Here is a 144,179-nt window from a genome sequence, read left to right on the forward strand (position 1 = left end):
ATCACACGGACCTCCTGCCTCTCCTCATTTTTCCAATCTAACAAATATGGCGTCAAAAGTTAATGCAGCTTAAAATTTAGTTTCTGCCCTGTCGTTGGAAAGATATTCAGATGACCTAAATCAGACTAAGTTGGTATCGATCATATTTAGATTGGTTGAGGTTTTTTGTTTTTGTTATCTTTTTCCTCAGAGATGTGTAGACCTTCTCCAGGACTGAGACATAATCTGATTGAGTGGATTTTGATGCAGGATTTTAGTAGCCTGTTCAACACTGATTGGTCCATTTTCCATGCACAGCCAATCGTTTGCCACCCAGAGGCGAGGAACCTTTGAATGACTTATAAACTTTAATATCTTTAAAATTATGATGCCAAAAAAACGAAAAACTTTTAGCAGCACAAACGTTTGACACCATTTGTGTTAGATCTGATGTAGGGGGGAGGGACTACCTCACTCAGGTGTCGCAGATCATTTCCACCTGCCGAAGTCTAAAAACAGATCGTCCCAGTTCTGCCGTCCGTTTTCTTTCCTGCTCGGCTCATCTCCTTCTCAGGCTGATGTCTGCAGCAGGGTTCAGACATAGAGGTTCCACGTCGTCCACGCTTCGCTGGAATCTGTCGCTTGTTGAGTTTCAACCACATGCTGATGGAGACGAGCAGCTCCATCATGGCTGTGGGCGGGGCCACATGTAGAACATTCTGGTCTCCACTGGGTCGGACCTGTAAGAAAACAGAGTAAAGGCCATTAAAAATGACACGTCGCCATTTTTCTCCTTGTTGTAGTACAAAGACGTACGTTACCAAGATGAACTGTCCTTAAAGAAAACATGAACAACCAGAAATTTCTGGATAAAAATAAATGAAGTTTTAATATTTTACTTCAATTACACATTAACGTATTTTATTCATTTACATATTTTTATTTCTTTTTATTTTCATTGTATAAATTTTATATTTATATTGTTAGCGTCTTTTAAATCTGCTGATATAGTGAAGAAATATAGAAATTTTATAACTTAAATTTATAAATTAAATTATAAAATCTTATTCAAGAAATTTCTCACTAATGATTTTCTATTTATACACTCGAAATGAATGTTTTGTAATCAGTTATCTTTTTAAAAACATTAAAAAATTCCTTATTTCTTATATAGTTTTTTAATATATTTTATTTATTGGACTTAGTATTGTAGAAAATGGATGGATCTCTTTATATATATATATATATATATTATTATTATTTTTATTGGCGTTTTTACACTTTACTCATGCATAACAACTTACAAATCACAATCGATCTACAAAAGTTATCCCCCTGCCTTGGAACATTTTTATATTTAAAAGATTAAATCTCGAGTGAACGAATTAGGAATTAGTTACTTTTATTAAAACATTACAGTTAACATCATCTGTTTTTTTACATTTACCAAATTCATCCTGGGGCCCAGATTGGACCCTCTGGGCCGGTTTGGCCCTCGGGCCGTATGTTTGACACCCCTGGTGTAGATCTTCAGACCTTCCTCTGAAAACACATCGACTCCACTTCCTGCAAAGCTGCTGCATCATCACACTAGTTGGCTGGTTTCAGGAACACCTCATTTCTGTTGAATCTGACGTGTGATTGGTGGAGTAAGTGTGACTGGAAATATGACTATTCCTTCCTCCTCTTCCTCCTCCTCGGCCCCAACCTCCCCCTCCTCCTCCTCCTCCTCCTCAGCTCATGGTCGGCCATGACATCATCGCAGTCAGCAGGTCTGTTATCCCTCCCACATAGACACACACCTTAACCTTGTCCCCCCTCCCTCCCCGTCCCCTCCCTCTCAGGACGGAGACGGTGGCTGTAATGGCGTCTCCTCCACCATGCGGGTCACTCAGGACTACTCGGCGCTCAAAGAGAACGAGATCTCCGTCAGCCAGGGGGAGACGGTCCAGATCCTGGCCACCAATCAGCAGAACATGTACCTGGTTTACCGGCCGGCTGACAGCCAATCACCCGCCGCTGAGGGCTGGGTCCCGGGACACGTCTTAGGCCCGCCCATAAAAGACTCTTCCTCAACCACGTCCTTCCCAGCAGCTGTGGCAGACGCCAACAACATCAAGTAAGTCCCCCCCCGCCCCTCCTCCACCCGCAGACACTACTGGACCGGATCAAGCTCCGCCCCGTTTTGGTTTGTTTTTGTCGATTTTTGAATGGGTTCCTAACTCCTCCCTGCTGCGCCCTCGCCTCCTAACTCCTCCCTGCTGCGCCCTCGCCTCCTAACTCCTCCCCCTCCCTGTAACGGTACATCTGCTGCAGCGACTTTAAATCTCTGAGCCGAGCTGCTGACGTAAAGCGGATAGAAAAACGTTTAAAAAACGTCCACGTGGAGCCAAAACCGGACTCTTTATTTCAGTTCTAACCTGCTTTCCTTTTTGTTCGTTTTCTTTGTACTTTTTTGTTTCTTTTTACTGTTGTTTGACAGAAAAACTCACCTGCGTCCTTCAGGTGGACTCGACTCTCCACAGAGGAGAAGATTTATTTGTTGTCTGTGGCAATCTGTAAACACATTTGTTTGTTTATTCCTCTTGTTAATTATTTTATTTCACAGACACAGTTGGATTGATTTCCTTCTTTTTGTGTTGATTTTGTTGGCAATTCACTGTACAAAGTTAATTTTCTGATAGCTGACTGAGGCTCTAGAACATTCCTGTTTAAAAAAAAAAAGAAAAATTCCATTTGCACTATTTATGATGATAAAATATGAAGTCAGGCTGTGCAATATGTTATTTGACAGCAGCGGTCAGCATTGTACTGTCGGTAGTCTGAGAATGATTTTAAATGTATTTTAAAGCTGTAAAATAAACCTTTTTGGACTTGAGCATGAGTTAGCGAAGCAGCGTGAAGGTGACCATGTTTCTGTTCTGCGTTAGGCTGAAGATGGTTTGTAGTTTTTAATATTTGTAAATAAATCAAAGCAAAGTTGAACGGCTCCCTGCATCTGTGTGAGCTACAAACAGGAAGCCAACACATCCACCAGGCTTTATGCTTTCTGCACCTTTTTTCTGTTTCATTTTGGATTTGTTGTTGTGATGTTTTAGTTTTTCTTTCAGTTTGTACTAACATGGACGGTTTGACTCCACAGAAGAAACCAGCGTCCAACTGGGCGAACGTGAAAAATGTAAAACAGCTTATTTTATAGGTTAAAATGAAACAGAAAAAAACAACTTGTTTTTCTCTCCGAAACCAAAATTAAAACTGATAGTCGTTATCTGTTTCTACAACGCAGTATTAAGACCACATAAAGAAAGTCCTAATACAAGAAAAACGTCGTAATTTCACGAGAATAAAGCTGCTGAAGTACAACTTCACAACCCTCGTTTTAACTCGTTAAAATATTACAACTTTATTCTCGTAGTATGTGGAACAAAGTTTATTTGTTTTCAGAGCAAAAATTAAAAATCAAAAAAGGACTACAAATGGTCTTTTTTTTCGAGAACGTAGTGCTCGAGAACCTGCATTAAACTGTCATATTAAAACATCAGTAACACTAGCAGCAGCATCTGATTGGCTACCTTAATCATGTGACAAGGAAGAAAACAAGAAGAAATTTTATTGCTTAAAACTCTCAGAAGTGGAAACTATGGAAGCATGGAGCTGTCACCAAAATACAAAAAAACTGGGATCACGTTATAACCTGACAGTTTATTGTAAAAACGTGAAACGTGTCATGTTATATCATCACCTGCCTGCACGTGAGACTGTGCATGCGTGTGTGTCTGAATTGCCACAGAGCATTACCAGCTTGGGACCTCTTGAGCCAGAATCCTGCAGGTTGTCAATATGTCCATACTGCAGTACACCTGACTCAAATAATGGGTTGTTCAGAGGCTGGCGCAGGCCTGGACAACAAGCTTTTGGAGAACTATTTCATTTGAACCTGGTGTGTTTCAGCAGGGATGCAATGAAAACCTGCAGGACACTGGCTCAAGAGGTCTGGAGTTGGTGATCCCTCCCATAGCGTGTGTGCTGCTCTTACCACGTACCACAGATTACGCCTATGGCTGTCTTCTAAAAATAAAAATGAAAATTATAAAGGCTATTTGCACTGCTGGGACCGGGAGAAATAAGTTGCCGATACAGAGACGTAGTCCTGTCTGCTTTAAGGATGCAACATCAACACAGTGTCCTTCACCAGATCTCTCCAATGAACTACAACTTAATCCCATTTAGTAAATTAGACATTTCTCTGGACATACAGCACATACAGTTTCCCCATACAACGACAAATATGGTTTATAGTCCACGTTTTCAACATAAAGCGCATCACGTTATAACGTTATAACGTAATACGGTTCACATTTTTACAATAAACTATCATGTTATAAACTATCATGTTATAAATAAAATATGTTATAAACTATCATGTTATAAATAAAATATGTTATAAACTATCATGTTATAAATAAACATGTTATAAACTATCATGTTATAAATAAACATGTTATAAACTATCATGTTATAAATAAAATATGTTATAAACTATCATGTTATAAATAAAATATGTTATAAACTATCATGTTATAAATAAACATGTTATAAACTATCATGTTATAAATAAACTATCATGTTATAAACTATCATGTTATAAACTATCATGTTATAAATAAACATGTTATAAACTATCATGTTATAAACTATCATGTTATAAATAAACTATCATGTTATAAATAAACTATCATGTTATAAACTATCATGTTATAAACTATCATGTTATAAATAAACTATCATGTTATAAACTATCATGTTATAAACTATCATGTTATAAATAAACTATCATGTTATAAACTATCATGTTATAAACTATCATGTTATAAATAAAATATGTTATAAACTATCATGTTATAAATAAACTATCATGTTATAAATAAACTATCATAAAGCGCATCACGTTATAACGTAATACGTTTCACATTTTTACAATAAACTATCATGTTATAAACTATCATGTTATAAATAAACTATCATGTTATAAATAAACTATCATGTTATAAACTATCATGTTATAAATAAACTATCATGTTATAAATAAACATGTTATAAACTATCATGTTATAAATAAACTATCATGTTATAAATAAACTATCATGTTATAAATAAACTATCATGTTATAAATAAACTATCATGTTATAAACTATCATGTTATAAATAAACTATCATGTTATAAACTATCATGTTATAAATAAACTATCATGTTATAAATAAACATGTTATAAACTATCATGTTATAAATAAACTATCATGTTATAAATAAACTATCATGTTATAAACTATCATGTTATAAATAAACTATCATGTTATAAATAAACTATCATGTTATAAACTATCATGTTATAAATAAAATATGTTATAAACTATCATGTTATAAATAAAATATGTTATAAACTATCATGTTATAAATAAACATGTTATAAACTATCATGTTATAAATAAAATATGTTATAAACTATCATGTTATAAATAAACTATCATGTTATAAACTATCATGTTATAAATAAACTATCATGTTATAAATAAACTATCATGTCATAAATAAACATGTTATAAACTATCATGTTATAAATAAACATGTTATAAACTATCATGTTATAAACTATCATGTTATAAATAAACTATCATGTTATAAACTATCATGTTATAAACTATCATGTTATAAATAAACTATCATGTTATAAACTATCATGTTATAAACTATCATGTTATAAATAAACTATCATGTTATAAACTATCATGTTATAAACTATCATGTTATAAATAAAATATGTTATAAACTATCATGTTATAAATAAACTATCATGTTATAAATAAACTATCATAAAGCGCATCACGTTATAACGTAATACGTTTCACATTTTTACAATAAACTATCATGTTATAAACTATCATGTTATAAATAAACTATCATGTTATAAATAAACTATCATGTTATAAACTATCATGTTATAAATAAACTATCATGTTATAAATAAACATGTTATAAACTATCATGTTATAAATAAACTATCATGTTATAAATAAACTATCATGTTATAAACTATCATGTTATAAATAAACTATCATGTTATAAATAAACTATCATGTTATAAACTATCATGTTATAAATAAACTATCATGTTATAAACTATCATGTTATAAATAAACTATCATGTTATAAATAAACATGTTATAAACTATCATGTTATAAATAAACTATCATGTTATAAATAAACTATCATGTTATAAACTATCATGTTATAAATAAACTATCATGTTATAAATAAACTATCATGTTATAAACTATCATGTTATAAATAAACTATCATGTTATAAATAAACTATCATGTTATAAACTATCATGTTATAAATAAACTATCATGTTATAAATAAACTATCATGTTATAAACTATCATGTTATAAATAAACTATCATGTTATAAATAAACATGTTATAAACTATCATGTTATAAATAAACTATCATGTTATAAATAAACTATCATGTTATAAATAAACTATCATGTCATAAATAAACATGTTATAAACTATCATGTTATAAATAAACTATCATAAAGCGCATCACGTTATAACGTAATACGTTTCACATTTTTACAATAAACTATCATGTTATAAATAAACTATCATGTTATAAACTATCATGTTATAAATAAACTATCATGTCATAAATAAACATGTTATAAACTATCATGTTATAAATAAACTATCATGTTATAAATAAACTATCATAAAGCGCATCACGTTATAACGTAATACGTTTCACATTTTTACAATAAACTATCATGTTATAAATAAAATATGTTATAAACTATCATGTTATAAATAAACTATCATGTTATAAATAAACTATCATAAAGCGCATCACGTTATAACGTAATACGTTTCACATTTTTACAATAAACTATCATGTTATAAACTATCATGTTATAAACTATCATGTTATAAATAAACATGTTATAAACTATGATGTTATAAATAAACTATCATGTTATAAACTATCATGTTATAAATAAACTATCATGTTATAAATAAACTATCATGTTATAAATAAACTATCATGTTATAAACTATCATGTTATAAATAAACTATCATGTTATAAATAAACATGTTATAATGCGATAAGGTCCTAATCTTTTTTATTTGGGTGACAGCTCCACCCTTCCATAGGAAACAAGTGGTGTGTATTTAACACATATTCAAAGTACTAAATCAGATATTTTGACTGGTAGATAAAGTATTAATATGCCCATTCCTACATCATGTTGACCACACACACTAAACCGTGTTGAACTCATCTGATCATTATAAATCCGTCCACAATGAAATATTTCCTGACTTCGTTTTATATGATCATTAATAAAATAAAACTGTTAGATGTTTTAGTTTCTAGCTGGATCTGTGGATACGGATTCTCGCTTTACCATAACAGTTGAGTCGTAGGTTTAATTACCTTTTGTTTTCATTCTCAGCACTAATTTGTAAAAAAAAGATAACGGTTCATTATCCCATTTTACATTTTGGTGGAAAAACGAGTGTTTTTTTCTGTTATCCGAATTTTTGTTTGAAATGAAGAAACAAGCTGAAAACACACAGACCTTCTTCAGGGTTTGTCATCTTAATAGCAAATCAAAGACATTTTTAACAGTCTAAAGTGAGATTAAGTTATTAAAAGGCTCATTTTTGATAGGAAGAAGCATTTTATACATGTTGTTCCCACAGAAACGAGAACAGTTCAGGGGGTTTATTGTAAACTGAGTCAAACAACTACAATTTCCTCTCATTTAGTATGGAGGATCAGAAGTGCCAAAATAAAAAATATATACAGAAATAAAAGAAATTGCTCAAACTAATTGTAACAAATTATAAAAAATATAAAGCAATATATAAAATGTGACAAAGTGAAACAAAAAATCACAAAGTAAATAAAACTTCAAATTAAGTGATGAGGTAAATGACCATGTGAAATTCAATTAGTCACATTTTATATATTCATAGAAAAAAATTAAAATCTTGTAAAATTTTTTATTTTGGACGTTCTGGTTTCTATAATTTAAAAACCAATATGGAGGAAAACGCAGTGGAAGTTTAAACTCGACCCCGAATCTTTCACCATTTGTTCTGCAGCATTTACAGAAAACAGAATTATCACAATTAAGAGTAAATTATGAGAAAATATTAAAAAATAATGTTTTATTGTCTTTCTGTCACTGAAAATGAGCATTTTACAGGCTTTTTATTGTGGATCTACAAAGGCTGGAATGAAGCGGAGTAATCCAGCTAAAGGAGAAACTGAGGGGTGGTGGTTCCTCAGTGCAGTCATGTCGGTGCAGATCAGTCTTCTGCAGCTTCAGGCAACGACGATGATGTCAGGAAACACAATGTTTAAAAAAGGAAAAAAAGTTTGTGTATCTGTATATTAAATATTCTAGTGACCCTGTATTTTTATGACATTTAAGTGATGGAAGTATTTCCATCCCAGAGATGGGGCTAAAAAGGAGGCGGCTGGCAGTCATTGCAGTTAAAGAAACATGAAAACTTGTTTTCTATGGGTGAAACTTATTCTGGAAGTCAGAAAAACCTTCATTTTTTTTCAGACTGAATAAAATCTTCACATTTATCCCAGAATAATTTGGGTTTAAAGAAAAGTCAATTTTCTGCAGAATATTTTTTCATTAGAGCAGTGAGTCTGTTTTAAGTCTTGGCTCAGTACAGAAATCCTGATTCAGTTCCTGGTGAGGTTTGAGTCCAGGCTGAAGGTCCAGATGCATCTCTCAGGTCCTAGTTCAAGTCTTAGCTGGATTTGATCAGGATCAGATCCTGATTCTTCTTCTTTTGTCCTCCACGTGTCCAGTTTCTGCCACCATGCTGAGATAAGCCAAGTTTCCAGCTAAGAGTTTCACCTTGTTGCTGCTAAAATCCTGTTTTTTTCTGCCTGTCACTGTCAGATCTTAGCTGGTTTTTACACATGAAACTAAAAAGCTATGTCTTTGTGTCAAAGAACCTAAAGATCCACTTTAAACTGCTTCTTTGCTAAGCTGTCTGATATGTGTCGACACAACTCTGGTTCATCTCTTGAGTTTGGAGCTTTTTTTTTTTTTAAATGATTCATATGTCAGTGTTAAGTGACTTAAATAAATTCAACTTAAATTAGCCTTTAACATAATAATGTTAGCCCCAACAAGATATTAGCTGCTATATTAGCATTAACCCGATAGCTAATTTAGCTAAAATGCCAGACTTATAAAGATAACATTAGCTGCAGTGTTAGACTAAAGATTAATCTGTTGTTCCTATATTAGCATAAAAAAACTGCAGTTACTACTTCAGTCTAAATATGCCAGTACTAGTCTAAACATGAAATTAGCCCAAACTATATTACTTTAGCTGTTATTTTAGTCTAAGCACAATGACTGCATCAGCTATGTTATCCAAATTATGATCATGTTAGCATAAATAGGATGTGAGCTGCACTGTTTGCTTATACAAGCCAGTTTTAACAATTATTTTATTTTATTTAACCTTTATTTAACCAGGTAAAAAAAATGTTTGAGAACCAGTTATTGGAGTTTAATAGAAGAATCTTGCTTTAAACAATAAAATTTGTTGCTGTTAGCATAAAAATGGATATGATAGCTACTGCATTAGCCAACACAGCATTAGCTTCTGGATTTGTTTTACAAATGTTATTTTGGCTGGAACATTATCAAAAACAAGATAACATGTACTTAGCCGCTAATGTTAGCATTAGTGGCCCAAGCGGAAACTCTGGATCTGGACTGTATGAGCTAATTGCATTTCTAATTAAGTCAGTCTGGTTTCCATAGCAACAGACCTAAAATTAGCTTACTAACCACCACACAGCGTTTGTTTACCTCCACCAACGTGACCACACAGTCGTCGTTGCCTCTGCAGCCAGACTGAGCCGGGTGCCGCTGAGCTGCTCTCTGATTGGATGCTTGATGTTTGTCCTCCGTGCACCAAACAGGAAGTCTCTGTCATGGAACACACTGCGTGCCAGGAAACGCGCCGAAGCTAGGGACTTCTCGCTGGGGGTCAGAGGTCAGGAGAACGGCCTCCTCCGTAAGCCCAAAGATGCCAACCCTGCCCCTCCCCCACTCGCCTCACCCGCTCCCGGGCCGAAGGCTAAAGTAAGTATGGCGGGCCGATGGCGCACGCTGGTGATGTCATCTGTGTGTGCCGTAACCCCAACCCACCCCCACTTGGTTTATTTATGTTCTTCCTAACATGTGTGTGCGCATGTTTGTGCACAGAGCACACACAGCTCTGTGGTTCTCAACCTGCATCACAGGAATTTGCATCACGAACTGATCAGAACAGGAAGTGCTTTATCTTCTGTTCTGAGTAGTGATGTAAAGGTCAAAGGTCAGCATGTAACAAAACTGTCACAGCCGCTGTTACCATGGTGACCAGCTGCTCACCGGCTCAGTGGATTCAGACATGCAGATGTGAGCTACAGTTCAGAAATCAAACGGTTGAGAACCACGGAAGACGAGCGGTGGGATGTTATTTAACCCCTGAAATTCACCTGCTGGAAAATAAAGTCTGATTCCCTTTTGTGTGTTTTTGTTGTTTTTGTTCCTCCCTTGTGCTGCATGAAAACAAACCTGAGACTCACTGGTTTAAGTTTTTAAATCTGATGTGTTGAATGAAGCGACGCTGCAGTCGCCATCAGGTCTCTCCAGTTCAGATGAACAGGTTCTTTTAATGTTTTATTTAATGTTTTAATGTTTTATTTCCCCCCCAAAAAAGCTGTGACATTGTGTAAAAACTGAATTAAATTACTTCAGAATCTCATCTGTCCTTTATCCCCAGTAGATCAATGACATATAATGATGCTGAGACATTTCACCATGTGATGGAAAATATGAGCTGATGGTGAATCTGATGCAGCAACACATCTGGAAAAAGTAGTTCCAGGGTGATGTTCAGCACAGTGCAAAAAGTAGTTCCAGGGTGGTGTTCAGCACAGTGCAAAAAGTAGTTCCAGGGTGGTGTTCAGCACAGTGCAAAAAGTAGTTCCAGGGTGGTGTTCAGCACAGTGCAAAAAGTAGTTCCAGGGTGGTGTTCAGCACAGTGCAAAAAGTAGTTCCAGGGTGGTGTTCAGCATGGTGTAGCATCTCTTCTTCTAACATGTCTGGAAACGTCTGGGAAGTGAGGAGACCAGTTGCTGAAGTTTTAAGAGAGAAATGTTGTCCCATTCTGGTCAGCTCAGACTGGTGAAGCTCTGTCCATCTTTCAATCTGAGAGACTCTGCCTCTCTGAAATGCTCCTTTTATACCCAGTCATGTTACTGACCTGTTGCCAGGTAACCTGATTAGTTGTTGAATGCTCCTCCAGGTGTTTCTGGTTTGTACCAGGTACTTTTCCAGCCTTTTGTTGCTCCTGTTCCAACTTTTTCCAGACGTGTTGCTGCATCAGATTCACTATCAGCTCATATTTTCATCACATTGTAAAATGTGTAATTTTCACCACCTGAGATATTTTTTGTGTTCGACTGAGAATAAAATATGGCCTGATGAGACTTAGAAATTATTTGATTCTGTTTTTATGTATATGTGAATAAGCCTCCCAACTTTTTAGACATGTGGTTGTTGAGGTGCCACCTCAGGTCACTGACTGATCACGTTAGGAGGACGACAAAATATCTTCCCAGACCTGCATGCCTCACCAGTATCGTTATACCAGTTTGAAGTTTATTTTAAAGTGGTTTCCTAATTATTCATCCTTTAAAAATACTGACATGTGGCTGAAGAGGTTTAGTACCTGTGCAAGTACAACTATTAATAGGTAAGGATATTCACCTGATGTTAGCATGAAGCTACGTCATCAGTGCTAATCTAGTTCTATGCTAGCACTAGATTAGTTTATGCTAGTGTTGGGAAACCAGGTCATAGATGACTTTATTCATCCCCCAAGGGAAATTAAGTTGTCATAGCAGTCCGGTATAGTACACAAAATACACAAAAATACACACCATTGCAATAGAATGGAAAAACTGAAGTAGAAAAATCGAATAAGTACACTTAAAGGGCACTTAAAGGTGATAACAGTAAAGCAACAGTGTAATAACCGTATGGTAGCAGCAACAGTATATAATAGTAATACTAATGTACACATAAATGTTTCCAATATACATATGTCTATATGTACATATATTTAGTAAGTGCAACATATGCAAAGACGCATAACTACAATGAGAATTTAGTTTTCAGTGAGCGTATTTAGGGACTACACATCCGACCAGAAAACAAAGCAGACAATCATTTTCACATTTGAGCTAAAAAAAAAATAAAGAAAAAACAAAAAGATGCTCAAAGAGAACCTCGCTATCCGCCTTACCTGGCACTGACTAAGCTAGCGCTACGTGATCCAGTTTCATTTAAACAGGAGGCTAGCAAGGCTGCTAGCTGGTTTTGAAGTAGCTATAGCATTAAAATGTTAAGAAATAGATCCTGTAAGCAGTCTGAATTAGTAGAGAATGAAGAGAAAGGAAGATATTTCTGACGTTTTAGTACATATCAAGTTAAAGACAGACCCCAGACCCAGTATCAGCAGCCCCATGGTAGAGCTAGCCACACGGTGCATGCCCACCCTTTGGCCACTCCATGTGTAAAAGTATAGACCCACCACTGCACAAAAAAGGTTTCACAGTTGAATCTTTATTTTCATCAAATGTGAAGCCACAGAAACTTTCAGATACGAGAGATCAGAGCAGAGTTTCCCTGCAGCTTTCAGCTCTGTTAAACTTCCTGGTTAACGCTGTTTTGGCTGCTACTGATTTTAGCCGAAGAAGCTCAAATGATGCTCTAAATTTACCCAGTGGCCTCAAACCAGTTAATCACATCTGTGAGTAATTATAGCTATGAAAGAAATCACAGTAAAACAAAGAAAATATCACAATACAAGTTAAAGGAAGAAAATTACTTTAGTTCTTTTTTAAAGATAAAAAAAAAAAAACAAAGGAAAAAAAAAAATTCAGATTGGGATAAAATGTGGGACAACAAAAAATTACCTAAAATGAAGACTTTCTAATTTATTTTAATATAGTTTTTATAATAGAAAAATTACAAGATTAAATCAGGTAAGTTGTTTTTTTCATATCTGCTGCTTTCATAGACCAGAATGAGCTTTTTCGGTGGAAATGTAGATTTAAGTCTTTGTATGAGGCAAACTCATTTTTTATATTTCCCCATTGGTGGTATTTTCTAAGAGGATGTCTTTTAGTTAGGCTTGTTATGTTAAACAGTAAATCAAACATGTTTACATTGGACATTAAGTTTAATTATAAGAATAATAAGAACGCAGCCAGGGTGGTAGAACTGTGAATTATGGGGGGGTTTGTACAATATTAGCTGTGAAAGCGCACGGTTTTCTTACCGTGTCTTGGTTTTTAATTTGTTATCCAGAAAATCTTGAACTAGCATATTTTTGTGAAACTTAAGGAAAAAACCATTTTGTTTCTTCAAACCAAGACAGAGTGGGACTGAATAATGAAACCGCATGAGGGACACGTGTAAACCACGACTAACAGCTAATATGCTTGTGAGGCAGTAACAGTCTTTATTCTTTTATTTACTTTATTGTTAGAATTTGTTCCAGAAGCAATAAAACAAAATTTGAATGATTAAGAATTTTTTTTTATTAATTAAATTCTTCAGCGCGGTAAAGTGTCAGGATTTGTTATGAGCCAGACTTTTCTGCTCAGTCTCTAATCACTAAAGGCTAAAAACTTCCATTTTATTAAGAGATGAAGACGTCTGCAGTCAGCTGAGTTTGTTCTCATAAAAACCCTTCAGGTGAGTATCGACCCGGAAACTGGATAAAGACCTTTATTGTCTTTTTTCACCTTGTTTGCTTTTGTTTGACTCATTTAATTTTCTGTTATTCGTCTTTTCCTTTTGCTCTGTTTGACTCTACATTCTTCTTTTTCTCTTACCTTCATACAACCTTTCTTTTTTTCTCATGTGAGTCTCATCTTCCTCTGTTCTCCAGGAGCTCCACACCTCGGATGAGTCGGATTGTGACGATGAGCTGGACCCGAAGACGGGGATGGAGGTACGAAGATTCGTACCTGAGCCCCAGATGTTTCTGCATCTGGATTTACTTAGATTAGTACATTTCAGATGATAAAAGACGAACGTCTCAGAGAGGACGGAAAACAAGCTGCTGATGTTAATGATGGTTTCACTTATAAGAAACAACTAAACTTCATGTGTTTATGAGAACCTCCAAACTAAAAAAGCTGTAATCTGTTTTCCAGCTTCTCAACCCGAACTTCATCCAGGAAGGTGAGACATGAACAAATCTCAGTCTGTACATATCTATCTGTAAACAGTTTGCAGAGAAGCTGCAGGAGATTAGGACTGATGGGAAATGCAAACTCAAACAAGGAGGTTTTTCTTGTTAGATGTTGAATGCTTTTCTGGAACCAGAGGCTCTGTGGTGAGAGGAACTGGTTTGGATCGTAGACGGTATGGCTACGTTTCCTCCACCGGGTCGGGTCGATTCACATTGTTTTTTACGACACATCCTTCTTGTTTGGGACTTTTTCGTTGGCGTTGCAAACATACTGATCTGACCCAAAAGGGTAGAGCCTGACACATTTGATCGGTTGAGAGAATCATGACTTCCTGTGTGACTCAGCAGTAAGAACTGGAACAGCTCCACCATTCGCCTCCTTTGTTTCTGGGTGGTGTTCTTCGTTATAATTCCAGGAAGAAGTCACACTGCGATGACGTCGTGTTATTACATAGCTGCGCGTCTATCGCCATTTGGCTGATCCCCGCCTACCAGCTAAGGGTCCCGAGCTGGACCATTTTGTGGAAACAGGGCTTTTGGTTTGGGTAGGTCAGAGTGCCGAATCTTAAACATCTTACAAGAACTTTGCATAATAAAATGTTTTTGGAACCCGACTCAAACAACAGAAATTTCTGCATGGATATCGTTATAAAGTGGAAGGACAAAAGTCAAATTGTGTTGTAAAATACAATAAAATGAGCTGTTTGTATTTTTGTCATTTTATTTTATGTATTTTTTTATGTAAGCTATTGTAAGGTCCGGTGGGATGTGTTGAAGAACAGGTTAGTTATTCTGTAAACAGGTGTTTTATTAAACGACGGTTACTGAACAGTAACCATAATATTACAAATTAATATAAGATTATTCACATTTATTCAATGAAAACTAAAAATATATATGTAAAAGAAATGATAAATATAATAAAACATGATGCGCAATAACCTGCATTAAACTAGTAAAATATCAAAACAAAACCTCACCACTAATGGTAGCAGCAGCATGGTGACACCTGAAAGGCACAGAAGGAAAACACTGGCTGGGTTTTGTGTTTTATATCAGCAGAGTGGATAAAAGTATCACTTCAAAGTATTGATAAGCCCGTCGCTAAGTAGAACAGGCAAACAACAGGAGCATCTTTGTAGGATTTTACACTATAAAACCAGAATCACTAACAAATTTACGTTCTGTTCATTTCATTTTAACAGTTAAAAAGAAAAATATGTTTATTTTCGTTTTTTCTTTTTAACATGAAAATCAAATAAACTTTTATTTTTTGTTTTTTAACATCTGAACAGAAAATCCAGTGAAACCGTCCAGAAAACAAAGCAGACAATCATCAGGAGCACCTACAGGATGACAAATTCAGAAAAACAACATAGTGCTAGATATAAGGTCACATGGTCATGTAAAGGTCATTTCAAAATTTAGCAATATTCTCTGTTTGGGATATTTACCATAACATCCCAGCTATTCCAGATTGGGGGTTTTAGAGTGAGGCAGAGCCAGCAGAACGTTTGTAGGTAGAAAACGACCTAATGACTGACACCAGTCATGAGTCCAGACTAAACATGAAGGAGCATTTAGCTGTTAACCTGCACAGAAAGAAAGAAAATGGTGGATTGAATGACCTGATTAAGACTGATGGAGCTCCTCCTGAAGTTCTTTGCAGCCTGTTAATGAGCCACTCGTTGCTACCAGGTGTGTTACAGTGAGGAAACATGTAAAACATTCAGGCTTGTGGTACTGGAGGACCAGACTTGAGAACACTGCGCTTTATAAATAACTTGCTTTAGTTACCAACATCTTCAGTAATCCAGCAGAACCTGAAGCCGATCAAAGCGACTCAGATGAACATTAAACCTGCAGCTCAGGGTCACATGATGAGCTGTGAACACAGCAGTATCTCCTGCATGCAGTCGCTCCAGAGTTCCTGGTCCCGCTATCGGATGTGGTGTGTGCGTTCGGAGAGACCGTCGTCCTCTGCTGTAAAGTCTGTGGACGACCAAAACCCTCAGTGACCCTAAAGGGCCCCGACCAGACCCCAGTGACCAGCAGCAGCCGCTTTACCATCGACATCAGGTAACCCTGTCAGCAGGTCCTCCTTCATGCTCCCACTCCCATCCCTCCTTCCTCCTCTTTCATCTCTTCTTCTTCCCGCCTCCTCTGCAGGGACACCGGCGACATCCTGTTAAAGATCTGTAACCTGATGCCTCAGGATACAGGCATCTACACCTGCGTTGCCGTTAACGACCATGGCTCTGCTTCCTCCTCGGCTTCCATCAAAGTTCAAGGTGATGGGCTTTTCTTGAATGTGAACCCGTCCTGCTCAGCTGGTGTAGTGCTGCAGCTGTTTTGTTTTTCTGCAGGCATCCCAGCAGCCCCGGGCAGGCCGGTGGCTCAGGAAGCGAGCAGCATGGCGGTGATGGTCCACTGGCCACCCTCAGCTTCATCTGCTCACTGCGCCGTCAGCAGCTACACAGTGGAGTACCGACAGGAAGGTGTGAGAGCGGCCTGATCTCAACAAGCTGCTTTTCTTTACCAACACACTGAGCCCTTAACTCTCCACCCCTTCATTCCCCATCTTTAGACTCGTTGCTGTGGCAACAGGTGGCCACCAGCAGGGAGGAGTGTGTTCAGATCGACACTCTGATTCCTGGAGGCCACTATCAGTTCCGGGTCCGAGCTTCCAACCGCTGGGGGGTCGGCCCGCCATCTGAGCCCTCCAATATGGTCACACTGTCCAGCAGTAGTAAGTAAAACGCACACGCCTCATCTCGGTCTCAGCTCACTTCCTGTCACAGCCCAAGTTGTGTTGGTTGAAACATGGGAATGAAGACGTGGAGACAAAGGTCGGACTTTCACCGTCCCATCTTCACCTATCATTGGCTACATAATGACCATATTTGGACAAGAAGGCGGAGCTAGAGAGGGAAACGCACTTCTGAAGCCTCAAAAAACAGATCAGAGAGCTGATCAGATGTTTGGTGAGCTGTTATTCACCAAATCCAGTTCCTCCTCTTGGTCCTACACCTGCATGTTTCTAGGATAAGGCGGGGTCAGTAAGTGGTGGTCGTCTACTCGTCCACAAGGGGAATTTGGATAGAAAAATGGCCTCGTTGATCTTTAGAACAGTGGTACCTTATTCCTCCAAAACGAAGGGTGTTAGTTTGAGTGCCTGAGAGTTCATTAAGGCTCCAATCGACTGGTTGTCCTTCTTTCTTCTCAGACTCTGGGTACGACGGAGCCAGCGTCCAGTGGAAAGACAGCTTTGACTCCACCTTCACGGAGATCTGTGAGATCGGAAGGTAACCACATCTCCTGGTTCAGCTGGAAACATCCAGAACCGGTCTGTGGATTTTAATTCGCCCTCTGTTCTGGTTACAGGGGACGCTTTTCAGTGGTGAGAAAATGTCTCAACAAGTCCACAAAGAAAGAGGTAGGACATCCCAGCTGAAGCTTGCTGTTGTGCTGTGGTCTCCCCACCGTGGAAGACTTGACTGATCCCTATAAAACTCTCAACTTCAGAAATGTTTGTCGGAGCAAAAAACTAAAATCTGCACCGACTCGTCTTTACCTCCTATTAGTCATCAGCTCATCATTCACCAAAATCTTTGGAAAAATATATTAAATAATAAAATGAACATATTCAAATAATAACAAAAATAATAACGAAAATTCTTTGGAAAATTCTTTAGAAATCTTTATGCAAAATTGCTTCTAAACTTCCTCTTAGACTGGTAAATAAAAATTTCTCTGGAAGTTAGAAGGACGGAAAGGAAAAACAGACATAATGCCAAAAGACATAATGAAAATAAATAATACGAAAGAATATGTGAACAGAAACCTGTTTATCCTCATTTATAAAGTGATAACTTGGTTAGAAAAAATCAACCGGGGATCCAGACGGGCCATTAAGGCTCCTGCAGTCTGGTCCATGAAGTAAGAACGTGGCTAAAGTGATACGTCGCAGAACAAATGTTCATCTCTCCTTACATACTAAACCTTCTAGTTTCTAAAGCAAAAGATCTTCTGCTGCGTCCAAACACGTCCAAACCATCACTTTAAGACGCAGTGATGATGGACGGGTGGATCTGATGGGGAAGGTCAGTGGTGTTAAAAAACCAGGTCAGTGTTTAACCTCCATCTCCTAATAAAACTATCTGTTATATCAGTTTTTTTATAACAAAATGCTTCGCAATGTACCAAAGCTTATTTAAAAATCTGACAGTCATGAGTGTAATTTTATTATTGCTGGTTTTAATGAACAGAAACAGAAACGCTGACGTGGCTCAAACATGTCAGAACTCAAATGTTCGTAAGAATTAGTTTTTACTAAAGAAGAAACCCTGGATGAGAAAACAATCTACAATCTTCTGAAAAGCTTATAAATAGGACTTCAGGACTGTTGGTGAACGAGGACTGATGTCCTAAGGCAGACCCCTGGGGAACCCCACATTTAATCCAGTTAATGTCATCTGTAGGAAATAGCTGTTAAGGTTTTTTTTTTTTTTTTTTTTTGCTAACTTAATTTAAATCCTTTTTTTCCAGAGATAATAATTACCAGAATTAAATGTTTTTTTGTTGTTTAGCTTTTTTAAATCTAGAAATACCGTTGTGGCCGTGCTGAAATTCTCTCTTATCTCTTAAAGATGGATGTTTTAAAATCGGTGGACCCTGGTTTTATGGTGGAGTCTGTTTCCTTCTGTCCAGGTTGCCGTGAAGTTTGTGAGTAAGAAGATGCAGAAGAAGGAGCAGGTGGCTCACGAGGCCGACATCCTCCGACATGCGCAGAATCACCAGCTGGTGGCGCTGCTGGACACGTACGAGTCCCCCGCCTCCCTGATGCTGGTCCTGGAGCTGTGAGTCCGATGCAGCCGATGCTCTCCGTCCTGCTCAGACATGTCGGCTCAGCTAAAATCTTCATCTTGTTTCTGTGTCAGGCTGGAAGACGGACGTCTGCTCGACTATCTGGTCGCCCACGATGAGCTGATGGAGGAGAAGGTGGCGTTCTTCATCAGAGAAACGCTGGAGGCTCTGCAGCACCTTCATACCTGCAGGGTGGCACATCTGGACCTCAAGGTTGTAGATGGGTTTTTGTGTGACATGAATGAAAAGATGATCTGGTCCTGAATGTTGTCCCTGTCCTCGCTGCAGCCAGAGAACATCATGCTGGACCTCCGAGCTCCAACTCCCGCTGTGAAGCTCATCGACCTCGGCGACGCCGTCCAGCTCTCCGCCCAACGCCGCTACGTCCATCTCTTGCTGGGCAGCCCTGAGTTTGCTGCGCCCGAGCTCATCAAGGGGTCTCCAGTGTCGGTGGCGACGGACGTGTGGAGCGTGGGCGTGCTGGCCTACGTCATGCTCAGCGGCGTTTCCCCGTTTCTGGATGAATCTCCGGAGGAAACCTGCGTCAACATCTGTCGCCTGGACTTCTGCTTCCCAGACGAATTCTTCCGGGATGTGAGCCAGGCTGCCCGGGATTTTGTGTCTTCGGTGCTGCAGCAGGATCCCAGGAAAAGGCCGAGCGCCACTTCCTGTCTGCAGCACCCGTGGGTGGGCCGGGGGGGCGTGCACGGCGGGGAGTACTCCAAGACGCCTCTGGACACGTCGAGGTTGGCCACGTTCATCGACCGAAGGAGGCAGCTCCACGATGCCCGACCTATCACCAACATCAAGGGGCTGGTGGGCAGCAGTATGGGCAACACACTGTGATGGAGCCGGGGGGGTCGGCCTGGGGGGGCGGGGGCTCCAACAAAACACTGAAACGTCTCACTGTTTATTAATGGGGAAAAGAGGAGTCCTTCCTGTGGTGCAACACTTAATCTTCTGGGTTCTGCAGCAGACCTCGGTCCTGTGTTCACGGCTGCACAATGTTTGTTTATTTTACAGCTTTTTGTTTATTTGTAATGACGTCAGAACCCAAACAGCTGGAAACATGAATCAGCATCATTGAGTAACGTAACGTAACCTCAGTATTAAGCTGGTTTATAAATAACTTAGCCCCAAATTCATCAGTCAATCATCAGTATTCAAGAAAATGTACAAAACTCCCAACCAATCAGATCGCAGCAGCGTGACACTGCGGTCAGGTGTCATGAGGTCAGGAGGCCGGAAACGTTGGGACCAGTAGAGGAAGAATCTGCAGGAAAATAGCTTCACCTGAGCGGGACACACAGCAGTTGTTTAGCTGTTTTCTGATCAAAATGTTCATGTTTATGACTGAAGAACAGATTTGTGGGAGATTTCTCATTTCTCTCATCGTCAAAAAGAGTTTTTTTTATTATTATTTTGTTGTATAATAAGTTTAAATTGAATGAAAACAGGAGAGGAAAACAGGTAAAAAAAGTATGTTTTTGCAGTATTTCCCTTCTCAAATTCAGGTCAAATTAATTTCTCACCTGGTAAAAGAGAAATAGATAAAAATATAAAACAAAATGTAATTATTTTGCAGCTGAAAGATAATTAAAAACTTGATGTTTTCATGCGTTTGTGTCCATCGTGCACGAGAAAACGCAGCGTTTGGACGTTGAAACAGACATTTTGGATGATTCTCACCGACTCAGCCTGTAACGTTTGTCTCTGGGATGGAAAACTGTCTTTTTGGCTTGTGACTTAAGATTGTGCACCGATATCTCCTTGATTTAGCGTAGTGAGGGAAAGAAAACAGTTTAGAAATATCTGTGTACTTGTACTAGATTGATTTAATGTATTTATTCTGTTCAGGCTGCAGGACACTGAGATGGAGAGTAGAATGATGTCCTGTTGAAGATCAGGATATCTCCTGACCTGAACTGATATAAACTCGGTGAACTGTGTAAAAATAAGAGCTTTCGGGTTTGGAAAGGTAAAACATCCTGACTAAGCCTCTGTGGTAGGAAACATGGAAGCCTTCTGGACTTTGTGCAGGATTCCTGAGGATGGAAACGGCATCACGGAAACTCTGTTTATAACTGTTTACAAAAAACTTTGTTCCAACACGTGGGTAGTTAGTTTACATCTCCGTAGAATAATCAGGGAACACCTGCATGTAAAATCAGGTTAGAAAGAGGCTGTTTGCAGACAGAACCTCTGACACCTTCATGTTTGTTTGTTTACCTGCCACTGCTGTAAACAACTTGCTTGTAAATGTGCTGCCGGACTGAAGACAGAAGTTTACCGTCCTGTTTTTATTTCTGAGTGAATGTACCTCATGTAGAATGTGTTGCTGCCATCATCAGTGCTGTGCTGCTGTTCCCAACATCCAGTGAACCTCCTGCATCCGTCTCCCTGCAAACACCCAGCGATCCGCAGCAGAAAGCATTTATCGCCTTGCAGCATGATCTAAACATTAGCATCTCCCTGTTCTGTAAGCTAAAACAAAGTTCCTGAAATGCTGCAAGAATGTTAATTATTGCAGCTGTGATGAGATGCGTTCAGGTACCTCTGAGTGCTGTGTACTTCTCAGTTTCATCCCCTCGTCTGAGCTGCAGTTTAGGCAACAATCACATAATTTCCTTCTATGAGATCCAGTTATTGAACCTTAATCTGATAAAAAAAAAAACTATGCTGTGATTAATTTACTTTTAATATAACACTTGAACTAATATAAAATAACAAGAAAAATCCAGAAAAAGGTAAAGTTACAAAGAGAAAAATCGGGACAAAAACAAGAAGCAAACTGGAATGAAAAGTGTGATGTTACTGACATCTAGTGGTCAACGTGGAGATTGCATCCAGCCACAAACTGGGCTGAGTCAGATGTTCGAAACATCATTTTCAAGCCCAAAGTTTCTCATCACTGATTTTCCTTCAGAGAAAAACCAGACCAGTGTTTCTGTTGGTTTTCCTACAGTCCAAAGACATGAAGTTAGGCTGATTAGAGTCTCTAAAGTCTCTCTAGGAGTGAGCATGAGTCCGGACTGAATGCTTGTCTCTGTGTTGGTTCTGTGATGGATCAGGAACAGCTCCAGACCCCTCATGACCCTCCATTAGGAATAATCTGTGATCTGTTTTCTCAAGATAAATGATCCCGTTATCACGACAAACCACGAGGATGACCGCTGTCTGCTTCTGTAATCGTGCCTGTGTGCTGCAGCCACACATCCCCATGCATATCGAAGGCGTGGCCACAAGTTAATCATCTTGTCCCCACATATTAGTAATCAGTGGTCATAGATTAATATTTTTTCTACAGATATCACCAGGCGGGCTCCGTAGATTCCTCTTCTTATGATTTTCTTCTTTGTTGAGGTTGATTCATTCCCTGTTACTACGTCTGATCCTCCATGATCACTGATTCCTTCGCTTTCTTCTTCTTTATCTCCCTCTGAGCAGAACTCTTCTTCTTTTAAAAGCAGTAATGTGAAAATCCTCCACTTGCAGAACCAGCAGGGAGAAGATTAAAAAGCTTCAGTCTAAGTCATGAATCTAGAATTAATTCTGAGGATCCATTAGATACTAATAGTTTTTAGTAATATTACATTTTCTCTTTTATCCTTATTGTGATGTAGTTTTAATCTACAATCTTTATTTTTCTTACTTTTTCACACATTAGCTGTGATGAACGTGATCCCCCTGCAGATCTCCATTACAAAAGAAATGAAGATAAACATCAGCTCCCAATGTTACATACAAAGTGTTTACAGTAGAAACTCACTCTGCATTCCAACAGTCATCAGTTGTCATGGCAACCTCCTGCAGGGCGGCGGCGCCACCATGACGCCTGCACAGCCTTCAGCTGATGTTGGCCAGGAGCTTTTCTGTCCGATATAACAAAGTGGAACGTTATCAGAGCTAACGCATGCCTGCAGAGACAAATGTTCATGAAAGGTGAAATTCCCTGAAGTCCCTGAACTACTCACAGAGCTGTTGGTACATTGTCGGCCCTCTCGCACGCACCTTTAAATGATTTGAGCCCATCGTTTCCTCTTCTAAGCACTCAGGGTGTTCATGAAAAATGAGGTGTAACCCAGCCTTAAAATTCTCTTCACTGAAATCTTTATAAGCTCCGTCTGTAATGTTTTGTTTAACGTTGGAATCATTTTGACCTGCAGCTCCTGGATGCTCAGTGGTTCCTTCTGCCTGACTGGTTCCCAGTGTGCAGCCTGTAAATTGATAATGGAAATAAAACCATTAATGATGCAGTTCATGCTGTGCTTAAGCCTGGGTTTTATCGCCACAGCAGCTGAGTTTTCATTTTGATCTCTTAGTGTTTGGATTCAAATGTTTCTGCTGAACTACAGCAGGATTATTCCCAGAGAAGATAAAAACATGTCAGATGATGAAACTGAGACATTTCACCATGTGGTGGAACATATGAGCTGATGGTGAATCTGATGCAGCAACACGTCTGGAAAAAGTAGTTCCAGGGTGATGTTCAGCATGGTGTAAAAAGCAGTTCCAGGGTGATGTTCAGCACGGTGTAAAAAGTAGTTCCAGGGTGATGTTCAGCACGGTGTAAAAAGTAGTTCCATGGTGATGTTCAACATGGTGTAAAAAGTAGTTCCAGGGTGATGTTCAGCACGGTGTAAAAAGTAGTTCCAGGGTGATGTTCAGCATGGTGTAAAAAGTAGTTCCAGGGTGATGTTCAGCATGGTGTAAAAAGTAGTTCCAGGGTGATGTTCAGCATGGTGTAAAAAGTAGTTCCAGGGTGATGTTCAGCATGGTGTAAAAAGTAGTTCCAGGGTAATGTTCAGCATGGTGTAAAAAGTAGTTCCAGGGTGATGTTCAGCATGGTGTAAAAAGTAGTTCCAGGGTAATGTTCAGCATGGTGTAAAAAGTAGTTCCAGGGTGGTGTTCAGCATGGTGTAAAAAGTAGTTCCAGGGTGATGTTCAGCATGGTGTAAAAAGTAGTTCCAGGGTGGTGTTCAGCATGGTGTAAAACGTAGTTCCAGGGTGATGTTCAGCATGGTGTAAAAAGTAGTTCCAGGGTGATGTTCAGCATGGTGTAAAAAGTAGTTCCAGGGTGATGTTCAGCATGGTGTAAAAAGTAGTTCCTGGGTGATGTTCAGCATGGTGTAAAAAGTAGTTCCTGGGTGATGTTCAGCATGGTGTAAAAAGTAGTTCCAGGGTGATGTTCAGCACGGTGTAAAAAGTAGTTCCAGGGTGGTGTTCAGCATGGAGCACGGTGTAAAAAGTAGTTCCAGGGTGATGTTCGGCATGGTGTAAAAAGTAGTTCCAGGGTGATGTTCAGCATGGTGTAAAAAGTAGTTCCAGGGTGATGTTCAGCATGGTGTAAAAAGTAGTTCCAGGGTGATGTTCAGCACGGTGTAAAAAGTAGTTCCAGGGTGGTGTTCAGCATGGAGCACGGTGTAAAAAGTAGTTCCAGGGTGATGTTCGGCATGGTGTAAAAAGTAGTTCCAGGGTGATGTTCAGCATGGTGTAAAAAGTAGTTCCAGGGTGATGTTCAGCATGGTGTAAAAAGTAGTTCCTGGGTGATGTTCAGCATGGTGTAAAAAGTAGTTCCAGGGTGATGTTCAGCACGGTGTAAAAAGTAGTTCCAGGGTGGTGTTCAGCATGGAGCACGGTGTAAAAAGTAGTTCCAGGGTGGTGTTCAGCATGGAGCACGGTGTAAAAAGTAGTTCCAGGGTGGTGTTCAGCATGGTGTAAAAAGTAGTTCCAGGGTGATGTTCAGCATGGTGTAAAAAGTAGTTCCAGGGTGGTGTTCAGCATGGTGTAGCATCTCTTCTTCTAACATGTCTGGAAACAACTGGGAAGTGAGGAGACCAGTTGCTGGAGTTTTAGGAGAGGAATGTTGTCCCATTCTGGTCTGATGCAGGATTCTAGCTGCTCTACAGTCCTGGATCTTGGTTGCTGGATTTCTGCTTTCATGATGCTCCAGATGTTGTGTACTGGTGAAAGGTCTGGACTGCAGGCAGGCCAGTTCAGCAGCCGGACTCTTCTCCTGTGAAGCCATGCTGCTGTGATGGATGCAGGATGTGGTTCAGCATCATCTTGCTGAAACCTGCAAGGTCTTCCCTGAAAGAGACGTTGTCTGGATGGGAGCAGATGTTGCTCTAAAACCTCCATGTACTTTTCAGCATTGATGGAGCTTCACAGATGTGGAAGCTGCCCACGCCATAGGCACTAATGCAGCCCCATCCCATCAGAGATGCAGCTTTTCACCTGTCCACTGATAACAAGCTGGATGCTCCCTCTCCTCTTTAGTCTGCAGGACACGCCGTCCATGCTTTCCACAAACTAGTTCACATCTTCATCCAGGTTTCCACTTTGCCTCAGACCATTTTAAATGAGCTTTGGTCCAGAGAAGACGGAAGAAGCTGGTTCTGGATCCTGTTCACATCTGGCTTCTTCTCTGCATGATGGAGCTTTAACCTGCATTTGTGGGTTTCAGGGTGAACTGTGTTCACAGACAGTGGTTTCTGGAAGTCTTCCTGAGTCCATGCAGTGGTTTCCAGTAGAGAATCATGTCTGTTTTTAATACAGAAGATCACCAGCATCCAGCCTTGTCCCATGCATCCAGCCTTGTCCCATGCATACAGGGATTCCTCCTGATTCTCTGAATCTTCTGATGATATTCTACACTGTAGATGGAGGATCTTCAAAGTCTGAGGAACATTTTTCTGAACTTGTTCCACAGTTTTAGATCCAGTTTGTCTCCGGTTGGTGAAGCTCTGTCCATCTTTCCATCTGAGAGACTCTGCCTCTCTGAAATGCTCCTTTTATACCCAGTCATGTTACTGACCTGTTGCCAGGTAACCTGATTAGTTGTCCAATGCTCCTCCAGGTCTTTCTGGTTTGTACCAGGTACTTTTCCAGCCTTTTGTTGCTCCTGTTCCAAATTTTTCTATCAGATTCACTATCAGCTCATATTTTCATCTCATGGTGAAACGTCTCCGTTTCATCCTCTGACATGTTTTTATCTTCTGCTGGGGATAAAATGTGAGTTCATGAGATTGTTTTATATTTACATTTTACAGAATGCTAACCTTTTAGGAGTTGTGGTTGTGAAGAAGCAGTTATCTCTCCTAGTTATGTCTAACTGCTTCAGACGGCAGCCCCTCTTTTAAAAAGTGTTTGTTTACTAATAATAATGTTCATCAGTCGCCTCCATCCACCTCCACCTCTCCTCTGAACACACACATCCTTAATCTCACCAGGCTGAAATAAACCACAGTTGCCCTTAAAGGACATGAATGCACCAAAGACTAGAAGCACTCGACGAGCCCAGACCCCTGATAAGCCATTGTAGTTACTTTTGCTAATGACTGTGGGCATTATTTTTGAGTTAGGGATCATTTTGCCATTAGAGCTTCTATCTCCCCCACAATAACAAATCCTTTAAGAAATTCCTGGATCCAGGCGGTGATCCTCATCATCCCCAGAATCTAATCACTTGTTCCTTGTTCCATTTGTAAGATTTTCTGAAAAGTTGATTAAAATCTGTTTATAATTTTTTAAGTGATGTTGCCAACAGACCAACTTATCTCGCCTTGGTGGAGGTAATACCTGAAGAGCTGCGCTGCAGACCTGTCTCCTGTGTTGTGGGTATTTTAGCTGATGGCAGGTTTCCATGTTGCTTCATATCCTGAATAAAAAGCATCTTTTACCACAGAAATCCTACAACTGCAGCACATTGGACTTCCATGTTGCTTTCTAAGCTGTTTATGATGTAGTGGGTCATAAAGGGAGTGTAAGTCTGTGAAGTTAATGTGTCCTTTAGCCACTTCTCCCATCCTGATCCTGCTGCTTCTTCAGGCTGAAACATCTTTAAATCTTCATAATCGTCTACAGAAGCTCTTCATCTGAGGTGACATTTCAGACCTTCATTGAGTCATCCGTCTGGTTATAGTCCTTTCATCACCTCCAATTTTTGGTGTCAATGGGATGAATCCAAAATCCCACAATGCATCTGTTCTGGTTTGTTGATTTTTATTAAAAGGAATAATTGTAAAGCTGGACCCGAGCAGGACTCTGGTCTTGGGGTTCCTGATTTTACTGCGTTCAGAACATCTACATTGTTTAACACATGCTGTTGGCTGTTTTTCCCTCCTACCCCAACAACACTTCATCACTTCTTCTTGAAGCTTTATCGCAGTCGGCATACGTCACTTTCTCTTTGATCCACTGGACAGTCCGTTTGCAAGCGAACAAACCCCCCAGTTTCCATGCGGACCAGAGTCCGCCTCCTTGGTCCACATCAGAGTGCGGTTGGTGTTCACACTGCAGCAAACGAACCGTACGATCTGTGGAAGCGGACCACGTCCTTCAACACACCAGAGGTGTGACCACACCCTTTATTTAGAATAGATTTCTATTCTGTTCTATTCTACAGTCATTTAGCAGACTCGTTTCTCCAAAGCGACTTACATCTGACAGTAACAACACAAGCAGAGACCAACCAGGAGGGACGTCATCATTAAGTGGTGGTCAGACTGCTGAGTCCAGGTGGACCCAGGCGCTGTCATGTAGGGCCAGAGGCGGAGCTTTTCTTTGTTTGTTTGATATATTTCATGCTTCCTAACTGGAGCCTGACTGTATTAGCTAGCTAACTCTGACACATCACAGAGCTGCTGAACACACTCAGAGCCCTGCACACACACAGCTCAAAGCAACATGCTGACCTCAGCCCCTTTAAAGGCCGAGCTGAAGCACAGCAGGTGTGTGTCACTGCTGCAGTTCAACCATTACAGCAGGTTAAAACAACAGAGGCCGAGCCCACCAAGTACTGACCGTGTTAAGCATCGTCTGCATGCTGTCCTGCAGCAGAAGTTAGGTTTGTTCACATGGAGGACGTCATAAGAAGGAAACGAGAAGGAAAACAAGTTGGAAATGTAGAGGTACGTTTCTTTACTTTTACTTTACATTTCAGTCGAGCAGCAGTGTACAGTGTGTGTTCTTCTACTTCAGTGTGTGTTTACTGATATCAAGAGGGACTGTGGGAACATGTGTATCCCACCTTTGTGCTGCTGCTTAACATTTGCTTTCAGATGTTAAACCAGCTGTTGCTTTTTGTGGCTTTTGGAGCAAATAGCAGCAACTAAAGCTTGTTCCAGGAGAGACCGGCCTGGATGGATGTGTCGAAACAGAAGATAAAGCTTCATCCATTTCACATGTGGGAGGTTAAAAAGGTGTAATTAGTGATTAAAGCCGATCTGCTCGACGACCTCACAGGACGAAACAGAACTGATCTGAATGTCAAACTTATTGATCAGAGCGGAACTAAATAAATACACACCTGCATCCCTTCAGAGAAACCACTGGTTCACATGAAGCCCTATGTGGTTTTGCTCATATGAAACATGTTTTACACACGGGAAATGTGGTTTTAGATTGATCATGGTAATAACATGTGAAACATGTTTTATGTTCCTTGAATATGTAAAAGTGAACATACAAATCACATGGATTTCACATGTGATTACCATGAAAAAGCCACATGTAAATGTCTGTATTTATAAAGCGCATTACATTATACATCACATTCACCCATTCACACACACATTCACACACTGCAAAATTTATTTCACATGTGCAAAATGCGACATCTTGTAAAGACTTTTTCTGTAAGGGATTCACAGTAGAACGAATCCAAAAACTGCTTTACAGAATGTATAAGAATTTAAATGCCTGAAAATATTTCCATGCTTTTTTAGGAAAAGCTGGAGTTTAAAATACAAACTTTTCGTTCCAAAGACGCTGCAGGAAAACCAGCTGGCCAGGTCACCGTTGACCCACTTATTCACGTCGGATAGCTGCTATGATGAGCTGATCAGGAGAAAATGTGAGCATCTTACTGATGATGGAGCCTGTACAACGAAGCAGGTCATCATATCCAGGGTATCGTTAGGTGGTCTGGTTAACTAACCCTGATCATGGGGGTCCCGCTAAACGAGCAGCGACCTGGTTGTCAACCCAGGTTTGGTGGTTCTGGGTACGTTCCTGAAACAGCTGGAGTTGCTGTCAGGTCCATTCCTTGCAGGCTGAACAGGAACAGCTTCTGCATCAAAGCAGGAAGCAAAGATGACGATTAATTAATTAACAAGCTGTCACATCCTCAACTTCATCTTCTTCCTCTCTCTTCATCCTCAGTTCCAACTCCCCTCCTCATCCTCCTCATCCTCGGCCTGGCAGGGCTTTGGGAGGAAGGTGAGACTCCTGCTGCCGTATGTTTGGCCCAGAGGCACTGCGGCGCTGCAGGGACTCGTGCTGCTGTGTGTGGGATTGTTGGCAGCAGAGCGGCTGGTTAATGTGTTGGTGCCCGTTTACTCCAAGAACATCGGTAAGATCCAGAAACAGGAAGTGAGGAAGAGCTGTTAGAGACACGAAGCCTCAGCTGAAGCTCCAGGAAGATGTTTTACTGCTGAAGCAGCTGGTCATCGTCACCCTGCTGCAGTTCAGCTTCAGCTCTCTAGATGGAGGTGTGGTCACATCTTCGACATGTGGTTCACCTTCATAAGGAATCTAGTTAATAAAAACATTTGGATTAACAATGATGTCCGCACACTTCCTCTAAAGAGTAGTTCATCTCTGGGAGCCTATCTATCTATCTATCTATCTATCTATCCATCTATCCATCTATCTATCTATCTATCTATCTATCTATCTATCTATCTATCTATCTATCTATCTATCTATCTATCTATCTATCTATCTATCTATCTATCTATCTGTCTGTCTGTCTGTCTGTCTGTCTGTCTGTCTGTCTGTCTGTCTGTCTGTCTGTCTGTCTGTCTGTCTGTCTGTCTGTCTGTCTGTCTGTCTGTCTGTCTGTCTGTCTGTCTGTCTGTCTGTCTGTCTGTCTGTCTGTCTGTCTGTCTGTCTGTCTGTCTGTCTGTCTGTCTGTCTAGGGATCAAACACACGCTCATAAAAAGGAAAAATATACAATTATCATTCTGAAAAGGTCGACCCCTGTCCCTCCCACCACCCAAAACCCCAGACCTTGTGACAGATTTATATATATAGTACATCCAGAGATGGGTCAAAAACAGAGCCAAATTTCCTGATTGGGATCGTGGCTTCTATCCCGTCCTTCTGCCAACCCATACTGTTTGGTTTTTTGTTGTTTATTTTCTTTTATTCCACCTTTATTTATACAGATAAATGTCACTGAGACACAAGGTCTCATTTTCAACAGCAACCTATTTTAAATACTATAGTCTGGTAAATATGTTATAGTAATTACAATACATATAACCAGGTCACTATAAATAAATAATCAATAAAACATTAGCCACAGGAATAACCATCCAGTGATGCTTTCTTCATTCTCCTTAGAACATGATTAAATGCTTCAGTTGAGTTAAGCTGTGCAGCTTCAGATTGTAATCTGTTCCTGTTCTGTACTGCAGGAACAGTGGAGGCTATAAAAGCTCGGGACAGAGGCAGTTACTCTGTTTAGGTGACATTTAGGAAGTTAGAAGATATACTGGTAGTAAGCTAATTGCTGATTTCTAAAGGAAAATATAGTCTGTAATAGTCAGTTGTGATCATTCTGCCTGTTTTTTATACCATTTGGACACATTTATCCAGGCTGAATGGGGTTCTTATGTCATGGATCAGAGCGGATGCAGCTGAACGTCATCAATACAAAGGAGGTGGCTGATCAATCAATCAGTACATATTTATCTATACACATTTTCAAGCAAATCTAAATTCAAAGTGTTTAACAAACTCAATAAAAAGCACAAACAGAAAATAAAACGGATCCCAAAATGAGTTGTAGATGTTTAAATATCAATGAAATCTGTAAAAAAAAAATAAAAATAAAATAAACAGAACATAGTTAAAATCACTGAATGCAAATAACAGGTGCAACCCCGTTTCCAAGACATTGGTTTTCTTTGTAAAATGTTAATATAAAACAATCTCATCAACATATTTTATTCCCAGTAGAAGATAAAAACATGTCAGAGGATGAAACGGAGACGTTTCACCATGAGATGAAAATATGAGCTGATAGTGAATCTGATGGAAAAAGTTGGAACAGGAGCAACAAAAGGCTGGAAAAGTACCTGGTACAAACCAGAAACACCTGGAGGAGCATTGGACAACTAACCAGGTTACCTGGCAACAGGTCAGTAACATGACTGGTATAAAAGGAGCATTTCAGAGAGGCAGAGTCTCTCAGAGGGAAAGATGGACAGAGCTTCACCAATCTGAGACAAACTGGATCTAAAACTGGAACAATTTCAGAGAAATGTTCCTCAGACTTAAGATCCACCATCTACAGTGTAGAATATCATGAGAAGATTCAGAGAATCAGAAGGAATCTCTGTGTGCATGGGACAAGGCTGGATGCTGGTGATCTTGGGGCCCTCAGGCAGCACTGCCACTGACCTCAGTGTTGCTCCATTGAAGTAGAAAACGATTGGTCATCCACACATTCATCTCCAAGACCAGCCTGTAACTGGAGTAACTGGTTAAATCGGACTGACTGCTCCACTAAAAGCAGAATGCGAACCATACTGTGGGCTTAGGGGGAGCCGCTTTTTGCATTTCCTATCTTTTTTCGGCAAGTAAGAACATGATGCCAGCTGATATTACAGCTTGACCCACAGAACATAGGCGTACCAATACATATTGGTTAACAACTCTTATGCAACAATAATACATAACAGGTGCAAATGTCCCTTGCAAAAAAAAAATTTTATCACTCTTTTTGCGAAGATCAACTTACATAGTTAATATTCCCCACATATCACACACGTACACAGCGATGCTTGCCGTACACAATATAATGAGCAATGATAGTTTCCCATATTGTAAATAGTTAAAGCAGGTCTTACCTTACCTTTTACGCATTTACTTCTTTTATTTTGTATTTAACGTAGATCTACAGGAAGTTTAACTTGGAGCGCCGCCACGCTTCAGTGGTCACAATAATTACAGCATCCATAGTCATACTTTAGGCCACAGTGAATTTGTGAAGCATACATTTTATTGTCAGTATTGTATAGCTCCCCCAACATTTCATAAATCCTGTTTCTAGGGGAGCTCATGTTTCATTAAGGGGAGCTAAAGCTCCCCCAGCTCCCCTGTGGTTCGCACCCTGACTAAAAGCCGACGTTAGTGATTATCTGGCTGATGAAGAACAGCAGCAGATCCAGAATCTCCTCAGTAGACAGTAATTTGATGGGAACTTGTGAAACTGGCTTTTAAATGGCCTCACATTGACTTCTTGATGAATTCTCTTATTGTTTGATGTTGTAAAGTTTCAGATTAACGTCAGTTTCCGTGTGAGAAATGTCAAACCGAGGTCACACGGATTTATGTGTCTGGTTTTCAGTCTTGGGTGATGTTCTGGTGTCTCTGATGTTTGCTCAAATTCCTATCTGGGTCCCTCTCTTATCATCCTTCGTTTTTAAGAAAATTTAAAAAGAAACAAGTTTTTAAGTTTAACTGAAGGAAATGTGCTATTATGGGCTGTCAGCCACCAGGTACGAGCAGGTGCACGTTTTCATTCTGCTTGATGTAGTAAAACTTTATTAGTTTGCCACTAGAAGTGCATTTTTGTCTGAAGTGGGAATTCTGAAGAAGCTGGAAATGGATCTTAGTCAAGAAGTTGGATAATTACTTTAGCTTGAGCTCAGCCTCGGAAGGTGAAGAAAAATAGGGCAGTTTGAAGAAGTGTGTCCTGCTGCTGCACACCTGCACCATGCTGGCCTGAGCTGTAATTAATGACATCTCTCTGTTCAACCAGCTGTTTCTGTCGGTTCTGGAGATTATTCAGCACAAACATTTACTTAGCTGCATGACGACAGCGTCTCTCTTTCATTTAAATAACTCCGAGGCTGGATGAAAACGCGGCCTGGACTCAGACAGCCAAAAGGTGAACTTTCACACTTTAACTAGAGAAAATGTTTCTGTTCTGAATGAAGGTGTTCACTGTATCAGCTCCACCTGGTCAACTTCCTGTTCAGTATCTAATCAGCCAGTCACATGTAGTCATGTAGTCATGGTGAAGACGACTTGCTGAAACTGAGAATCAGAATGAAACAGAAGGGGATTTAAAAGGGGGTCCAACCAGTACGAGCAGAACCTAAACCAATGAATGACTGGACGGTCTCGTGCTTCCAGCTTTCCGTGTTTGACTGTTTTTTTTTCCTTTTTTCTCTTTTCTTTGCTTTCTGTCCTCAGTCATGGAGTGCCACACGGGTCCATTTTAGGCCCACTCCTGTTTTCTTCATATATTTTGCTTCTGGGGTGTATATGCAAAAAGCAGGCCACCTATTTAAAGGCTTTCTAAAAAGTCAGAAACCCTAGATAGAAAATAAAAATGACACTTTTATGGTTTCCATAAACATACAAATGCAGAATTTTCTGGATGGACTGCTTTAATCTGACACAAGATTTTAAATTTATACAAAATTAAATGTACTCTGAAATGAATTAATGGATGCAAGACAACTTTAAGAAGGCAGCGAGATTTTATAACTGGTGACTTCATGTAGGCAGAAATGTAAAGAATAGATCAGAAATAAACGTTAAACAGCAGTTAAGTTGAGGCTGGACGAGGGGCTTCCTGTCGTCATTTGCAGGTCTTTTGTTGCCTGTTTTGTAGGCAGGCCTGCTTCAACCACCAGGCAGCAACCCAGAAGTCTCCACTTCAGAGGAAGTCCACGTCCATTTTCTCTTCAGCTGCTTTTCCTTCTTCAGTGAAACAGCCATTTGGCTTTTGGATCAACATGAAAGATGGAGCCAGGGCAGAATGAGGCCGAGTGCTGCTTTGTGTGATTAGGAAGGCGTGGAGGAGTGTGTGTGTGTGTGTGTGTGTGTGTGTGGGTGTGTGTGGGGGGGTTGTTGTTGAGGGTTTTCAGAGAGGTCACCCCTCCTGCCAGTCATGCTTAGCCAGCATTAGCAGCCTTTTTTGGTGGAGTTAACACAGCGGTACAACGGAGGTTTTGTCTCAAGGTCCGAGTCGCCTCCCACCCTCCAACTGCAGGACGCAATGCCAAAGAACTGACGCCCCCACCCCCCAACACACACACACACACACACACACACACACACAAACATACGTAGACCACACATTTCTTTATTATAATCGTATTCTGTATCTATAACTGTTTCTGGGCCCTTTTCTCCTTTATTTCTGTTTTATTTCCTTTAACCCATGTGGGTTGCTACAATTTCCCACCCTTACAGGTCATTAGAGGACAAAAACGTCTTCTCCCAAAATCTGCTTAAAAAAATAACAGATTGATATTTTTTCCACTTTTTGTTTGATCAAATCTTTCAACCAACTGAAGTGTTAAGCAAAAAATTCCAAAATATGTCATTTTTAAATTATTTGAACCCTTTTAAAGCCAGTTTAATGACATGATGTCATTGTTTTTATAAAAAGAAAAAAAAAAAGACCAGTCGTAAAAATATAAATGAGTAGCAAAATTGATTTTGAGGCATTGTTAGGTTTTTATTTACTTTGAATTCTCAGATTAAATTTCATGTTTCATGACAAAAAAAAGTCCTACCCTAAAAACTGCTGTTAAAAAATTACTTTCATATTTTTTTCCACTTTTTTTTCTCACATCTTTCAGTCAATTTCAGTCCTTACCAAAAAGATGAAATTATGTCATTATTCAAATTATTAACCCTTAAATTGCCTGTTTAATGATGTGATGTTACTGTTTTATGGAATAAAAAAGGAAAAAATAATTTAATCATACCAGAATTTAAATAGCTAAAATAATTGTAATATTCATGTATTCAATCATTTTGTTTAGGTTTGAAGTTCACTGAGCAATTAAAGGAAAAATAAAAAAGTGGAAAAAATATGAATCTGTAATGTTTATAGTTGTTTTGGGTAGAGGACTTTTGTTATCCACTAATTACTAAATTTGTCCTGATGACTTTTTAAGAAAAACTGAATTTGAAAGTTCTTCAGGAGAAACAATTTCTCACAAAAAATAAATAAAACAAACAAAAAAAATCTTCCCGTTTTGTGTAAAACACACACTAAAAAATAAAATCCAGAAAATAAAGTAAAAATGACCTGAACGGACAAAAAGTCCATAATGACCCACTAGGGTTACTCTTCTCTGATTGTCAGAAATGGGTTTGTGTGTTTGCACTGTGAGGAGATTTAATTAGATCAGAGGCCTTTAAGAGGACAAACTGTGTTTAACCTTTCATTTAAAATATATACAAAAACAACAGAATCTTGAATCTGCTGGATGTAAAAAGGTGATGATGCTGGTGATGAAGAGGGAAGTTTGTGTGTGTTTTGGGCAGTGAACGAGCTTTCTGCAGGAGGCCGCTGGACATCACTCATTTCTACTGTCTGCATCTACACATTGCTCAAGTTCTTACAAGGTGGAGGAGCAGGTTGGTTTGAAATGTTTTCAAACTTCTTTTCCTCATTAATTCTTGCATTTCATCTTCATCTCATCCCTCACTCTGTTTCTTTCCTGAAGGTACCTCCGGTTTCATCAGCAACCTCCGTCAGTTTCTGTGGATCAAAGTTCAGCAGTTCACCAGCCGAGGCGTTCAGGTACCTTTTAGTTTCTCATCACTGTGATTAAGGAGTAATTCTAGTTTGTTTATGTGAACTCAGTTTTTTATCTTTAATTTAATGTTTTGGATCCAAAATCATCCAAATTCCTGGTTGAGAAAATTCTAGTAAAAGTACACCTTTATGCTGATGACACTGCTATTTATATCTATGCAGATGATGCAAAAGCTCAAGTTTTTTAAATACTTGTTTATCTAGAGATCTTAAAATTTCTTCAAACAACAACAACAAAAAAGTTCCCAATTTTTTGACACAGGTCACGTCATGATTTCAGATTTTTATGCCTGATGGTAAATCAGAACAGAGTGTCTTATGCTGGGATTTGGGTGTTTGGATCGATGACATTCTTGTGTCAAGGCCAAAGATTTGTGTTCCTTGTTTCACTGATCAAGTGTTGAAGTTCTTTTTTTTGATTATCATGGGTTTTGTTCTTTGTTCCTTTGTTTCCGTGTTAATCTCTTTTACCTGGACATATCCGGGTAAAAGAGTACATTTGGTCACCCTACTTTAACTCCACGTCTTTTCTCTTTATAAGCTGACAAATCTGACGTTCTGACTTGTTTTTTAAGCGCAGGTGAACATAATTTACTTTCAGACAGTACATAATATTCCCGTATTGAATCATAAGTAGATGAGGCACTGGATGTGCACGTTGTGTCTGCAGCTTCTCTGCACTGGCGTTGCGATGGTAGTGTTCCTGGTTTGTTATGCTAGAGTGTACAGTTCATAGTGGGTAATGTAGTGTGAAGTAGGTGTAGTGCCGGGGAAATGTAGGAAGCGACTGTTGCAGGACCTCATAATCTGAAGGAGTTCATGTTTAAGGTCTTCATTTGCAAAGTGTTAGCCTCATAGGATAATTACCAAAGTCATATTTAGGTTAAATTGTGTTTTCTATCTAACTATACTCTCCTTGTATTCCTGATTGACTGTGCATCATTGCATTTAAAACCTTAAAATATGACTTGGGCAGTTATGCTACGTGGCTAATAAAACATGCTTTGTTCAGTTCAGCGTTCACAAAAAACAAACGTGTTCTTTTGGACTTGTTTGTGCACAACACTGATTCTTAAAATTTGTATAAAGCTCCTGTCGTGTGTATTTGTGTTATTGTCTTCATTCTAATCCGCCTTACATTCCTTTAAGTTTTGGAAGAGCGTGTTTCCTCGTGCATTAATTTACTTTCTGTCCTTTTGAATCACCTGGCCTAAGGTTTTCATTTCTACACACTGACCTTGCATTCTGCTTTTATTCTGTTCATTTCCTTTGTTTATTGCGAGGTTATCATCATCATCAGCCATTTTGTTCTTGTTGAACTCCTGTCACAGTAAATTTTTACAACTTTTCCCTTTTATTACATTTTTTTCTTGCATTTAATTTTGTTGGATTTACTCATGGGATTCCTGATTTCCTCCTTTACTGCCTGGAGTCCACCCTGCATGTTGACATGAGATAAAGAAGGGCTGCTTCGTGCCTATTAATCTTAGTTGAATTATAAGTTGGTAAAATCAGTTCTTTTGGTGCACATTACAAACACCATCTTGAGTAAAATGTATAGATTTAGGCTCTACTGCCCTTTTGTGATGTCTTTTTGTCCCTCTGCACTTCAGGTGCGTTTGTTTTCGCATCTGCATGGGTTGTCTCTGCGATGGCACCTGGAGAGACGCACCGGCGACGTTCTGAGGAGCATCGATCGCGGCACTTCGTCCATCAACAACCTGCTGAGGTGAAACTGGTGAAGACATCCTGCTTCAGCTCAAATGGTCGTGTGGTTCTTTAACCTTCTTTTTGCTTTTAGCTACATCCTGTTCAGTATTCTCCCCACCATCTGTGACATCGTCATTGCTGTCATCTACTTTGTCTCCTACTTCAGCATCTGGTTTGGACTCATTGTTTCCGCCTGCATGGTCCTCTATCTGAGTGAGTCTTTCCTTTTTTATTCATAGTCTATCTTCTTTTAGTGTTAGATAAAACAAGAACAGAACAAATATGACAGATGACTACAGGCTTAAGTTTTTGTTTGTAATGATGATGTAGTTATTTACTAAATTGTGTAAATTGGTATGTGATCTTAACTAAGAAGTACTGGTGGAAAGTCTGGACTGGTGTTTTTGGAACTGAGTTGTCAAATCGGGAAAGGCTCCATCAATGCTGAAAGATCTAATCACTGTCCACTTTGAGTCCAACTTCAAGTCCCGGGCCATCTTCTTCATCAGGACCACCTTCTAGTACTGGGTCAGACTCCCTTTTTAATTCTTGGTGTGATAGGTGGAAGCAGGTGGTGGAAACCTTCCTCAGAGGTTTTCTCCATATTAACATGACAGCATCACACAGTTGCTGCAGGTTTGTCGGCTGCATCCATGATGAGAATCTCCCGTTCCACCACATCCCAAAGCTGCTCTACTGGACTGAGATCTGGTGGCTGTGGAGTTCCCTTTAATGAGCCTGAAAGAGAAAGGATGCAAGCTTTTCACCCAGATGTAGAAAAACTCTGTTTTCATTCTAGAATTATGTTAAACCCATGACATATTTGTTACTTCCTGTTTGGACTTAAACAACTTTACTTAGTTAGGTTTAGGAAATTACCATGGTTTAGGCCAAAATACATTATTTTTTACAAGGTTTCTAGTACTTATATGGATGCTATATGGAGCAAAATTTTGCACTATGGTTCAATGTGATTAAAATATTAAACATAACCATATTTTCTATTGAAAAAAACTGCACAAACATAAGGCTTTTATTTTTCTAAATCAGACTAAAATAGAAGATCTGAGTGAAACTAAATGAAGATCCATTTGGGAGCCGGGTCAACAGAGCCAAATCTTAAAGAGCCCAACTTCCCATCACTAGCAGGCAAAGTGAGTTTTAAAGAAAACTTGACCTTGCATTTGATTATTTAGCTGAGTCTGTTACTGCATGGATGAGCCAACAAACTAGAGATAAGAAGAAGGGTGACTGGAGATTTAAATAGGCCACAAGTAAACGACGTGTGATCAGGATTACTGCAAGCCACCACGCTTACAGGAAAGTAGGAACTAAAGAGGAAAAAAGACAAAACCAGATACATATGAGCTGAGCATCTGAATGTGGAGCTGAAATGGAGACTCATCAGACCAGCAACGTTTCTCCATCTTCTATTGTCTAGTGTTGGTGAGTCTGTTTGAATTGTAACCTCAGTTTATGCTGGTTAGGTATTGCAAGCAATTTGTAATTTAAAAGCAATTTAAACCCGGTACTAGCAAGGTGGAACTGATAAAGCGGATGGTGAGTTTAAGAGCTGTAGTTTTTTTTAGATGCAGCCGCTTCATTAGCTTGTTTCATGTCTGCAGTGTGCACCATCCTGATCACTGAGTGGAGAACAAAGTACAGGAGGGAGATGAACAACCAGGACAACAACGCCAAGTCCAGAGCTGTAGACTCACTTCTCAACTTTGAGACGGTAGATTTGTCCACCATGTTTCTTCTTCGGGAAGTTGCATGAGAGGATTGTTTGACTGACCCACATTGTAAATGACACTACAGCTGTCCTCACTGCATCTGATCACAATACACACATAACACACACATAAGATGCATTTAATACAACAAGCCTTTGTTTAGACTGAAATGTTCTGTATTTAGGAAATGTGGCTGAACTTTCTGAAAGCTTTTGGTGGCTTCAGTTTGTCATGCTGTCCAATTACATTTCATATTTTCACAGGTAAAATACTACAATGCTGAAGATTATGAAGTCAGCTGCTTTGAGGAGGCTATTCTGAAATATCAGGTAAGACTGAGTTGCTGTATGGTGCCTGGAAATCTGTGCTTTTGGTGCCGTTTGACATACAATGAAATAACTCCTGCTGCATTTGACTTTATTCCTCATTTTGACTGAAAGTGGTGCTGGTTGTGTTTGTGTAGCACTCTGAGTGGAAGAGCTCAGCATCTCTCGCTCTGCTGAATCAAGCCCAGAACATCATTATTGGATCAGGACTTCTGGCTGGATCACTGCTCTGTGCCTACCTGGTCTCTCAGGGACAATTCCAGGTATTAGCCAAAAGAAGAAATTAGATTTAATGTTAAAAGTTTCCCCACAAGTTCTAGATTGTTTTGTACAAAGAAACATAACTGCCAAATACAAACCACATTTTCAGAAAAATGAATAATCTTTAAATCTGAACTATTTCAATTCATGTAAATGTTTTTTGGACAGACAGGGATCCAGAGGTGGACTGGAGTTATGCAGCTTTTATACCCAATCCTGACACCCTTACCTGTCACCAGTTAATCTGCAGGTTGGGAATGTTGCTGCATCAAATTGTAAATTTCTGTAAATACAATAAAGTTGACTTGAACCAGTAAAATTAAAAATTTTGAGAGGCATTTAAAAACAATTTGATGTTTTAATAATTTATTTAACCCCTGAAATTCTGCTAGTTCTCCAGTACCCTTGAGCACTATTGCTATCATTAATATCTCAGCAGCGGTGGTGTGTAGCTCTGTGGTGTAAACTGTGATGGATATTTAACCCTATAGCTGATCTACAGACGTTTTCCAGACATTTCTATCCCGTCCAGGAGGTTTACAATCCAGCCACTAAAGGTAGTTTTATTCAGAGACTCTATCTGGTAAATCCACAATGATCCATGATAACAGCATTATTTATCACATTTCACCATAAAAACATCACCATCACTACTATGTTGCTAAGAGACCTCTATTTAGACCTGGACATGATGATGAAGCCACTTCCTGTCAGACTTTCCACCAATCAGAGAGCTTAGATTGACGGTAACGTCCAATCAGGAGCAGCCAAAGATCAACCAGTGAGCAGAAAGTTCTGTGTGTGTGTGAAAAGAAGAAAAATAATGCTCCTCTATGGCTGGAATAAAGCCAAGAAGACGTTTCTGATGCACAGTGGCGCCACAAAGCAGCTGAGCTGGAGTTGGTTTAGTGAGGATAGCAGGTAAATAGTAGCAGGAATAACTGGAAATGAGGAAAAAGTGGAAACATGGAAATAGTTCCTGTTGTGTGTTTGTTTCAATAACAATATTTTTTCTCCTGAAAGCCAAGACTTGAGAGAACGATGAGATGAGAAAAGGTTTGGTCACTGTTGGTCTGTGTGTTATTTCTACAAAGTTCTGTTAGTAATAAATTCTGCTTTCTTCTTCTGGTCGACCTTTATGCTGCTACATCTATTCATACATTCATTTTACATCATTTTACCTCCCAATCTGACAGCTGAGAAACATCATGTCTGATGCTGACTGGGATTAAAAGCTGCTACAGGCAGTTATAATACAAAAAAAAAGATAACAAAAAAAAACAAAAAACTGATGGGCCAAAAAAAGAAAAAAAAAAAAAGATTTTGAGTTTTAAGGGTTAATACCAAAATGGACTAAATAATCATTTACTCGCTATAAATATCTGTTGCTCAGTTTTTTGTCATAAACTTTACTTCTGTTGTGTTGCAGTAAAAACAGAGGTGACACCGTTTAAATGACTCGAGGTTTAAACTGCAGCTGAATGTTTGTTCCTCAGGTTGGAGATTATGTTCTATTTGGAACCTACATCATCCAGCTGTACACTCCTCTGAACTGGTTTGGTACCTACTACAGGTGAGATAAACAGTCCTCTACCCTGATCATTCTCGGATGTTAAACTCCGGCCCTCGAGGGCCGCTGTCCTGCAGGTTTTAGTTGTTTTCCTGCTCCAACACCTGATTCCAATCAAGAATCAGCATGTGATCAAGCTGCTTCACTCAGCCATAATATGCCTCAAAAGTTGGGAAGGTGGAAGTAAAACTTTGGAAAAGTAAGTAGAGCTGAGGAGTATCAGCTGGAGGAACATGATGCAGTCAGGTTAGCCAGCAACATGTCAGTAGCGTTCTTGGCATAAAAAGAGCAGCTTACAGAAGCTTAGAGAGTCTCTCAGAAGTAATCTGCTACAATCTGTGTCTACAAGTTGTGGAATAATGTTCTAAATCTAGAACTATGAGGACAGTTAATTTCAAAGTCATTAATGACATATGTTTGAATCCAGACGATGTTTGAATACAACTTGAATGTCAGTCTTAGTCTTACTGGACCTCAGTGCTGCATTTGATACAGTCGACCATAATATATTACTCACGACTGGATAACTGGGTGGGCCTCTCTGGCACTGCACTACTCTGGTTTAAATCTTATTTAGAGAATAGAAAGTACTTTGTGTCAATAGGTAACTTTACATCTGAGCAGACAAGAATTACATGTGGAGTTCCCCAAGGTTCCATCCTGGGGCCTCTTCTGTTTAACATCTACATGCTCCCACTGGCACAAGTCATGAGGAAAAACAAAATTAGTTACCATAGCTACGCAGATGACACACAGATATATATTACAATGCTCTTGGTAAATGCATTGAGGAGATTAATGACTGGATATGTCTGAACTTTCTTCAGTTAAACAAAAACTAAACTGAGGTGATGGTCTTTGGAGCCAAAGAGAAATGATTAAAGGTCACCACAGAGCTTCAGTCTATATACCTAAAAACCACCAACCAGGCCAGAAATCTGGGTGTAGTGATGGACTCAGACCTTAACTTTGAAAAACACATTAAGGGAATTACAAAGTTAGTTTACTGTCAGTTTAAGAACATATCAAGGGTAGAAGATGTGATGTCTCAGCAGGACCTGGAAAAATTAGTCCAGCTTCCATCTTTAGTCGGCTTGATTATTGTAACAGTGTTTTTACAGGTTCTACCTAAAAAATCAATTATACACCTGCAGCTGATTCAGAACTCTGCTGCTCCAGTCCTCACTAAGACCAAGAAAGAGGACCACATCAGTCCAGCTCGGAGGTCTTTACACTGGCTGCCGGTTCATCAGAGGATAGACTTTAAAGTTCTGCTGCAAGTCTATAAAGCTCTGAATGGTTTAGGACCAACATACATCAGAGACCTCTTGACCCAGTATGAACCTGCCAGAACCCTCAGGTCATCTGGATCCAGTTTCTTATCAGTTCCCAGAGTCAGAACCAGACATGGAGAAGCTGCATTCAGCTTCTATGCTCCACATGTTTGGAACAAACTCCCAGAAAGCCTCAGATCAGCTGAAACACTCAGTTTATTTAAATCCACCTGTTCTCTGCTGCATGGAACTAGTTTTTATTTAAAAGTCAAAATCTACATCTGGTTCTTTAAGCTGGAATCATGTTTTAATATTGTCTTTCCCCACACTGGAACTTTATTTTTTGCATTTTATCTATTTTATTTTCATTAATTGCATTTCTTTTAATCTTTGTTTTTTTAATGTACTTGCTTTCTGCACCCTGCTGTAATGTTTTATATAAAGCACTTTGAATTGTCTTGTACATGAAATGTGCTGTACAATTAAATTTGCCTTGCATTGCCTAATATTCCATCATCTGTAGACATATTACTCTTACTCCAAAAAAATGGAATTTAAACTTCACTAACGTTTTCTTTTGTCCTAACCAAATCCTCATGATTTTAACAGTGTAATGGAGTTTAGGTCAGCAACTCTACAGCAGTAAGATCTACGCTCACAGAATTTATGTTTAAAAAGTATTCATAAACAATATCTTATTTTTTTCTTTTTTCTTCTAAAAATGGGGTAAATATTGAGCCTATAAATGAAGCCTGGCATATGAAAGGAGACTAATATATTTATATATATATATATATATATATATATATATATATATATATATATATATATATATATATATATACACACACACATATATATATATACTGTATATATATATATATGTATGTGTGTACTTTTCATTGGACCTTTTAAACTAAATCTAACCATTCATTTACTTTTTTGGGGAAATAATCAGCTGCATAAACACTGAAAGCAGCCATCATGAAAATGTCTCTTAAGGTCTGTTTTAACTGCAGAATTTTAATAGATTTACTGACGGTGCAGAAAACGTGTCATACTGTACACGCCAGGACTGAATATGTGGACTGCTGCAGAGGTCTGAGAGCTGAAACGTCATGTGACTGTACACCCCACAGATAGCTCTCCCAAAACTCAGACACACTCGTTTTTTTCTGTTTTTTAAATGCTGCCTAGAAAATATGCAGACTCAGAGAAGATGGGCTCTAACGACCACATGTGCATTTATTAAAAGAAAAGCAGCATTTTGCTGTTATATGAATACACAGGCTGACATGATTGTGACTACACTGATTATGCAAAATGACCATAGATCAATAATTTATTCAGACAGTTTAAAAACAGTTTGCAGCATTGTTGTTGTAACACATTGTGCGTCTTCTGTGTCTGCAGACTGATTCAGAGTTCATTCGTGGACATGGAGAACATGTTGTCCCTGCTGGCGGAGCATAAAGAGGTGAGTGAACGCCGTCCAGTTGGACTGCTGCTAGAATAACTCCTCTTCTTCTTCGGATTGGAAAACCTTTACACGTTGTGATTAAGTCAGTCCATATTCGGTAATAACTAGCTGCATTTAGAGGGATCACTTTTGATCTGATCAGAAGTCCAACAAGAATAAAAATGTGTCGTGTAAACACCTCAGCTGATCCAATCAGCCTCGATCAGAAAGAATTTTCAATCCTTTTTAAAAAAAAGAAGTTCAGCGTTTATGTTAACGACCTGTTTCCTGCTCACCAAACATCTCACAGTCAGAAGTTATCAGACCAGGAGGTCAACAAGTGTTTGTGTGTGACTGTGTGTATTTGCAATCATAAACACCCAGTGTGTAAGTCTGTGTGTGCGCTTCTATTTGTGTTTTGGTGGGAAAAGTCGTCCTTCAGCTGCCTGACTAAAGGCTCCAACATTCACAGGCCCTTGATATGGTAAACAGCCACATGAATGTGGACAAAAGCATCCGAGCACCTTAAAAACACAGCGGCCCTTTTCTTTGGCTTTGGAAGCTGCAGACGAGGGGAGTCCAAGGAGGAGGAGACCGGGCGGCTGGGCATGACGAGGACAAAACGTCAGGCTGTAATCAGACTCTGTTTGGGAAATGTAAAGGATGGAGGAAGGAAGGAGGATTTATGAACTTTAGAAGAAATGTAAGACAAAGATAAACTAGCCGTTGATTTCCACCCTCACCAGTCTGAAATACAGAGTTAACAGTCGGGACGTGGCGTCTATCAGAGTTTTACACACGTACACAAGAATGTCCAGGTTGTTCCCAGCGGTGTTCCACAGAGATGCATACTGGGACCCTTTTTCTTTGGTAAAGTTTTTATTAGCTTTTCCATTTTAACAAACAAAACTGGAACAACAAGTAAACATAAACAGACACAGCTAAGAGATAAAAACCTGAATGAAGTTCAGGTTTAAATGTTTCCACCTGTTTCAGTCTCAGACGTTGGTGTTTACCTGGTGTTCCTGGTGGAAGTTCCTACACCTGTCATGAATCTAAAGACTACCATTAAATAAATGTTCATGCTGCCATTTTACAAGCAGATGGATTAAAATCTGCAAGTCTGTTGGCTACAGCTTCATCATCGTACTGAAAATTTCTAGGTTAATTATTTATTGTTTTTATATTTTGGTTCTGAAATGAATTCATCTGTGGGGATTAATTTTTGATAAATAATTTATATTCTGGGCAGATGTCTGAATATACTGGATTCATTCATTTAATACATCTGGTAAGGACTAAAAATATGAAAACAGTCGGAAATAAGAGGAAGTAGATTCACGAGTCAAGAAGCTTTATTGTCATTGTACAAAAATACAACTCAATTCCGTTTGGCATCCTCTCTGTTGTAGCAGCTATAGTGTTAAAAATAAATAAAACTATGAGAAATAAATACTAAATACAGTTAAAATGTTACACATAAAAGAATATTTAAAAGAATATTTGCTGCACGTTATGACTGGCTGGAAGGAAGTAGCAGATGTATGCGTGTGGGGGGGATCATGGTCCCTGCAGCAGTCTCTTACAGCCATAGGAAAGAAGCTGTGTTTGAGTCTATTGGTGGGGGCTCGCATGACTCTGAGTCTTCTAGAGGGAAGGCTGCTGAACAGGGTATGTCCTGGATGGGTGAGATCATTCCATATATTCGTGGCCCGTCTGAGGTTGGAGTAAATATCCTCTAGACATGGGAGTGGGGAGCCGATGATCCGCTGAGCAGTCTTGATGACCTGCTGGAGTTTTCTCTCATGTGCAGGGCAGGTGACATACCTCACTGTACATCCATAGGTCAGGACACTTTCTATTGTGCACTTGTAAAAGTTTTGTAGCGAAGTGGAGGGAGTTTGTTCCTCTTCAGTGTTCTTAGAAAAAAAAGATGATGCTGGGCCTTTTTAATGATGTGGGTGGGGTAGTATACTTATTAACTACATTCATCCATCCATCCATTTTCTGCCGCTTATCCGGAGTCAGGTCGTGGGGGCAGCTGCCTGAGCAGGGAAACCCAGACTTCCCTCTCCTCTAGGATCAAATCTTTCCTATCTGATCACCGAAATCCGATCGGATTACGTTTGAACAACCGGGCCATAACGTTTAACGTTACCTGTCCAGGAGAAAAGCTAGCTCGGGGCCAAACTGTAGTCTGTTTAGCTTTCACAGTGCTCTCTGCTTGGGAAATACCAGGCCAATGTTAATCCATGTTCTGCCCTTTTCTTTATCAACTTCTACACCAACGACCGCTGTTTTTTCAAACAGATTAAAGGGTTAATCTGAGCATGAGTCACTGTGGGAAATTTAAGAAATAAACCTTCCAACTTTTCTTTTACCCACTGTCTTCAGTCTAAGTCCACTCATTCTGCGGTTCTTCTTCTTCATTTTCCCCATCTCATCTCCTGCTTTCCTTCCTTTTCTCTTCCTCTTCCTCACAGGTTGAAGATGCTGAAGATGCTCAGGACTTGCAGCTCACAGCAGGTCAGGTGGAGTTTGACAGAGTCTGTTTCAGCTACGTTCCCGGGTGTGTAGCCAAATAAACATCTGTTTTTGTTTGTTAAACATTTCCATCTGACTCAGTTGAATGTACAAGCCTCACAAAGTCAAACAGGAGGTTTTTGTTTCTCTGAAAAGTGTGTTTTGGTTGTTCAGATAATGGCCAGAGAATCAGAGGCAGATGTTGATTGTGTTTTAGTGTCACTGGTTTGTACATAACACATTCTACAAAATCCAGTCATAACTACCTTCGTACATCTGGTTCCCATCACCTGGAGGATGCCGACTTTTAGAAGCTGATCATCTCTGCTGGCTTCATATGTGCAACAGCGTATATATTATATTATCTACAGCATAAGGGGAGTAGATATGCCGAGGGGAAGAGGGTCAGGGTTCACATACGCTGTATGAGAATGAATACAAGTCATTTCACAATGATCCTCCATGAAAACAACTATCACCTGAATTCTTGATCCCCCGAGCGGGGACTAAATTTAGTTCATTTCCTGTTGTTGTCTGTTTGCAGCACTGAGGTTCTGAGAGATGTGACATTCAGAGTGGAGGCAGGACAGACTGTCGCTTTGGTATGTTTTCCTCTGCAGGAGACATCTACGTCCCTGCTGCCCAGCAAAATGCAACCTACAGGGAACATTACCCAAAGGTTACACAGCTGTGACCTTCAGAGCACGTTTAGGGGACGTTCCCTAAAGGTACCCTGAAGGTTACGGCATGTCAGTGTCATGTTAAGAGGTTTTTAACATTCCGCAATCTTTCATTGAAAGTCCAGGAAGGTTAGCTCTGCGACGCTCAGCAAACTTTGCCTGGAGGTCAAGATGGAGAAGTTTTTTTAATGTTCTGCTAACATTCACTGAAAGTTACAATCATTTGAAGAACGTTCTACAAACATTGCACCAGCATAAACGTCCCCAAACCTTCGTTTCCTTTCTTCTTCTCCCTGATCCATCACAGCCCCAGCTGCCCTCAAAAAATTGCTCATCTCTCAGAAAAGAACATTTCCTTACTTTGTTCTGCCTTAAAGCAATATATACATAAAATGTTTTCAACTACTTGCTAATTATTTACAGGGTGTGCAGAATTATTAGGCAAGTTGTATTTTTGAGGATTAATTTTATTATAGAACAACAACTATGTTCGCAATGAACACAAAAGACTCATAAATATCAAAACTGAATATTTTTGGAAGTTGGAGTGGGGCTTTTTTAGTTTTAGTATCTTAGGAGGATATCTGTGTGTGCAGGTGACTATTACTGTGTATAATTATTAGGCAACCTAACAAAAACCAAATATATACCCATTTCACTTATTTATTTTCACCAGGGAAACCAATATAACAACTCAAAATTTACAAATATACATTTCTGGCATTCAAAAACAAAACAAAAACAAATCAGTGACCAATATAACCACCTTTCTTTGCGAGGACACTCAAAAGCCTGCCATCCATAGATTCTGTCAGTGTCTTGATCTGTTCACGATCAACATTGCGTGCAGCAGCAACCACAGCCTCCCAGACCCTGTTCAGAGAGGTGTACTGTTTTCCCTCCCTGTAGATCTCACATTTGATGAGGGACCACAGGTTCTCTATGGGGTTAAGATCAGGTGAACAAGGAGGCCATGTCATTATTTTTTCTTCTTTTAGACCTTTTCTGGCCAGCCACGCAGTGGAGTACTTGGATGCGTGTGATGGAGCTTTGTCCTGCATGAAAATCATATTTTTCTTGAACGATGCTGACTTCTTCCTGTACCACTGCTTGTAGAAGGTGTCTTCCAGAAACTGGCAGTAGGACTGGGAGTTGAGCTTGACTCCATCCTCAACCCGAAAAGGTCCCACTAGCTCATCTTTGATGATACCAGCCCATACCAGTATCCCACCTCCACCTTGCTGGCGTCTGAGTCGGAGTGGAGCTCTCTGCCCTGTACTGATCCAGCCACGGGCCCATCCATCTGGCCCATCAAGACTCACTCTCATTTCATCAGTCAGTAAAACCTTAGAAAAATCAGTCTTATGATATTTCTTGGCCCAGTCTTGACGTTTTATCTTGTGTGTCTTGTTCAGTGGTGGTCGTTTTTCAGCCTTCCTTACCTTGGCCATGTCCCTGAGTATTGCACACCTTGTGCTTCTTGGCACTCCAGTGATGTTGCAGCTCTGAAATATGGCAAAACTGGTGGCCAATGGCATCTTGGCAGCTTCACACTTGATTTTCCTCAGTTCATGGGCAGTTATTTTGCGCCTTGTTTTTTCAACAAGCTTCTTGCGACCCTGTTGACTATTTTGAATGAAACGCTTGATTGTTCGATGATCACGCCTCAAAAGCTTGGCAATTTTAAGAGTGCTGCATCCCTCTGCAAGACATCTCACGATTTTAGACTTTTCAGAGTCCGTCAAATCTCTCTTCTGACCCATTTTGCCAAAGGAATGGAAGTTGCCTAATAATTATGCACACCTGATATAGGGTGTTGATGTCATTAGACCACACCCCTTCTCATTACAGAGATGCACATCACCTGATATGCTTAATTGGTAGTAGGCTTTCAAGCCTTTACTGGTTGGAGTAGAACAACATGCATAAAGAGAATGATGTGGTCAAAATACTCATTTGCCTAATAATTCTGCACACAGTGTAGTTTAGAAAATGTTTAAAAAACTTTCCATCTTGATGTCCAGGTAACATTCACTGAGCATCACAGCTCAACCCCTTAGCCAGTAGCTGTGTCCCATTTCAGGGTCTACACACTTCTGAAGTCAGATTTTGACTTTTGAAGTTCGTGAAATGTGACAGCCTACTTAACTGACAAGTATTTCCCATAGCAGCAACGTAGGACACTGAATCCCTTGAAATTACTGTTTGAAAAGAACACTTTAGTGAATGTAAATAATGTAAAAAAAAAAAAAAATTGAGGCTCTGTTGTTTTCCAGGCGGTAGACATTAACCCCTTAAAAATAAAAGAATATCAAATATTACACAATTTTAATGCCACTGTTTAACAAAACTGTTTGTTTATTTTTTTTTCTTATGTACTTGGTTTTGTCATGTTTCTACTGGAGCTGTCACCAAAAAAAAAAAAAAAAAAAAATTAAAATAAATTGGGACATTATAACGTGATAAGTTCATTGTAATGGCGCGGATGTCCTTAGCTCTGGAGGAAGAGCAGTCGTCTTCCAACCGGAAGGTACTGGATCAATTCCAGGCTTTCCCTGACTACATGTCAAAGTGTTCTTAAGACACTTAACCCCACGTTTCCTCTTGATGTGACATTCCCCTGTTGGGGTGTGAATGTGTGTGTGAATGGATGAATGTGATATGTAGTATAAAGCGCTTTGAGGGGTCAAACCGACTGGAAAAGCGCTGTATAAGTACAAGTCCATTTACCATTTATAACGTGAAACGTATCAGGTTATAACCTGATAGTTTATTATAAAAACGTGAAACGTTTCACGTTATAACCTACAGAGTAGAACAATTAACCATTGGCAAAAAAAAAAAAACTGAAATGTTTCTGCTTGATAAGAATATTTTTCATAAAATGTATTTTGCCCCAATATAATTCACAACAACATCTTCTTACAGTACAGGCTTCTTTAATTAATGTTCTTACAATAAACGTTGTTGCTTATTTGCCACCAGTGTTGGAGTAGCTAATCTAAAAAGTAATTAGTTACTCATTACTTCTGTAAATTGTAATGAAATTAATTTACTTGTTACTGCATTTAAAAAGTAAGGTCACCACTTATTACTTTATCATTTCTTAATTCACCGTGTAGACATGGACAAACATCATAGCCGAATCATCGCTGCCTGTCTGCAGAGTGTTTATTGTATATTGTAAACAAAACGGCTTTAAAACCATAAGAACAACATCCCTGTCTGCTCTTCGTTACTGATAAAAAAGCATGATTGTTACCATAACGCATTACCCCAACACTGTTCGCCACCATCTCATGTGCAATGAATTCTGAGAGAAAGAGGCCGTGAAGGATGCATCACCAGCAGCCTTCGTTCCAGGCCAAACGGTGTGTAGATTTGTAGGGTGGATTCGGAGGCTCCCTCCAAATGAGACAGTGCTTGGCGCACCACCACCATGATGTATGTAGCCCATGAATCTGCATTTCAAAGTGCATAGACTCTGAACTGGGACACAGCTAATGTTTGGGGAATGTTCCCTGAATGTTTTTTTGTTTCTTGCTGTATTTCTGACTTTGTAATCTTTTAAAATGGTCTTGATCATTACTTCTCCAGCTTTCTGAAGGTCTTTCCTTGTTCATTGGACATATTTTGCCGTTTGCCTAATTTGCAGTCCAGTCATGTTCTTTTCTTTGTTAAGCTTCTTATCTCTGACCTATGAATAATTCAAGCAGAAGAAAAAGCTCCCAACCTAACATAGTGCATTATCTTGTTGAGATTAAAGACATGTTTTTGGACAAACATATTGGTTAAGATAACTTCTGTAGACTAATGTAGGTACTAATTTTATTCTGCTTTAAATTAGCAACTAATGTTAACATAGCAGCTTGCTTTATCTTGTTTATGGTCATGTTGTAGCAAAATAACATTAAAGCTAATCCAGCACCTGATACTGTGTAGGAGTAGGCTACTTTAATAATTAACATTTCCATGCTAATAAATCAGCTAATTATCTGGTTTAAAGTAATGTTCTCATCTTAGACTTATTTAACTGTTACGTTGTCTTGTCTAGGCAAAATAAAGCATCTCACATCTTCTTTATGTTATCATCATATTTTGGTTAACATACCTGCTACGGCCATCTTGTTTTGCTTTAAATAGCTACAGCAAAATAGTTTAGGCTAATATCATGTTTAGACTAGCATTTTCATATTTAGACTAAAATAGTATAGTTATCTTTTTATGTTTATGATAATATTTCGGCTAAAACACTGGTAAAGCTAATCCAACACCTGATACTGTTCAGGCTAATGCAGTAGATTTTATGCTAACATAGCAAACTGTTTTGCATAATGTTCAAAAAGCCACTGCAGCCGTTTTGTGTTTCCCTGTGAGTGCTGTACATCTGAATCATTTAAAAGCATGATGGTATTATTTTCATAGAAAATAAGATTATTGATTATTCTCTTATTTTGACACAACGTTAAAAAAATTAACCAGCAGTGTCGTCAGCATGGTTTGATTTCCTCCAGCAGTAAATGAGGAAATGGTGCTTTATCAGTATGAAGTGTGCCGCCGAACTGTACGTTGTAACCACAAAGTAAATCTGTGTAGGTTGGTCCATCTGGATCCGGAAAAAGCTCCATCCTACGTCTGTTGTTCAGATTCTACGACCCTCAGGGTGGCTGCATCCGTATCGACAGGCAGGACATATCCAAGGTAAACACACACATCTGCATGATGTTATGATGGACTTCAGGATCATTCTGTAAAATCTAGTTTTGGGATATTTATCTTGCAGTACTTGATATAAGAATAGCATGTCTGAAAACAGACTTTAATATGCGACAACGTTAAAGCTTCAATGCAGTATTACTTTGGACTTTATGTTTCGGGTCTGAAAGGTGATGACCACTAGGGATGTATATCGTTGTGATTTTATTGATACTGATACCGATACCGATACTCCTTATTGATACCAATTTTTATCGATAATCTTATTGATACAATGTAATTTAGAGTAAACAACAATGATAAAATGTTAAAAGATTCAAGTTTTTTTTAATTCCCAAAAGGAGGATCAGAACACACAACAGAAGCTATTCTTACAATTAAATGGTTCTCAGAACAGAAGATCACAGAAAAAAACACACACGAACATAACAGTGCAGTGAAGGCACTTCTCTTGCAGCCCTAACAGTTTTTGTTAAGAAAAAGCAGCATGTTTACTTTCTCAGGCTGCAGCCGAGACCTCTCTGGACAGAATGTGTCTCCTGTGGTCGAGAACACTCGTTCAGATGGCGTAGAAGAGGCCTGGACGCACAGGTAGATGAATGATAGCTGTGAGAATAAAGGAAGTGTGTCTGTCTTACTACACCACCATTGGACAGGGTCTTGTTCAGTGGGGATAGGGGGAAGTCCTCTGTAAACTGCAAGTTCTTTTTTCAGTCTTTCTTGAATAGTTGGTGCACTTCGCTGCTGAATGAGCTGCCTTTGCAGTTGTCTATCTTCCTCTGCGAAGAGTTCTCCCAGTGCAGATGCTGGTTTTGAATGCTGAAATATAAAATAACAAACAATAAGTTAAGTTCATCGCTTTTTGCAGCAACACAGCATAGGATCACACAAACATGTCAAACTTACATCCTCTTCGTCATCATCCCCTTCTTCATCCCTCTGGAACTCAGCTTCATTCATTGGCACCTCCTCATCCTCTGACAACTGAGAGAGGGAGATTAGATTGCCTAATAAAAGTGGTATATACTTTTTCATGCATATATTCACAAAGTTAAATTGTAATGACTTTTAACTAACTTCTCTTACTGCTACCTCCATCAGCCGGTCAAAGACTTCTTCTTTGTTGGTTTTCTCCTTGAACCTAGGGTCCATGGTGGTGGCCTCTTCCAAGAACAGCATCAGATCATCATCCTATTCACAAATAAAACAAACAATAGTTTCACATAGTTCACAGTTTGTCCTTGCAAAAGTAAATATAATAGAGAAACAAAATGCTGTTGCAAAGGAGCATCAAAGAAGTGCAAAGTATGTACATTTTGTATAAGAGAATTGGAAGTGTCATACATACAGAGTATGAATATGGATGCATATCTTGTCTATATGGTGAACAGCCAGCTAGGTATGAATTGGGATGATAATATAAGTTTTGTTGTGGTTTTGCACCTGATAACGTTGGGACAAGTCACCCCACACTTTCTCCTTGATGGTGGCCACAAACGCAGAGTCATTCTGTGCAATTCTGAAGTGGCTCTCAAGTTTTGTTATTATGGGAAGAATCTGGCTGCAGGTGGCCTGTTTGTCACTTGATACAGCCAGGGTGGACATGTACATTATTCTCATCACGCTGACAAACTCCTTGGCTTTTTTGTAGTCATCTTCTGTGAACCTTTCCAAGTCTGGGATTAAATTATTTTAATATTTATTTATTCTACAATCATGCAGTTGCAGTTGCTTTATCATTACATGAATTTTTATCATTCTGATAGAAACTCATTTTTTAAAATCACTCAATAATCATTATTGTTACTTAATCTACATCTAATACTAGTTATTTATTAAAATACTTAAATAATTTAAAATACTAGTCCAGTGTTATTTTGAATATCAATCAAACAGCATACTAGATTACCTCTCTCTCTTCATCAGTTTTTGGGCCCGTGGGTCCAAGAGGGCAGCTTGTATGGCTGGGTACATCTCAATAAATCTTTCAACCATGAGATACAGCGAGTTCCAGCGGGTCCTCACATCCAGGACAACAGTAGGACAGTCATGCCTGAAACATATGGAAAGACCCACTGAAATCAATTTGGATAAGCAATTCTGCTGTGGCTCCTGTCTGAGTGAATATATTGAAACAATGAGGCCTATTTTCTTACCCAGAAGTCTCTGCTTCTCTGCAACCAGGTTCTTCACAATGGAAGATCTCTTGATGCACACAACACAGTCCCGGATCCTTGCTGACCACTTTGAGACAGTTTGGCTGGTGTAGACCTTTTGTCTGAGGTTAAGAGTGTGTGCAAAGCATCCCAGCTTTCTGATTTGGAGCTCACGTGCAGCCACTTCCATGTTAGCTGCATTATCAACTGTCATGGCTACAACTTTTGCTCTAACACCAAACTCTACAAGCACTTCTCCTATCTCTTGAGCCACAACTGGACCACTCTGTGACTCGTATACTGCCTGGGTTGAGAGAACTTTCTGCTTTAACTGGCCTTCATTCACATAGTGGAGTGTGACGGTGACATAGTGATCCTGTGTGATGCTTGTCCACCCATCGCTGGTTATGGCCACTTTTGACACCTTAGCAAGCTCAGCTATTACATTTTTCTTTTCAACTTCATACCAAGCTGGTAGAAGGGTGCCTGACAACACTTCTCTGGAAGGGGGGTGTAACCTGGGTTAAGGGCTCTGGTCATCTCCCTAACAATCATCATGGAAAAAACAATACAAAATTAGCTTACACCTGATTAACAGGACTGCTAACAGAGCTCACACTGACTTAAAATTGACTGCCTATTTACCTAAACCACTTGGATTGGACCGTAGCGAAGGGCTGGAGATCCTTCACAACAAACTTTGCAACGGCCCTATGGCATTCTTCTTTTTTGTCTGGCGTCATCTTTATTTGACGTCTTGCGATGGTGAATGGCGTTGTCTGTACCTTGCATCCTAGATTTGTGTTGGTGGCTGCTGCTTGGTTCATATCTCCTACAGGATTGATGTAACATGTATCAGTGGTTCTAAAATTAACGTTGTTTCCTCCTGAGTTAATGACTACAAACATGACAAATAATAATCTTACCCTGACTTGACGATGGAGCCGACAAGAAACCGGATGCTGCTGGCACGGCGCTGCACTCGCTGGTATTTGGCAGGCTAACTGTTGCCGCGTCTAAGCAGTCAAAGACGCCGCATTCCTTCAGTTTGATATTATGAGTGCGTTGCAAGTGCTTCATAATGTTGCTCGTGTTACCTCCCTTGGATGAAACTTGCCTTAGACAAATGTTGCATCTTGATGAATCTTTGTCAACTTTGGTAAAGTAGGCCCACACTTTGGATCGCTTAGACCTTAACTCGGACATGATCTACCACGTCGGGTATGCGTTCATAACGTCATCACCTATCGCCGGCAGTAGTGTAGCAACGGTGTCATATTACGCGACGGCTAGGTAGACGTTCAAAAAGTACCGATAACAGTATCATTACCGTTAAGATTCTGGACCGGTCCCAAACAATACCGGTACTCGGTATACATCCCCAATGACCACTGTGACAAAGATGCTACCTGTAGGAAGAGGGAGGACAGGTTGTCTAATCTGAAAATAATTGTTCCACCTCTTTTACAAAAGAAACACAAAAGTTTAAATTGAAATAGTTAAATCCATTTTATTCTGCTTGTCTGAGTCTGGGTTGTAGAGGTAATAGCAAAAGCAAAAACTGGTTGGGACAGCATCTCAGAACACTTAACACATCCAACCTTGAAGCAGATGGGTTACAGCAGCAGAAGACCACACCATGTTCCTCCTGCCAGCTAAGAACAGGAAACTGAGGCTACAATTCACACACACTCACCAACACTGGACAATAGAAGATGGAGAAACGTTGCTGGTCTGATGAGTCTCCATTTCAGCTCCACATTCAGATGCTCGGCTCAGAATCTGCTGGAAACATCATGAAAACATGGATCCATCCTGCCTTGGATCAACGCTTCAGGCTGCTGACCTGCTTGAAAACCAAGTGACTTGGTTCACTTGCAAAGGAAGCTTTGAGGGTTTTGCTTAAATGAAAGCAAACAACCATCAAGTTTCAAAGAGAGGAAGTAATGTAGGCATGTGATAGTGTCCTAAGTCACTTCCTACATGTTGGATATCTGGCTGCCTTTCCTGCTGCTCATACTGGACAGATTCTGGTGAAAACCAGAACAGGTTTGAACACCAAGAAACCAGAAACCAGACTTCAGAAACTTATTGTTGCCGTAAACAAGCTGTTTTCAGTCCTGGACAATCAATGAATTGGATTTTTTTCTTTTTTTCTTCTTGGTCAGTGGTGGTTTTGGAAAATATTCCCCCTTAGCGAGAAGTTGTTGTGGTTTGGTCAACTTGAGTAAAGTTCAGTGTGAAAGCAAACTAAAGGAAGGTGTGAAATACTCACATACCCAGTCATACCGAGTCCCTTAGTACCAACGTGGCCTGGTTTAACCAGCACAGCCTACCTGAGTATTGTTGCTGACCATGTCCATCCCTTTATGACCACAGTGGAGCATCTTCTGATGCTACTTCCAGCAGGATAATGCACCATGTCACAAAGCTCAGATCATCTCCACCTGCTTTCTAGAACATGACGATGAGTTCACTGGACTCCAACGGCCTCCACAGCCACCAGATCTCAGTCCAGTAGAGCAGCTTTCGGATGTGGTGGAACGGGAGATGGATCCTCAATCCGGGTTCTGGAGGGCTGGTGTCCTGCAGGTTTAAAAGCAACACACCTAACTCAAATCAATGGGTAATTAGCTACACAAGCCTGAGTGAGTCAAATGTGTTGCAGCAGTGAAACTTCTAAAACCTGCAGGACACTGGCCTTCAAGATTGAGGATCCTTGCTATAAGGGGTTTGTAATCATCATGGACACCATTTTCCAGGTTTCCACGGTTACATGCACACATAACATACTCAGAAAAATTCATTGAACAGTCTCTTTAACTTTCAGCCCTTCTCATGTCCACTAGAGGTTGCAGAATGTTTGAATAGAAATATTGTCATGCACACACCACACAGGCATTTTTTGGGGAGGAGGTTTTGGGGAGGACAGTTCAAGACATGATCTAAAAGATGCAGCGCCATCATGTTACAGATCATAGCAGCTGTCTCGTCCCTCACTCTGCATCTTCATCACAGCTCACCTCCTTTCTCTGTTTTCTGATCACCCCATCTGACTTGTGTTTTTTTTTCTTCACCTTCATCCTTCGCTTCTCACTGCTGCTTCCATCTCTGCAATCCAACACACACACAGACAGCTGGGCTGTGCTCCAGCAACACTGTGAATAAATCATAGTAAAAGGTTTCTGAATAATGAAGCAACAAATCCAGACAGCAGATGTGTGTGTGTGTGTGTGTGTGTGTGTGTGTGTGTGTGTGTGTGTGTGTGTGTGTGTTCGTAAAACAGTTCATACTCTGATTCTGATTTGCCAAAAGTCAATAAAAAGCTAACAGTGCAAAACACGCACACACCTGCTTGCTCAGATGAGGAGGCTGGTGATGATTATGAGTTTGCTGGTTTGTAATCACGCAGCAGGAGGACTGTGTAATCAACACACAAAGAAAGCCGTCTGTTTTATGACTTTCAGGCTGGTTTTGTTGTTGTTTGATCAGGAAGTGGTCAAATTCCTTGACTTCCTTTGCTGACTGAGTTGTTGCAGGCATTCATCAGGACCTCGGATCGTCCACTGGTTATCAGTTCTATATCTTACGAGTTTGGCCTTCAAATGTTGGCAAGAACTGGAGGGTATGTTCACATGTAGAGAGGTTTTCCTGACGAGAAGAATAAATAATTTTGTTTACATGAATCATTATTTCCAGAACATTTTAACAATGGAAAATAATGAGAGAGAAATTATTTAAATTCACTTCAAGCTCCAATTCACCATGGTTATTTCAAGACACTTGTACATATAGTGTATCCATCCACTTAGTATAATTTAGGGTCGCAGGGAAGCTGGAGCCTGTCCCAGCAATTAGCAGGCAAGAGACAGAGTACACCTGGACAGGTGGACAGTCCAACACAGGGTCAACATAAAGAGACAAACAACCATTCACACTCACGTGACCACTCTTTGAGTAGAGAGAGGAAGCCAGAGTACCCAGATAGAACCCTTGCATGCATGGGGAGAACATTCTGTTCAAAACTCCCCCAGCCAAGGCTCGAACCAGCGACCCTCAGCCAAGGCTCAAACCAGCGACCCTCAGCCAAGGCTCGAACCAGCGACTCAAAGCCAAGGCTTGAACCAGCGACCCTCACCCAAGGCTCGAACCAGCGACCCTCAGCCAAGGCTCGAACCAGTGACTCAAAGCCAAGGCTCGAACCAGCAACCCTTAGCCAAGGCTCGAACCAGCGACTCCCCGCCAAGGCTTAAACCAGCGACTCAAAGCCAAGGCTTGAACCAGCGACCCTCAGCCAAGGCTCAAACCAGCGACCCTCAGCCAAGGCTCGAACCAGCGACCCTCAGCCAAGGCTCGAACCAGTGACTCAAAGCCAAGGCTCGAACCAGCGACTCCCCGCCAAGGCTTAAACCAGCGACTCAAAGCCAAGGCTCGAACCAGCGACCCTCAGCCAAGGCTCGAACCAGCGACCCTCAGCCGAGGCTTAAACCAGCGACTCCCAGCCAAGGCTCAAACCAGCGACTTAAAGCCAAGGCTCGAACCAGCGACCCTCAGCCGAGGCTTGAACCAGCGACTCCAAGCCAAGGCTCGAACCAACGACTCTCAGCCAAGGCTCAAACCAGCAACCCTCATCCAAGGTTCAAACCAGTGACTCCCAGCCAAGGCTCAAACCAGCGCCTCTCAGCCAAGGCTCAAACCAGCAACCCTCAGCCAAGGCTCGAACCAGTGACTCCCAGCCAAGGCTCAAACCAGCGCCTCTCAGCCAAGGCTCGAACCAGCAACCCTCAGCCAAGGCTCGAACCTGACTCCCAGCCAAGGCTCAAACCAGCGACTCTCAGCCAAGGCTCGAACCAGCAACCCTCAGCCAAGGCTCGAACCTGACTCCCAGCCAAGGCTCAAACCAGCGACTCTCAGCCAAGGCTCGAACCAGTGACTCAAAGCCAAGGCTTGAACCAGCAACCCTTAGCCAAGGCTCGAACCAGCGACTCTCAGCCAAGGCTCGAACCAGCAACTCCCAGCCAAGGCTCGAACCAGTGACCCTCAGCCAAGGCTTGAACCAGCAACCCTCAGCCAAGGCTCGAACCAGTGACTCCCAGCCAAGGCTTGAACCAGTGACTCTCAGCCAAGGCTCAAACAGTGACCTTCTTCATGTGAGGCTGCGGTGCTAACCCCGCCACCGTGCAGTCCACACGCATAGTGTAATTAAATCCAATTAAAATGCATGATATGATTCACGTTAGTTCAGTTTATAATAACTGTTCATATAAACATATTTATAAAATAATGACTATAGGAAACCAAAGGATTGGATCAAATCTTTTCTTTGATTCAATCCTCCATCCTGAGCTGCATGAGGAGACTGTGGACAAGAAAACCTGCATCAGAACCAGAATGCGGAAGGGAAACTTCCATCAGAACCAGGACCACAAAGGAAGACCTCCATCATCACTAGAACCAGTAAGGAAAACCTCCATCTAAACCAGGACCAGGAAAAATAACCTCCATCAGAACCAGAACCAAGAAGTTTAGGAGTGGAGGGGACGGGAAAGTGGGGTCAACAAGCAGCATAACTCTAATTCAGGGATAACTGAAGAAAAAAACAAATTAATAAAACAATGTCAGATATTTTTAAGTGTAAAGTAAAGAGAACAGAGAGGAGCCCAGTGCATCATGGGACGTCCCCCAGTAGCGTCAGCCTATAGCAGCAAGACTAAACGGATGGATTAGAGTCACCAAGCCAGACCTGCTGTAAGATTTATCAGTAAGAAAAGTTTGGAGATGATCTGAAGGTAGAGAGGGGGTCTGCTTTCTGAAGCCAAACCAGGAGCTGGTTCAACAGAGAGGGTCCGAAAACTGAAGGTTCTACCTTCTGTTCTGCTTTTAGAAGCTCTGGGAGCCACCATTAAACCTGCAGTCTGAGATTAAAATGGTCCGCTAGATGTAAAGATACTTTCTGGATCTTATCAGAGCTGTTTTATTTTAAACAAAAGTCCAACTCTCTAGGTTCAGTGTTCACTTTTTATTGTCTAATTGTTTACTGGTCAGAAATCCTCCAGCCAGTAAACGGCTGGTTATGACAAATGATACCATTCCTTCTGCTATGTCCATTTCTCTGGCTCAGATGTGAAAAAGATGGATAGATGAGGGTGGTCATATGTCACACCTGTGTGGAGGGGGATGGGAGGGTGTTGAGCGCTGGGCTGTGTTTCAGCACTTTTACACACCACCTGTTTCACATGTTGTCACTTCCTTCTTGTTTTCCATCTATAAATATCTTTTCCATGCATGACTATTCAAGACCTAATCAGCCTAATTTACATGGTCAGGTGGTTGGCAACAACACACATCACATCCAACATGGACAGTATGGAAGATAAAAATGTGAAAAGAAAAAAAATATTTTGAAAATATTATTTTTCCATTTTTGAAGTTTAACTGTAAAACATTTGAAAAATGATGGGGGCAGAGACTGAACAGAAAAATATTTCAAACAGGTGACTAATTCAGCTTCATCCCCCACCCAACGGGGGGGCTGCAAGACGACTCAACAAAGTCAGAGGGAAAAACAAAAAGTCCACTCAAAGCCAGGTGGGGGGAGGGGTCTGGAGGAGGAACCAATACAAAGCAAAACTGTCTCGGTGAAAAGGCTCAGGAGGGAGGCCTTGCCAATTCGAGACTGAGATCAGGGGCGGTCAGGATGCGGCGCTGTCAGGAGGCTGAGTTCAGGAGGGTAGACTGGAGGCCGCGGCAACAGGGCTGAATTCAAGAGGGTGGCCAGGAGGACATGACAACGGGAGATGAATCTCTGCAGGACAGCTCGGAGGATCGGGACACCCACGGGGACAGGAACCTCAGGAGGCGGTGGAGAAGCATCCCGACCCGGGACCCCTTCAGGGACAGGAACCTCAGGAGGCAGAGGAGCAGTGTCCCAACCTGCAAACCCCCTCGGAGACAGCCTTGCAAGGCAGAGGAGGAGCATCCCAACCCGGGACCCCCTCAGAGACAGGAACATCTGGGGGCAGAGTGGACCAGGGCTAGGACCTGGGTGCCAGCGTGGCACTCTGCAGAACTGAACAGGACCTGGACACTGGTGTGGTACTCTATAGAGCTGGACAGGACCTGGGTGCTGGCATTGGACGTTGAAGCACTGAATTCAGACTGAAGCCTTGGCGGCCACACCAAAGACGTAGGCTACAGAGCTGGCTCTGTGTCCAGCCCAATAAGCTTTCCCACCAGTTCGCTCGAGGTTATGCTCACTGGGAGGCTTCAGCTCCTGTGCCGGGAAGGCCTTCTTTTTCTGGACCTTGAGGGAGGATGCTTGGGGAGCACAGGGTCTGGTTCCACACTGGTCGGGAAGCTCTTAATGTCCTCTCGGCTGAGATACTCAGAGTTATCTTTTTCTACGCTGGGTTCAACAGTTCGTTCTGTCTTGGTTAAAGCATGGATGTGAGGACCCAAACGCTGGAATGAGAGGTAGGAGGCAGATGGATGCAAGAATAAAGGTTTAAGTTAACAACAACTTGCATGGACATCCCTCTAACGTTATAAATATGCCTACAATAAAGTCATGGACCTGTTATGTCTTCATCATGGAGATGTTTTTCCCTGGATGCCAGAAGTCCAGAATGTTTAGGACAAAGAAGTCTGACAAGGATGATTTAGTCCATTTGTTTGGAGGGAATAACTTTTCCTCTGCCTTACTTTCCAACTTGCACACGCCTCTCCTGCAACTCAAAGACGGAAACAAATCAAAGCAACACAAACACGCGTGTGTAACTTTCTTTTCGTCAGTGTGTAAGCTGGGCTGATCTGCCGGTGTGTATCAGACATGATCTGGAAAATGACAATGTAGAGGAAATTTTATGATTAATTTATCGTGGTATTTAAAACTGTGATAGATTTTGAAGTCAAGTAAAATCCCTACTGGTTGTTGAATTCCATCTGACCGCCTGCAGTTTGGTGCAGTCAGCTACAGCAGGTTCGTTTCCCAAAAGCTTGTAAAGATGCAATCACTGACAAGACAGTGACTTTTATGACCCTCTATATCAGGAATCGCCAACTCTTGGCATCTTGGGCCGGTGTCCTGCGGGTTTTAGATGCTTCCCTGCTTCAACACACCTGATTCAAAACCTCTTCATGACCCATTGCTTTGAATCAGGTGTGTTGCAGTAGGTAGGAAAGCATCTAAAACCTGCAGGACACTGGCCCGGGAGGTCTGGATTTGGTGATCCCTGCTCTATAGTGAGAAGCTGAAAGGAAATCACAAAACATTTAACGTTTCAGAAAGCACTGGCAGCACATTCAAGCAACATCCAAATACAGAATTTGATATTAATTTTAAATGACTCACAAAAACAGTAAATTTTACTGTAGGTAGGTTAGTCATTTTAAGCATTTCAGTCTGAAGAAAATCTCCATAAAACAGCTGATTAACATTACATTTAGCAGCTGCATTAGAGATCTCCTGTCAATAGTCTACAGAATCATGGGAACCAGAGAAGAAAGACTATAGGACATCCTTCAAAATGACGTAGATTGTAATACTCTACCTTGAAATATTTTTTATTGTGAATATCTGCAATCTAAGCTGAATATGGCTGAAGTTCCTGCACTCATAGCTCTGCTGCTGACTGCAGGGAAAACTTTGACACCAGGCCTGGAAAAGCTCCATGTATCCATGGATTAAGAAAAAAACTCCCAGATGTAAAAGTACAGCTAATAAATCTGCTGATTTGATAAACAACGTCCACCTTGAGACTGTGTTTAAGCTTCACAGTCAGCTGGAAATAAAGGCTGTCTGGGCCAAGCACTCAGCTCTTCATTCAACCAAGAAAACGTAATTTAGTGTGGAGGATATCTGGTTTGTTGCAATGTCTGCAGCACACACAACACTCAGTGAACACTAAGCTACCCACAGCCTCACACTGGACAAAACCTGGATGCATGGATAAGCATGCCGAAGGAACCAAACTTTCCAGCTGGTTAATTTCTGTTTCCTCCCAGTCAGACTTTAAAACAAATGTTTTGTGAGTGACTGATTTAAAATCCTGTTTTTGTGGGAAGCTGCACAGAGCTTGTGCTTTCTCTCTTGATATTTTCTTTTCAGCTTTTTCAGTAAACTTTAGAAATTGTGACAAATTGAAATGTTTTTTCTGGACATGATAATTCAAAACAGAGGGATGAAGTTGGATAAAATATGGCTTGTAGATGTTTTCCATATTCAACTAAATACTTTGAATGGAATTAAGTGTAACTATGATCCAAACTACCACCTCTGATGAGTATACAGTTGAGTGAAAAAGAAAGTAGACTCGCTTGGAGTCCTGGGGTTTTACATGTCCGGACATCATAATAATAAAAAACCTCTGCTCCTCACAACGTCTTAAAGTACAAGTACAAGTGAAGTACAGTCTCAGATGGACAGTAACATAACACATTATAGTGACAAAAACTAAAAGTCAGAAGAACATTAACACAATGCCAAGAGGAAAGACAACAGCATTGGTTTTAGAGAAGCAGCGACTGCTTTCTTAAAGCTGAAGAAGACCAAAGAACTGCTGACTGATTGTAGAAAAAATAAGGAAGAGGTCCATCCCACCGACAATTAATTATCAGCAGATTCATTTATAAGCATGTTTAAAAACAACATATGTTGACCAAAGTGCTGAACAACTAAGAGTGATAAAAGAAAAAGAAAAATTTTACTGCTGGTCCTTCTAGCTGCTGTTGCAGTAGAATTTCACCTGCTGGGGACGATATCTTAAATCTTAAATGTCTTATCGTATCGTATCGTATCTTATCTTACATATAAAAGACTATAAAAACACAAGCATGAAACAAGTAATCAGTAAAAAAAAGTCAAAGCTCAGTCTGGTTTTAAAGCAAGAGAGTAAAAGTCTTTAAATGAGAGTTAAAAATGTCCACAGTTGGTGAAATCTTAATATGAATGAGGAGGCTGTTCTGCAATTTGGTGGCACCAACAGAAAAAGCTTGGTCCCCTCTTAATTTCAGCCTGGAGGTTGGGACAACAAGAAGTGACTGGTCAGCAGACCTCAGCAATCGAGAGGGAGCGTGTGGTGTTGAAAGATAAGATGTTGAAGTAGTCAAGTTTAGATGAAATAAAAGCATGAATGACTTGCCAGAAAAAGACAGAAAAAGCTTGACTCAGTATCTGTGTATCATCTGCTTAGCAGTGATACAAGATAACGTGGTTTTTAAAAGCAGACCCTAAAGAAGCATGTCAATAGAAAAAAGAACTGGACCTAGAATTGATCCCTGGGGAGCCCCCCAGGTGAAGGGGGCTGAAGAGACCAATGATTTGTTCAAGCCATGATAATAAAATGCTGTGATCGACCATATCAAAAGCAACACAAAGCTCTAAAAGAACTAAAATAGTAGAGACCCCAGAATCTGTAGTGCATAAAAGATCATTAAAAACCTCTAAATCAGGGCTACTCAATTCGGTCCTACGAGGGCCGCAATCCAGCAGGTTTTCCACGTATCCCTGCACCAACACACCTGAGTCAAATTAGGTGGCTCTAACAGCCAATCAGGTTCTACACAATGACTCATTAATTTGACTCAGGTGTGTTGGTGCAGGGATACATGGAAAACCTGCTGGATTGCGGCCCTCGTAGGACCGAATTGAGTAGCCCTGCTCTAAATGATCAGATTCTGTGCTGTGGAGGGCTTTGAGACCAGACTGGTAAACATCATTAAGACGGTGAGCAACTTGGAAAGAAAAGGCAATTTTGAGATCGGTCTAAAGTTTGACAGATTTTGACAGGTTTTGAGCGCTTTTTTAAAAAGGGCTACAGAGTCAAGAATGTTTGACCAAGCACTATTAAAATTATCAAGCAGCTGGTCAGCAGACATTAAAGCCAGAGGACTGTCCAGAAGTACAGCATGGTTTGCCTTAGCATATGCAGCAGCAAACTGTTCATAGCTAAGGATCCTGTTGCCATGGTGAACACTTTTAATATTTTATTGATAGTGTATTGTAACAGTTGTAATTGTGGAATGGCCCTTTAAGACTACTTTTGGTTTTCTACTAATGATGATGTCAGCAAGATGCTTCCAGAAGAGAGGAGATCGTCTTGCACACGCTTGGACTGCAGACGGACATTTTGGGAGCTCAGCTTTTGTTCATTTCTTTTTCCCCCTTGTTGTGACGGGCGTTCTGTATCGCACTGTTTTATTTATGTATAATGAGACAGTAGCCGTCCAACTGGGCTTTATATGGTTGATGAATGTCCTTTTATTAAAGAGCACGCACTGTGGAATCTTCAGTACCAGTGTCACTGTGAGTTTGTCAACCTTGTGGCAGCTTTATCCGGCTAACTGAGCTAATTCCCCTCACCACAACATGCTTCCCCGTTACAGTATCTATCAATACTCTCTCCTACCTTGCCCCATAAATGAGGGGCAAGGTATTTTTCAGCTTGAGAATATAACAGAGGCAGAGGTCATTTCCATTACATCACATGCAGTTTGGCTTCCGGGCCAATCACTGTACAGAAATGGCTACGTGTTTTTTTTTTTTTATTGAGAAGGTTAAGTGTTAATTGGATAAGAATCCCTGTGTTGGAGCTGTGTTTTTAGATCTTAACAAGGCATTCGTGACAGTTAATTATCAAGTTATTCTGACTAAACGTATGGATGCCCTTTCTTGTTTTATGTCATATCTATTTAATAAAAGACAATTTGTTAGTGTAGATGGTGTCAAATCTCCTCATCCCACTTGCAATGTTGGTGTCCCACAAGGGTTTATCCTGGGTCCTTTATTATTCACTCTTTATATTAACAACCTTCCTAATGTTCGCACTGAACTCAATTTAGTGATGTATGCAGATGATGCTGTAATCTTCACACAGGTCAAATATGCTAAAATAACAGCTCTATAATAAAGTCAAAGTCAGCTTTATTGTCAATTCTGCAGCATGTACAGGACAGAGAATTGAAATTATGGTTCTCTCAAACCTTGTTGAAATACAAGAATGTAAGCCAATAAACAAAACACGTAATATCACTAAGTAAATAAAACACGATAATAAATAGACAAGGCAAATTACAGTCAGTGCAATATGTTTATGGTTATGATGCAAAAAAGCCGACTGAGTGAGCTCATGGTCTGTTTAGAGTGATTAAAGTGGCTGTGTGCTTGTTTCTGAGGGTGTAAAAAGTTCAACTATCATATTTTCAGTAAATTTATCAGCATCCAGATGTGGGTCATGACTGTCACCTTCAATAACACATTATTGCGACTGTGCACATTGTACCCTATAATGTAGTATGAGCTTTAAACAATCTTAACAATAACATGTTTGGCTATTGCAGTTGCTTTTGTGCAGCCAAAACTGAGTCTCCATGCAATTTTTGAGTCTTTGACAATGTCTTTTAAAACATCCACTAAATAGTCTGAAGCTCTCGCGTCAACGTTGTGCTCTGCCAAGAAGCCAGCCAGCTTTACCTCTGCTGTGTTCACGGCTGACTCGAGCTGAGTGGTCTCCGGAGTCTTCTGCAAACATTGTGCTATAGACTTTGGTGCTGGGACCAGGCGTTTTTGCTTATTTAGATGTTTTCTTAGACCTACTGTAATTCTTCAAAGCAGTGAGCTCCACCACTATTTGAATGTTGCAACAGCAACAGAGCTCCTTAGTGTTTACACCGGCGACAGGTTTTAGCCGCCCAGTAAACATGGAGGACTTTTCCTATTCTTGCCTGTATAACCGCTGGCGATGTTTCATATTTTAATCCTCGCTCATGCCATGCCTCTGCTAGTACTTCGCTAGCAGCAAATTGCTACATACACCACACAAATTATTCACATTCTCCTTCCTCACGTATAACTCCGTGCAGCACCATGGACTACGTGAGCATTCATTGGTTGTAAGAAGACGTATAAGCAGGAAACTGTGAGCAGTCATAGGATCCGTATCCCAATAGTGTTTAATGAGGAAATAATGACAGAACCAAATTATGGTACATTATGGGATTTGTGGAAATATTGATCATACATCGTTTAGTGTGTTAAATTATTGTTCAAATACGATGATTAGCAAACGTCTGGCAACACTGTCCCATTCAAATAAACATTTTATTTTTTATTTTTGTTCTCATAGCTGTTTTTTTTTCCACCTAACATCATTCAGAAAACCAGAACTGCAACTTATTGATGCTGAAGGAGCTTTTCAGGCTGCTGGATCAAGTTGTTGATGCAGTTTTTCACACTGATACTGACTTTTAGTTGTGGTGAGTAAATGATGACAATGTCATCCATTGGAGGTTGGAGATACTTAATTTTAAGAATTGGTGAGGACCAGGTTATTATGGTCGTTATTACTGAACCTGACAACTGAAAGAAAGTTAACTTTTTTTTTGTCTATTCCAGCTCCTCCATTTGTCTCCTCTCCTAACATGTGCTGTTGGAGCTCTGCTTCTTTTAGAACCAGATGCTTGTTGTGTTGCCGTTCAATAAAAATTAAATTTAAAACAAAGGAAATAAAAAATCAAAGATCAAATTAGAGAGAAGTGAGTGATTTCCAGCCAAACCGAGTGCTGTAGGAAATTTATGTTGTGGTTTTGAAGGAAAGTTTTCCACAAGAAAGTCTCAGAAGTTCTCTACACAATCCAGAGTGGCTGAAAACCAGAAATTATTTGTGGGGAGATCAAGAGCCTGATTTATAAAGAAGTTTCTCCTTAAAATGAGGAAAGCACATCATGGCTGTTTGTTTGATTGTTTGGAAATTAAAACAAATGACAGACCACAACAGAAAATCTTTCACAATGGTCAAAATAATTCAACATCTCACTGTCTGATTTTAATCATCACTAAATCCACAACCTGCTTTTGTGCTTTTGTTTACTTTGTCACTACTTTTTACAGCCAGAGGAATTGTGTGCTACTTTGCGTCGTTGCATTCATGGTGGCTGAGCACTAATTTATCTTTAAGCCTAAAGTGGACACCTACAGTATCACTTTCGGCGCTGACGTGAGTGGCAGGCTCTCTCTCTCTCTCTCTCTCTCTCTCTCTCTCTCTCTCTCTCTCTCTCTCTCTCTCTCTCTCTCTCTCTCTCTCACACACACACACACACACACACACACACACACACACACACACACACACACACACACACAAATCTATATGCTGGACTGAAGTGTGTACAAACCGACTGTTGCACAACTGAACATCACACAATGTCCTTTTGCACAAAGTGCACCTAATGAATATTTAATACAGGTGTTCACCTGACCATTTATAGCCACCATGTGGGCGTGGGAAGGCGTTCCCTCACATGCGCCTGCTTTAGAGTTGATTCTGGTTTATAAACGGACATGGTGACATGGTGCATTATCCTGCTGGAAGTAGCCATCCGAAGATGCTACACCGTGGTCATAAAGGGATGGACATGGTCAGCAACAATAAGTTTAAACCAAGGCATCCGGTTCAGGATGGGATGGTTTGATTCAGAAAACCCTGATCGTTGTTGCGTTTCTACAGCAACCGTACTCGTACCTGGTAGTTGGGGTATTAGCCAGATAGCAATAGATGTGTCAGCTAAGTAATAATGTGACATCATTGTGGTGTAACGTCTTCCTTGAATTATAAGGAAGAAGAACACAACCCAGAGACAACGTAGGAGAATGGTGGGCATCTATCAGTTTGTCTTCTTTCTTCTTAGCATGTGGTTTTAAACGACAAAAATCAACTGTATATTTAAGCATTGAACTTTTCCTGCTTTGTTGTTATTTCTGAGTTGAACAGCTAATGATGATTATTTCTTTTTAACCTGTCCTGTCCAGCATCATGACAGCAGAATGAAGGTCTGGCTGCCGTGTTGTGCTGAACAAATTTACTCTGCCAAGAGGAGCCTTTTGGATATGAGGCTCCCCTTCAATCTTAAATGTCATTTTTTTATAATTATTTAAAAATATGTTTTTGCTTTTAACTGCTGGATCGGACCAGAGAAACAGCAGAAGGAAAATGGTGGATAGAGGGGAAACAGGAAGAGAAAAGATAGAAAAAAGGGGAAACAAAACAAAAAGTAGAAAACAAACCACAACAGCTGCTACACCTGGAAAGAAACAGGAAATGTCCTAAAGGCTTTTAGAGAATACAACAGGCCCCCTGTGAGTAGAAAAACTGTAAAAACCATGAACAGCAACGAACACTTCAACTAGTATATGTGTGTGTGTGTCTGCATGTGTCTGTGTGTAGAGGTGTGGATGTGTGTGTAGGTGTGTACTAAGCAGGTTGAGTTGTGTTGATTGATCATACAAATGCAAACCCGCCCCCTCCAAGGATCAGAGGCAGACCGAGAGGGCCCCAAGCCCCGGGTAACCAGCAGCCACCACAGAGACCAGAACCGAGACGTCCACCGCAGGAAGAGGAAGGCTGCAGTTTTCTGGACTAGAATAATTTTCTTTGCGATGCATAAGGCCGAAAGGTCCATGTGTACCAAGTTCATTTCTGTGTTGATGTCACCCAGGTCACAGAGTAAGCACAGTGTGGGGTGTGCAGTAATATTTCACCTAAACCATGTTGAAAGGTCCTCACATACCTGAAGCCAAAACTTCTGAAAAGGGGTAAAAGACCACAAAGCATGAAAATAATCATCATGTGTGTTATTAGTGCAATGTAAGATGTTTGTGCTAGACCCATCTTGAATATCCTCTGTCCTGCATAGTGGGTTCTATGGAGAATTTTGTATTGTAAAAGATGTAAATTTGAGTGTTTTAGTCATTTTAAAGGTATTTAAACACATCTGTGACCAAAAAGTCTGCTTCCCAGTCAGAAGTGATATGGGATGTTCTGTTTTGAACAGTAATCTATATATTTTTGATTATATTTTTGTGGCACTAAGATTTACAAATCCTGCCACACTAGTAGAAGTTGTAAGTCTGTTTGGCTGAAGGTGTATTTCTTACTTATTATAGACTTAATTTGTTGATATTTTAAGAATTTGGCACCACTATAGTGAAGATTATTTCAACCAATCAGTGGACTACTATGTGTCAAGCCCCACCTGTATGGTCGGTAAGATTGGGACCCCAATGGAAGAGTCTCAAAGAAGTAGGATGGCTTGGATTGGATATTATGGAACCCTTCACAGTTTTTGATTGTGGAGACAGAATAGAATGATTTTATTGTCATTGCATAACAAGATACATTGCAAATACAAAAAATGTGTACTTGTATAGAGCCGGACCCCTTTGTGGAAAAGGGGCTTTAGGGTCACAGAGTGGACCAAGACTATCCCCCCACCATTACACCAGCAGCAGCCTGAAGCGTTGATCCAAGGCAGGATGGATCCATGTTTTCATGATGTTTCCAGCAGATTCTGAGCCGAGCATCTGAATGTGGAGCTGAAATGGAGACTCATCAGACCAGCAACGTTTCTCCATCTTCTATTGTCCAGTGTTGGTGAGTGTGTGTGAATTGTAGCCTCAGTTTCCTGTTCTTAGCTGACAGGAGGCACCCGGTGTGTCTTCTGCTGCTGGAGCTCATCTGCTTCAAGGTTGGACGTGTTGTGTGTTCAGAGATGCTGTTCTGCAGACCTTGGTTGAAACCAGTGCTGGTTAGACTTCCTGTTGCCTTTCTATCATCTCCATCAGTCTGCCCATTCTCCTCTGACCTCTGACTTACTGGCTGGGGAGATCTCACAGTAGAGGCAGGATGAAGATGATGCTGAATTAGCCGCCGTGAGGGTGTGCCAGAGTGCACAAAAGTGAATTAGTGGGGCAGTTAATGTACGTTGGTTCTCAGTCTTCCAGGTCATGGTCGTATGTGAGCCTGAATAAAGGAAACTGGACTTTTCTTTTCTTTGGTTCTTGAAAATATTTCACCTCTTTTCCAAAATTCTTCTTTAGTTCTGTAAAAGAAGTTTTAATCCACGTTGCATTCTTCACAGACATTGTGTTTTTCCCTCTTTACTTTTCCTAATAACAATCCTTTAAAGTCGCTCTCTGTAATCCTGATAACTCATCGAGGCACATAGGTGGTCATTAAACCAGGTGTAGAGGATCAGAAGGGAGGTGAGTGTTGAATATCGAAGCCTGGAGGAGAGACGGGAACAGGGAATCCGTTCAGGACGTGTGCAGTCTGTGACCTGGGGCGGCATGCATTATATAGTATAGGATGGATCTAGCCATGAAACTTTAATGCAGATGTATGCTCCCTGGAAAGAGAAGGAGAATTCCACTCAGTTCAATCCTACAAATTGACAACACCGGAGGTGCTTCTCCCCTACAAATACAACATGGTCTGTCATTTTAACGTGAAAAAGAATTGGAGTATAATTCTGATGTGTTTCATGTGTATATCTACATCTCTATCAGCACCAAAAGACACTTATCAATACATGAATGGAAATTACAGCCTGTAGAAATACACCAGAATGACTGTGTGACTTTTCCAGGTGCGTCAGTCTTCTCTAAGGTCGTACATCGGCGTGGTTCCTCAGGATACGGTCCTTTTCAACGACACCATCAGTAACAACATCCGCTACAGCCGAGTTACTGCCAGTGACCAGGAGGTGCAGACAGCCGCCATGGCCGCCGACATCCACAGTCGAATCCTGGAGCTGCCTCAGGGTCAGGCTCTGGTGTGTGCACCATGAGATAAACTTGTTCTGGTTTGACTGGAAATTTGGTGACTATTGGCAAGAAAGACAAATGTGATGGCATTTCTGCAGGTTATGACACGGAGGTAGGGGAGCGGGGTCTGAAACTCAGCGGTGGGGAGAAGCAAAGAGTCGCCATCGCTCGAACGATCCTGAAGGATCCTCAGATTATCCTGCTGGATGAGGTGAGGATGAGGGAGAATCAGACGGTTGAGCTGCTGAAATACAGGAATGGACGCAAATTCTTCTAAAAAGTAAACCAATCAGGATCTTCAGCTCATTAAAAAGTCTGATTGAAAGGAAACATGACTATCCAACTTTCACTGTGTTGCTGCAGCAGATTCTAGAATTGGTTCTGTTTTCTGGCTATAAAATACACCAGCAGGATTGAAGTAAATTTTACTTACCATCCTCCCTAAAAGAAAAGAAAATTGCACAAAACAATTCAATTCATTAAGTACGGTTTAATAAACGGAGGAAACAAGGCAGAACCGAGAGGTCTTTATGGAGTCTTAGCTAACGCTATTTTTTCACAGCATAATTTCTTGATCAAATTTTCATCTTTTTCAATCGGTTTTTTAAGTACCTCCTTTTGTGCTGAAGTAAAATCTAATATTTAGTAGATTTTGTGTTTATAAGCCTGACTTGAGCTTTTTAATTTGTACATGTAGGAGCCTGATTTTACTCCACGAATTAATGGCCTATCAGGCCTCTTGTTTGTGCAGTTTCACATATACATGATATATAATCTAACTGTATATTTTGTTATATATGTGACAAAATTTTAGCTGTTAAACTGCAGGTGGATTTGGTTTAGTTATTGTATACAAATTAAACCAAGAGTGAGATCAATTGTTTGAATGGGCCCTGGACCAGCTTGTAGTGGAAAATTTGGGCCCCAAACTAAAAAATGTTAAGAACGCCATATAACACTTCAGAAAGGAGAAAGCATTCATCTCAATTTGATGACTGCATTTTGGAGTTTGAACACAAAGTATTTTTAACAAAAAAAAAAAAAAAGCTGACAAATAACTGCTTATGTTTGATGGAAAAATTGATCAAATCCATTTTAAAGCCCCAACGCTGGCTAATCCAGCATCGTCTTCGTCCTGTCTCCTCTCTGAGATCTCTCCAGCCAGTAAACGTCAGTCTGATGTTGACTCCTGTCTTATTGCTTGTTCACTTTCTCTCTTTCTTTTCCTCTTTTCCGATAATATCCTCTTGTTTTTCTTTGATGAATCAACCACAGAGCAGGCTCAAAATGGTCAATGTGTTGATATCCAGTTGCTAGCATGTGATGTGGTGCAATAAAGCTGTAAAGTGATGTAGCAACCCTGGGAAATTAAGTGAAGTGCAGTTTCTCAGCCTTGAGATGCTGCAGGGCAATAAAGGCTTCAAGAGATGCACATAATAAATGTCAATGTGCCATCAAAATGAGTCAGAATGTTACGTAATGATTAAAAATATTCTAATTTGCAAGAAAATGTAAAGGATCCGAAAACCTAATAAACTGCAACTAATCACTGAATGTTTAATTAAAATAAATTTTACATCCTCGTCCGATGCCTCCACTCTGAGGAATTATTCATGCACCTTCCTTTTCTCACACCGAAACTGTTTGTTCCTCCAGGCCACGTCTTCACTGGACACCCAGACTGAGAGGAACATCCAGGCCTCGCTGGCCAAGGTCTGCACCAACAGGACGACTTTAGTTGTTGCACACAGGTGACATAACTTTCTTTATAACTCTGCAGTTATACAACTTGTATCAGCAGGCAGAGCTCATGTTGGATGATATTCTCAGGGTTTTGTTGAGTTAGTGACAAGCAGAGAGACGATCAGGTCTTCTCTGAGTAGTCGCTTCCTAAACAAATGCCCATCAAAGCAGCTGGACTAGACCTGAATTAGAATATATTTATTTATCATTTATCTCAATGATACCAGGTTTTTCATGCGTGACTGGGTCTGCGTCTTTCTCCACAGAAAATGTCAGAATCAGGTCTTTGTATGGATTTTAATGGTGTTGGTTATCTTTCCTTGTTGTAGTCAGTACCTCTAGCAAACACGTCTACACCAACTGACTCAAGTGTCCTCTATGTCAGTTTTACCTGAGGATTTAAAGGCTGCTGATCTTAGTTTCAGGCATTCTTGGTTCTCCAAAGCATGTTTGTAGCTAAGGTGCTGCAGCAGATTGCTTGTGTTGCCACCTCCGGTGATAACTTTATCTGGACATCGTTTTCAGTAACTAGTAGTTTGGTCAAAGTTTGATCTTTTAAAGCCAAAGTATCTCTAGACCACAGATACGTCATCATGCATCTGCTGCACCTCCTTTTTCTGAACTTTCTCAAATCATTTTCAAACTGAGGCGAAGAAAGAAATGGGAGTCAAGGAGATGAAAGGAAAACAGGATTACAGCCGACACAAAGACATGGGAGTTGAGATTAAATGAAAAGCTGATTGCAGCATATGAGGTGATGCGTGATGACAGTCATGATAAGTAATAGCATGTCGGGTTTTTCATCAGTCAGACTGATATTGAAAAAGCTGAGACATTATATTACAGCAGGATGAGCTGTTTTTCTTCATGAACTTTGACTTCCATTTTTTAATTACACTCACTGACTCTTAGATCCTGTGATCGTGGGAGGTGTAAACCACCTGTTGGCCATTTTTGTGTCAGGTTAATATCAATAGACTATTAAACATCAACTATTTATATTTGATTAAACTCCAGTTAAATTAAATCTACTTTGGTTTGTTGAAATATACTTAAAAGTTTCCATAAAACATTACGTAGTCTCATAAATCCTAATGTGTGTAATCTCACAAAAACCATGACAGTAATGATATATAAAGTGTACTTTTCATTAAAACGTGTGAAGAATCCTTCTGGACTCATAAAAAAAGAAACAGACCAGCTTAAATATCTCAAAGCAGGTTTCAGTGATTGCTTCCACATTCAGTTCAGACACTCCCTCCTCCCTCAGGATGAACTGTTGTAAATGTGGTAATAAACTTTAATTTTCTCTCTGGTTTACAGCTAAATACCTGATAAATACCTGCCAGGTGTCCAGAGTCTTAAAAAGTTGATATCTACGCTAAATTAAGGCCTTAAAATACAATAAAGTCCATAAATTTGCTTTCAAAGAGCTTCAAAATGTTTCACAGAAAAAGTGAAATCAGGGAACACAGTGTCTCAACGGTGAGACACAACTCAGGATCCTGTTATCTTTACCCGTAAATACAGTTTCTTTACAGAGATTCTTCTAAAATGTGAAAATTATTAAAGACTATTTCTTGATTTTGATCTCATAAGACTTGAGAGTTTATTATTTAAAAAGAGGACTATAAGCGTTACAACTGCTTCATTTATTAGTATCCATCCAGACCTGCAATTTATTCCAGTTTCAGGTGATTTAGCAAATCTTTTCCCACTTTGTAACGTCCCTGTTTTTCTCCCTACACTTCCAAGATGGTCGAACATCGAGGAAACCAAGTGATGAAGAGTTTCAGGTGTTATTTTCTCTCATTCTTCATACAAACACGTCCTCAGGGGTCCAGCAGTTGGAGGTTGTAGTTTCAGGTCAGGCCAGTACCCTCCTCTTCAACCCGTACCATCAGAACCCTGATCTGACCCCATACCACAAAGACAAAACTGAGATTATTCTGTTTGGTAGCAAAGAGAAGAGGGTCAGCATTGGTAAACACCTGGAGACTCGGGCTCTTAAAACCACCAACCAAGTTCGTAACCTGGGAGTGTTGCTAGACTCAGATCTGACTTTCAGCAGCCACATCAAAGCTTCACTAAGAAGCTTTTTACCAGCTCAGAAACATCAACAGAATTAAAAGTTTAGTCTCCCAGAAAGACCAAGAGAAACTCATCCATGCATTCATCTCCAGTAGACTGGATTACTGTAATGGTCTTTTAACAGGACTTCCTAAAAAGAGCATTAAACATCTGCAGCTCATCCAGAACGCTGCTGCTAGAGTTTTAACCAGAACTAAGAGATCTGAACACATAACACCAGTTTTAAAATCTTTACACTGGCTTCCAGTCAGTCACAGAATAGATTTTAAAACCCTTCTGATCATTTACAAATCCCAGAATGGTTTAGGCCCAGAATACATCTGTGATATGTTCAGAGAATATAAACCTAGCAGAGCTCTTAGATCCAAAGACTCTGGTCAACTAGTCCAGACCAGAGTCCAGACTAAACATGGAGAAGCAGCATTTAGCTGTTATGCTGCAAACAAATGGAACAAACTGCCAGTGGAGATTAAACTTTCCCCAAATGTAGACATTTTTAAATCCAGGTTAAAACATTTCTTTTCTCATGCGTCTATGCATGAAATCTGCACGGTAACTTTTTAACTTATCTTGCTTTTAATCATTTTAATGTAATTTATTATTTTATTGTGATTATGTGTTGATGTCTTTTACTATTTCTAAATATCTGTAATGTCTTTGTTTTATGTAAAGCACTTTGAATTGTCCTGTACATGAAATGTGGTATAAAAACAAACTGCCTTGCCTTACCATAGCAGAACCCTGATCCCACCCTGATTATCTCACATTTGGAGACAAACTAGATCCCCTGAACATCTTTGAACCTTAAAGATTCAGATTTTCATGGATGCTGCTTTTTTAGGTTTTCCGTATTGATCGTATATATTTAGCACAAACACCATGAGATATAGTGTGTTCCTACCCACAACGAGGATCTAATAATTTATTTTGAAACCATCTGTAAGCAGAATGATTTTTATGTTGGTCCAGCTTTAAGGATGATCCAGCAGCTTCTCATACAATACCGGCAACAGATGGAGTCTGCTCCTCGGATCAGGACTGTTCATGAGCTGGCCTTTTATTAGATTAAAACACACACACAGTCTGAAAGGACAAGTCACGATCCAGACTTTAAATCTTCTTTTCATCAACATACTGGCTGGAGATATTTTTTCTTTCATTATGAAAGTACACGATGATTAAATTTAAACCATAAACATCATCCTGTTACCTGAATGCCTTTCAGCTACTATAAACTGAGAGATAGATGACATAAATGGTTTCTTGTTCCTCCCAATTACTCTTCACCCAATTACCTTAAATAACAAACAGAAAACTTTTGTAAATTGATCAGATTTAAGGAATAAAACCTTGTTTAGATGAAACCAGACACTTTGCTAAGCATTAGCTGTCTGTATAATGTCCCACATTTACAAAGATTTTTAGGATATAAATGAAAATAAAAAGTGGAGCCCATTTTTAAACCATGTTGACCTTTGGTAGCTACTATATAAACAACCTGAGTCACTGGGACATCGTTTTCTCCATCACGGATGTGACCAAGAAGCCCAAAGTCTCTTTATGATGTGTCCACACAGTTTGCACAAAAACAACATTTCTAAATCAAACCAGCATGTCTGATAAAGTAACTCCTACTTTTGTCACAAAGCAAAGCTGCATGCACAACGCCGACGTTAGCCTCAGATTTGCAAGATGCATAAAGAGCCTGAGCCAGAGTCCTGATAAAAAACTACAAGACTTAGACTCTTTAAATTTGGACTAAAATATTCTACACATCATGTAGATTCAATAAAATACAGTTTCTGATTTGTGAAAGCGCTTTTTTTTTTTTATTTGTGAAAATGTAAATAAGGCTCATTTCACAGGGTTTTCTGGCATCCAGACCACATTCTCCCAAATCCATATAAAAACCTACAAAACGTATACTCTTCAGCTCTGGACTGAAATATGCTACACAGCGTGTAGATTTAATAAAACACAGTTTTTGATTTGTAAAACATTTATTTCATATGTGAAATGTAAGTAAGTCTTATTACAGCGCTATCGTTAGCCCTGGTGCTGATTTACGAATTGTGTCACAATAAAGATTCTCACGTCTGCCATCTAGTGGCGGAAGGTGGTAACAGGTTTAAGCTTTTCTGGAAATATGGCCTGGTGTTTGTCTCAATTTTGCAACTTTTGGGCATAGAGGGTTAACTTATAAATACTGATATTTCTGTTTTTAATTGATAATTGCATAAAAGCATCCTGTATTTTATATGAGACCATTGATGGACTGGATGTTTCCTGGTTAGCAGACAGATGGTTTCCTCGAGGTGAGGGAGGAACATGCATAATACAAACACCACTTTTGGTCGTTCCGATTTCTCCTGCAGATTCCTTGAAATGTTTTTGTCTTTTCCTTCCTTCCTCTGACCTAACCTAAAAACCAGGATGTGGATCTTGTTCATTGAATATTCTGCCAGCATGTAAACACTTGGAGATTTTTCTTCCAGCTGAAATGTCTGAATGGGTGGAGAAAAACCCTTTGACGTCTGCCGTCTCTGGTGAGAGATATTTCTTCCTGTGACCGAGGTTTTCTATCAAATATTGAAGGAGGCTGTCCAAAGATAGCCTTCTCTCACATTAAAGCGCAGTGGTGGCTCAGATGAAGCTTAAAGTGACGCTCATCAGTTTGGAGAGGAACAGGAAGAGCTTTGATTTAACTTATTCTGCAAACAACTACACGTACAAAAATATTATTACTACATTTTCACTTCTCATTCTTAGATTCATGGCTTTATCTAAAAAATTTAAACTCTAGAAATTCAGGAAGCATCTGAAATCTTTCAGCTGTGAACCTCAGAAATGTTTTTTCTGGTTTCTTTTTAAGTGAAAAGGTCCTCCAGAATCCAGAGCTGAGGACGATGAGATGACCGAGTGTGGCTGTAATCAGAGAGTGGTCATAAATATTAACTTTAATAATTTAAAGGCAAGTTCATTCAGAGTTCTCCATCCCAGAATGACACACTCAGCTGTGTCTGCTGCAACAGACAACTCTGAAACGACAGGAATGTGTGTTGTGTTGATGATTACTGCGGAAAGGCGGCATATTTTACTTTTATAGGACAGCTGAACATGTTTAACATCCGCTTACACATTATGACTCACTCCCAGCCTCTACGTCTTGCTACCATCTCCTCCTCTCACTCTTCCACCAACTGTTTTCAGTTTCGGGTTACAGTCATGAAAGTTGAAGAAACTAAAAGGAGTTGCATCCTCTGCGTCACAACTTTGGGGAAGTAAAACAGATTATTTTAATCTTTCTAACATAAACTTATTGTTTATGGTGGTGGAAACCTTCCTCAGAGGTTTTCTCCATGTTGACATGACAGCATCACACAGTTGCTGCAGGTTTGTCGGCTGCATCCATGATGAGAATTTTCCTGTTCCACCATTGGGGATGTCATGATTACTTAATTCCACAATTAATCGTACCAATAAAATGAATTAATCATAAACATCCTTCAAAATTGTCACTTCCCAGAAAAGATTATGTCTGAACCAACTCACCAGACTTCAGCAACTTCCCCGCAGAACGAAAACAAAGTTGAACAACGTGTTGCCGTTTGTGTTCCATGTGAGATGCAGGACAGTTGTGTCCAAGTGAAGAGTTATTCCCCTAAACCAGTGTTCTTGGGGACCACTGCCCTGCATGTTTTAGTTCTGTCCAACTCCAGCACACCTGATTCAGATTAACTGAACTGCTTGTCATGTTCTTTGCAGGCCTGTTAACGAGCCATTCATTTGAGTCAGGTGTGTTAAAGATGGACGCCTCTAAAACATGCAGGGCTGTGGTCCACAAGGACCAGGATTAAGAAATACTGCCTTAAACAAATGGATTAAATCAACTTTTTCAGACTTCTATGATTATGGAAAAAATTACCAAAGTACTTTCATGGAAAACCTTTAATCAGCCTGTATAAAGACCCATTTATGCTGGACGCAGAAAACGGATCCGCAGACAGACGGACGGTTTTGTCCGTCTTATGTGTCAGTTATGTGCGTAATTTGGTCTGTTTTCAGGGAGCTTAGCTATCTGTCACCTGACAGAGCAATACCACCAGAAATTGTGGCGGCAGTGCTGAGCAGAATAGCTGACATGCATCCAGGGAAAGAAAACAACCAGAGAAGAAGAGAATCAAGAAGAAGAAGAATGAAGACGAGGACAACTGTAGAAATTGTGCCAGCTTTTGAAGAAAGACTATATGTGAGTTTTTAGCACAGGTTGGACGGGTGGAAACAACTTTATAGCGACGCATCACCGCTGCTAAACGGTGTCTGAAACTGACGCCGGCTCGCAGGAGTGAAGTCTGAGCTCAGCGCTGCCCACTAGTGGAGGAAGGACTGAACAACCATGCCAACACAAAACAAGCATGGACGTTTGAGGACGGTGACGCATGACATGTATGAAACGGACGTCACTATTTACGCACGTAAAGGCGATTTATACTCTCGCTGCGTCAGCGTGCGGTTGGTTACGGCGTAGCTGACGCTGGTGAGTTTGTCTTGCACTCGAGCGTAGGGGGTAAGGAGCGTTTTGGTGTCATGTTGCAGTTTCTCCTCCTAATCTAAAGATGGCAGCAGGGGTGGAATCAGCCTGTAAACTCACCAGGTCGGAGTTCTTTTGCTGGTTCACTTCATTTCCAGTACGTATTTTCTGTTTTAAAAGTAATGGTTCAGTGTCTTTATTAGCTTGTGGAAAAAAATGAAGAAATAATTTGATCAGCTTCTCATCAAATTGATCCATTGGGTGTTGTTCTGAAAATGGTGGTTACCACACAAATGCAGCAAGAAATCTGGAAACTCGTGATCACAAATTGACCGATCATAAGCGGGTACATCCACGTAACCGTCTGCGTAGCAGAGGAGCTCGTCAGGTCTGGATGATGCTCAGTACTCAGTAAACAATGTCAACACAAAACATACAGCCATGTTCGAGCCTGAATCAGATCCCATGGAAACTGAATGTAGAGACACACTGAAATACTCAAACATTCGTTCATGTGATAAAGTTCAGAAAAGCCAAAATAGCATTATGGGACCCCTTTAAGGTTTTATAGGGAATGATGCAGTCAATCAGCTATACTGGGAGATATATGACTCAGCAGTTATGCCATGGGGCTAGCAGTATGTGTTGTTTCATACTTTCTCACGACGTCAACCAGCTTTTCATTGAACATTTCCTTTCAACTTTTGAAATGCAGAACTGACAACTTTGTACTTTGCGCTATCCATGCTAACCACACCTCAATTATCCGACCAATCAGGCAATAGTTAGCGATGCCCCACGAGAACAAAGGTCTGCTCGGCTGATGTGTCAAGGACAAGCCGCAAGAACTCTCAAACCAGGTCACATTTTGTTCTTGCGTCCTCGAGAACAAGAAGAAAGTTCCTGCTTCTTGGTGAGAATGTAACGAGCTCAAGTCGGCCTTCTTTGGTTCTGGAAAAAACATGAGCCAGGTGTGACTGTGCAGGACGGCTCGCCAGCCAGTAAAGCAGGACATAAACACCATCCAACGTCATTCACCACCTGCAGGATAACCAGCAGCTTTTTGTGCTAAAAGTTCAGCAGTTTGGTTAAATGATAATGTTTATATGCATCATAACATTGAAATTAAATGCTGGTGTGTCATTTATATTTTTATAATCATGTTCGACTCTTACTGACCTTACAGCAACGTGCTACATTCAGCAGTATTTACCGTTTACTGCGTTCGTGTTCTTTTTACAGCGATCTGGCTATCCCTCTGAAATTATTTTGGGACCTCTTCTTTGGGAAGGTCTACTAGTCTATTAAAGATAAATGCATAAATCCTGTGGAGACATCTTGAAGGTTAAATCTGAGCTACTGAAAGCTGCTAATGACGCTGTTCGTGCTAAATGCTCTCCACCATTAGAAGTTTGATGTAGGTGTGTTCATATGATGTTGCAGGTTGTCCACCATCGTGGGAGCAGACCAGATCCTGGTGCTTCACAGAGGACAGATTGCAGAGAGAGGAAGGTAAGACTGATGGAAGGAAGTGGTGCATCTCAAGATGTGTGAGCGTGTTACACCTGAATGACCGTGTGTGTCCTAAGTGCCTGCAAATTTGTTATCTGTTGATCAAAACCCCAGAGTGTGTTTTTGTCTTGCTTTTAAACCTCCTGGTATCTTTTGTTGGGGCCAGAGGCATTCACACACACACACACAAACACACACACACACATACTTTTGAGCTGCCATTTAGCTGCTGATGCATACAACCCTTTGATATAGGAGCTGGGTTTCAAGATTTCCATTCTCACACACACTCAGTGAGAAAGGATAACATTGAGGTATTGATAAGAGCTCACCTGAGAGATGATTCGATCACACGGAGCCGCTGCAGCTGATCCTTCCCTGTTCGGCCCTGCAGGCATGTACGCTGAACACCGAGCGAAAACCATTCATCTTTGATTGACACTGTGATGTAAACATCAGCCAACCCATTTAACCTCCGGTGTCAAAGTACACACAGTTTCTTCCACAAAGTGTGTGAGCGTATTGTTGAACAGGAAGAGACCTCATCTTGTCCTCAGGCTGTTTCTTTTTAAAGTGAATTTATTCTACAAACATTGTGGATTTTATGTTTTTTTTCTGATTGTATTATTTCCATTTTTACTTTGCATTACAGATATAAACACATAATCTTTGCATTGTGCTTAAAAGAGGAACATAAAGGATGCAGGAGGATCGGCATTAACCAGGAGCTAATTCTTTCATCTTTCATTCACATCAGCTGATGCTGGCACCCGCTGCCTGTTAGTGTTTTATCTCTCCTGGTTTCTTGCTAACTTTTGGTTAATTCTGGTAAAACCTGGAGAACTGTTGCCACTTTTAAAAATGATAAGAGTCTGGTTACATGAAAGTAAAGCGTAAACATCTAAATAAATAAGCCGGTTTGCATGTAAGGTGGCCTTGAAGTGTCAGAGCAATACAAAGTCACAACACAAATAAAAAAACACAACAATAAACGTCAACACAAATACAAAAGCTGCAACAGAAGTTTGACTTTTTTTTCTGTAGTTCATCCATGAATTTGCAATTAGGTTTCTGCATTTTCTAGCTATCCTAGACTCTAGACACTCAGATCTAAAACTCCTTAACAGCTTTTCCTCCAAGCCATCAAAGCTATCAGTCCAAAACACGAACCTCCAGTTCGTCTTGTTAGACTTATTTTTTATCTCTCAAACATTCACACTTTTCCATCCCTGAAGTATTCCATTGTAAACACTTACAGGCTAAATCGCAGCAACAGCTAAAGCGGTCAATGCAGCATCTATATATGTCTATATCTATATATGTATATATGTCCACATTACTACCTCGAACATTCAATAACTCTTTATTTACACAATACAGTTAACAACGTTTATAATAGCGCTTACCAGAATTAATAAACATTATTTAACATCCGTGTTTTACTCACTAAGTCAAACTTCTGTTGCAGCATTTGGATTCGTGTTGTGGTCGATTGTGTAGTGCTGTATCTTTTGTATTCGTGTGGTGACTTTGCTTTGCTGTGACACTTCAGGGCCACCGTATACATGAGCAACAAAATCAGAAAACTTATGAAATGGAATATAAAAAATAAAAACTGGTGATTTCCAGTCTATTGTTTGATTACTTTCAAAGTAGGTTGTGACATAACTTCCTGTTAATTTAAAAAAATCGGGCTTCTGAACATGACAACAATGGTGGTCTTAGCGTTAGCTGCTCATGTGGGAGCTAATAAGCTGCAAACTCGACTTTACTTCGTGGACTTCCTGCTGCTGCTGCATACCATCGTGTCTTTCTTTTGCGTTCTGCTCATGTTGTGGCGGCGTCACGTTCATCTTTTTACCGGAAGACGTTAAAAAGATGAATGCGATGCAGTTTTGTTGCACATGTGCAAATGTAAAAGAATGAAACAAATCTGATACGGGCCTACATGCACGAAGACGTTGAAGTTTAGAGAAGAATTCTACATGTTTTAATCTGATTTCTCATAATAAGGCTTCCGGTATTTCATCCTCACTGCTCTGTGAGCTATTCAAAGAATAAAAATACTTAAAAAGTATTTTATTCTTTTTTAGTGAATGAGCTAGACCTTTATTCTGCATCTAAATGATGATTGATTATCTTCACTTACTTTAAAAAGATTATTTTATAACTGCAGAATATATTAACAAGACCCAAAGCTGTAAAGTCCTGAGGAAAAAGATTTGGTTCGCAGGTGTGTTGAGCATCCAAATTAGCAAGAAAATGTGTTTTGAAGATTAGGCAGCTATTAACCTAAAATGGTCAACCATAGTTTAAAGAAGCCTCCTCGGCATAACTTCTTTGCACTTCACGTCTTACCCTTAAATTTATTTATTTCTGCTTCCATTTCATCCTCCTTTCCCTTTCTGCTCCTACCCATCTGTCTCTTTTTGTACCTGTTCTGTCTCTTGCCCTCTCAGCCTGTAGCCTCTATTTCAGACCCTTTCTATCTCCTGCTGTCTGGCAGTCCAGACAGAAACACACTTGTGGTTTTATTTATTTATAGTAAAGTTGAGTCTTTTATCTTTGACAGCCCAATTTAGTTTTTACAGCAGCACTGGTGTCATAAGAGACTATGAGTATCTGGCCGTCTCTTCTGCCTGTTATTCTTCTCCTTTATTATTTTTTATGTTTTGCTAATCAGGAATTTAAGTAAGGATAAGAGTCGTGACTTTTATGTTGTTTTGTGTTTAGACATGAAGAGCTGATGATGCAGGGAGGACTGTATGCAGCTATGTGGAGGAAACAGCAGAAAACTCCTGACAAGCAAATGAAGACACAGACCAACAACTTCATTTAAGACACTTGATGCTAAATTTAATATAAAAATGTGTGATGCAGGAAGTCCTTCAGCAATAATAGCACATTGTTTGCCTCCTTCGTAACTTACAAGCAGCATTTTCCATTCAAACTGCTACTGCAACATCTTCACTGTAAACTGAACTGGTAAAAAATGAACTGCACTTATATACTGAATTGAACTGAATTGAATTGAATGGAATTGAATTGCATTGAATTGAATTGAATTGAATTGAATTGCATTGAATTGCACTGAATTGAATTGAATTGAATTGAACTGAACTGAACTGAACTGAATTGAATTGAATTGAATTGAACTGAACTGAACTGAACTGAATTGAACTGAATTGAATTGAATTGAATTGAATTGAACTGAACTGAACTGAACTGAATTGAATTGAATTGAATTGAATATAGTGCCCTTTTAGTCTTGTGCTGACCACTCAGTGCTTTTACATTACCCATTCACAAACACATTCATACAACACTTCTATTGTTTGTTATGCCATCTGCTTTTGACCTATCACACTCATACACACCTCGCTTGACACATCGGGAGGCAACTTGGGGTTCAGTGTCTTGTCCAAAGACAGTTCGGCTTGGAGTCTGGGGAAGCCTGGAATCGGTCCACCGCCTATTGGCCTTCGACTTTGTCACTACTTACGCTTGAACAAGCTTCTACATTATGCGGTGCAAAATAGCTTTAGATACAATATTATCCTGAACAAGCTAAAATTAGCCTTAGCCTCGGCTAAACAAAGTAATGTTTGTAAATGGTCTGTACTTATATGGCGCTTTTATCCAAAGCGCTTTACATGTACGTCACATTCACCCATTCACACAAACATTAACACACTGATGGTGGAAGTTGCCATGCAAGGTGCTAACCACGACCCATCAGCTTCGGTGTCTTGCTCAGGGACACCTCGACATGAGCTCGACGGGCCGGGATCGAACCAACAACCCTTGGGCTGAAGGAGGACCACTCTACTCACTGTGCCATGCCGTCAAAGTAGTTTGTCACTAATTTGGCTTGAACAATAAACATTAGCTGCTACATTAGCATGAACAATAAACATTAGCCTTAGGTTAGCCTGAACAAGGTAACATTAGCCTGTGGTTAGCTTAAACAGGGTAACATTTGTCACGGCTTTAGCCTGAAGAAGGTAACATTAGCTGCTACATTAGCATGAACAATAAACATTAGCCTTAGGTTAGCCTGAACAAGGTAACATTAGCCTGTGGTTAGCTTAAACAGGGTAACATTTGTCACAGCTTTAGCCTGAAGAAGGTAACATTAGCTGCTACATTAGCATGAACAATAAACATTAGCCTTAGGTTAGCCTGAACAAGGTAACATTAGCCTGTGGTTAGCTTAAACAGGGTAACATTTGTCACAGCTTTAGCCTGAAGAAGGTAACATTAGCTGCTACATTAGCATGAACAATAAACATTAGCCTTAGGTTAGCCTGAACAAGGTAACATTAGCCTGTGGTTAGCTTAAACAGGGTAACATTTGTCACGGCTTTAGCCTGAAGAAGGTAACATTAGCTGCTACATTAGCATGAACAATAAACATTAGCCTTAGGTTAGCCTGAACAAGGTAACATTACCCTGTGGTTAGCTTAAACAGGGTAACATTTGTCACAGCTTTAGCCTGAAGAAGGTAACATTAGCTGCTACATTAGCATGAACAATAAACATTAGCCTTAGGTTAGCCTGAACAAGGTAACATTAGCCTGTGGTTAGCTTAAACAGGGTAACATTTGTCACGGCTTTAGCCTGAAGAAGGTAACATTAGCTGCTACATTAGCATGAACAATAAACATTAGCCTTAGGTTAGCCTGAACAAGGTAACATTAGCCTGTGGTTAGCTTAAACAGGGTAACATTTGTCACAGCTTTAGCCTGAAGAAGGTAACATTAGCTGCTACATTAGCATGAACAATAAACATTAGCCTTAGGTTAGCCTGAACAAGGTAACATTAGCCTGTGGTTAGCTTAAACAGGGTAACATTTGTCACAGCTTTAGCCTGAAGAAGGTAACATTAGCTGCTACATTAGCATGAACAATAAACATTAGCCTTAGGTTAGCCTGAACAAGGTAACATTAGCCTGTGGTTAGCTTAAACAGGGTAACATTTGTCACGGCTTTAGCCTGAAGAAGGTAACATTAGCTGCTACATTAGCATGAACAATAAACATTAGCCTTAGGTTAGCCTGAACAAGGTAACATTACCCTGTGGTTAGCTTAAACAGGGTAACATTTGTCACAGCTTTAGCCTGAAGAAGGTAACATTAGCTGCTACATTAGCATGAACAATAAACATTAGCCTTAGGTTAGCCTGAACAAGGTAACATTACCCTGTGGTTAGCTTAAACAGGGTAACATTTGTCACAGCTTTAGCCTGAAGAAGGTAACATTAGCTGCTACATTAGCCCGCACAATCAAACATAAGCCTCAGGTTAATCTTAAAATGGTTAAACTAGTCACTATGTTAGCCTGAACTATGTCAAATTAGCTACTATGCAGGACTCAAATTTTGGCTTCAAGCTCAGTGATAGAAATGTTATTTTTGCCAAATGGTTGAAACAAAGCTGATAGAAAGATGAAAATAATTAGTTTGAGGTGTTTTCTCTTTTTCTTCATTGTTCTGTGACTCAAATGCTCAAAATATACTTTTACTTTGACACTTTTGTTTTGTTTTTATTTATTTATTTATTTTTTAGAATTGAGCAGTTTGAAGATTCCTCCATTGTCAAACGCCAAAGTGATAATGTTACTCAGATTGTTTTGGTAAAAACATCCTGGACAGGCTGAAAGAGCTGTTGTCAAAGGCTATTGTTTGCTGTAAATCTATACGAGTAGCCTGAGGGCCTAGTTAAGACAAATAAAGAGAATCTGTCAGCAAGAATTTTGTTTCATTACCAATAAAAGCCTCAAAAATAATAAAGGAGTGTTAACTTTTCAATTTCGGCAAACATTTGACATGTTTTAGACGCAAATCATCACCAATACATTTTTCAAGCGCATCAATATGAAGATGGGGTAAAATATAATGTTCTATAATAACACAAAGATTTCTTTCTGTTTTGGAATCACAGAAACAAATTAATTTTTGCTTAAATTTCTGCCTAAAATCGTGCAGGTGAGCTTCTAATTTAACACACAATGTGAACATGTAAATGTAGCTGTGTTATTGTGCCTGGCCTGAGCAGTATCGCACACAGAGCTAAGATGCTTGTCTTATTAGTTGTTAGTCAGGTATTTTCTGACCAGGTATCAGATTTTCTGACCAGATTTTTTTAATTGATTGAATAATATAATAGATGAATGAATAGAGAATCTTTAAAAATAAACAAACCAAAGTAGAAAGAAGGTACAGGACATTATTTCCACTGTTTAGATGTGAGTTCAGCTTTAGGTATCTTAAAAAGCTGTGATGTGAAACTTGATAGTATAGATCCTTCTATGCTGTCCAAAAAATATTGGTTTTTATATATATATATATGAATATATATATATATATATATATATATTTGCAATAGCACTGTTTGTTGGTTTACTCACTTATTATGCTTCATGTTGCCTTAAATTAATGTGTGAAACCAGTGAATGATGAACCGGTTATCAGGGTTTACTGGTCCTATCAGCGTCGTCAGAATGTGTCGTTCATCAGGTCAGTGATTTGTAGATACAAGAGAGACAAGAACTGTAAATCTCATGTACTTCACTGCTTTCTAAAAGCACTTTATTGATTATACCTTGTGATTCATTGCATGCATCTAGAAACATTTCAGCTGAACACGTCACACTGTACAGGTCATAACACAAGCTGAGTATGCACATATTGTCATTTTCTGCTCTGAAATGTCCCTCTCATTTGGAAAGTGAAATTTCATATTTGAAATGAACAACCTTCTAATGTAAAATCAGTAAAACGACACATGTGCACATCACACAAGAGAAGGGGAAGCAGCTGCACACTGGCCTGTGGTTTACAGGTTCACGGTACAGACGTAGACAAAAATCACAGTGCAGAACATCATATATGCTGGAAGTGTAAGGACGGGTTAACACTGTGCATGTTTCGTGTGTTTTAGCACATACACACGTTGTGCACTTATTAAAATGCTATATCCAGTCTGAGTAGCAGGGAGGGCAGCTTCAGTGCTTCATTTCTTACTTATGAACACTGCCAACTAATCTGTCTTCTGATTCTTGACTGTATCTCTTCCACCTTCTACTTGACTCCAGCTGATTAAGCTCTCGACTCCAAACCATGAAAACTGTGTCGTTTTCTTCATGTCAGTGGTTCTGGTTTGGCTGTCTCGACACTGAGTGCCTAGGACAGGTAAATTTTACTCATTCAAACAAATTCCTTGATAAAACATTACAGTTTTTTTTATTTTTTACATTATTATTGTCTATGAAAAGGGAGTTTTGCAGAAACAGTTTGGGAACCACTGGTTTACACACGTTTAAAAACAACAGACTGCATACTTACAGAAGCAAAAACCACGTGGGAATAATCATGAAGGCTCATTTATGTTTCCTTTATGTACGTAAATAGGCACATCCATGTCAAATGCTGTCAAACATCACTACTGACACACTCCAATGGGTCCTTTACACTGGCATGATTATTAGACATTTCATCCACTAGAGGGCAGTGCAGATTTCAGAGTTCACATCCAAGTACCGATATCTGTTTTCAATAATAACAAATATAGCCTTGAAAACTAATAATAACCTCATATATAGAGGCAGCTTGGTAAACGGTGGTGGACTGTGTGGACGTAGACATACATATATACACCAACACTGCCAGTCGTTGTGATACACCAACACATCCGCAATCTTGGTCCTGGCAAGAGAACTCATCAGCCTCAAGCATTACATGACAGCACCTGGTCCAACTGGACTCCAGCAGTCTGACTACCACTTAATGACGACGTCCATCTTGGTTGAATTCTTGCTGGCGTTGTTCTTACTTTCAAATGTAAGTCGCTTTGGATAAAAGTTTCTGCTAAATGACTGTAGAATAGAATAATCACTGACATATGATCTGTAGTGTTTATTGGAATTAAAGTAAGTTAATTACATAATGTGTGGGGAAAATTATTGTTAAAGGGAAAAGTAAAAAATAGGAGCAGATATTTGATATTTTCCTATTAAACACAATAGATATTATTTATATTATAATCCTTTGGTTAAAAAGTTGTCCCTATATAAAGTAGTAAAGCCCAATTTTATCATGAAATAGTTAAATAAAAATGGCACAAAATGTAGATTTTACACAGTACTTTGAAACCTCTTGTCATTTTTAAACATATTAAACGTTTTAGGAAATGCACCAATGAAAACCATCCCAACAGTAATAAATGTTATTATAGTAAACCTTTCAGTATTGAAATGGTTCCAGGGTTGGGGGGTTTACATGCGAACCAAATCACGCATGTAAAGGACAAAAGAGGTGGACAGAACGTTCTCTATCTTTCTTTAGCACAAAGCATAAATGGGCCTTGAAGTAGTGGTAAAACTAGCTTAATGTAGACAAGTCCATGGGTTTGTTAAAGATGTAGCTATTTTTTTGTTTTACTTGTAAATACTGTGGTTGCTAAACAAGGAACTGAAAACAACTGGGTACACTGGGCTTGTAGGAAGAATGTGTTCAAACGGGGAAACATCTAAAATCTGCTGTACTGCAGTACTCTAAGACCGACATTACCCATCCCTAATCTAGTACATGATAGAGTTAAATGGCCAGCCACAGTTTGTTTACACCAAACACATGTAGAAACAATGCAAAAAGCACCAAAACGCGTACTTCCGTGAGCAGAAACAATGTAGGATTTGTCTTGAAAAGTCTTAATCCCAACTGAAGCTTGTTTTAACTGAACTGGTGTGCATTTCTCCAGATTAGAGCTCAAAGCTTACAGGGATAACACATGAAGATATGTACGGCTGAAGTTTTCAAAAGTATCTAGGGACCAGTGTGTTTACGCATAAATGTCTGTGTGTGGACATTAACTACATCCTGGCTTCTTCTTTGTTCCTTTGTCCTGAAAACGGACCAAATAAAACTAAAAAAATAAAAACATAACAGCGACTTCTGTGAGCCATACTGTTTAGTTGTGACACTGTTACAGACTCCTTTTGCAGAGAAACTAGGGAGGTAGGTGCACATGCACTGAATTTCCTGAGCTACATCACTTTAAATCTCAGACCAGGAGTTTTATTACACTTAAGGCATAAAAAAAAAAAAAAAAAAACTAACCAAAGTTCTTGTATGTTTTTTTTTTTTTTTTTTTTTTTAAAGCCAAATCCACGCTATTGGACCAATGCAAGGCAAGGCCATGTTTGGCTAGCCCAGAACTTAAAACTTAGAGCCAATGTTTCTTTGCATTTAAATGGTGGGAATAATGGACCTTGAGTATATGAAGTCATTTTAAATGTCACCTGACCTGCTGGACAGTTCAGAAGCTGAGGTTAAAGTAACTTTAGACAAGGTCTGCATATCAAGTAGGCAACAGAGAGACATGTAGCCTATACGGGCACTGAAGCAGTTGTTTGTTTTCAGTAGTTGCTATTTGTGGAAATTATGCCAACAAAGAAGACAAAGAGGAAGAGACTGAAAATGGTGTTTTCTTTGTATGGCATCAACTCTGGTACAAAATAGGAAAAAAAAAAACAATGCAGCATAAGAGTATTGTCAGATGACTGCTTCTGCCAAACAGATGGAAACTAGCATTGCATTTCCAAGACAGCACATACATCTTTATCAAGTCTACCGAACTCTTCCCATGTGAAACGGCTTTAATCTGCTTATTCAGTGTCTTTTCTCTGACAGCCTCAAATGGGTAATTTGGGAAGTCACACTGTAGGTTTTGGTCTTCCTACTGGATTTATCAGTGACAGAAACATATTTAAAAGTGATTCTACAAACCAAATTATAACTTAAAAACACAGATCTGATGAACATGCAGCAGGTGTTTGTGTAATTTCTTAAAATACTTTAATCTATAAAGAAAAAGATAGATGATGCATCATTAGCTTGATGTTTTCCGTTAGCATGTCTGCTAACTCGTTACCTTTCATCTTTGTTGTGGATGGAGATTTACAGTCGACTAAAACCAAATGTATTTATATAAATTTCAGATAGCTAGCTCTGTTTGCCCTGATACACATAGTTGATTATTTGACTCACAACAGAGTTGAACCATGCACAGTTAGCATGTTGTTAGCATGTTGTTTTAGCCTGATAGCTACAACAGCTAGGAAGGAATGGTATTACATCTGGATTCAGTTATTGATAATCATGACTTCTAAAACAATTATTAGACTTATCTTTTTAGAGCTTCCAGCTGTCTCAAAGATGGTTAAGAAATTATTAATTTATTCAAATTTTTCCAAGACTTTACAAATTGTTGCTCTCAGTTTCAAAGGCTCTGTGTTTAAATTTTATAGTTTGTTAGCATGTTTCTGCTGGTTCTTACCTACGTTATAGGTGGGCTATGGGTAAAACACTTGGCTGAAATAAATAGAAATTATGCTTTTTCATTTCTGTAAAAAAGTGCAGTTTTTCATTTTTGCCATTTTGTATGCACAAAGTGACCACATGAAAGAAAAGTTGCTGTATGTTTCCGTGTTGTTTCTTTTAGATGATAAAAACAAAGATAAAACAAATAAAAAGAAAGTCAGTGGCAAACAAGAAATATACTAAATAAAAATGAAAGAAAAGACTGAAGAAAAAGGAATAAGGGGAAAAGTGAAGAAAAAAATAGCGAGAACAAGTAAAGAAATGAATGAAGTTAGAGTTGAGGTTTAGACAAGAACATATGAGGACACGGACTTAAAGACAAAAATAGAGATGGATGATTGGATTTGAGATGTTAAAGTGCCCAGGAGATGCGTTTTATACACACACACACACTCACTCACTCTGTCCACAGCGTAAACTAGCGTTAGCCTTGGAGACCACCTGCCCTCTTGCTGAACTCAAAAACACAAACACACTGATGACAGGATGCTCAAGACATCCCATCGGGACGAGCTGTCATCACCACAGAGTTACGTCATTAACACACATACTAGTGTTCGACACACTGAAACTGAAGTCTTCAGTAACACACACACAGCGACAAATATGCAGACTTGTAGTGGAAACGCTTGTGTGTGTCCTGTGTGTGTCCATGATTTGTCCTCTGCCTGTCTCCCAGAAGGTCTGGACGTCTCGCTCAGTTGGTCCTCCTGTGTTTCTGGTGCCAGAGAGCAGTTGGCAGGTTTTGGCAGCCCTGGTACTCCCGCCTCAGCTCACTGTCCGTCAGCGGTGGCGTAGCGTTGCAGGGTGCGCCCGCCAGCGTCACATTCAGGAGGCCGCTCCACGGTTCCAAGAGGCGAGACACCTCAGAACCCTGAAAAGACAGAGATTAGAGAAATGTTCATGAGACCCAGCATAAAAAAATATTGGTGGAGATCGTTTCTCAAATGAGGATAGACCAGTGGTGTAGTCCAGGCTATACACGGGTATACAGCGTATACCCACTTTTTTTTCTGTCAGCATTGCGTATACCCACTTCTAAACACCAGTGATGTGAACCATTCAGTTATACCTGCATACCCTACTCTGCCTCCAACTGGTTAGTACCGTGGGCGTAGAATTGGGTAGGGACGATTGGGACATGTCCTTACCAATATCCACCAACTCCTTGATTGTCCCTACAACTTTTCGCACACTGCGTTCCTCCCATACCCATCAGCTTTCCGTTCCCCCGGCACGTCTGGCAACAATGGGGAGCAGGGCGTTTAGTCGCTCGGCTCCTCATCTCTGGAATTCCCTCCCTCCTGATCTCCGTACAGTGGACTCCTTCCTTCTCTTCAAATCCAGACTCAAAACTCATCTGTTCAGACAGTCTTATCCCCCCTAAGTCCATATACATCTTTCCACAGTGTTTCCTTCCTCTATCACTTATTCTGTTTTGTGCTTTTAATGTTTTGCTTACTTTTAGTGTCTTATGTTTGTACAGTGTCCTTGGGTGCTTTGATAAGGCGCTTTTTTAAAATAAAATGTATTATTATTATTATTATTATTAAAGGACAGCTGAGAGTTACTGTGCTCTCACAGCAGCAGCTCTGCTTTAAACCCCGCCTTATAAACAATTTACATTGTTTTGATTGGCTCCAAGTTTGCGTTTCTTGCTATGTGATTGGCTGTCACTGCTGTCAATCACTCTGTTGAGTGCTGGTTCTAACTTGCCTTCATTCAGAACTTCAGGAGTGAAGAAAAGAAAGGAGGAAATCAGGAGGTATTTTAGAGTGAGCCAGTGTTAAAGTTTAAGTTACAAATAGATTATTTTCCAACTGCCATTGTGTCATGAATAATGGTAACAATAGCAGCCACTAAGCCAAAAAATGTGTTTCCTTTTCATAAATCAATGCGTTATTTTGTCAGGTGACAGAATCAAAGCTGCAGATAGTTCAGAGAGAGGAGGAGATGAAGGTGAAGAGGAAGGTGAGCTTTACTTCTTGGAGATGTGGCTTGATCTACATATTAGATTAATATCATATCAGTCATAATACTACATAATGAAGTGTTTATTTGACTGTCACATAATATTCTACAGACTAACAATAATAATAATAAGAAGAAGAAGGTTTGATACAGATCCCTCCAAAAAAAAAAAAAGAATAAAAGGACCATACTAATTTTAACATTGGTTGCGATTAAAATGAAAAAAGAAAAATTCCTCTACATTTTCTTTACATTTCCTCTAACATCACAAACTATGCAGTTGCAATCAATCAAAGTGATCACATAAAGATTTTATAATTCAAAATCACTACAGCCATAAGGATGATGATGTACTGTGTATCATTGGTTTATCATGATTTAATATATATTATATATTAAAATGACTGTATGTTAATGGTGACATTTCCCTTCAAGGTTCCATCCAGCCATCCATTGTTTGCCGATTATCTGGAGTCGGGCTGCGGAGGCAGCTGCCTAAGCAGGGAAATCCAGACTTTCCTCTCCCCAGCCACATTCACCAGCTCATCTGGAGGGATCCCGAGGCATGCCCAGGCCAGCCAAGAGATGTAGTCCGTCCAGTGTGTCCTGGTCTTGCCCGGGGCCTCTTTCCAGTGGGACGTGCCCGGAACACCTCACCAGGGAGGTGTCCAGGAGCCAAAACCGGGATGAAAACCACACTGCTCCTCCTCAATCCGAGGTTCGACTATCCAACGAACCCTCCTCCTCAGCACACCTGAATAGACCTTACCAGGGAGGCTGAGGAGTGTGATTCCCCTGTAGATGGAGCACACCCTCCGGTCCCCCTTATTGAAGAGGGAGACCACCACCCCATTCTGCCAGTCCAGGGGAACTGTCCCCGATGTCCACGCGATGCTGCACAGGCGTGTCAGCCAAGACAGCCCTACAGCATCCAGAGCCATACGGAACTCTGGGTGGACCTCATCTATCCCCGGGGCCTTGCCACTGAGGAGCTTTTTAACCACCTTAGCGACCTCAGCCCCAGAGATGGGAGAGCCAACACCAGCTACCCCAGACTCTGCTTCCTCATCGGAAGATGTGTTGGTGGGATTGAGAAGGTATTCTCTCCACCAGCTCACAACATCCCGAGTTGAGGTCAGCAGCCCCCCATCCTCACTGTACACAGTGTTGATCGAGCACTGCTTTCCCCTCCTGAGCAGCTGGATGGTGGACCAGAATCTCCTCGAAGCCATCTGGAAGTCACTCTCCATGGCCTCTCCCAACTCCTGCCATGCCTGAGTTTTTGCCTTAGCGACCGCCAAAGCTGTGTTCCGCTTAGCCTGCCGATACCCATCAGCTGCCTCTATAGTCCCACACGCCAAAAAGGCCCGATAGGACTCCTTCGTCAGCTTGACGGCATCCCTTACTTCTGGTGTCCACCAACAAGTTTGGGGGTTACCACCACGACAGGCACCAACGACCTTGCGGCCACAGCTGTGGCTGGCCGCCTCGATAATAGAGACACGGAACACAGCCCACTCGGTCTCAATTTCCCCCTCCTCACCCGGCACATGTTTGAAGCTCTGCCGCAGGTGGGAGTTGAAACTCTTTCTGACAGGGGACTCCGCCAAAAGTTCCCAGCAGACCCTTACAACATGCTTGGGTCTGCCAGGCCTGACCAGCATCCTCCCCCACCATCTGAGCGAGCTCACCACCAGGTGGTGATCAGTTGACAGCTCCGCCTTCACCCAAGTGTCCAAGACATGCGGGCGCAAATCGGACGATACGACTACAAAGTCAATCATCGAACTGCGGTCTAGAGTGTCCTGGCGCCAGGTGCGCATGTGGACACTCTTATGCCTGAACAAGGTGTTCGTTATGGACAATCCATGACAAGCACAGAAGTCCAACAACAAAACACAACCCGGATTTAGATCGGGGGGGGCATTCCTCCCAATCACGCCCCTCGAAGTCCCCCAGCAGAACGAAGGAGTCCCCAGAAGGAGTGCTCTCCAACACCCCCTCCAAGGACCCCAAAAAGGGTGGGTACTCTGAACTGCTATTTGGTGCATAAGCACAAACAACAGTCAGGACCCGTCCCCCCACCTGAAGGCGGAGGGAGGCTACCCTTTCGTCCACCGGGGTAAACTTCAACATACAGGCGCCAAGTCGGGGGAAAATAAGCATGCCCACACCTGTTCGGCGCCTGTCACCTGGAGCAACTCCAGAATGGAAGAGGGTCCAGCCCCTCTCAAGGACAGTGGTTCTACAGCCCAAGCCATGTGTTGAGGTGAGTCCAACTATATCTAGCCGGAACTGCTCAACCTCGCACACCAGCTCAGGCTCCTTCCCCACCAGAGAGGTGACATTCCACATCCCTAGAGCTAGCTTCTGCAGCCAAGGATCAGACCATCAGGGTCCTCGCCTCTCACACTGCACCCTACCCCTATGGCCCCTCCAGCAGGTGGTGAGCCCACGGGAGGGGGGGCCCATGTTACCCTTTCGGGCTGAGCCTGACCGAGTAAGGTTTTATTAAGTTGATTAATATAAGTAGTCATTTTTTGTAGTGAGGGGTTAAAGAACATTTCTGTTCTTTACAACAGCTAAAGATGCAGGTACAACTGATGAAGACGTCAAAAATGTTTTTTGTTTTTTTTTTCCATGATCACAATATCTGGTTGGTTGGCCACTGCCATACTGTCAGTCTATATCTGGAAGTCCCACAGGATCTTAGCCCTCTCATTCTCCACCACCTTGAGAGGTGTTTCCCATTGTGACCTAGGGGTCTTCAGTCCAAATTCTGCACAAATGTTTCTGTACACGATGCCGACTAGTTATGGCATTCCATGTATTCTTTGCCTGCCAGTATTTCACACACATGCTGTGAGGTGCTGGATTGTTTCAGGGCCCTCTCAGCCTGCACCTGGGGTCCTGCCTGGTGTGGTAGATCTTGGCCTCCATTGCCCTGGTACTCAAGGCTTGCTCCTGTTCTGCCATGATTAGCATCTATGTGCTGTCTTCAGTCCAAGTCTCTCCTGCCAGTGGTTGGACATCTCATATCCACCACTTCGGCTATCTGTCGGTGATACATCCCATGCAGGGGCTTGTCCTCCCATGATGGTTCCTCCATTTCATTCTCCTCTAGGTTCCATTGCCTGAGGCATTCACTCAGTGCTTCATCCCTTGGGGCCATCTTCCTGATATATTCTTGGAGACTGGATGTTTCATCTTGGATCTTGGCCCTTGAATATATGCAAAATGCCCTTTTCGTTTAAAAGAAGTCCTACTGCTATATGAAGAAAATGCTGTAAATTTAGGTTTACAAATACTAAATCTGGAGTCTGCACCCTGTGTTCCTCTGGACCTTCCACAATGGTGAAAAATGCTAAAGAACTGTTTTTAAATATAAATATAATAACAAATGCAGGTAGCATTTTTCAGTTTTATTCATGGAATAATTACATTGAATTTCCACAACATAATGACACTAAAAGTATCTGTAATATTTTTAATCTATAATTATAATCTCATTTTAATCTAACCATTAATATAATTTTAATCTATAATTTTTGTATCTATTTTTTTATGTCATTACGTTGGAAATTATAGAATTTTTTTATTCATATATTTTTCTTTATACACAATTTTTCACAAATATGTCCATTGCATAGAAGGAAGTCTGTCTACTTCAAAAGTTTTATGTTTTTTCTTTATTTTAAAACCTGAAAAAATAAATAAAAACGTGGTTCGACAAAAATAACAAATTTCCTCTAGTAGATATTTATCTGAAATTATAAGTTGTCTGTTTTTAAAAGGTTTTGTAACATTTGCGTCTCTAAAGGAGTTTTATTTAGCTGGCTGAGAGAAAAATGGCTCTTTGGATTGGAAAGGCTGCAGACCCCTGCACTAAACAGATTTACCAGCAGTTTTCTCTTTGAACAGCAACAGTTAAAATATTTCTTCATATATATTTATAAAATCAAATATTTACGAGAAAGAAGGATGAAATGTTCAGGATTTACTAACTAAAAGGTAAAAAGTCAGCAGGATGAGTTTAAAGCTGTGAAGCTGCTTCCTTCTAAACACAGAAGGAACAATATGTGATGAATATCAGCATCAGGTGAACAGACAGAAAGCAGGATGAGAATCTCACAGCTTCTAGATGGTGAGGAGAGAGAAATATTCACAATATGCACAATAACTTCCATCCATGCAGCTTCACTGCTTCATTATCCACATTTCTGGATATAAATTCTCTAACCTTTCATTCTTAGTTTGACTGTTTAGCTTCACCTGTTGCACCTGCAGCCTCCGCTACCGGGAGTTAAGGGTTAACATCTCATTTCCGGGTGTAGCGTCAGGTCTGTAGATGTAACTATAAACATGTGTGGTATCCACAGAAAGTCCAGAATCTCAGCTACCAGCTCAGTAAAACCATTTCTATCACCAACACAAACAGTTAAGACAACAAATAAAAGACCAAGTACACAAAGTCCAAAAACATATGTAAACACAGATGATGTCTCCCCATGTCCACCTGACGGCATGAACATGGACAGACGAGTCCTCTTTTTTTCTTTTTCTTTTTTTTTTAAACTTGTCCTGTCCAGCATGGTGAGGGCAGAATGATGGTCTGGCTGCTGCGTTGTATAAAAAACAAATTTGCTTTGCCAAGAGGAGCTTTATGGGTATAAGGCTCCTCTTGATAATCATATATTTTTTTAATTTTTTTATTTATTAAAAAATGTTGTTTCATCTTATTTATTTTGAATTGTGGAATTTATGTAATCTTGCTGGACCTGACCGGAGGGGATAAAAAAAGGACAGTAATGAAGAAAAGTAAAAAGGAAAATAGAAAACGGGAAGAGGAGACATAGATCCAGCAGATAGACGCAACAAGCTTCAATCTAACCTAACACCAGACAACCAGCTGCTACACCTGTACAGAAACACAACAGAGAATTTCCTACAGCTTTCAGAGGTAAACTAAGCTGACAATCATCAGGAGTTCCTAAAAAAATAACCAGGATAGCAACAACATGTATCACAACAACAACCAAAGTACCAGAAACACACACACACAGACACACGCACACAAACACCCTAAACAAAGGTAGTTCTTAGTGTATAAACCCACTGGACAACTCAGTGACTGTCAACATGCAGAGGATGAGGAATGAGGAGTGATCAGAGATAAATGTGATCCTGCAAATATGACCACGACTCCACAGAGGCTACAGGCAGTCTAGGCCAGCAAAGAGACCCGGGTGATCAGCAGCAATCCCGGAGCATAAACCCAAGCTACCCCACCATGAAGACCACCCCGGACTCACCCCGAAGGGGGCAGAGGAAGGCCCCAGTCAGATCCCCCTGCGGTCACAGGGCACAGGCCCTGGTGGGCCAAGATCCGCAGCCGTCAATCCCGCCAGGCACCGGCCATCCAGGGCAGCGAGAGCGAAGGGCCCCGAGCCCCAAGAGCCCAGAGGAAGCCCCACCCCCCACCAAGGGCCCGCACTATGCCAGGAAGCCCCCCCAGACAACCACCCAGTGTAGGCCAGCACCCACCCCAATGTTCCAGTCGCATACCCCAGGAACCAGGGCAACATTTACTACTTCCCCCATGAAAAAGTACCATCCCTAGCTTTGACCCTCTGGGTATCAGATTGTGCAGCATGTGGACCCTGAATTAAAATGCAAACTTTAGCTTTAGCTGAAAAGTTTTAGCTTTTTTTTTTTTTAATTTTGGAAAAGCTTAAGAAACACTGGTGTAAAAACTTGCCTTCCCCAGGTGGTCCAGCAGGCAGGTGGTAGGGCTGATGAGTGACCAGCTGCTCTCATCCCAGCCCGGGCTCAACCTCTGGTTCTGGTAGGCGTAGGTCTGCCGGGTCTGGCTCTGAATCAGAACCACGTTGAAGTGTTTCTTGGACCCTCGCAGCCTCTTTGACAGGACACCACTGTAGCTCTGATCCACAAAGAGCAGGACACGAGTGGCTCTGCAGCCGGCCAGATCGGCCAGCAGCTCGTTCACGGAGTACCGCTCCTTCAGATCTGCCTGAGTAAAGACAAACAGAGACATTTACAGTCAGACTTTCAGACAGACTTTTATACAGAACAACTTCTACAACTCTTGGAACAGAAATAAGTCCTTAAAGGGCAGGCATAATATACTAAAATAAGCAATAAACAGTATAAAATATGTACGGAATACAAGCACAGTTTAAAATCACAGTACTGGAGAGGAAAACATACTGTGTTTTCAGAGTGTTGCAGTAGTATTTACCACAAATGTTTATTTAAAAAAAGACACCCAGAGATTATATCCAATAATTGCTTTTATATAAAGTTGCTTTTCTTGATATGTTTTATATTTTCATGTTACTTGTATTTTATTTTGAAGCCCTTTGTGATTTTTATCTTGAATGATGCTATATACATAAAATTTTACTTATCTCTCCAGAGAGCACCTCTTTTCCTGAAACCCTAAAGGCCCATTTAGGCTTTCGTTACTACGGAAATAGTTACATATGTACATTTCAAACATCACTACCCTTTCATGTGTCCTTTACATTAGTGTGGTTGTTAGCCGATCTATCCACCAGAGGGAAGTGCAGAGTTCACCTCTGACATTTGTGTCAGACAACGAGATAAGAGGCGTGGAGTGGTGGTCCAGTTATTCTTTCACTGATCGGACATTAGCTTCATTGTTCCACACTGCCCCCGTGGTTTCCGGTGGTACTGCTCCATTTGCTAGGTCAGGGTATGCATCTGCTAGGGCCCAGAAAATGGTCCAAATTACTCACAGATAGTCTGGTCCATTTGAAGCAGTGAGACGCACCAAAGAGGTGAACTCTGATCTGCTTGGAAACTGGGGGTCTTGGTTCAATTGAGCTCTGGTGTGGTTTGCTTGCAGTGTGAAAGCAAACAATTCACTGGACCAAAGGGAGGAAGTGATGTAGATCAACATGTTGGATATCTGGCTGCCTCATTCTGGACAGATTCTGGTAAAACCGGATCAAGTTTGAACACCAAAGTTAAACCAGAAACCAGACTGCAGAAATTTATTATTGATCCATTGTTTACTAGCGGTGAACGAGACGTTTTCAGTCCTGGACAATCAGTGGGCTGGATTTTCATCATCTTGTTCAGTGGTCGCCTCGGGGAATATCTCTTCCTAGCAAGCAGCAGGTTTAAGTGTGATGTAGCGCAGGCGGTTTGGTCCACTAATGCAGTCAAGTTTAGTATGAAAGCAAAGTAAAGAAAGGTGAGACATTTTTCAGAATTCTCCACCCAACTGAACCAAGTCCCCCAGAGTACCCTGGTGTGAATTCACCCTTAAAAAGGTCACCAAGTCTACGCATCTCAGGCTCAGAGGACGGAAGTTCCAGAGAGTGGGAGCCACTTTCGCACAGACTTTGTCACCTTTAGTTTTCAATTGAGTGTGCTGCACAGCCAGCACACCGGGATCACATGAACCTTAAACACACCAACATGTTGTTCTGCTTTGTGTTTCTCTTACGATTCCGTTCATGTTGGTGTCCCACAGCAGCATGGTGCCATCGCTGCGTGTTGGCGAGTTCAGGTACAGAACCAGCGTGTCAGCACAGTGCCGCTTCCTGCAGACGTAGGACACGTGGTTACGGATCGCCACCTTCTCTGTGGCTGGGTAAACACCTTCTACATCGTCTGTAAGAGGAGGGAACAGAGGAGAGGAGTCAGACATGAAGCTTTTTACACTAATGTTTCCATTCATTCTCATGACTAAAAACAAGCACGTCTTCAGGTGTCCAACAATACGGGATCGTGGTCGTCTCAGGTCAGGACTGCAGGCAGGCCAATCCAGTACCTGTACCCTCCTCTTCCTCAGCCATGCTGCTTAAATGTGCCCATTCCCAGCACCAGGATGTAGTAACAGGCTTGGTGTGAGAGGGCCCCATTTATCAAGGGAATTTTTAATTTATAAGAAGAGAAATTCTAGATTTATAATTCAGTATTTAGATATAGAAGCACATTAGGTTTAGAATGCTGTTAAAAAGAATTATTTTCCTCTACTATTAAAAAAAAAAACCTTATGCCAACAGATGTAACAGAAAATAGATTTCAAACATGCTGTTTGAGGCTTTGATGAGTTAATAAAAGACCCTGTAAAACTAGAAAATTACAAATCAATTGTAAAAATGTGCCCCATGGGAACACCAGCCAAGCCTGGTGATAATGATTAATGAACCACATATTGATGCGACTTTTCACTAACAACCCCACCTTAAATGTAGTTATTGATAACAACTTGCATATAACATATAAAGATATTTAATAAATACCTACAGGTGGTACTGGCCACAGCCATCTTTAAATCTAGAATCTCGGGGTCCTTTACGACTAACGAGTTCTCTGTTTGGAAAAATATGGTCACTTCATCGTTTCCGGCAAACATTACTTCAGGAAACAACTTTCGAAGATAACTGGAGCGCACTATTAGTCTATTACTACTACTTCGTAAAAAAACTAGCCAATGACGGTGCATCAAATAGCCCAATTAACATAAAAAACATTGTGGGGTTTTTATTTTTGTTTGTTTTGTTTTTGTTTTTTAAGTTATGGCAAAATTTGGTGATTATATAGACACACCCAGATAAAATATACAGACACACACAACTTGAAAAAGATGAAAACAGAAGATGTTGCTGGAAAATTTCAGAGCTTTTCTGTATTAATACGGCAGAAGTCTGATCCTGGTAAGTCTAACTTTTTTATTTTGAAGAGTGTGTTCCTTTGTTATTTCTCTCTGTTCACCTGGTTCCTGTTAGTTGATTACACCACCTGCATAACGCTACCCCATACCACCACGGACCCCCGATCCAACCCCGTACCACCACGGACCCCCGATCCAACCCCGTACCACCACGGACCCCCGATCCGACCCAGTACCATCACAGACCCCCGATCCAACCCCGTACCATCACAGACCCCCAATCCAACCTAGTACCACCACGGACCCCCGATCCAACCCCGTACCACCACGGACCCCCGATCCAACCCCGTACCACCACGGACCCCCGATCCGACCCAGTACCATCACAGACCCCCGATCCAACCCCGTACCATCACAGACCCCCAATCCAACCTAGTACCATCACAGACCCCCGATCCAACCCCGTACCATCACAGACCCCTGATCCAACCCCGTACCGTCACAGACCCCCGATCCAACCCCGTACCATCACAGACCCCCGATCCAACCCCGTACCGTCACAGACCCCCGATCCCACCCCGTACCATCACAGACCCCCGATCCAACCCCGTACCATCACAGACCCCTGATCCAACCCCGTACCGTCACAGACCCCCGATCCAACCCCGTACCATCACAGACCCCTGATCCAACCCCGTACCGTCACAGACCACCGATCCCACCCCGTACTATCACAGACCCCCGATCTGACCTCATACTGTTACTGAACCCTGATCTGACCCTGTCCCATCACACACCCCTGATTTAAACCCATACCATCACAGAACCCAAATCTAACCCAGTATCATCATAAAACCGGGTTTTTGCACTTGTTCTGGTCGGTCTGCCCACAGTCCAGGTTTCCACTGTGTGATGGTCCATCCCAGATTCCTTCGAGTCTAGAGAAGTGGACTCTGGAGCTCTGGACCAGGTTAACATGCAGCTTCTTTTCTGCTCAGTAAAGTCTGAAGTGACATCTGTGAATGTAAGTCTGTTTTGTAGAGACTAATGAAGGTTTCCATAGTGATCCTGGTTCATGTGGCTCCATCAGCTGGTGATGATGATGGTTCTGGATAAAGGTCCGTTTGAGGGATCAGAGATCATCATGTCCAGCTTAGACTAAAATTCCTCCAGACTGATCGAACGGTTTCATGACATTCTGACTGTTGATGCAGAATCTTTCTCACATTTGGAGACAAATTTTTGATCCTCAAATGTTGGACTTATGGATGATTTGGACTTAATCCCCATTACAGTGTTCTGTTTGACATCATACGTTTACAATATCATTTTGATCTTTAACCTCATTATTAGACTTAAATTGGTCTGACTGCAATCTTTAAAAAATGTTTTTAAGTTTATTTCATAAGTTCAGATTGTCTGCTATGAAATAAAAGTCAACGTAGAAATACCTGTAGTTTTATTGTTAACAGCATTTTCTTCAGTGTCCCAACTTGTCTGTTTTGGAGTTGTATCAGAACATTGTGTATCCTACCTGGAAGCTCTACGCTGCTGGCAAAGAAGGTTTTGATGTGGTCTTTGTGGAAACCGTTGTTTCTGAGCATTTTATAGAAGCTCTGAAGATTCTGGGCGTGACGCTGGAACGTCATCTGCTGCTGCCAGCCGCCTGCCAACAAAAACAAAATGAAAAGGGCTTGGTTCAACCTGAGCTACAGACAGCTGCAGCTAAGAACGGCCGTTATCACAAGTCAACAGTCAGTTTTCTTTCCTGTACTAGACGTAAGAACATGCCATCTGTTACCATGACGACAGCTGGACTGAAATAAGACGTGGATGAGCTGCTGTTTAGGATGATTGATACTTGAGTTACAGTCAGACGGGCAGAAGGACAACAAAGTTCATATTTGGTAAGAAACAAAGTTTTTAAAAATTTTGCAATGAAACGTAAAAGTGGAGCCACTCAGGTCTGGAACTGTGTTTTCTGGACAGATTCAGGACTTCTCAGCTTGGTATTTCAATAACTGACTGGTCCTGGTCTTGTTCTTTGTAAAAAATGTTGAGGGGATCTCATCCTTAAACTGTGTATTCTAGGAACCTAAACAACAAAAACAATGAGTTAAAACTAAAGTAATAAGCGCAGCAAAAATACCTCCACGCTACTCTTTCTCTGTCATATTCAGCCATTTTATCTAGACAAAAAGTCCAGAACTAACTAGTCTAATACTGTAGATTTGTGCTCTCTATGTTAAAAAAGTTTGATCCTTTTGTTTTGCAATATGGAATAAAGGTGATCAAATCCCAAGTCTACAGCCCTTTTCACATGCCAGTTTCATCATATGAACTCCTCCCATTAACAAATGAAGCAAACAAGTCGGCCTTATTTGGGCCGCCGTGTCCTGGTGTGCAGCGTGGTGTCCTGCACCCATCTCAGCACACAGCACCTCCGTTAGCCATAAGTAGCGCACAGTGTTGCACAAAATGACCACATGATGTGAATCTATTGAAATCTATTTAATTTTACTGTTTTCCTGCAGGAAAAGGTGCTCTCAAAGTGGGCATAAAAGGTGTTCAGATCTGTAAATATGTCAAATAGAAGAGGAATAACTGCGAGCACTTTGCTCATTTATTGTTGGCTGCTTCTCCGTGCAGCTTGAACACACACATTACATCAACACCCGTACCTGGTTCAGCTGCGGCTGTTCAGTTTGCTCTCTGACCTCACTCACTGCTTTCCTGTTTCGACACACCTTGCTCCAGTGCCCTACTTTGTTGCATGTGTTGCATTTGGACTTTTTGGCTGAGCAGTTCTCTTCTTTGTTATGCCGCGCCTTTCCACACTGTCCACATTGTCCTTTATTTCCCCCCTTCGGTTTAAAATGGCGACCTTTGTTCTTGGTGCGGTTGTGGGTGACCTCGTGTATCACTCCTGCTGCCTCACCTGCATGCTGACCTGTGTAGTGACCTCCTCTGACTGCCTGAATGTCTCAATGGTCAGCGCGAGTGTTAAGTCCTTTGTCAGCTTCAGCTTACGAGACACGTCTTTGTCGAGGATTCCAACGAATATCCGGTCGGGAATATTCCCATCTCGGTTCGTGCCGAATTCACAATGTTCTGCAAGTTCATACAGAGCCCTGATGAAGGTTTCAGCTTTCTTCCCCGCTCTCTGCACACGCTGATGGAAGCACGCGCGTTCATGTATAACATTCCGTCGGGGCACAAAGTAGTCGTCAAACTGTGTTAGCACTCTTGTGAAGTCATCCCCATGCGCAGCTTCTGCGAACACAAACGACGGAAAATGTTCTCTGCCTTGCTGCCCATGGCATATATCAGGTTGCTAACCTGCACACCACCATCCTCTTTGTCCAACTTGGTTGCGGTTCAGAATCTCAGAAAACGTTGCTTCCAGTCCGGCCATTCTCCTGGCTTGTCGAAGGGAAAGTTGGTCGGCGGGTTGAACTTTGCCATCTTTGCCTAATTTTACTTCACCATGTAAATAAGTCAAATAGAGGAGGAATAACTGCGAGCACTTTGCTCATTTATTGTTGGCTGCTTCTCCGTGCAGCTTGAACACACACATTACATCAACACCCGTACGTAGTCCCACTTCCTGGTCTCCCATAATGACTCCAACAATGCGCAGGTGCATTACACACACCGGGTCAGCCCACATACTACCGTACATGACATCTCCCCCTTTTAGCGTGTTATTCCCATAACACCATAAGAACAGCTCCTTGAACTCCACACTGGAGAACTGGGGTCCGTTGTCGCTCACCACCTCCTCAGGTATCCCGTGTCTTTCAAACACATCCTTAAGCCTTTGTATAACTTTGGTACTTGTTGTTGAGGGCAAGTGGCAGATCTCAATAAACCTGGAGTAGTAGTCTGATATCACTAGGTACTTATTGTGCATGTACTCACAGAGGTCCATGGCGATTTTCTGCCAGGGTCATTTTGGGAGTGGCGTGGACAGGAGGGGTTCCCTCTGCTGTGTTCTCCTCAGTTCACAGCACACCTGACATGACGCCACTAACTTGCTTAGCTCTGCTGTGAGACCTGGCCACCACACTGACGATCCCACCCTCTCTCTACACTTTACTAGGCCCTGGTGGCCTTGGTGGATTTTCTGCAGGATCTCTTCTCTTAATTGCCGCAGCACGACAATCCTCTTCCCTCTGAGGATCAGTCCGTTGTATACTGACAGTTCATTTTTCAGAGGAACGTATCCTCTTGCCTCAATAGGCACATCGGCTAGTCCCACTTCCTGGTCTCCCGTATTGACTCCAACAATGCGCAGGCGCATTACACACACATGTAGTATGTCAGCGTACATACTACAGTCTTTTTGTAGTCAGTAAGAGTTTTTAATCCGGCCCACATGCTCCTGGTGTTGGAGCCCTTATAATAAGACTCCGCTTTGTCCCTGTACTGTCTCTTTGCACTACATATAGCTCTCCGGAGCGCGTACCTGGACTTCCTGTACTCCTCCAAGTCACCTGAGTTATAGGCGTCTGTCCGTGCTTTAGGTTTAGCACAGACTTCACCGTTAACCCAGGGCTTCTGATTTGGAAATATCCGCACAGTAATCCTCGGTACGACGTCATCGATGCATTTCCAGATGTAGCCAATGACCACGTCCGTGTATGTGATCATGTCAGTATCCTTTAACACACCCACTCCGTCGTGCTGAAGCAGTCGCACAGAGCCGAGTCTGATTGGACGGACCACCGCTGAATGGTCTGCATCATTGGTCCGTGACACTTCAATTTCTGTCTATAGGAAGGCAGCAGCAGAACTGAGACGTGATCAGATTTCCCAAAAGGAGAGCGAAGGAGGGCCTTATACGTGTTTGTGTAAGGGGTGTAAACATGATCGAGTGTATTCCTGCCACGCGTAGCTGATGTGTTGGTGGTATCTCGGCAGGACTTTCCTCAGGTTGGTGCTGTTAAAATCTCCGGCTACAATAAACGCCGCCTCTGGCCATGAAGTCTCTGCCCTGTCGACAACTTCAAACAGTTCTTCCATGGCCTCGTTCATTTCAGCATGTGGTGGAACATACACTGCTGTCATGACAACCGATGTGAACTCATGCGGAAGATAATAAGGCCGGCATCTGATCATGAGGTGCTTCAGGTCCTGAGTACAGTCTGTAGAAATAATTCCCACATCTGAGCACCACTTGTTGTTCACCATGAAGCAGACACCACCTCCCTCGTTCTTTCCTGAATGTATAGTCCAGTCCAGCCGATAAGCGGAGAGTCCTCGGGGAACAATGGCCTAGTCCAGGATCGAGGGGTCAAGCCAAGTTTCCGTTGAAGCAAAGACGTTACAGGTGTTAATCTCCCGTTGAAATGCCATCCTGCTCCAATGTTCATCCAGCTTGTTGTTCAATGACTAAACATTTGCCAGAAGAATACTCGGTAGAGGAGGCCGATTCCCCCGTTTCCTCAGCCGGACCAGGACTCCAGCTTGTGACCCTCTTCTCCTCCGCCGCCTCTGCCACTCAGGTACAACAACGGGTAGGCGCCGCCATGGAGATTACCCGTTGTAAGCTGGTGGTGGCGGCAATTAAAAAGTTTTTTCTACCACCTACCTGATGCATTATAATTTATCTCTGTCATATTATATGATAGGGCTTACTTTAGCAGGTTGCATAACTAAGAAAAGAATAAATAATGAGAAGAATAAATAAGGAATAAATGAGGTTACAATGTGATGATGATGATTACAGATGGATGAGATTACAGTAATCTCATTACTCCCAAATCTGATGGTCATGTAAACAAGAAAACCACACACGCATTACATCAGAAAACAAAAAATTGAATTCATATCTTGTAATATGTGTCCTATTTAAGTCTTCATTAGAATATGTGTAGCTGGACTTGAAACATCCACTGACTAAACCGTGTTTTAATATTTGAATAATTTAGAAACAAATGGTGTAGATGTGAGTGGACGAACAGGTAATCGATCCAACCTGAGATCAGCACGGCGTGGTCGCAGGTCTGGTAGAGGCGGCAGGACAGCTGAGTGGCCAGCGGCTGCTCGTGGCAGCGTCTTGTGTTTTTATTCAGCTCGCAGCTGGAGATGGGGAGACTGGGAGAGCTCATGGACAGCGGCTCAGGACACCTGGCAAACTCTGCATGGTCTGCCAGAAAAAGGAAAAGAAATTAGGAAAGGCGCAGGTGCACATAGTCTGAGTCTGAGAGAATCCAAACCAGTAATTACAGATTTCTTAATCTGCAGATATTTGCTGCAGCCAGACGAGGGTTTGAGGTTTTATCCGTGGATTTCCTGTGTTTGACATAAAAGTAAGATAACATTTTCCCAGCAGTTGTTCTCACGAGGCTACAGGTGTGTGTGGTCTCCGTTTCACATGAGCACTGCTCTGCATTTCACCACAATCAGGATCTCCGTTTCTACAGAGTGAGGAGCTGAAAGTTTGAGTTACTGATGTTTGTCATGTCCAGATCAATCCTGATGATGCTCACTGTCCACAGACTTTACCTGGAATCTCTCCATGACTCACTCACCTCACAATCAACTCTCATGTAGCATCATCATCATTATCATCAGGTGAAATAAACACCCGACTCCCCATAGAGTTAGTATGCTATGTAAAATGTAAAAAAATCCCAGTAGAAGATAAAAACATGTCAGAGGATGAAACTGAGACGTTTCACCATGAGATGAAAATATGAGCTGATAGTGAATCTGATGCAGCAACACGTCTGGAAAAAGCTGGAACAGGAGCAACAAAAGGCTGGAAAAGTACCTGGTACAAACCAGAAACACCTGGAGGAGCATTTAACAACTAATCAGGTTACCTGGCAACAGGTCAGTAACATGACTGGTATAAAAGGAGCATTTCAGAGAGGCAGAGTCTCTCAGAGGGAAAGATGGACAGAGCTTCACCAATCTGAGATGAACTGGATCTAAAACTGTGGAACAATTTCAGAAAAATGTTCCACAGACTTTGTAGATCCACCATCTACAGTGTAGAATATCAAAAGATTCAGGAGGAATCTCTGTATGCATGGGACAAGACTGGATGCTGGTGATCTTCTGCATTAAAAGCAGACATGATTCTCTACTGGAAACCATTGCATGGACTCAGGAAGACTTCCAGAAACCACTGTCTGTGAACACAGTTCACCCTGAAACCCACAAATGCAGGTTAAAGCTCCATCATGCAGAGAAGAAGCCAGATGTGAACAGGATCCAGAACCAGCTTCTTCCGTCTTCTCTGGACCAAAGCTCATTTAAAATGGTCTGAGGCAAAGTGGAAACCTGGATGAAGATGTGAACTAGTTTGTGGAAAGCATGGACGGCGTGTCCTGCAGACTAAAGAGGAGAGGGAGCATCCAGCTTGTTATCAGTGGACAGGTGAAAAGCTGCATCTCTGATGGGATGGGGCTGCATTAGTGCCTATGGCGTGGGCAGCTTCCACATCTGTGAAGCTCCATCAATGCTGAAAAGTACATGGAGGTGCTACACAATTATGCTACAAAGTGCCGGAACTACTTTTTCCAGACGTGTTGCTGCATCAGATTCACTATCAGCTCATATTTTCATCACATGGTGAAACGTCTCAGTTTCATCCTCTGACGTGTTTTTATCTTCTACTGGGAATAAAAGATGGATGATGAGATTTGGAAATCACTACATCTGTTTTCGTATTTTACACAGCATCCCAACTGTTTTGGAATTGGGGTTGAACATTTATAATGTTTTATTCTAATATTAGAATTAACAACTCTGAAGCTTCATGAAACAGATCATCAAACCACATTCAGATTTCTGCCTACCAACACATCTGAGTCTCTGTGTACGGTTTCTGTCTCCGACTGCGACCACCAGCGGCAGGAAATGGACCTCACAGAACCCTCCGATGGTTCGCTCCAGCAGACGGCTGCTGCTGGTGCTGCCACGCACAGCCCCCCCACCCAGCCGACTGTTACCGAAAAGCCTCTCTGGACCGGCCTGGAGACGCTTCAGCTGGTTCTGACAGCGACCTTTCAGAGCCAGGGTCAAACACTCATCACCTGGAGACACAAACAGAAAACAGAGCGGCGGTGAACATCTGCAGCAGATTAAACAAGTTTCTCAGATTTTATTCAGAAGTATTCAGATGAGGTATTTTAACCAAAATTATTACTAAGCAGACACTAATTATTTTACTAATTGACAGGACATCAGAAAAGGCTTGAAAGTGAATATTTTTTATTCTTCATCCCGGTCTGAACCCTTACAGAGAACATTGTTTTCATTTCCTTATGTAGTCTTCAGGATCAGTTCTCCAGGATCCTTGAAGGACTTTCCAGGAATAGTTTTCCAGGATCCTTGAAGGACTTTGCAGGAATAGTTCTCCAGGATCCTGGAAGGACTTTCCAAAGCTCTTCTTTACATGTTTCTGCCTTTTGTTCCATTTTCTGTCCAGATCATCCCACACTGCTTCAATAATGTTCGGGTCCGGGTTCTGGGGAGGATCCATCCCTCCATCAGACCTGTTGAGGTCCTGGTTCTGGAGAGAAAGTCCTGGTTCTGGGGAGAATCTGTCCGTCCATCAGACCTGTTGAGGTCCTGGTTCTGGAGCAGATCCGTCCGTCCATCGGACCTTCATCACTGCAGATGTGATCGATGTCGAGGAGATTCCCATTTTTCTTCGGGACAAAGTAATTGTGCAGCAAAAGTATAATTACTTCAATAATGGTTCAATGTCACTGATTAACTGTGTTTACGAAGTCTTCGTAGTTACTGACCAACATGGGCGAGTATGAATAAGAAACCTTTTTTAGTCCCTCAGCGGGGAAGCTGCTTTGTTTACATGTGATCAGCTGCTGGATTAGCTTTACAATTGTTACTTTAGCTGCAACATTAGCACAAACAAGACAACATGAGCTGCTTGTTTGCCTTATTTAGGTTTTACATATACAGATGTTAGCCACTATGTTTGTCCAAAATAAACTAGAACTTTAGCCTAATAAAAAATAAACTAGAACTTTAGCCTAATAAAAAATAAACTAGAACTTTAGCCTAATAAAAAATAAACTAGAACTTTAACCTAATAAAAAATAAACTAGAACTTTAGCCTGATAAAAAATAAACTAGAACTTTAACCTAATAAAAAATAAACTAGAACTTTAGCCTAATAAAAAATAAACTAGAACTTTAGCCTAATAAAAAATAAACTAGAACTTTAACCTAATAAAAAATAAACTAGAACTTTAGCCTGATAAAAAATAAACTAGAACTTTAACCTAATAAAAAATAAACTAGAACTTTAGCCTAATAAAAAATAAACTAGAACTTTAACCTAATAAAAAATAAACTAGAACTTTAACCTAATAAAAAATAAACTAGAACTTTAGCCTGATAAAAAATAAACTAGAACTTTAACCTAATAAAAAATAAACTAGAACTTTAGCCTAATAAAAAATAAACTAGAACTTTAGCCTAATAAAAAATAAACTAGAACTTTAACCTAATAAAAAATAAACTAGAACTTTAACCTAATAAAAAATAAACTAGAACTTTAACCTAATAAAAAATAAACTAGAACTTTAACCTAATAAAAAATAAACTAGAACTTTAGCCTAATAAAAAATAAACTAGAACTTTAACCTAATAAAAAATAAACTAGAACTTTAACCTAATAAAAAATAAACTAGAACTTTAGCCTAATAAAAAATAAACTAGAACTTTAACCTAATAAAAAATAAACTAGAACTTTAGCCTAATAAAAAATAAACTAGAACTTTAGCCTAATAAAAAATAAACTAGAACTTTAGCCTAATAAAAAATAAACTAGAACTTTAACCTAATAAAAAATAAACTAGAACTTTAGCCTAATAAAAAATAAACTAGAACTTTAACCTAATAAAAAATAAACTAGAACTTTAGCCTAATAAAAAATAAACTAGAACTTTAACCTAATAAAAAATAAACTAGAACTTTAGCCTAATAAAAAATAAACTAGAACTTTAGCCTAATAAAAAATAAACTAGAACTTTAGCCTAATAAAAAATAAACTAGAACTTTAGCCTAATAAAAAATAAACTAGAACTTTAGCCTAATAAAAAATTAACTAGAACTTTAACCTAATAAAAAATAAACTAGAACTTTAACCTAATAAAAAATAAACTAGAACTTTAGCCTAATAAAAAATAAACTAGAACTTTAGCCTAATAAAAAATAAATTAGAACTTTAACCTAATAAAAAATAAACTAGAACTTTAACCTAATAAAAAATGAACTAGAACTTTAACCTAATAAAAAATAAACTAGAACTTTAACCTAATAAAAAATAAACTAGAACTTTAGCCTAATAAAAAATAAACTAGAACTTTAACCTAATAAAAAATAAACTAGAACTTTAACCTAATAAAAAATAAACTAGAACTTTAACCTAATAAAAAATAAACTAGAACTTTAACCTAATAAACAATAAACTAGAACTTTAGCCTAATAAAAAATAAACTAGAACTTTAACCTAATAAAAAATAAACTAGAACTTTAGCCTAATAAAAAATAAACTAGAACTTTAACCTAATAAAAAATAAACTAGAACTTTAACCTAATAAAAAATAAACTAGAACTTTAGCCTAATAAAAAATAAACTAGAACTTTAACCTAATAAAAAATAAACTAGAACTTTAGCCTAATAAAAAATAAACTAGAACTTTAGCCTAATAAAAAATAAACTAGAACTTTAGCCTAATAAAAAATAAACTAGAACTTTAACCTAATAAAAAATAAACTAGAACTTTAGCCTAATAAAAAATAAACTAGAACTTTAGCCTAATAAAAAATAAACTAGAACTTTAGCCTAATAAAAAATAAACTAGAACTTTAACCTAATAAAAAATAAACTAGAACTTTAACCTAATAAAAAATAAACTAGAACTTTAACCTAATAAAAAATAAACTAGAACTTTAGCCTAATAAAAAATAAACTAGAACTTTAACCTAATAAAAAATAAACTAGAACTTTAACCTAATTAAAAATAAACTAGAACTTTAACCTAATAAAAAATAAACTAGAACTTTAACCTAATAAAAAATAAACTAGAACTTTAACCTAATAAAAAATAAACTAGAACTTTAACCTAATAAAAAATAAACTAGAACTTTAACCTAATGAAAAATAAACTAGAACTTTAGCCTAATAAAAAATAAACTAGAACTTTAACCTAATAAAAAATAAACTAGAACTTTAACCTAATAAAAAATAAACTAGAACTTTAGCCTAATAAAAAATAAACTAGAACTTTAACCTAATAAAAAATAAACTAGAACTTTAACCTAATAAAAAATAAACTAGAACTTTAGCCTAATAAAAAATAAACTAGAACTTTAACCTAATAAAAAATAAACTAGAACTTTAACCTAATAAAAAATAAACTAGAACTTTAACCTAATAAAAAATAAACTAGAACTTTAGCCTAATAAAAAATAAACTAGAACTTTAACCTAATAAAAAATAAACTAGAACTTTAGCCTAATAAAAAATAAACTAGAACTTTAACCTAATAAAAAATAAACTAGAACTTTAACCTAATAAAAAATAAACTAGAACTTTAACCTAATTAAAAATAAACTAGAACTTTAACCTAATAAAGTTAGTGTTAGCTGCTATGTTAGCTTAGGAGCCTTTTTATGCTTGAATGATTCATTGTTCAGTGTTTAGTAGCAAAGAAAAAAAACACATTCTTCTGAAGAGGATCAGGCACAAGAAAGAAAGAAAGAAAGAAAGAGAGAGAAAAGAAAAGAAAAGAAAAGAAAAGAAAAGAAAAGAAAAGAAAAGAAAAGAAAAGACAAGCAGAAAATGTCCAAAGACAAACATTAAAACCTCCAGGAAGCTGAGAACTATTGATCAAGTCTGCTTTAAAAGAAACAACAAAGTCAGAGATGAAGAAATGCTGGAAGTGAATTATTGACAGTAGAACCATCACAACTAAATTTCTTATTTACATTCACGACAAATTGAGAGTAATTTGTTTTTTAGAAAGTGAAATTTTATCAGCCAAGTGTGGAAGAAGTTGTAGGGAGTGGACCTTCTTCTTTGGTTTCTCTTTTTCTGGATTAATGAAGCAGAGAAGTCGAGCCAGACTTATTTCCATGCCTTTTTTTCTTGGCTATAATAAGAAATGTCAAACCTTTAAAACACTTCCACTTTTAGTCAGAAGCTCATCAACAACTGCACGACACAAGTAGAGAGTCTTTTAAATTTTGAAACACCTAAAGAGTTTTCTGACTGGGTCCACTCCTCTTTCTGAGGTTGTCTCTCCACAGCGGGTTAAATGAGGTCCGAAGACAGTTGATGGTGGTTCAAACCGTCTGAAGGACCCAGCAGGGGGCACGGTGCTGCGTGTGCACGTATGAATAATTGACCGGTGTGTGTTCCAGAACGAAGTCACCTCAACATCTGGCCCGAACTTCTCTCACAGCAGGAGCTCAGAAACTCTCAGACACGCTTCTGTCCTTTCAGATCATTTCTACAGGAATGAAGCTCTTCTTCTTCGTCGTCATCTTTTTCTTCTTCACACACAAACCCCCGTCTGCATTTTACCCATATCTACATTCACTAGAGAGAAATGGACTGCCATATATATCTATCTATCTATCTATATATATATATAGATAGATAGATAGATAGATAGATAGATATAGTATTTAATTAAGTTCATCAGCTATAAAAACATGTGACACTTTTGTTGTACAACTAAAACTTTCTGAGAGAAATACAGTTTATTTTGAAGGAATTTGTGGCGTGATTGAGGACGCTGATGTATGGAGGCACACTCCACTAAAAAAACCCGGGAATCAGCAGTAGTCTGGAAAAGTTGCTAGGACAAATTCTAGATTATTTATTTTAATCCAGGAATTCGTCTCAGCTGTTGGGATTATTCAGGAATGTGAGCTTTGGAGTTATTGTTGTGTCTCATTCCAGAGTGAGTAGAGGTACTAGAAGGTAGACCTGATAACGTGGACGGAGCTGATATGAACTGTTCTGGGGACGTGAGGGTGTCCAAACTTTCACAAATGCCTAATGTTTCTCCAATATTGTTGTAGGCACATCTGAATTAAATTCATATAAATAAATCTAAATTAAATCTGTTAAAAACAACATTTTTTTGTAATTAATTGCATTAATATTTTTAACGTGTGCACAGCATGACACACCCCAGACATCCATCATTTTCAACGACGACACAAGATGAACCAATCAGACATCTTTTTTTTAAGGTTTAGATCTTTGTTTAAAATATTTAACTGATTATTACAACTAAAGTGATCGTCTGATCTAAAGTGAAGAAAAACTAGTTAAATGATATTGTTTTATCAGCAGTTGTGACTTTGGGTGATGCTGCTGCACAAACACACACACTTTAGTGATATAAAGGAAAATGTGTGTTTAGCCAGATCATCAGTTTTATTGTTCAGTTGTCACGTCTGGAGGTTTTGTAGATGTTATCACCATGGAGACGGTTGGTGAGATGATGCTATATGAATTCTGGATTATGATCTAGAACATGGTAGAGATGATGCAGAACAATATATAGAACTGCATCACATGCTGCATTTACTGAGTACTTTTGGGGGGAGACTCAAAGTCAGTACACACAAATAACAACACAACCCAAAGAGTACAATAATAATATATTGATAAATAGAAAATACATTAACATTGTAAAATAAATACATTAGGTTGAAGATCTATTGGCAAACACAGTGTTCACAATACTTAATAGATCAAGTAAAAATAGAACAAACTAACAAACTAAAATCTGTTTTATGAGTCAGGAGCAGCTGGTTTTGAGTCGTGTTGAGTCTGGTCATGAAGCATGAGCATCTGCTCTGAATGCAGCTGGGACTGATGCTGCAGGAGGATCGAGCCTCTTCCTGGTCCTTTCAGATTGGGGGAGGGGCCTGTGGCAGCATCAGCTGCTCGTTGATTAGAAAAGATTAAAAAAAAATCTCAAATAACACCAGAAAATGTCACTTGTTTCATAAAAGGAGTTGGCATTTAAGTTTCGATGCCTGATACTCGATCCTGAATCAATTAGTGTCTGAGAATCGATTCCCGACATCTCGACTGTTTTTGGTTGCACATCATTTTGTTTTGCAGCAGCAAACGACTGGAGCCTCATTAAGTTTATGTTTGACTTACGCAGCATGTTTTCCTACATTTAGATGAACCACTAACTGAAATGAACACAGTGTGAAAGGTTATAAAAGCAGACCATGCCAGTAACTCACCCAGGTAAATGCCATCCAGGTGGGAGCATCTCTTCTTTGTCACATTCACATCCACGTAGAAGAGGACCACGGGGTGTCCGAAGTTCTCTCCTGGGCTTGGATCAAGCACCAACACGGCATCATGGGGGGTGAAACCGGGTGAAGGCTGCTGGTGTCTGTGCGGGCCCTCCCCTCGGTTCAGCATCCGTCCCACGCTGACTCCGCCCCGCAGCTTGGAGCTCAGCATCCCGGGGGAGGAATCTGGCAGGATGGCCAGAACCTTGTCTGACAGCCCTGGAACGATGGGGAGGACCGAATGATGCAGCTACAGGTGGAGCGAGGCTCATATTCACTTTAAAATATGCGTTAAAAAAGTCTAAATATACTAATAAAAGAACATTCCAGATGACAGGATTAATAGTGATAATGCATGATGGCATCTTATAAACAGGCCTTTTTCATGTCATGTCGTACCTGAAGAACGTCATACGTCATACAGACGCGATTTGCTCTTATAAATATAAATATGTTTGTAAATTTAGTGTGTATTTTAGAGTGCGACAGGTGTGACAGGTGTGACGTGCACCTGGCGGCTCCTACCTGCAGCTGCGTGTGGCTCCGACACATACACGACCACGGAGGACAGCGGCAGGTGTGCAAGCCGCCTACATTCCACCTCGGACACGGAGGACACGCGCAGACAGCGGTCCAGCTGGTCCCACTGCAGGGACTGCAGGCCGGACCGGACCCAGCGCTCCAGCCGGCCCGGAGCCACGCCTCCCACCTGGGCCACGCCTCCCGCCGGGGCCACAGATCCCGCCGGGGCCACGCCTCCCACCGGGGCCACGCCTCCCGCCGGGGCCACAGACAGGATGGAGAGAAGAGCTGGAAGAAGTACCTGCAGCTGCATCGTCACACCTGGATTCTTCAGCCGGATCTTTTTTCCTTCTGGATTTTATTTTAATTTTTTTATTTTCCTTCTTGTTTTTTTTAAGTTTGTTTTTTTTTTGTTTGTTTTTTCTATTTCAGATTTTCCACCTGGTTCATGTTTTCTGCCTTTTTTCCTTTTTGCTCCTCAAACATTCCCTTCGCAGAGCTTCTTCTCTACTTTTCTATCCAGGTATTTTTGTTCCTCTTATTATAACCTCTTTACTCCTTCGCTGTTGACGTGTTCCTTTTCAGGATTTTGCAAATTCTTGTACTTTCTGAGATTTCTCAGTAAAATTACCAAGAGCAGGATGATTTTTTTCTTAGTTTTCTTCAGCTGATTCCTCTTTATTTGTTTCGAAAAGTCAAAACTCCGTCTGTTTAATCTCTTTTTGTTTAATGGTGGAAAAATATTTTTATATGCTAACGAATTTAATCTTCTTTCTTCTATTTCTTCTCTTTGCATGTCAGTTGCTCCATCAGACGTCCTTTTCTTTCTCTCCTCACTTCACTTTTCCTTCTTTAGTGAAAAGGAAAAATGATCCAGAATCTCCACAGACAACAGATTAAACTTTTTAGTTGGACGACTGACTTCTTCTTCTTCTTCTGTTTGCTCTTTATTCCTTTTCCACGGCTTCAGGCTCGGTGTTGGTTTGGAAGGTGACGGATCCGGTTTGTCCTGCTGAACGTCTGCAGCTCCAAGGAAAGAAGCTGCTGCTCAGCTTCAGTCTGCTCTCTTTATCTCTCTCTCTCTCTCTCTCTCTCTCTCTTTATCTCTCTCTCTCTCTCTTTGTCTCTCTCTCTCTCTCTCTCTCTGTCTCTGTCTCTCTCTCTCTCTCTCTCTCCCGGTCTGCAAGCTGTTACATGCCAGAGACGGAAGAAAATGATGGAGAGGATTAATGATGATGAAATAGGACTAATGAAGTGGACGATAAAGGAGAGAAAAAGCAGGATGAAGGATGGAGCAAGAAAGAAAGAAAGAACTTGAGAACTAGATGACAAACAGATGGACAAGCAGTGAGGAGAAAACGAAGATTTCATGAAACTAAAGATGTGGAAAAGAGAGGAAAAGGCAAAGAAGAGCAAAAGTTTGAAAGGAAAGATGGATAAAATAGTGTAAGAGGAAAAGAATAAAGGTAGAGTGGAAAATGGAGTTGCAGAAACTTAAAGAAAGCAAAAATGATCAATGAAAGGAAATAATGAATGAAGGAGTTGAGATACAAGAAGGAAAAATGGAATGAAGGATGATGGGAGGAAAAGAGGTGGAAAGGCTTGAAGTTGGAAAGGATGGAAGAAATAAAAAGAAAAAGATCAAAGGGTGAGAAGACAAGAAATATCACCCATTTGTTTCCTATTAGGAAGAAAAAGAAGAACAGTGTAAGAGTAAGCGTGTAAAAGGTAAGAAAGAAAACACGAGAAAAGAAGGAAAAAGGAGAAAGTGAGTGAAAAATGGAAAGAGGGGATGAAGAATGAGGTAAAATATGGAAAGAGAAATGGGACACAAAGAAAAGGAGAGGATAAGAGAGAAGAAGAGGAGCAGCAGTGGAGTTTACTCTCTGTGGCGCCCTCTGCTGGTCGAATCAAGGAAGTACAAACTCCCCAGAAAATTCTTTCACAATAAAAAGTTTTGTCTTTAGATTTATACTTGAGTAAGTTCTTTGATTATTTTAGTTATGTATAATTATTTAGTAAATGATATATAAAAATTTAAATATGATTAATGGACTTGTACTTATACAGCGCTTTTCCAGTCAGTTTGACCACTCAAAGCGCTTTACACTACTTATCACATTCACCCATTCACACACACATTCACACCCCGATAGGCACATCGGGAGGCAACGTGGGGTTAAGTGTCTTGCCAAAGGACATTTCGGCATGTAGTCAGTGGAAGCCTGGAATCGATCCACCTACCTTCTGGTTGAAAAACAACTGCTCTTCCTCCTGAGCTACAGCTGCCCAATAGCTAATTTTTATCTGTGAAGCACTTTAAAAACAACAGTTGACGGAGGTGCTGCATACAGCACAGGTAAAAAAAAAAACCAGCAAATAATAACACAGTAAAACAGTCACAACACCATAATAATCATTTTAAAAACTTATTTACTGGCAACAATAAAAGCCACCAACTCAGGCTGAGTTAAAAGCCAATAGAAATAATAATAAATAGAAATGGATGAATAAATAAATATAAAAATTACACACACACACACAAACACACACATATGTATATATATATATATATATATATATTCTCTCTTTTTTGTAATGTTTTGCAATCTGTTATCTTGAAATTGAAGGGGGAAAAAAAGAAATGGGTGTGGAAACCATTCGGATATTTGTTTCTATTGTATTTTATTGTTTCTATTTAATAATAGGGCCCAGGCATATTAATGTACATTTTCACATAAATATGTACAATTACAGCCAGTGGCTAATTTCCATCTTTGGTCCCTAGACAGGTAGATGAACAGTCAAATTCATGGACAACATATAATAACATAATATAGAGACAGTAATGTGGACGAGCATATATTAACATTAAAAAGGCATTGAGTTAATAATGTCTATATATCTCCAATAATAACACACCACCACAATTCCAAGAACAGAACACATAATGGGAAGCAAAGTTGTGGGTACATTGTTGCTGTGTTTTTAACCATTAATATTATATTTCCAGTTTTGTTTGTGCTGCTGTGTTATATGGTGTTAAATAAATTGAATATTTATGCAATTATTTTATTTTATTAGTATTGTCAATTTTGCCCAAGAATCCATACCTACATCAGCCACTTGGTGGCGGTATTGCACCGTCAACAAAACTTTAAAACAAAAGAGCTAGAAGAAGAAACGCGCCTCGACAGACGATCTTTGTCCACGATGTACCACTCGGTCTCTCTTCAGCTCGTCCCTGGAATGTAAGAAACTCCCAACGACTAACCGCACATCAGATCAAAGGAACATCATGCGGGGAACACAACAGCACATGAAATTGGTAAGAACGTGGTTTATTAACTGATAAATTGACTATTATTTGATTGTTGATACTTTCGGTGTACGGAGCGCCTTTTTTAACACCCGGCGACAGTTAGTGTTGAAGTGTTGCTAAGCTAATGGTAGAAGCGGTAAACAAGCAGATGTATGGTGGTTAAGCTAGCGCCAAGTAGTGGCTAACTCATTAAGTCGCGGCATTAACAGAAGGATAAGTTACACCTTTTAAAAGAAAACTTCGTCTGATCACAAACAACGTTATGATTCCAGCTAACAGAAGGCTTGTTCATGAGCGACATTTAAGCTAGGGGTGAGGCGTCCACGTGAAAGTGCTCTCGCTCCCGGGACAACCGTCTCTGTGACAGCTGTAGGAAGACAAACGGGACTCGTAATGGAAAGTGGATCGGTTTAATGTGAGATGTAGAACGATGACTCTGGTTCGGGTAGCCTACTTTCCCTCACTGGCTCAGTTAGCCGCGTTTTCTGACCAGCAGTGTCCGTTCTGGAATCACGATCTTTGAAGGGATGAAGGTCCTGAATCAAAGCGCTTCCACAGCAGCCTGGCGATGAAGCAGAAAATGACCTGGAAATGAAAGCCAGGACGGTTTAATAAGTCTCAGGCATTAGACACCTATTAAAGGTAGTTTTAACTCACTCTGCAGCTTCTGCGTTTCTCTTTCTGGGTGGAGGGTAATCATTGATAATCAATATGATTATGGGCTAATCCCTCCCCCCTGCGGGCTGGATTCTCTCTGACTAATTTCTGATCCTTTTTTGAGTTTCAGGACTAAACATGAACATCTTGAGGCTCCGCTGAAGTGACCTTTATCTTGTAACCCTTCATCAGGACCAGCCGATGATGATGATGTCCTGCTGACCTTCCTCTGCGCTGCTGTCACGGCCTCGGTGGCTGCAGTTATGAGTGCTGCTGGTCAGGATTTATCAAGAACGAGTCTGAGCTAATGTCTCTAAAGAGTCTGGACTGTTAACCTGTATCTTGAGAGCCGCCTCTCCGTTAGCGCTGCTATGCCCACCAACCAGTCCTCCTGGGGTGGAGGGCGGCTCCTGGCTTGTACCAGTTCAGAAAGCCCTGCCTCCACCTACACACCAGAGGAGACGGGTGCAGCCTCTGAAGTGCCTTTTAATCCGTCTTCCCTCGAGCCGCCCAGGTGTGCAAATCAAACCAACCTTCGGTCTACTGCTGCAGGCTCTGGGTGGGAGATCTGGGACGTAAACCACCCCTTGAGCCAGAACACAGTGCCACCTGAGTTTCTAACCCTGCCCCACCAGGCGCTACCTCTGTCAGGACCGAAGCGGGCTGGTAGACGGATGGCGGCGCCGATCCAAACATCTCAGCCTGGGAACGGTTCCTCGGTGAGGAGTCATCTGGCTGCGTCATGCAACACGCTGCTGGGGTCATCAGGTCGTCATCAGGAGATGCTCGTCATGGTGCAGCACGGCAGCCAGCTGACGGTGAGCGCAGACGTGGTCCGGCTGATGGGAAGAGTTCTGGTTCTTTAGTTTTCCAAACTCAGACATCAGCAGGAACGTTTCTGTGGGGGAGGATGCAGCCGACATCTGCTGGAGGAAAACGCTGGCAGCTCGTGTTGGAGGCAGACTGAAGCCTCAGCTACGGAGCTAGTTTAGGGACAAAAGTTTAGTAACTCGTATCTCTTATTTGTAAGTGTGAGTAACGATAGAAATCTCACGTCTTTACACGTACAAACATTTTACAATCAGAGTTCTTTAAGTTCAGTTTCAACATTATTTTAACTCATTTACATGATTTCATTTTATTTATATTTGATATAAAATATCTATTTTCATACTTATATAAAAATGTTGGAATTTATAAAATGTTTAAAATTTTATAAATTAAATTATTTTTTAGATACCGCATATATATTAAATCTACTTTATATTTTATTTGCATTATAATTTTATTTTATAATTTGTATATAAACATTTTTACTTATTTTATTTTCATTTTACAGATTTTTTTTTTATTTTTGATATAACCTCCAGATCACAATGGATCTATAAAATAAAACATAATAATAAATAGAAATAACTAAAAGATAGAAATAATAGTAAAATATACTAGTAAGCATCTGGTCCCAGGTGTCTGGGCTGATGGTTCAGACCTCTGAAAAGCACGTGGAGGTGACGTCCTTGCCATGACTGAGCTTGTGACACGTTACATCAACTTCTGTGTGTTTTCCCAGTAACACGGCCTGGATCACCAGGTCACCAGTACTGGATAGGCTCCGCCCCCTCAATTCAGTTCCTTTATTGTCCCTGAAGGGAAATTGGTTTTGCAGTGAGAACAAAGAAGTTCAGGACAGATGTCAAAATAATCAAAAACCAAATCTGAACCCGTGGCCAATAAATCCAAAAACAGTAAATCAAGTAGGATAAATAAAATTACAGCTATAAACAGAAAGAGGCCGACAGGCCGCCTGGCTGCTTTCATGTAGGAGGTGAACAGCAGCAGCTCCCTACAGGAGCCCGAAGCTAGAAAGACAAACTGGAGCGGCTGGTTCAGGTCAACACAGAGTCGGCCTTCCTCACAGCGTTATTAACAGAGTCCTGCTCGGACCCAGAAACTTTCACTAAACTACCCGACCGCTGCTTTAGGCCAGATTTCAGCTCCCGAACCAGCAGTAAAACAAAAAGATAAAACTGATTCAATCCCACTTTTATAAAAACAGACGTTCAGTGCCATCATCTTTCTCAAAAAGAAAAAGCTCTTTTGAATCTTTTTCGAGATGACGTCAGTGTGAGGCTCAAACATAATTCGCTGTCTAGAACCAGACTCGGATTTTCATATCTGTCCTTCTTCTCCAGGCCAGCTGCTTTTATAAAAGTAGACGTGGGAGGGGTTGGTGGAGACTTTCTAAAATCACTGACCATATATTTGGTTTTTAGACCGGCTTCGAGCAGGCTAACGATGGCCGTGTCGTCTGCAAGCTTCAGAATATATCCGTTACTAACGTATAGGAGTGGAGAGACACCAACCCTGAGGCGAGCCCGTAGAGGAGCACACACTACCTTCACACACTGGGACCAAAATCCAGCCAATCAGATTAGGATGAAGTTTGAAGTTATCAATAAGCCGTTCAGCCATTAAACAGGGTTGAAAGGTGCTGAATGTGGATGAAAAATCCACGAACAAAACTCCGGCATGAGTTTTAGCACCTTCCATGCTGGAGTAACCCCAGCATCCTCCACCCACTCTGGGGGTCGAGGCTGTGCTCAGTCTGGGATAAAACTTCCTTCTTAACGGTCTTTTCAGAGGATTTCATAATGAGAGGTGAACGCCCTAAAACCTTTTAATACAGCTGCGCTCCGTGTTCCTGAAGAAGGAGGTGTAGAAAATGGCTGGATGGTGGTTTCTGCCTCCTACCTGTTACATCTCTGACCAAAGCATGAAAAACCTTGTGGAGGTGGAGGTCATCATGTTTGTGATCAGGCATCTTCCTCCTCCTCCTCATCACTCCTCCTGGTTTTGTGTCCTCAGCCTGAAGCTGCAGACTCCTCCTCTTCTCCGCCCGTGCCTCGTCTGTGCCTTAGCAAACATCCGTGGGCGGCGTTGGCGAAGACCACCTCCGGCCCCCACAGCGCCAAACCAGAGAAAAGAAGCACACGGAGACGAGCCAACGGCACGCGGAAGGGCCACTCGGCCAAAACGCCGCCCAAACGTAGCCAGATCCACAGCCACACCGTCACCACGGTAACCAGTCTGAACAACGGGCTGCTGGTGAGAGGCGGTCCTCCCGCCGTCCTGGGAGCAGGGCCGGATGGAAGCAGGCGGGCCCCGGAGGGCCGGCGTTCTCTGAGAGGGCCGGCGTGCAGAGGAGTCGTCCCGGGTGCAGGGATGGACGCCGCGCAGCCGGACGGCCTCGCAGGTGATTGGCTGCTGGGAACAGGAGGCGAGGGAGCGATGGGCGACCGAAAAGCTCAAATATCTCAATTATTATTTTATTTTCATTTAATTACATTTTAGTTATTTTTTTTCTTCGTTTTAGTTTTTTCATTCCATTTTTTCTTTTATTTTCTAATTTATTAATTTAAATGTTTTTATTTCATAGTTTTTTTTTATTATAATTATTTTGTAAATTTTATAATTGGACTTAATTTTAATGTATTTAAAATTTGATTTTTTTTTTATTTTAAAGTTTAATTTTGTTTATTTATTACCTTATTTTGTTGTATTTATTTTTTCATTGTGTATATTCTTATTTTAATTACAGTTTTATTTAGATTTTTTTCTTTAACTTTATTTTGATTTTTTTTTCACATTTATTATTTATTTATTTATTTTTTGCCTTTTTTAGTTTTTAATTTTATGACATGATTAAATTTCTTTTTTCTGCTTCACTCAGCATCAAATCATCATCAGATCAGAGTGAAATAAAAACATTTTCATGCTGAGGATTAATTTCAGTGTGAAACCAGTGAGTCGACCAGTTTGTTAAACCACCTGATTCCTGCTAACTTTTCTGTTCGATGCTTTTAAACCCGACTTTTCCTCGCTGAAGTTTGCACGTGAAGACGTGTGATGCTGATTTCTGTGCTGCAGACGTGGCCTGGTATCCTGCAGGAGCTTTGGTGGGCTCTGTGACCACTCAGATCTCAGCCATCCACCTCACCAGGCAGGGGCAGGCTTCTTCCATGTCCTCCCCATCCCTCTCCTCCTCCTCCTCCTCATCCTCACCCATACCAGCAGAAGTAGTTGGAGAGGCTCAGCTGTCTGGGTGAGAAACAGTTTGTCATTTTTCTTTTATCCCCCCTCCCTCGTCTCTTGACTGTGTTCTTCTTCTTCTCTCCAGCCTGGTGTGTGTGATGCAGGTGGACGGAGTTGAGGAGGAGCTTCCTGATGAGCTGGAGAACGTCTGCAGTGACGACGGTAAGTCCACGACATCCGCTCAGACTCGCCTCTGACCTGCTGCTTCATCACTCAGATGATGATGATGATGATGATTTCCTGTTTTCAGGTGATTCTGACTCCTCCATCATTGCCACCTCGTCCACAGCATCCATCCCTCTGCTCTCCAGGTAGCAAACACTCTTTACCAGCCCACACACTCAGTGTTTATTTGTATTTAGTTCTGTATCTTTTTTTGGTCCATTAAAAGTTTTCCTGCTTCCGTCCGTCAGCGGACAAGTTTGATGTTCAGGTTTCCGTCTTGGTCAGATGGAAAACTGGATTTATTTTCTGTTTCTGTACATGATGCACATCAGCTCCTACTGAGCCACTGGTCCGTCTGCTTTCAGCCAGGTTGTTGTTTTCCTTAGAAATGGAAAAAGAAGAGTAGGAAAAAACCGTAACGACGGCCAATCCGGCACCGTCTTCATCCCGCCTCTTCTCTGAGATCTCCCCTAACGACGGCCAATCCGGCACCGTCTTCATCCCGCCTCTTCTCTGAGATCTCCCCTAACGACGGCTAATCCGGCACCGTCTTCATCCCGCCTCTTCTCTGAGATCTCCCCTAACGACGGCCAATCCGGCACCGTCTTCATCCCGCCTCTTCTCTGAGATCTCCCCTAACGACGGCCAATCCGGCACCGTCTTCATCCCGCCTCTTCTCTGAGATCTCCCCTAACGACGGCCAATCCGGCACCGTCTTCATCCCGCCTCTTCTCTGAGATCTCCCCTAACGACGGCCAATCCGGCACCGTCTTCATCCCGCCTCTTCTCTGAGATCTCCCCTAACGACGGCCAATCCGGCACCGTCTTCATCCCGTCTCTTCTCTGAGATCTCCCCTAACGACGGCTAATCCGGCACCGTCTTCATCCCGCCTCTTCTCTGAGATCTCCCCTAACGACGGCTAATCCTGCACCGTCTTCATCCCGTCTCTTCTCTGAGATCTCCCCTAACGACGGCTAATCCGGCACCGTCTTCATCCCGCCTCTTCTCTGAGATCTCCCCTAACGACGGCCAATCCGGCACCGTCTTCATCCCGTCTCTTCTCTGAGATCTCCCCTAACGACGGCCAATCCGGCACCGTCTTCATCCCGTCTCTTCTCTGAGATCTCCCCTAACGACGGCCAATCCGGCACCGTCTTCATCCCGTCTCTTCTCTGAGATCTCCCCTAACGACGGCTAATCCGGCACCGTCTTCATCCCGCCTCTTCTCTGAGATCTCCCCTAATGACGGCCAATCCGGCACCGTCTTCATCCCGTCTCTTCTCTGAGATCTCCCCTAACGACGGCTAATCCGGCACCGTCTTCATCCCGCCTCTTCTCTGAGATCTCTCCTAACGACAGCTAATCCGGCACCGTCTTCATCCCGTCTCTTCTCTGAGATCTCCCTTAACGACGGCTAATCCGGCACCGTCTTCATCCCGCCTCTTCTCTGAGATCTCCCCTAACGACGGCCAATCCGGCACCGTCTTCATCCCGTCTCTTCTCTGAGATCTCCCCTAACGACGGCTAATCCGGCACCGTCTTCATCCCGTCTCTTCTCTGAGATCTCTTCAGACAGTAAAAGTCAATCTGACATTGACTCTTGTCACATCTGTTCCTCTGTCCCTTTCTCTCTTTTTCTTTTCCTCTCTTTCTCTTAAAAAAGTCCTCGTTGTCTTTGAATCAGCCACACTAAAATCTAATTGTGATTTTTGTTTTGAACAAGCTGAATCTACGTCATTGGAGGAATTTCTGAGTCGTATTTCGGCTTTAAATGGACCCAATATTCTTTGTAGGTTTTATTAACATCAACATGTCCTCTGAGATCTGAACTCGACTCCACCCAGTAAAACCGTCTTTATTCTCTTCATCAGGACGTTTCAGAAGTTGTTCTGTGTTTTTAGTAGTTTGTGGAAAATTATTCCATGATGAGGTCAGAAAATGCGACTTCACAGCTGATGTCTGAGGACGGGGACTGAAGGGGTGGACCTGGTGCTGAACCGGGATCAGGCGCCGTGTAACATGAAAATGATTCGCTCTCCTTTGTGACTTGCTAGTTGCCGTATCAGTAAACTTCCTGCCGTCCCACTGGACAGCCGTCAGACTGTCATGGTTTCCCAACATACTGGAAAAATAACTCCTCCGGATTTCCTTTCCTTGCAGCTTCCTCATGGAAACTTCCCTAAGAAATCCTTTTCAGAGTGTCAGCTGCTGTCTGAGCTGATCGGCCTCTAAAACCCCGTCAAACATCCGTGGCTCGGACCCTGTGATCTCTCCGTCATTCTGTGTGGGGGCATTGTTAGGAGTCAGAAAGCAGCAGAGCGTGGTGGAAAGGTCTGCTGCTTTGTTGGCTGCTGTCATGGCCTCATCTGTAGAACCCCCCACCAAAGACTCGCAGCTGATTCTCTGCTAAAACAGCCCGGAAAGGGACCGCTATTGTCACCTTTACCCTGACCAGCTGAGCCGTTTGTTTTACACACCTCCACCTAAAGCTGAAGCCCTGAACACACCACGCTGGTCAGGCTGTGGAGCCACAGAGGAGCCGATTCTGCTGGATTCATTTCATTTAGAAAAGAAGATTAGGAATCTCCTCGTCCTCTATGACTGTCATGTGAGTGTTTGGTTTCTCGTTGGTTAAATGGGGTCGGGACAGATTTTCCAGCCGGTGGGGAAGTCGTCCTGTCCTCACCGGCGTTGCGTTACAGGCTTCGTGTTACAGATCGGAGCATCGATGGAGAGCTGCTTTCTGTTAATTAGAAGTCAGCGAGTGGAACTGCAGCCGCTTTACTTTTTTAATTACGTCAAGTCACAGTTTACTGCTTTAATCACTACAAGCTGATCTGAGCTGATGGATCCGGTGTTTTACTGGCGCAAACTCAAACCAGTCAGGCCTGTATCAGGTCCTTATTTGAAGTTTATCTGAAGACAAGTAAAAGTCTAAGTGTCGGGTTTTCTCATGCCGCGATGCGTTCAGGGTCACGTTGATGTGAGAATCTGCTGTTCTGAACTTTCTTCCTGTCCTTCAGTGTCGAGGAACCGATGATTCTGGAGGCGGAGGATGATCGAGAAGAGAAACCAGCACTGGTTCCCAGTTTGTTCCCACTCATCCCACCAACCCTCTACTTCAGCACCGCCAACGAGAAAGGTCAGAGAAAACAGTAGCAGCAAAAACACGAAGCTTCTTTCACTTTTCAGGACATGATGATGATCTGGTCCTCAGCAGGTCTTTAAACAACATGACGGATCACACCAGTGAAACATGTACTGGTTTTCTGGATGACGTTGGTCTCTCTCATGGTTGTGGAGGAAGGTTGCTCCACCCTTCATAGAATATAATAGAACTTTATTGTCATTGCAAGCAAAGCAAACAATGAGATTATCACTGCTGTTTACCATGAATATGTTTAAGAAAAACAAAATGTACCCAGAGAAAACACATCACATAAAAACATGTTAAAAGCACGGCTATGGACACACACACACACAAACACACACATACCTGCTTACACTTGTATATAAGCATGGACCTAAAGTTCAGTAGAAGCAGCGGTGAGCAGCAGCAGGACTTTATGGAGCAGCTGGGAGCGTTTCTGGCTCTTGGGAAGAAGCTGCTCTTCGGGCTGCTTGTGTGAGCTCTGGCGGCTCTGAACCTCCTGCCTGATGGTAAATGAAAAGTCGGTGACCGGGGTGGTAGCGGTCTGCGATGATGGCCTGCTGAGAGACTGTGAGGTAGTGATGTCCTCCGAAGGTGGCAGCTGCCGAAGATTTTCCCAGCAGTCACACCGACAGGCAGGATGTCGGACCAGAAGATGAGCGGCTTCTTTTCCATGTTCTTCCTCCTAAACACTAAAGTGGAGTCGCTGACCTCTTCACCGTGGCCGTGGTGTCGGACCAGGAAAGGTCCTGGATAAGAGGGCAGGACGCTAGTGGTCTGGTGTTCAGGTGAATCCAGCATTTTCCCACTGATGACTTCACAGTTCATGATTGAAAACCACTGCTTTTGGTGTGAATTAGGTTCAGGTGCAGCTGGTGTGAAAACCTCATCAGTGAGTTCGAGGTGTCCAGACCATCATCCCTCCACCACCGTGCTGACAGTTGCTATGAGGTCTAGGCCTGTCTCGACAAGCCTGTCGTCCCCGGCGTGGCGTCGCAGCAGCGTGGTTCACTCACTGCTCATAGATCAGTCTTATATATACTCTAGTGTGTGTGTATGTATGTATATATATATATATATATACTTTTTTTTTTCTTTTTAATACAATTATACTAACTGGCAGTTTTGCCTGTTTTCCCTGTCTGAGCCTCATGTTTAAAATGTTTTTTTATATTTATATTTTTTTAAAGGCAATTTTGTTTACAGAACAGACTTTATTATCCATCATACTTACTGTGTTTGGTTTTCATTCATTGTTAATGAGACTGAGAGTCAACTGTACTTATTGTTTTAGTTTTGTTATTTAAAATTTCCTCCAGTTCCAGTGTAAAATGTTCTTTAGAAATGAATGTTTATTGATCTTTGAAAGGGTGTACTTGCATTATTATGGCATTGTCATTATATTAGTTGAAAATGGTCTCAAAATGACATTATTGCTTTGCACAATATTATCGTTTATCGCGATAATTTCTGAGAAAATTTATCACTCAGCAAAATTTGTTATTGTGACAGACCTAATGAGGTCCACTTTACTCTGGTCTGTCCAACGTTGTTCCAGAAGTCTGGAGGTGTTTTCAGATGCAGCTTTGCCAGCCTAAGCTGTGCTGCTATGTTTTTTCTTCTCCTGCATTCCTTCCCAACAAGCCATACTGATTCAGTCTTTTTCTAAACTGTAACATTTAACCTGCTAACTGAGACCCGGAGAGTCTGAGATGGAGCTCTGGGTTTCCATCGTCTGGTTTTAGGTTGAACTTGTAGGGAGGTCGACTCCTGGAAGATTACAAACTGTCTTGAATGTTTTCTACTTGTAAGTAAAACGTCTTTCTGTAGCATGACAAGTCCGGATAGTTTGGAAATGATCTGATAACCTTCCCAGACTGATGAGCACCAACAGCTGCTGATGTCTTTCCTCCTTGGCATTGTGCAGACAAAGATATTCTGACTTTTTGTTTCTCTTCGTTCAGTAATGACAGTGTGAATGTTTGTGAGCAGTCACAGTGAAGCGTTCCCCGTCTGGAGATGAAAAGATTCACATTTTTGGGTAAAAATAACTGAAACTCCCCTGAAAATAATCTAGTTTCTTAATAATTTGCAGTGGAGATGCTGCCTGTAGAGCAAAGACGACTCCTGAAGTGGAAGATGAGCACCGTCACCCCCAACGTGGTGAAGAACACCATCGACAGGTCGCACTTCAAAGTCACCAAGAGTGAGTTGTCACAGGTCACGTGATCGCTGCAAAAACCGGTCCTCTAATGTCAGGAAGTAACACAGACGATGAGGAGAAACGATCTGCCTGTGCAGTGAGATGGTTAAACTTTCCAAGATTTCCTGAGAGGAAATTATTTACACGTCAGAAATATCTTAAAACAAGTAGTAAAACACTCATTTCAAGTCCTTTTACTCAGTAGAAACACAACAAATCCCTCAAAACCGTCCTGTCAGTGCTTCTTTCAACCTTAACTTAAAGCCTTCTGCTGATAAGCACTAAACGAATCACCACACACATACGTACTTCAAAATAAATCCGATAAATGTAAACAACGATCTTTTGAATATCGTATTTCAGATGTGCAAGTAGGAGATCAAATCAGATTACAGTAATCTGATTACTCCCAGATATCTGCTTCTGGTTCTTATGTTAACAGACGCAGTGTTTTATAAAAAATAGTTTTCTGGGAGCGTCTTTATTTTTTAAGAAAAGTGGTGTTACATAAAAAACTGGAATGAATAGATATGGAATCAGGAAGTTAGGCCCTGATGTTTTTTCTGTTTCCTGTAGAAGGATTTCTGTTAATGGAAATTTCCATTAGAGCTGAAGATTAAAGGAGAGAGTTGTAATTTATTTATTTTTTTTGGTCATTTCAGAATTCGTCTTTATTGGTTTCTTTTATTTTAGATAAAAACAATGAAAGAAGCATCACCAAGATAGTTGTTTTTTTTTTGTTTTTTTTTAAGGACCAAATGAGAATTCCACCACTCGTTTTAAAATATTTCTCACTTACCCAAATAATTTTTCTTATTTCAGGAAATCAAAAGTATGATTATTTTGCTGCACGGCCAGCTTGTTGCACTGGATTAAAATCTGAAACATCTCATGTGGAGTGTTTATTCCTCATATTAAGATGGAGAATATTTGCAGTGTGTGTGAAGTTTATCGGCTAAAATCGGGTGTGAAAGATGCATCGTGATCTCAGACGGTGTAAAATAACCCGCTTTAGGATTTGGAGACTAAGAAATAAAAGGCACGAATAAGAATCTGCCGTTTCTGAGTTTCTCTGACAGTAAACAGGATAAAAACTGATGTGAGACTGTAGGACTTGGTTACCTTGGTTACCAGCTAGTTTTCCCTCATTTCACCAGTCTCTCTTTGAGTTTTGCTTTATTTAATGATTCTGGAGAACAGAAGTTGTTTTCAACAGATGATGTTTGATCATCTGTCTTCTGGAAATGACTCCAGTCCAACATGAGATGTAAATTTTAACCCGGAATGATGGAATTCTGTCGCTGATGCAGAAAGCCATGACTGGTTGGGCTGCTGGGGACACCACATGAAGTCTCCTGGATTCAAGGCGATCGGCGAGCACCAGAAGGTGAGACCCTGCAGACGGATCCGGGTCGACCCCATCCAGCCCAGACTTAACATGTTTTTTTGTTGTTTTTATCCTTCCAGCTGAACCACTTCCCAGGAACGTTTCAGATTGGCCGGAAGGACCGGCTGTGGAGGAATCTGTCCAAGATGCGCTTTCGCTTCGGCAAACAGGAGTTCAGCTTTTTCCCACGGACCTTCATCCTTCCTCAGGACATCAGGCAGCTCCGAAAGGCCTGGGAGGACAGCAGCTCCAAGCAAAAGTGGATCATCAAACCCGTACGTTGTCCCGTTGGAACATCCCGATGCTTAATGTGGGAAAAAGTTGCTTCTGTGTGTTTAGCTGTGATCTGGTCTTCTGTCTCCACCAGCCTGCTTCAGCCAGAGGAGTGGGCATCCAGGTCATCCACAAATGGAGTCAGATGCCTCGGAAGAGGCCTCTGCTGGTCCAGAAGTAAGCAGCTAAGATCCAAGCGCATCTCAACCTTTTCCACAACATTTCTGAGCTGAAATTTGTGTGCAGGTACCTTCACAAGCCCTACCTCATCAGCGGGAACAAGTTCGATCTGCGGATCTATGTCTACGTGACGTCATACGACCCGCTCCGCATTTACATCTTCTCAGATGGCCTGGTCCGATTCGCCAGCTGCAAGTGAGACCTCCCCACCTTCACAGCGTGGTCACGTGGACGTGAAGGACGCAGGCTCACGTCTCCGTTTGTGTTTCAGGTATTCGTCTTCCATGAAGACTCTGGGTAACAAGTTCATGCACCTGACCAACTACAGCGTGAACAAGAAGAACTCCGAGTATCAGACCAACAGCGACGACAAAGCCTGCCAGGGACACAAATGGTAACACAGGGGGTCGGGTTGGGGGGCTACACGAAGTTTGTGCATAGATCAGCTCCTCCAGGAAATGGAGCTAAAGCTGGAAGATTTCTGTGTTTTCAGGGCTTTGAAGGCCTTGTGGCAGTTTCTGGGCTCCAGGGGCATCAACACCACCGTGCTGTGGGAGAAGATTAAAGACATCGTGATCAAAACCATCATCGCGTAAGTTTCTGAGCGGCTGCAGGACGTTGCTGTTAATTCGGATCAGAGAGAAATGAAACAGTTGTTGCCATGGCTACCATCATTGTTGTAATTTCTGAGTCTTATTACGGCTTAAAATGGATCTAATATTCTTTGTGGGTTTTATTAACATGAACACGTTATCTGAGATCTGAACTTTAACCCTTTGATGCTTAGTGTCCTCTACAGAGGACACACATTTAAAGGCTGTTTTTAATGTGTGCGTGGGTGTGGATCGTACATTAGCAGCTTCACTGGACATTAGTGAGTCACCAACACTCTGCCACGTATGAACAATAACTACATTTGATATAGTATTTATACATACATTGTAATTACCACGTTTGCCTCAGTGATAAACAGACAAGAAAATGATCCAGGTGTTTTTATATTTTTATATTAATTTATATTAATATGACAAGATGTTATTATTTAAATATTTTCATAGATCAAATAAAAAAATCAATACACTGAGTGAAAGTTCAAATAAGATTAAAAAACAGAAAAACATCAATGTGTATGTAGAAGTAAAATATTTTATTTAAAAAAATGTGGTACTGTTTTGTAATTCATGCACCAGAGGGTTGAAAACATTTACTGAATGAAAAGCTTCATCATTTGCAGTGTTTCCTTTAACGCAGCACTTCTGACTGTGAACCTGGAGTAAACACTCCAGTCTACACAGGTAAATGTTCACAGCCATGTTTCAGAAGTACATGCAGACACGTTGGATTAGATTGTTACAGTAATCTGATTACTCCCAGATATCAGATTTTTATCATGTGAACAGGATCAGTGGTTTATAAAATAAATAGAACTATATTATTTATGTTTTTTTGTATTTATATATATATATATATATATATATATAATATAGATATAACCACTTTATATTTATATAAATATATATTTTTTAATCAAGAAAAATTGGTGTTTCATAAATATCTGGAAGTCAAACGATAAAGAATCAAATTTAATTGACTCAGGAAATTAGCGCTAGCTAGCTCTAACGCTAACACAATAGCATGTTAGCGATAATACTGTAAATAATTATTTTGCATGTAACAAAGCGATAAATCGCAATTAGAAATGTCATCGTTGCCCAGCCCCAATTCTTTATCTTTTTTTTTTTTTCAGAAATTTTACAAATGTTGTTTTAGTCAGTAACCATCAGTTTGTGTGTGCGTGTTTGGTGTGCTTCTTCCAGCTCGGAGCTGTACGTCAACAGCCTGCTGAAGATGAACGTTAAAACGCCGTACAGCTGCCACGAGCTGTTCGGCTTCGACATCATGCTGGACGAGAACCTGAAGCCGTGGATCCTCGAGGTTAACATATCACCCAGGTAACACACACACATGAAATCACACGCCGAGGCTTTAAACCCACGCCGTTAACGCGCCGCGTCTCTGCCAGCCTTCACTCCAACTCTGCGCTGGACGTGTCCATCAAAGGACAGATGATCAGAGACCTTCTCAACCTGGCCGGCTTCCGTATTCCTCTCCGAGAAGAGGTGGTGTCCCCCTGCAGCAGCGCCTCCAGCTCCACCAGCAGGTACGGAGGAGGTACTGCACTTCAAGCTGCCGCTTCCACCCCGCTCTGCTTCTAATAAATTTGTGTGTGTGTTTGTAGTTTGTGTGGAGGGAGCAGGGAGAGGACCAGACCGGACCTGTCCACTGATGAGAAAGTCAAGCGAGCTTTTTACCTCACGCAGCGTTTCGCCCACCAGGTGAGAAACGCCTTTAACTTCAGTTTTTATATGTTTTTACTTCCGATGGCATCCTGACCTGTGTGTGTCTTCTTCTTTCCATCAGGACTTGCTGTCCTCGGTGTTGGACGTTCTGACTCCGGAGGACGTTCGTGTGCTGGCGGAAAGTGAAGACGAACTGAGTCGCAGAGGAGAGTTCGAGCGCATTTTCCCTTCGCCATCGTCTTCACGCTACCTTCGCTTCTTCGAGTGTCCCAGATACCTGAACATCCTGCTGGACCAGTGGGAGCAGAAGTTCTGGAACAACAGGACCAAAGGTGCTCATTAATTAAAGAATTCAGTAGCCTTTAAAACTCCACCAGATTCCTGAGTGCTATCACTTATATGACCAGCGTCTCAGGAACAGTAGTGTGTATCTCTGTGGGGTAAACTGTGATGGATATTTAACCCTTTAGATGATCTACGGAAGTTTTCCAGCATTTCTATCCCGTCCAGGAGGTTTACAATCCAGCCACTAAATGTAGTTTTATTCAGAGACTCTATCTGGTAAATCCACAATGATCCATGATAACAGCATTATTTATCACATTTCACCATAAAAACATCACCATCACTACTATGTTGCTAAGAGACCTCTATTTAGACCTGGACATGATGATGAAGCCACTTCCTGTCAGACTTTCCACCAATCAGAGAGCTTAGATTGACGGTAACGTCCAATCAGGAGCAGCCAAAGATCAACCAGTGAGCAGAAAGTTCTATGTGTGTGTGAAAAGAAGAAAAATAATGCTCCTCTATGGCTGGAATAAAGCCAAGAAGACGTTTCTGATGCACGGTGGCGCCACAAAGCAGCTGAGCTGGAGTTGGTTTAGTGAGGATAGCAGGTAAATAGTAGCAGGAATAACTGGAAATGAGGAAAAAGTGGAAACATGGAAATAGTTTCTGTTGTGTGTTTGTTTCAATAACAATATTTTTTCTCCTGAAAGACAAGACTTGAGAGAACGATGAGATGAGAAAAGGTTTGGTCACTGTTGATCTGTGTGTTATTTCTACGAAGTTCTGTTAGTAATAAATTCTGCTTTATTCTTCTGGTCGCCCTTTATGCTGCTATATCTATTCATACATTCATTTTACATCATTTTACCTCCCAGTCTGACAGCTGAGAAACATCATGTCTGACTGGGATTAAAAGGGTTTAGATTATACATGTAGTTTTACAATAAAAGCAGCAGGTGGATGAAAAATAGTAAAAAATGGTGTTTTATGGGTTGAATGACAAGTGTAAAACCTCACACCGTCAGCTGGTTTCCTCACCATCCAACAGAGGAGGAAGCTGCTCGTGTCAGACGAACTGAAACCAGAATATCTGGGTTCTCTTTTCAGGTATCGATTTGCTGAGGACGTTCTGTCAGAAAGGAGTCCACCTGGGGACCAACGACCTGGCTCACATGGTGAGAAACTGGATCAGTATTTCAGAAACCTCCATTTGTTTCTTTCTTTTACCACCCAGCAGCTTTCATTTCCAACATGAAGCATTAAAGTCAGATTTATTTATAAAGAACGTTTCATCCAGAAATCAACCCAAAGTTCTGTCTATAACACACACAGAGTTTTATTTTAGAAAATGGGTTAATAAAGGCAAAAAGTCCCAATTTTTAATTAAAGGTGGTGACAAAGTTTTCAGTGTCGATTTATGAAACTCAGGTTCTGTTCACACTGCAGGCAAAAGTGACTCAAATCAGACTTTTTTGTTCATATGTGACCCATATCTGAACTTTTTATTACAGTCTGAACAGCACAAATTAGTTTTTCTCTTTCCAAATCCGGCCACTTTCACATGTGGTTGTAAGTTGGATGAACTGTAATGTTTCATTTAGTCTTTCATTTTTACGTCATTGAAGTGAGACAAACATCAGAAATCTTTGCTGGAGGAGACGGGACGTGGTAAGATCGAATGAAACCTTTTTTTTTTTTTTCCCTCCACGCAACTTTGAAACTGATATGCACAAGCTAACAAATGTAGCATCATATTTACCTCCTTAAACAGCGTTTGACAACATGTCTTCCTCTGCACATGTGTGTCACTTCAGGGACAAAGACGGTTCATACTGAAGTGTGATGGAGGTCAGATTTAATTGGTAATATGGACAACCATGCTAAAAAAAGGATTTAGAGCTGCAGTGTGGATGGGGTCTAAGATTTGGATCAGACTTCAGGTTTTCTGGTAGTTTGTTTCAGATAACAGGAGCAGAAAAACCAAATGTTTAGTTTGGTTCTTGGGATTCTTGGGGTGGAAAGCAAACTTGACACAGGTGATCTTAGAAGTCTTGGTGGCTCATATGGCGTCAGAAAATCGGATCTATACGTTGGATCAGAACTATTCAGAACCTTGTACACCAGCAGCAGCCATTTGATATAGTTGTTAAAGTTCAGCTCAACCACTGAAAATGAAAAAGATTTCTGGATTGATCCGTTGGTTTTAATTTTGAGGAGTAAAGCTGGATACTAATCGTTTGGACGTTTATCTTTGTTCCAAAGGTGCTAATTTCAGTTTTATCTTTATTTAGCTGAAGGAAATTCTGTAACATCCAAGTATTGATTTGATCAAGACACAAACTGAAGCTTTGTTTTGGACCAGAGACAGTAACATAGAGCTGAGTGTCATCAGCATATTTATGATCAGATATTTGGTTTGTTTCCATGGTCTGAGCTGGTGGAGCATGTAGATGCTCAACAGAAGGAGGCCCAACATGTAGCTGTGGGGAACTCCCCATGTAGATGCTGAGCAGTAAAGGGCCCAAAATGGAGCCTTGGAGAACTTCCACCATGTTCTGCTTCTAATAAATTTGTGTGTGTGTGTTTTTAGTTTGTGTGGAGGTGGAGGGAGTGGACCTGAGCCAACAATAGGGGCCCCAACATGGAGCTTGGAGAACTCCACATTATCTTTTTACATATATTTTACACAGAAAAACTAAAGGGCTTAAAATTAGTAAAACATTTTTAGTTTTCATATTCTGGAGAAATACTTGTATTTGTAAAGATCCGTCCAGCGAAGCACAGCGGAACCGTCTGAATAAATGATCTTTGACCAGGTTTCATCATTAGTTTGATTTTCTCTGTTTTGGGTTTGACTGAAACCATTAACGTTGCTGTTTCTTCTTCTGCAGTTCTGGCAGAAGAGGTGGTGCCACCTACCGTTTGTTTGTGAAGATGAACAAATTCTTAATCCTAGAAAAGTAGAGCAAAACAGACAAATTTACATGTCTGTAGATTTTCTGACACATTAACAACCACAAAAAATTGTGAAAAACAATAACGAAGGAAGAAGACGCTCTGAAATGCTGATCGGTTTTTTGTCTCCGTGTCCATCCAGTGGTCCAAATGCAGCTACACCTCCAGGTTTGAAGCCCAGAGACCAGATGGAATGAGCACATCCAGATCCAGGTACACTAGGAATTCAGAACAACACTGCTTTCCTTTTTCAGGAGACTGACTTGTTTTAGCTCTGTAGATAATCATGTTAATCAATCAGAATTCTGGGTTCAAATGAAGACAAACTGACTGCCTGGTTTGTGCTGCAGGGTGGTGGTCAGCCATCGGCGCCGCCGCCTTCACAGCTCTGATGATGACGACTGTTCGGACACAGAGGAGCCATCTTTCTCCAGCCTCCCTATTTCCCCGAGTCCTGGATCGAGCATGACCAGCAGTGCCTGCGCGAGTCCTCAGCCCAGCCTGACCCAGAGTTTGCTGCCCTAGCAGTTTCCCTCACTCTGAAACACTCTGGTACCAAAACAGACACAAACATCCATGTCTGAACGCTCTAAAGCATCCCGGACCAGAACCTCCACACAAACCCTGCAGAGGAGAGGGGTTTGAAATCTGTGCCGTTTTCCACGTAGCCTCAAAGACAACACATTGAGTTTTCCTGTGGGAACTGGGAATGAACCCAGTCCTGTTGGACCAAGTCAGGGAGGGGAGCTGGGATGTAGCCTGAGACGGGTGAATGTTCCTGTTGGTTTCCATTCATTGAAAAGTGGCTGGAGATTCCTGATCCTCAAAGTTTACGTGATTCCAGTGATGCGGTGCGGTGATGAGTGTGGCAGTTTGATTTAACTTGGTATTTTTAGTGTTTGTTGCATCTCATTAACACAATCAGCACTTGCTGCTGCTTGAACTGACGAGAACAACCGGAACATAGATGGCTTCAGTTTAATCGGGTTGTTTCATCTGAGGATCCGATCACTGATTAGAGTGGATCAGTTCCCGACCTCCTGTGTTGTCCTCGCTGGGAAAGGTGGACAGATGACGACACAACACTGTGATTTATCTTTAACTGCTGCTGCTTCGGTTGGAACCAGACTGTTGTCACACTCTTACGAGCCTTCCAGACTGTGTGTTAAACCCGAAGCCGGGAGGGTTCACGGTTGAGGAAGCGGTGACTTACCGAGCCGTCGCCTGTCAGGGCTTCTCTTCATTTTCATTTGCTGATTATTTATTCACCACGTTGACTTACAGCTTGTTGAAGTTAAAGTTCAAACATTTACTGAGGGAAAAAAATGTTTTAATAATAGAGTCCGTCTCACTTTTAAGAGTCGGATTTCTTTAAAACTGCCAAAAGGATTGAGTGATGCCAACTTTCCACTTTTTTGTTAGAGTAAAAACCTGAAGTACAACTGATCACGAACATTTAAAAATGTTCTCTGGAGAACTCCTCATTTCCCGGAGTCTTCACCACCGAGGTGCAGATCAGAGTTGGTGTGAAACACACTGAACGGAAGCTGAGACCAGTTTCCTGTGGTCATCAGAAACTGGACTTGTGTTGAGACGTTAGCTTTCTTACTCAGGAAAACAAACGGACTGAACCTTTTTGATTTGATTACCGTTAAAAGCTGAAAAAACAACGTTGTCTCATGAAACCATCGTCCAGCTCTTCTTTACATCATCTCACTTTAAAAGTCGTTCTGGAAGCTTCTTTGTTTACAAATGGATGATAAACTTCTGTGACGTTTGTGACTTAATGTCACTTTTCACACCTCAGTATAACTCGTTAACTAGACTTAATATGCAAATTTTAACAAAAAAGTCCAAATGTGACACTCGTGTAGTAACACGGATCAGCCACTAGGGGGGGTTCACATGAAAACAGAAGCTTGTGAGAAACGATGTTTCACTGGATGTTTTAGTCAGAAAACACAGGAAATAAACATCTTTGCTTCATGCCTGCAAACAAAAATGGCTGATTTTACACGTTTCTACTCTTTCATCCTTAAAGAAATGCACATGAAACATTATCCGGCTGTATTTGTACACTGAAAGCTGAGTGAGAACAGACTTCAGGGATCCGACACGGCTGCCGCCATGTTTGATTGCTGCTGCAGAGTTTCACGTCTGAAGTTGTTTTAAACTTAAGTGCACATTGAATATTTTCACTTGAAGCTGTTAGATCGATGTGTTGAAGGGCTGCTGTAAACGCTCAGGATGACAATTTTAAAATAAAATTATTTGTGCTACAATTCTCACTATGTTGGTGTTTTTAATTTGAAGTGATTTCACCCTCAGGGGGCCGAGCCTGGGGCTGATTTACATCTGCAGTCCCCAGATAACTTGGAGAACCTGATATCTTCTGAGGTCGTAAAAAGTTTCAAACACGTTTGGTTACGTAACTTTTAAACCAGCTAACCGTGTTGGGACTAAAACCCATTTTTTGCATGACGTTAATTAGATGACAGTAGCCGCGTTTCCATTACAGTATTTCGCAAAATAAAAGCGATATTTCTAAGATTTCGATAAAGTGCAACTGCGATTTGCAGGTGTTTCCATTGAATGGTGTTTAGCACATTAGCCGTTATTCTCGTAAAATCTCGTCCCGCGAGACTCCACTTTGAGGAGGATGGAGATTTCTACATCTTTGTAAAACTCTTGCATTTCGCCGTTGTTTGCTATCAGGGATAAAGTTTACATTTTTTTTCTTTAATTATTTGTATAAAGATTTCCGTCTCCTCCTGCGTCTACGTCTCTATTTGAAACGAACTGGTCACGTGACACGCTACGTCACGTCCGGTGAAGCGTAAACGCGAGAAAAGTGTTTCCAGTTCACTTCTGCGATATACTTCTATATCAACACGTCTGAAAAACCTCCTCATGAGAGTGTAAAAACTTTTTAGCGGTTTTTGAGTTTTTTGAAATGTCGGTGTTTCCATTACTGTTTTTTATTGCGATATTTAGCTTTTGCGCAATTCTAGGAGTAATGGAAACGCACCTACTGGTCCTCTGTATCGAAAGCCTTAGTTAGGTTGATAAATAAGGCTAAACAATTGTTTTTATTTTCAAGGGCTGTTGTTACATCATCTAAGACTTTCAGTGTAGCAGTAATAGTACTATGTCTTCTCTAAAGCCAGATTGCAGAGGGTTTAAAACAGTATAAGATTCAAGGTTTGAAGTTGGTCTATCAGTTTTCATCACTTCAGACGGACCTCCTGAGCCAGAAATTAACTTCACCTCAGTCTGACGACTTGTACAGATTCCTGTTATTCATCGTTGTTGGTCCACCGGAGACGGGCGGGTCCTCGCAGCATCAATCTTCACAACTGATACCAATGTAAATTCCTGAGGACCAGATGTCTCTGTGGCATTCTGGATGTTTCAGGACTCTGGAACTAGTGTAAATTATTAATATCCGAGCTGCAGATCGGAACCTGCAGACTGGATCCAGTGAACGTTGGGAATCTGCTGGGACTTGTATGAACTGCAGAACACGGCTGCTGCTCAGTGGAACATCTGCTGAGTTTAACCAGCCTGCCACCACATCTGGCAGTTTTTAAGCTGCTGTTACACTGTAAATGTAGATCAGCTGTAAGCTGTTGGAGGCTGAATGTGAACTGTCAGCTGTGCAGAGACGGAGATCCTCACTGCGTCTATAAATAGTTAATACTCAGTGAAACCTGAACGTCTCACACAGTCGCTCCACAGAAGCCTTAAAGCTGTAAAATAAAATCTATAAATAAAACTGTAAAATCTGTTCAGTAGCAGCAAATTTTTAACTTTAAAGAATAAAAGATAATAAAATTTTTATTACAACCCGAATTCCAAGAATGCTGAGAGACGTTGTGTTAAATGTAAATAAAAGCAAAATGAAATGATTTCCAAATCTATTCCCAGTAGAAGATAAAAACATGTCAGAGGATGAAACGGACACGTTTCACCATGAGATGAAAATATGAGCTGATAGTGAATCTGATGCAGCAACACGTCTGGAAAAAGCTGGAACAGGAGCAACAAAAGGCTGGAAAAGTACCTGGTACAAACCAGAAACACCTGGAGGAGCATTTAACAACTAATCAGGTTACCTGGTAACAGGTCAGTAACATGACTGGTATAAAAGGAGCATTTCAGAGAGGCAGAGGAGACACGTCAGCTGGAATTCAGCAAGTTTTAATGTGACTGAAACAGTTTTATTTACACAAATGCATCACGTGTTTTTTGTGTGCTTTTATGCTTTTATTAAACCTTTAAACCTTCCTAAAATTTCAGTGGCCAAGAATTTAAATTTAAGATTTCAATATTCACTTTAAAGTACAGCATGTAGCATCTAATCCAGAGGTGCCCAAGTCTGGTCCTCGAGATCTACCATTCTGCAACTTTTAGATGCAACCCTTCTCCAGCACACCTGAATCAAATGGCTGGCTCGTTTCCAGGCCTCTGCAGAGCCGAATGACATGCAGATCACATCTGATTCATGTGTGGTGGAGACGGGTTGCATCTAAAAGTTGCAGGATGGTAGAGCTTGAGGACCGAACTTGGGCACCCCTGATCTAATCACTTCACTTTAATAACCTATTTTTATTCTCTTATAATGCAGCATTTACATGTGCTTGCTGGGGGTCTACATACATGGCAGCTGCCATATTTGTCCCACCATTTTACTACGGTGTCTCTGAATGGACAATGATTCAGAGATATGTGGGTATGGCATGGTATGAATGTATGGTGGCCATCAGAGAACAAAATTCTTCCAGACACAAAGGTGTTTTCGTGTGTGAGTGGATCCGGTGGCTTCAGGTGCAGCAATGGCTGCACTACAAGTAACTACTTGTGTACTGTCTTCTTCTATGGTGCCTTTAAGGTGTTACTTATCCCAAACGGTGCTCTAGCTCCTATTAAATCAAGCTGGTACTGCAGTTTTAAAGCTTCACACAGAGTTGTTTGTTCATCAGCTGGTGTATGTTACTAAGCAACCATTGGATCAGCTGTTCACCACATTTGACGTTGTTACTCTGCCCCCTTGTGGCCACTGTGAGCCAGGTCCCTGCAGAGAGGCGGGCGCTGGCTGATGAAGATGTCCTGTTTCTAATATCTGGCACCACATGAGCTTGCAGGGTCTCTGTCAGCCCCCTCCCCTCTCTCTCTCTCCCTGTGAATGCCATAGGCCTCTCACCCCCTCCCCAGTCCAGATTTAGACCTCGGCCTCTCCCACTCGGACTCAGCTGTCTGGATCCGGCCGCTGGTTTTTCAGATCTCCTTGTTCTGTACATCCAGTTCCTCTTCACAATCCCCGAACGCCTTCATCTTCCTCTCTTCTTCACCTGACATGGTGGCAGAGCGTCAGTGGCCACTGTTTGATGCCCAGGACTTCATCGCCCCTCTTCCTCAGCCATGGAGACGTTTGCAGAGGTAAGACGCTGAGCTGATCTGTGAGTGACGGTATGTTTTTGGACAGAAGTTGGTAACTGAGAAGCTGCAGAGGAAAAACACTGCAGCTACTCTTACACAGCAGGTCCCGAACACTCCTGCTCCTCCTCCTTAAATCTGACCTTTTTCTTTTCAAATGAGTGAACAAACTCCAGATATGAAGCTAGCTGAGAGGTGGGAATGGCTGCAGAGATGAAAGTTTGAAAACA

General features: G+C 40.8%; 6 protein-coding genes across 13 annotated transcripts in view; 4 read left to right on the plus strand and 2 right to left on the minus strand.

Annotated features, from left to right (window-relative positions):
* kalrna (kalirin RhoGEF kinase a) overlaps positions 1-21,491 on the plus strand; it is a 203,368-nt gene extending 181,877 nt beyond the window's left edge. For both annotated transcript variants that reach the window (XM_042002791.1, XM_042002792.1), the window contains 13 exons: positions 1,824-2,098; positions 10,015-10,177; positions 14,043-14,105; positions 14,311-14,338; positions 16,265-16,427; positions 16,518-16,639; positions 16,715-16,846; positions 16,936-17,097; positions 17,575-17,653; positions 17,733-17,784; positions 19,059-19,207; positions 19,289-19,427; positions 19,503-21,491. In XM_042002791.1, coding sequence (XP_041858725.1) covers positions 1,824-2,098; positions 10,015-10,177; positions 14,043-14,105; positions 14,311-14,338; positions 16,265-16,427; positions 16,518-16,639; positions 16,715-16,846; positions 16,936-17,097; positions 17,575-17,653; positions 17,733-17,784; positions 19,059-19,207; positions 19,289-19,427; positions 19,503-20,060 — 2,085 coding nt within the window. In that variant the 3' untranslated portion in view covers positions 20,061-21,491. The remainder of the gene's footprint in view (positions 1-1,823; positions 2,099-10,014; positions 10,178-14,042; positions 14,106-14,310; positions 14,339-16,264; positions 16,428-16,517; positions 16,640-16,714; positions 16,847-16,935; positions 17,098-17,574; positions 17,654-17,732; positions 17,785-19,058; positions 19,208-19,288; positions 19,428-19,502) is intronic.
* Positions 21,492-29,161: 7,670 nt separating this feature from the next.
* Positions 29,162-84,736, plus strand: abcb6b (ATP-binding cassette, sub-family B (MDR/TAP), member 6b). The gene is made up of 19 exons (XM_042002081.1): positions 29,162-29,248; positions 29,379-29,568; positions 35,521-35,613; positions 35,703-35,779; positions 37,408-37,523; positions 37,596-37,717; positions 39,130-39,239; positions 39,501-39,566; positions 39,701-39,826; positions 41,321-41,397; positions 44,082-44,145; positions 46,611-46,696; positions 47,195-47,252; positions 51,927-52,031; positions 71,621-71,795; positions 71,897-72,009; positions 73,455-73,549; positions 81,607-81,675; positions 84,409-84,736. Exons 1-19 carry the CDS (start codon positions 29,162-29,164, stop codon positions 84,512-84,514), a joined length of 1,935 nt encoding a protein of 644 aa, XP_041858015.1. The 3' UTR covers positions 84,515-84,736.
* LOC121649884 (E3 SUMO-protein ligase ZBED1-like) lies at positions 52,358-55,019 on the minus strand. Of its 3 annotated transcripts, XR_006012177.1 has the most exons (5): positions 54,203-55,019; positions 53,956-54,099; positions 53,124-53,237; positions 52,953-53,030; positions 52,358-52,865 (listed from the first exon to the last, which is right to left on the minus strand). XR_006012177.1 is itself a non-coding variant. In XM_042000986.1 (4 exons), the coding sequence occupies exons 2-4, from the start codon at positions 53,223-53,225 to the stop codon at positions 52,506-52,508; spliced, it is 540 nt and encodes a 179-aa protein (XP_041856920.1). In that variant the 5' UTR covers positions 53,226-53,237; positions 53,956-54,121; the 3' UTR covers positions 52,358-52,505. The 3 variants fall into 3 exon arrangements, 2 of the variants coding, with proteins under 2 accessions (XP_041856920.1, XP_041856921.1); XM_042000986.1 differs by lacking the exon at positions 54,203-55,019 and having other exon boundaries at positions 53,956-54,121; XM_042000987.1 differs by lacking the exons at positions 53,956-54,099; positions 54,203-55,019 and having other exon boundaries at positions 53,124-53,294.
* A 4,165-nt stretch (positions 84,737-88,901) lies between the features above and the next one.
* On the minus strand, positions 88,902-119,507 carry si:ch211-67e16.11. The gene is made up of 8 exons (XM_042000984.1): positions 117,540-119,507; positions 116,961-117,233; positions 110,507-110,743; positions 108,676-108,846; positions 104,230-104,361; positions 101,523-101,689; positions 99,786-100,058; positions 88,902-92,930 (listed from the first exon to the last, which is right to left on the minus strand). The coding sequence occupies exons 1-8, from the start codon at positions 117,847-117,849 to the stop codon at positions 92,754-92,756; spliced, it is 1,740 nt and encodes a 579-aa protein (XP_041856918.1). The 5' UTR covers positions 117,850-119,507; the 3' UTR covers positions 88,902-92,753.
* A 706-nt stretch (positions 119,508-120,213) lies between these two features.
* Positions 120,214-140,795, plus strand: ttll4 (tubulin tyrosine ligase-like family, member 4). 4 transcript variants are annotated; one of them, XM_042000982.1, is made up of 21 exons: positions 120,214-120,864; positions 121,640-122,333; positions 124,381-124,768; positions 125,443-125,617; positions 125,693-125,769; positions 125,858-125,918; positions 128,797-128,915; positions 131,020-131,130; positions 132,438-132,514; positions 132,595-132,789; positions 132,882-132,964; positions 133,034-133,162; positions 133,239-133,361; positions 133,461-133,559; positions 134,785-134,919; positions 134,991-135,128; positions 135,207-135,303; positions 135,389-135,599; positions 136,666-136,733; positions 138,656-138,726; positions 138,864-140,795. In XM_042000982.1, exons 2-21 carry the CDS (start codon positions 121,887-121,889, stop codon positions 139,036-139,038), a joined length of 2,979 nt encoding a protein of 992 aa, XP_041856916.1. In that variant the 5' UTR covers positions 120,214-120,864; positions 121,640-121,886; the 3' UTR covers positions 139,039-140,795. The 4 variants fall into 4 exon arrangements, with proteins under 4 accessions (XP_041856916.1, XP_041856915.1, XP_041856914.1 ...); XM_042000981.1 differs by having other exon boundaries at positions 121,646-122,333; XM_042000980.1 differs by having other exon boundaries at positions 121,708-122,333.
* A 3,005-nt stretch (positions 140,796-143,800) lies between these two features.
* The window catches only part of prkag3b (protein kinase, AMP-activated, gamma 3b non-catalytic subunit), a 22,476-nt gene continuing 22,097 nt past the window's right edge, over positions 143,801-144,179 (plus strand). For both annotated transcript variants that reach the window (XR_006012176.1, XM_042000985.1), the window contains exon 1: positions 143,801-143,952. Coding sequence is in view for 1 of the 2 variants with exons in the window: in XM_042000985.1 (XP_041856919.1) it covers positions 143,935-143,952 (18 nt within the window). In the remaining variant the exon portion in view is untranslated. The remainder of the gene's footprint in view (positions 143,953-144,179) is intronic.

Source organism: Melanotaenia boesemani, chromosome 12 (assembly GCF_017639745.1).
Source record: "Melanotaenia boesemani isolate fMelBoe1 chromosome 12, fMelBoe1.pri, whole genome shotgun sequence".
NCBI lineage: Eukaryota > Metazoa > Chordata > Actinopteri > Atheriniformes > Melanotaeniidae > Melanotaenia > Melanotaenia boesemani.

Excerpts from the sequence above, each read along its gene's own strand:
- abcb6b (XM_042002081.1), top strand. The coding sequence starts at position 29,162 with ATGGGGGTCCCGCTAAACGAGCAGCGACCTGGTTGTCAACCCAGGTTT. Across the intron at positions 29,249-29,378 it reads CTGAAACAGCTGGAGTTGCT|TTCCAACTCCCCTCCTCATC; the intron begins GTCAGGTCCATT and ends CTTCATCCTCAG. Across the intron at positions 39,567-39,700 it reads AGGCTATTCTGAAATATCAG|CACTCTGAGTGGAAGAGCTC; the intron begins GTAAGACTGAGT and ends GTGTTTGTGTAG.
- si:ch211-67e16.11 (XM_042000984.1), bottom strand. The coding sequence starts at position 117,849 with ATGCAGCTGCAGGTACTTCTTCCAGCTCTTCTCTCCATCCTGTCTGTG. Across the intron at positions 110,744-116,960 it reads CCTGGATGGCATTTACCTGG|GTGATGAGTGTTTGACCCTG; the intron begins GTGAGTTACTGG and ends TTGTGTCTCCAG. Across the intron at positions 108,847-110,506 it reads ACAGAGACTCAGATGTGTTG|ACCATGCAGAGTTTGCCAGG; the intron begins GTAGGCAGAAAT and ends TTTTTCTGGCAG.
- ttll4 (XM_042000982.1), top strand. The coding sequence starts at position 121,887 with ATGCCCACCAACCAGTCCTCCTGGGGTGGAGGGCGGCTCCTGGCTTGT. Across the intron at positions 132,965-133,033 it reads AGGCCTCTGCTGGTCCAGAA|GTACCTTCACAAGCCCTACC; the intron begins GTAAGCAGCTAA and ends ATTTGTGTGCAG. Across the intron at positions 133,362-133,460 it reads GCCTGCCAGGGACACAAATG|GGCTTTGAAGGCCTTGTGGC; the intron begins GTAACACAGGGG and ends CTGTGTTTTCAG.
- LOC121649884 (XM_042000986.1), bottom strand. The coding sequence starts at position 53,225 with ATGCTGTTCTTGGAAGAGGCCACCACCATGGACCCTAGGTTCAAGGAG. Across the intron at positions 53,031-53,123 it reads TGGAGGTAGCAGTAAGAGAA|TTGTCAGAGGATGAGGAGGT; the intron begins GTTAGTTAAAAG and ends TCCCTCTCTCAG. Across the intron at positions 52,866-52,952 it reads GGGATGATGACGAAGAGGAT|CATTCAAAACCAGCATCTGC; the intron begins GTAAGTTTGACA and ends TTTATATTTCAG.